A 144,179-nucleotide genomic window follows, 5' to 3' on the forward strand; every position below is an offset into this window, starting at 1 on the left:
CCATCTACCTTGGTTTGCTGCATAGGGACTGAGGGGCATATTATCAAGGGGATTTATCTCCGCTTTTCTGGCTTTAAAAGCCAAGAAAGCGGAGATAAAATTATCTCCCTATTACTTAGCTGTCGCTAACACCAGTTAGCGACAGCTAGTAGGAGATAGCGACCATCTTGGGCCCCACTTTGCATGTCAGTGATATTTATCACTAATGACATGCAAAGTGGGCGTGCCAAGATGTTAGCGACTGGAAACAGTCGCTAACATCGCTATCTCCTATTACCAACTTTTGGAGATATTCGCGCTAAGCGCGAATATCTCCAAAAGCTAACACCTACCCTGAGCAGTTCTTAACCATGTTATCCAATGGGAGGTGGATAACATGGCTAAGAGCATTAGCTCGGTAATGCATGAATATCGCTGACTTTTCAGCGATATTCATGCATTGCGGCCGATTTTTATCGCATTTGCGATAAACCTTGGTAATACTAAGGTTTATCTGCGATAAAAATCGCCGCAGCTCAGCGGTAAATTTTTGTCTCTAACCAAGCAATAGCGATAATTATCGTTATTGCTTGGTAATATGCCCCTGAGTTCAGTAAGCATTGCGATACATAAAAATACCATTCAGAACCAACAAAGACACACCCTCACTGGAAATTTTCAGTTGGTAGCTGGTGAACAAAGGAGGTACAGAAGGATGGGTCTAGGTCCTGAGACCCGGTACATGCTATCCCAGTACCAAGGTCACTATGCCTGGGCCCGCCGCTCTAAGGGTGGGAGCAGGCCTATCTAATGGGAAAGGTATGTACTAGCAAAGACCAGGGTCGGATTGGGATCACAATTCGGCCCGGGCCCTGACGAAAAAAGTGGCCCACATTCAAGAGGCGTGGCCCATATTTAAGGGGCGTGGCCCACATTCAAGGGGTGTGCCCTTTCATGAAACACTATTTGCACAGACAAGGAATAAAAGTGGGAGGATACTGTTCTTGCACAGGACACAGGGCAAAGGTGCCAATGGCCTACATGCTGAGCAACTAAAAAAAATAGCAAGGCCCCTTTCTGTCACAAAATTATTCCAGCCCTCCAGCACAGGAGCACCTGAAAAGCAGCAAAGCCCCTGCTATTACTAACCTGTGAAATTAATAACGTCGCTCCACTCAAAAGCAAAAGGTTAAGGCCCACTCCCTCAGCACCTTGGTTCAACAAATCCCTTTATGAGGAAAGGAAGCAGTTAAGAGGCCTGGAGAAACATTGGAGGCAAGTGCCCTCCTCCGACAATTTGGCCATGCTTCGCTCAGCAAGATCCAAGTACCACAAGCACATCTTCCTTGGGAAAGCGACACACTTCAAAACCCTCCTTGACTCCGCCAAAAATAGACCCAAAAAACTATTCGATCTCATCAAAATGCCTAACTGCTCTCCCCCAACCTCCAAGGTGGATGATTCTACAAAGAGAGCAGCGGACTTTGCTATTTTCTTCGATGAAAAAGTGAAATCACTTGTGGATCAGGTCGCTCATCCTACCCCTCCAGAGGAGCGCAAATCCTTAGCCATTTGGCAGAGCTTTGACCCCATTTCTGAAGATGCCCTTCTCAAGTGCATACGAGAAACAAAGCCATCCAACCATTCTCTTGACCCTATCCCCAGTGCCATTGCCATTGCCTTCTATACCCACTCCCTCTCCTATTGGACCACTCTGATCAACCTCTCCCTCTGGCAAGGCTCCCTTCCTGCCTCCTTCTAAACTGGGCAGGTCACCCCTCTTCTTAAAAAACCCACTGCTGATGCGAATGACCTCAACAACTTCCGCCCCATCACTAACCTTCCCTTTCTGGCGAAGATCACTGAAAGATGTGTAGCAAAACAACTCTCCCGTCATATCAAGGACAATGATCTTCTTGACAACTGTCAGTCCGGCTTCATCCAAAACTGCAGCACTGAAACAGCTCTACTGCAAGTGGTTGATGACGCATTGAGGATACTCGATTCAGGGGGGTCCTGTCTTCTAATTCTCCTTGACCTCTCCGCAGCCTTTGACACTGTCAATCACAACACCCTCCTCAATATTCTTCAACAGAGAATGGGCATGGAGGGCACTGTGCTTAAATGGTTTGCATCCTTCCTTTCTGGCAGATCCCAAATGATCAAAATAGCGAACAGTCTTTCACCTCCTGTGGCGGTAGGTCAAGGTGTTCTCCAAGGCTCGATACTTGCTCCCACACTGTTCAATCTCTATCTAGAACCACTGGGAAATCTCCTAAGTAAATCCGGGATTCACTATCATCTCTATGCTGACGACACTCAACTCTACCTCAAGATTGCCTCTACTCACGATCTCTCCATCCTAAGCTCCACTCTCGACTCCATTCAAAACTGGATGTCAACTCATCAACTGATTCTGAATCCCTCCAAAACTGAATTCCTCCTCTTCTCCTCCTCACTCTCTCCTCCCCCGGTTCAATCATGGATGGATGAGATGAATCTACTAAACAATAAACCCATCATTGTCGACAGCGCCAAATCCCTTGGTGTCATACTAGACAAAAAACTCAATCTAATTCCCCACATCAATTCCATTGCAAAATCTGCTCGATACCAACTGCGCCTTCTTTGGGGCATCCGTCGCTTCTTCCCGGAGCGGGACCTTATAACCCTGGTTCAATCACTGGTCCTCTCCAGACTCGACTACTGCAATTCTCTTCTTACTGGCCTCCCCAAATCCCACTTGTCCCCACTGAAGTCTGTTTTCCACTCAGCAGCTCGTTTCATTTATGGGGCCAAAAGAAGCGATCACATCACACCGATGTTATCCACCCTCCGCTGGCTTCCCTTTGAGGCTAGAGCTATCTACAAGACCGCTTGTATCACCCACAAAGCCCTGCACTCCTCTTCTCCTCGCTACCTGGCGAATAAACTGAAACTCTCTGGAGGCTCTAGACCTTCACGCAATGCGGAGAATCTACTGCTTGAACCTCCCACTTTCAAGAAGGAAAGAACGATGGCCCAATCCTTTTCAGGCAACGCAGTGAGAATCTGGAACTCATTCCCGCCTCAGCTCCGGACCACCGCCTCCTCCCAGGCCTTTAAAGGGACCTCAAAGTTCTCCTCCTCCAGAGACACCTCCAAAAGTAATTCACGCCCTCTCTTTTTATGAAGGAAGACCTCCCACTACTGAAAATTTCTACTTTTCATGTCCATGGAAGTGCCTTCCCAGTGTGTTCTTGTGGTTAGAGTGTTTGCCTTTTATTGCAGTATTATCCATGTACTCGTGTTTGGTACCCTCTTGCAACTTGCACTCACCACTCTGCCCCTGTAACACACGGTTTGCTTCCTCTCACATGTTTTTTACCTTTGATACTTGCACAAGTGCCACCTTCACCTACGTAACGTTTGTTCTTGTGCTTGAGTGTCTAGCATATATTGCAGTATTATACCTCAAATTATACTCTATTTTCTCGTGTAGCCTGCACACTTGTCACTTTTTCCTCCTGTGCACTTTTTACTACCTCATGTATTTTTGGTAGCTCACATTTTTACTACCTCATGTATTTTGTTTGCTCAGAAGTGTCACTATTACCTTGTCTACCTCATGTATTTTTGGTTGCTCACAATTTTTACTACCTCATGTATTTTTGTTTGCTCACAATGATCACTTTACCGTATGTAACGTAACGTATGCTTTTGCAATCTGCTGTTCGTGTAATGTTCTCAGTTTGTATAATTTCTGTTCCTATTGTAAAGCGCTCTGACGCCTTCGGGTAAAGTCCGCGCTATATAAAACTGCATAAATAAATAAATAAACCTACTTAGCCCTCCCCAGACCTTCAGCTCAGGAGCACATGAACAGAGGTAAGGCCCCTGCAATTAGTAAATTAATCAGCCCTCCAGGCCTCGGGAAAATGTCCTGGCAGGGGAGCACAAAACACAGCTTTCTGGGTCATCCAAGGTAGCCAGGTAGCCAGGGGGAAGGCTGAGGTGAAGCTGGTGCATGGGAAGTGCCTTCCCAGTGTGTTCTGGCAGTTTGAGTGTTTACCATTTACTGTAGTATTACCCTTGTACCTGTGTATGGTACCCTTTTGTAACTTGCACATGTCACTTTTCTCTGGTATCACACTGTATGCTACCTCTCACTTTTGTTTGCTTTAGATACTTGCACAAGTGCCACCATTGCCTATGTAACGTTTGTTCTTGTGCTGGAGTGTCTGCCATTTATTGCAGTATTATACCTCTACTTGTACTTTGTACGCTTTTGTAACCTGCACACATATCACTTTTTCCTCCTGTAATGTACCGATTGCTACCTCATGTATTTTGGTTGCTCACTATTGTCACTTTTGATTCATGTAACTTAACGTTTGCTTTTGTAATTTGTCCACTTGTAATTTTTCTCCTCATGTATTATTGCTGTTCCTTGTGTGAAGCGCTCTGACACCTTCGGGTAAAGTCTGCACTATATAAAATTGCATAAATAAAAAAATAAAATAAAAAAATTCCAAACATCACCTGGCCCCCACAGCAAGACCCATTCTTCCTCGCCCACTATGCCCTGAATGTGAAGGGCTGTGGGCTAGGTGCTAAGACTAACACCGTTTCTGTGCTGCATGGGCGCCAGGGGGCCGAGGTGCAAATAGCTCAAAGGCCTGAGAAACACCTGGCCCCCAGGGAGGCCGATTATTGCAAACAATCAACCCTCCCCAGACCAGCCTCAGCTTGATTGCTTGGCAGGGCAGGGGTGAAGGAGAGGCCACAGCTGACAATCGCTGTCCGGCCGAGGCTGCTTTCATTTTCTCTGTCTGTCTCGTGCCCTCCGTGGGCCGTTTTTTTTCCTCCCCTTTCCTAGTCCACTCTCTGTGGACTGGGACAGGGGAGAAAAAAACGGCCCACAGAGGGCACTGAGGCATCGGCCCTTCGGCCCATTCCCGAATGCCCGCCTTGCCAATCCGCCCCTGGCAAAGACAGTGTATTCATTAGCACAGCAAAGCTCACCCTTGGAGAAAAACCCTATCATAGCCCTTTTCAGCTAGAGCAGAGAGAGAGAGAGAGAGAGAGAGAGGGAGAGAGAGAGACAAAAGTAAATTTCGATCATGGCTCAAAATGGCGGTGAAATATGAAATGGTGCCGCGAACGCTAACTGAAGACATATAATGCATAGAGAACTCAGCTAAAACATTTCTATTCCAACAAAAAACGTACAGCTACACACAGGGACATACACACCCTCCTGCATGCACACTAACACACTTTCACTCAATTTCCTTGCTGCAAATACAAAGTGTATTCACTGTGGACATTAATAAAGCTGTTCATAATGAAGCGTCCAGATCCTTTCACAACAGGCATGATCATACATCTGGAAAGGTAATAAAGAAATAGGTGGAATGTAATGGCATGCTTTTATTGGGGTAAACATTTGTCAAACAAAATGGAAAACAAATGTAGGGGATTTATTTTATCAGATCTATCACGAAAAACGCTGTAGGTGTGGCGCCAGGTGTGATCGCACCTCTAGTAATACAGCCTTGTCTAGGTGCTTTTATTGCTCAAAAAGCAGTGATTAGAAAGGCCCTTATTCCACCGGGGAATCAGGGTAAATAATGTGGCAAATATAATTAATCCATAACTATGTAGTAAACGCTGCAGCCACATAATCCAGCACCTCATATATATAGCTCTAATACCCAGAGGGTTGGAGTTTGGGCTTCACAAATCAATGAATAAACAAACAAGCAAGTAAGTTTATAAGGCTATTTACATGGGATGACCCTCAGTGGATTTATGAATGCGTTACTGTTTGGTGGCCTTTGAATATTTGCCCCAGTTGATGCTGCAGCAGCATGTAGGTTGCCAGGGCCAGTTATTCAGTTTGTGCAGCCCTAGCAGAAGATATTTTTATGCAGCCTCTCCCCTGCAGTTCTACCATATTTGCTGCATTTATGTAGTTTTAATTATGCCACATTTTGTAGGGGTCCTATCGGGCATCCTGTCATTACAATGCAGTCGAACGAGTCATGTCAGAGTTGACAATTAAGTCGTTTTGCTGCCCTGATAATACTTGTATTTCAATACATGTTGAATGGAGGGACGTCAGATAAATTGTTTACTGCGGTGGACGAGAAGTGGCCAAGTCACTCTACCGAACCATCTAATAATGCAATGCTAACCAGAAGCAAAGTAATAGGTGAAGCGTAAATTCTAGATTCACACGTCCTAGCAGTGTGAGAATACTGCGCATTTTATTCCTCACGGAAGCGCAAAAGCAAACATTTTTTAGGAAGACCTTTTTTTACAAAATGATCTTGCAGTAGGATGCTACAGTGGCGCTTGCACGTGAGTAAACACGTGCTTTCACACCAAGGGAGAAGTTTAGCTTGGCAGCTCGAAATGAACGACATGACTGATCCGCGGAGCTGCAGAATCTCCCGCCCAGCTGCTCCAAAAACAACAGCGGAGCGAGTGTCTCACCGAACGTCCTCGCGCTGGTCACGCTGTGAGTGATGATCCCGGGGACCGAGAGAGCTACTGGGTCCCCCACCAAGACACGCCGTGCTGTGCGTGCTGCTGCGGCCCTGCACACGCCCCGCCCGGGGATTGGCTGAACTTTAAATCAAAACATGCGTTCCCCATCAGCCCAAAGCTGTGCGTGAAGTTATTGCGCTATCGGGGTCCCACAGTGCTAGTGACCGCTTGGAATATGTATACCATATGTCATAGGGTGGAGTGGGGCCGCTGGGAAACGCCAGCCTCGTGCTACACTCAGCCCTGATTAAGAAAATATGAAGTCGCACTTTTATCTCTAAAAATAAAAGGGAATGGTATATTGATTGGGCACTTTTGCGCACTGGAAACCTTCCAACAGGGTGCATAATTCTATTTCTAGTTGACACTTATTAGGAAGCTGTTAATTTGTTCTGGTAGGTTTTACATTTTTTTTTCTAACTAACCTCTGACTTGTGTGGCTCTATGTACTAGGAAAATGGAACCGCAAGGCAACCTTTGCACCGGGCTGAGCAAGATTGCCACCCTAGGCACATGGGGCCAGATTGAACATTATTTGACGCAGCGCAAAGCAGCAAGACAACTTGCAGCTCTGCGTCAAATGGCGAGAGCTGGAATGTGCCATATTTACTAATATATGGTGCATTCCTGCTCTCACCCTGTGCTGGTGCCCTCAGTGCAGCCTAGCGCCAACGCCTGCACACATGCGTCAGGGTGCAAGGGTGCCTGTGTTGCAAGCAGGATTGTTTATGGCGCATGAAGGGACACCTTCCTGCACAAAAACAATCCTTAAAATCGATATGCAGCACACTTCGAAAGAGAAAAAAAAGAGGAGAAATAAAGATATTTCCCCTCGTTGCACCTCTTTCGAGAAGGCATAGGGCCTCATTTATGAGAAATGACGCATCGCTGCGTGAAAGCAGCGATGCGTCACCTCTCAGTGCACCCTCCTTGCGACATGATAGATCCGTCATATTTACTGTATGACGCATCATGTCGCAAGGAGTTACAGATACGTCAGTATTTCTGACGTATCTGTATGCGCAAAGGTGACGCATTGCTGGAGTGTGTCACAAAAGTGACGCAACTCCAGCAATGTGTACTTTCACATGGGCAAGTCCCATGGATGAGGCCGTGCGTCATTTTTTGTGATGCACCAGCAGCGTAAAAAATGTGCCTTGTTGCACCATATTTACAAAGTGACGCATCTAGGTAGATGAGTCACTTTGTAAACACCTGCGCTACATTATACCTGCGCCAGGTATAATGTATGCAGGGGGGGGGGCGTTCTGACGCAAGAAAGGGTCATAGAAGTGACGCAGTGAAATCTATGCATATTTTGCTTGCATTTATCTTTTGCACCTTCGTCAGAAGCGCATGTACTATGCATATTTGGAGGGCACCAGAAGAACACCATTTGCACTGGAATAGAAATTAATCAATTCCAGTGCTCCAGCTTATATAACATTGATTGCTTATCTCAGGCGGCAGGCTGTAGTTTATTGTACTATGGTTCCAGGGTGCTTGGACAGTGTAGGTATGAAGTTTCTAATCCCAGCTAAAGCAGATTGTGTTTTGGGTTGGACGGTGGAGCCTCTTCTGAAGCACAACCATCATATCCCAGAGATAATGGATGGAAATTGCATGCCTTGGGGGTGGAGGGTTCGTGGACATGTTAGGATCCCAGCAATCATAATCCCCTGATTCTGCGTTCATTATATCCAGCAGACAATCATGATCGACGTCATGTAGGTGGTATGCATGGCAATAGGGAACTGCACCAGGCCTGGCCCTTCATAAATCAGTAACATCCCTATGCTAGAGTCAGTCTATTGCAAACCTTGTGTATGGTCACATAACTGGCATCAAACACATCGTAAATTTAAAGGTTTCTGCTTCTCTATGGCAACTATGCCATGACTCAGGAAGGCAGTTAATTGCCATCGAAAGCGAGTTTGGAAAGCATCCACATTTGCATTCAAAATCCTTAAAAGAAAATCCTGAAATCCTTCTTCTCCAAGACTTCCTTCATGAATCACCAGGCAGAGATGCACAATTTAATCTAGTAAAATATGTGTCAATAGCTCTACCATTCACTGCTATCTTTGCCATTTTATGTCAAACAAACCATAACATGTTTATGAGCAGCAGATTTGAAAAGGTATCTTAAAGGATGAAGTAAAATACCACATCTGATTTATTGCAGCATCGCTGGAAGGCGCTATGTCCATTTAATTTCAGCATGTCCAGTTGAGTAAATACCACTGCTGCATTTGTAAACGTGAAGCTCCAAAGTGATATCTGCCAGGGTATTTAGCAAGTCATATGTAAACACATCCATGAATCTCCCACTAAAGAGAGATTGAGGCGGATGTGGCTTCTCTGTATAAGATGCTGGCTGCCTTCCACAGACGTCAATACTCAGTGTGGCACTTCTGAGATCTACATTCCAAGCTATCTTCCTGAATTTCTCATTCTGTCATGGAACGTACTGGTCAAGCCTTCGCTGATGGCTCACAAGTAGAGCACATCCTCACAATGCGCCCGATTCACGAAAACTTTTGCTCACCTAAGTGAACTGTTCCACGCCTAAGTGAGACTTTGATACACAGATGTGTCATCTACTCCCTAAAAATAATCAAGATTTGATGGGATTTAGAGGTGCAGATGGGATTTAAAACTGTGTAAAATCCACCACATTAATGGAATTTATTTGTCTTCAACTGTAGCTGAAGAGTGTTTGAATAGTGTTATAGTGCAGGGACAGAATGGTGGCCATTGTGAATGTTGTAAACAACCATATAAGTATTTTAACTTCTTTTTACAAATAACCCTAATACTGTTTCCCATTCTAATTTGACTAACACCCAACTTGTTAAACAAGCATTGGCATAGCCAATAGGTCTTGCCTTTGGGACCTTATAAGTGTTTAGCCAGAGCTATTGGCTTTGTCAATTCTTTTAAGCTATTTTGTAGAACAGTATGGCATGCTGAAAAGGTATAATAAAAAGTGTTATAAGCAAATTTGTCTCCTTATATATAACTAGGAAGACTTTATGTACAACTGAACGACCCTATTAAAAAAAGAATGAACATAAAAAATAACTTCTAGTTTTTTTTGTCCTTGCAATACTGGCAACTTCTTCCTGCCTGTTCTAATGCTGGTTTGTTATAGTTTTTTTCTTATGGGGGGGGGAGACATAAAAAACGGGAGGATTGAGGTTGGGAAATAGTACCTGAATTACAACACTAGCAGCCTGGCCGACACTAGGGGAGAAGCAACAGATGCCATATTCTAAAGTCAGACTGAGGTGTTGCTGAGTGATGCTGAGGTGGTGGTATGGTGGTGTGGAGGTGGTGCTCAGGTGGTGCTGAATGATACTCAAGTGGTGCTGAGTGATGCAGAGGTGGTGGTGTGCTGGTGCGGAGGTGATGCTGAGTGATACTGAGGTGGTGCTGAGCTATGATGCGGTGCTCAGCTTAGCTGTGGTGCTGCAGAGCTGGTGCTCAGGTGGTGCTGAGTGATGCGGAGAAGGTACTGCACTGATGCTGAAGGGGTGCTGAATTGCTGCTGAGGTTGAGCTGCACTGGTGCTGAGGTGGGGCTGCGCTGGTGATCGTGCACTAATGCGGAGATAGTGCTGTGCTGATGCCGAGATGGTGCTATACTCATGTTTAGGTGATGCTGAGGGAGTGCTGCATTAGTGGGGGTGCACTGATGGGGAGGTGGTGCTTTGGTAATGCCGAGATGGTGCTGTGCTGAGGTGGTGCTGTTCTTTTGGTGAGGTGTGCTGAATGATGCCATGGTAGTGCCAAGTCATGCTGAGTTTGTGGTGCTGTGTGGGTGGTGACGAGTGATGCTGAGGTGGTGGTGGCGAGTTGTTGCTCAGTTGGTGCTGAGCTGGTGCTTAGGTGGTGCTGTGCTGAGGTGATGCTGCGCTGATGCTGAAGTGGTGCTGCATTGTGCTGAGATACTGATGAGGTGGAGCTGCGCTGGTGCTGAGGTGGGGCTGCGCTGGTGATGGTGCACTGATTAGGAGGTGGTACTGCGCTGATCTTGAGGTGGTTCTGTGCTGATGTTGCAGTGGTGCTATGCTGGTGCGGAGGAGGTGCTACGCTGGTGGGGGTGCACTGATCAGGGATTGGTGCTGTGCTGATGCTGAGGTGGTGCGGAATCATGCTGTGGTGCTGCACTGGTGCTCGGGTAGTGCTGAGCTGGTGCTCAGGTGGTGCTGAGATATACTAAGTTGGGGCTGTGCTGATGCAGAGGAGTTGCTGCACTGATGCTGAAGTGGTACTTTGATGGTGCTGAATAGCTGCTGAGGTGGGGTGGCGCTGGTGGCGGTGCGCTGATGCGGTGGGGGTGCTGTGCTGAGATGGAGCTGTGCTGATGTTGAGGTGGGGCTGCGCTAGTGTTGAGGTGATGCTGAGTTGGTCCTGCACTGGGTGTGGTGCACTGATGAGGCCGTACTGTGCTGAAGATGAGATGGTGCTATGCTGAGGTGGTGCTGTGGTGGTACACTGGTGGGGCTGATGCTGAGTGCACTAAAAGAGATCTAAACTGCTCTGATAATTATAGTTTTGCAAGGGTATCCACATTTTCAGATATTTACAAGCATTTAAAAGCAAGTTGGTAACAGGTAGGCTTGTCTAAATAGTTATGAAATGGGTATTTGCACTTGCAAACTTTTTTCACTTTTTCCAAGGGAAAAAGGAAATCCATTCTATGACACCCCTAGTAATTTTGACAGTGTTACCAGCCCATTTCCACATTAAAAACAATGGCAATTGCTGGCTTTGTTAAGAACCGGAGTATTTCCTGGTTTGTGTACAACCCAGATAACTGGGACTGTTTCATATAAAATATACATTTTAAACGTAGAGACCCGAACAAAACAATAGGGCACCATAAAGGTCATCAATCAGATGATAAAGCCTTCCCATATCAGTCGACCATCTAGAAAGGCAAGCTGCAGGATCATGTTCATCTTCCAGAAATCAAAAGAACTTTGAAATGAAGCAGGCAGGTTTGAAGCATGCAGAGTTGAACATAGTGACGTGTTCTGCAACGTTTAAAGTAAGGCCACTGTTATCTAAATGACAAACAATTTCGCCTTTCTTGGTCATTTCACAAAAATAAACTTTAATTCAAAGGAAAAAAAAATGTGGAGATTATAATGTGTCATTAAAGTGAAGAAAATAAAAAGGTTATGATGCTGCCGCAAATGTAGACCTCAAGTAAACAGACATTGGGATCGATTAAAGCTATTGTAAAACACCAGGATAGACAGTCTAGATCCTAAAGAGCAGGGTTGGATTGGGATCAAAACAAGCCCGGGCACTAAAAAAAATGAACATGAACATAAACGGGTTGCTACAGTTAGAAGAAAGAGGTTAGTTGTATGGGTTGAAAATGCCTTGGGGGGGGAGGGGGTAGCGTTGAGCATTTAGAGTATTGCTAAATGCAAGCAGCTGTCTGTAGTGATGGGACACACAGCACACAGGGGGAGAAGAGATGAAAAGGGGGAAGGTGGTATAGAGGCTTTGGAGCAGTAATTTAGGGGTTAAAGAACTGAGGGCGAGTACAGAGAGAGGGAAGGAGCTTAACGGTGACTTGTGCTGCCTCTTCGTGTGAGAAAACACATAACATAACACCCTTCTGAAACAAACAGTCTCCTACGGTGACTATGTAATGTTAAATAATGTAAAAAAACTGTCACCAAATACAAAACAAAACATACAAGCATTCTGGCCAAAATGTAAACAAGCAATGGCCGCGCGGCCGCAAAAGTGACAGTAATAGCCAGCGATGGGGAGGAAGAGATAAGAAAGGCAGATGCCGGCTGCGTGCGGGCATGCAAGCTTGAGGCCAGGAAAAGCTTGTGGGTAACGCTTTGAAACCCCCCATACTAAAAGTCGAGCAAGCAGCGCATGTGCTTTCCTAGTCTTGACCTAAAAATAGTGGTAAAGAGGGCAGGTTGAAAGAGAAAGTTCCGCCAAAAGAATTCAATAAATGATACTGGGGAAATTACTTAATCTCTCAGTGCCTAAAAACATGAATGTGTCCTTGTGTAATGTAACTGGTCCTCATGCAACACACTTCAATATATTTGGGTCAAGTTTTCACTTTATAAAACTGAAAAAAAGGATATTTAAAAAATGAAAATATGTTTTCCGTGTTGAGAAAGAAACGGGGACAAATAATATTGTATACAGTCCAATCTTGTGCACATGTGTTCATGTAGTTTGAAAGTTCAATCCAATGTTGAAATCAAAGCCAGTATAGTCTTTTTGTAAGAATTCTTATTCTTTATTCCAAAGAACACCCCAAGGTCCAGCCAACATGTGTTTTGCCGTTGGTATAATAACGCCCAACTTCTTCAGGGCTGTATGGCTACCCAAATGACAGTTCTAAGCCTAGTAAACGGTTCTACTTCTGACTGGCTAGGTCTTTACAATTAAGTATTTTGTTTCCAAAGAATAAAGTTTGCCAGTCTTTAAAAACTAAATTGCTTCACTATCAGATTTGTAGCGGTGTGGATGGCACGGTTAGTAACAATGATGTGTGTCTTGCAAATCTAAGGTGAGTGCGCTATCCTTTTCATGAAAGGGCGAAGTATGCCATTAGATCTGCAGCGAGAACGCTGGTCTCAGCTCCACTGCCGGCGAAGCGCTCTAAACAGAAATATTCGTCGGCTGTAAAGATAAGACCAGCACCCTGAAGAAGTCGAGGGTTATTACACCAATGACGAAACAGGTGTTGACTGGACCTTGTGGTGTTCTTTGGAATAAAGAATAAGAATTCTTACAAAAAAACTTTACTAGCTTTCATTTCAGCATTGGATTGAACCTTCAAACTGCACAAACACATTGGGCTGTATTTATTTTGTGTCTTTTGGTCCTAATCGGAGGGTTTTAGGGGTTTTACCTCACCTGATGCACCGTCTTTCATACTTTGTTTAACAGTACGATAAATTACAGGCGCCGTATTCTCCTGTGTGAATAAATACCCCCTTTTTGGTCAACAACAAATAAATAATGTGTCCTCAGACTTTTACCCTAACTCTCAATATGACTATTTTCTGCATGGCTATATTATACATGAAGTTGAAGTTAAGGGTTTTATATAGAGCTCAATCACCATGCGGTTTCTTGGCACTGAGGACAGACAGCTCCAAGGGAGACAGGAGGAGCTGCTTAGGATGAAAAGGCGTGAGAGAAAAGGAAAGTTTTGAGGGCTTTACGAAAGTCCAAGAAGGTAGGGAAAGACCTGATAGAAAGAGGAAGAGCATTCCAGAAAGGGGGGGCAAGGGTAGAGAACCTCATGCCTCCAAGTTTTTTCATCCTGAAGCGAGGGACACTTAAGAGAAGCTGAGAGGAGGAACGGGGACATAGGCTTTAATTTAGGAGTTGATAAAAACTGGTGCAGTGCCTGCCAAGGCCCAAAAAATCATGCAACCCATCTTGAATAAGGATCGTTCAGAGGTGGGCAGCCAATGAAGAGTTTTTAACAGAGGGGTAACATGATGGGACTTGGGAAGTCTGTAGATCAGGCGGGCCGGCTGGTTTTGAATTAGTTGTAGGCGTGGAAGTTCGTAAGCAGGGACACCTACATACAGGCCTTTGCCATAATGAAGACGAGACAAGATCATGGCAAGGAGAATGAGTTTGAGAGCTGTAAAAGAAAAGAAGCGGGACATTTTTCGTATGGTTCGGAGTGTCAAAAAGCATGATAAACCACAGTTCTGATCTGGGGCGCATTGTAAGGTCCTTGCTGACTTTGATCCCCAGAGTTTCTCACAGAAGCAGAGGGTGAAGGGGGGGGCGTGGGGGGACCAAGGGAAGGAGGCCAGAAAGCAGAGGTCCAGGGACTGTCAGAGCCGCCCGTAAGTACCAGCTCGGTCTTATCGGGGTTAAGCATTAGATGGTTGCCATTCATCCAGTCGCTGATAAAAGTCATGATAGTTTGAAAATTAAGAATTGAGTCAGAAAGAAGGTTAAAGATAAGCTGGAGGTCATCAGCATAGTTAAATACTGTGACCTCCATTTTTTGAAAATCAGATACAAGAGGATAGTTGTAGAGGTTGAAAAGAAGAGGGGAGAGGGAGGAGCCTTGGGGGACCCCACAAGGGACAGAGTGGGTTGGAGCGGAGAAGCCCGCCAACTGTACGGCTTGGGTGCGATTCCCCAAGAATGAGGTGAGCCAGGCCAGAGCGCATCCCCGAATGCCGGCGCCCCTGACACGGTCGAGAAGGATGGAATGATCGACTGTGTTGAAGGCGGCGGACAAATCGAGGAGAACCAGAGCCTGAGGGGAGTTGATATTAGCACTCCTTCTGATCTCATCCAGGAAGAAAGAACAACAGACTCTGTAGAATGTGATGGGCGAAAGCCTGCCTGGTGGGGAGCTAGGAAGTGGTTCTCCTCGATAAAGGCACTGAGGCAGGTGGTAACGTGGCTCTCTAAAATCTTTCCCAGGAACGGGAGTAAAGAAATGAGACGAAAGTTAGAGAGAGAAATAGAATCAGCGCCTGGCTTTTTCAAAATAGGAATTACTTTAGCTGATTTAAACAGGTCAGGGACAATTCCCTGGATGAGAGAGTTATTGAGGAGAGTTAAAGGGGGCTCAGGACAAGCGGAAAAAATCTCTCTCAAAATGTGGGCGGGGCAGCTGTCGGAGGGGGACCCTGATTTGACCCTCTTAAGCAGGATGGAAAAAGCTTCCTTGGAAATCAGGGTGAATTGGTCTAGAAAAAAATAATTAAGCGGGGGATGGGGAAATAGGAAAGAAGGGGAAGGCGGAGGAATGTTGAGCTTGATGGATGCAATTTTCTCAATTAAGTATTCATTAAGGGAATTGCAGAGGAGTTGTGAGGGGACTGGCTTGGGGGTAACTCTATCAGAAGTGGCTAACTCGTGGACAATACTAAACATTTCCTTGGGTTTATTTGCCGCAAGAAGGGTCTTGAAAGAAAAATATTCAGATTTTGCAAGAAGGATGGCTTTCTTATAGTCCCGGAAGAGAGTAGTGTATTGTCATTTTGATGCAGGGCAATATCCACGCCTCCAGTGGCGCTCAGCCTACCTAAGGGCAAGTTTTTTATCTTTAAGTTTGATGGTAAACCATCTATTGGCCTCATGGTGGTGGCGTTTTCTGACCTGTTTGAGAGGGGCTACTAAATCACAGGTTGCAGAGAGCCACCTATTGATAGCAGCAACCTGAGAATTGGGAGAAATGTCAGCCAGGTTAGGGGGTGAGGCTGCAAGAGAAAAACAGAGTGTGGCTCTGTCCACACGATTCCAGTTCCGTGCCCAGGTATTACTAGGGAGTGAGGGCTTAGTATCAATACCTAGTTCAAGGGAAAAATAAATGAAAGAGTGGTCAGACCAAGGGCAAGGGGAGACTAAAGGAAAAGAAATGGATAAGTTAGCTGACCATATGTGATCCAGAATGTGGCTGTGTATGTGAGTAGGGGAGTGTATATGTGAGGTAAGATTCAGGGTATGAAGGGATTCTGTGAAATCTTTGGACATATGATCCTCGTGAGGGTCAGTGGGCCAGAAATTGAAATTGCCCAATATCAGGACAGAGGAATTGTTGACCACAAATGTGGCCAGCAGTTCGTGTACTGCGGGAATGAAGTGAGGCATGGGTTGGGGAGGTCGATAGAAAAGCACACAAGTAAATGGGACAACAAGAGAAACAGAGCGGGCAACTAGAAAATCAACAGCAGTGATGGAAGGGAATGAGAGGAGCTGGAACTGGAGGTTAGTGCAGGCAATTAGGGCCACTCCACCTCCAGCCTTCCCCTCGGGGCGTTCAGCGCGTAGAGCATAGTATGGGTCACGGAGGGCCGCTAGGACATCAGGCAGAGAGTCAGGTGAAAAACAAGTTTCGGTAAAGAATAAAAGCTCCAGTTGATGTTTAACCACTGAGCGGGTGTTGAGAAAATAGATTGATGCTACAGGCGGGGAACTGTGGTTAGAGGGGGGCTGGGAAAGGACCACCGGGATAGCAGGTAGTCTGGGCATCAGGGGAGATGATATTGTAGGGTTTGGCTGTAATATGCCAAAATTTCCGATGCGTGCGAGGGTAGGGGCGCTAAGAGGCCAATTGCCCTGGAGTGTTAGGAGTTGAATGGAAGAATAGTTTAATAATTGGGCATAATGGTAGGCCCCAACGGGCGCAGACGGTCTTGCCTTTGGCGCGCCTTCAGCGCGCCACTGGCGCGCCCACTGCGTGCGTCAGCTGCGCGTGCGCATAGGACCTGAATTAAATAGGTCAAAGCGTGGAAGACTAGAGCGCTGACCTTCGCCGGAAGTGGAAAACAACTCCGAGATCCCTCTGAGCAATCGGCACACAGCCGTGTCGGACAGAGGCTAGGGGTGAGCAAGCAAACGAAAGAAACACAGTAGTGACACAGAGAAGCAATTTTTAAAACGGTAGTTTCTTTAAAAATGAAAGCGAAGTAGCAGGGAGCATTCACGCGCAGCTGGCGACCACCCACTGCCACCGAGTGCTAGTCGCGTCGGCTGCGCATGCGCACAAGCCCTGAATTAAATAGGTCAAAGCACGGAAGACTAGAGTGCTGACCTTCGCCGGAAGTGGAAAACAACCCAGAGAGCCCTCCGAGCAATCGGCACACAGCCGTGTCGGACCGGGGCTAGGGGTGAGCAAGCAAAGGTAAGAAACACAGTTGTGACTCAGAGAAGCAAATCTTAAAATGGTAGTTTCTTTAAAAATGAAAGTGAAGTAGCAGGGAGCATTCACGCGCAGCTAGCGACCACCCACTGCCACCGAGTGCTAGTCGCATCGGCTGCGCATGCACACAAGCCCTGAATTAAATAGGTCAAAGCGCGAAAGACTAGAGCACTGACCTTCACCGGAAGTGGAAAACAACCCCGAGAGGCCTCCGAGCAATCGGCACACAGCCGTGTCGGACCGGGGCTAGGGGTGAGCAAGCGAAGGTAAGAAACATAGTTGCGACACAGAGAAGCACATTTTAAAATGGTAGTTTCTTTAAAAATGAAAGCGAAGTAGCAGGGAGCATTCACGCGCAGCTAGCGACCACAGGCACAAATATGGTGACAATCACATAGAGATGCTGCAACATGCACCTCTAGACAACAAATGGCATCAGATTTTACGCAAAACATACATGAGTGTGGTAAGTGGAAATAACTCCACACCAGTAAATCTACGTTTTTTTTTTTTATGTTTCCACATATTCTCCATGTATTCTTTGGTTTCATAAATGAGGAAATCCACACAACTCCTTTACTCATTCTTTAAAGAGAGCACAATAGGAGCAGTATCACAAATACTCCCAATAAATTAGTCTTGGACCATAAAAAGCCTGTAGCAACACACTACAGAAGCCTACACTGGCATTACGGCAAGAAGAATCACATTCAAGATTATTTTCCTCAACTGCAAATGCATGGAAGGCGAAGCTGCAGGGGAAGTAATGATTGTGCGATACAGCCTTCACTTCTTCTATGCTCAGCCAACAAACATCTTCTGATCACACTTAAAACCGGATGTATTAATACGGGTGAGGGAAGATTTTCTTTGATGGCCCCTCTTCTTAGAAGTAGCCTGCTGAGTCATATATGCCACTCCCAATTTTTAATGCTTTTCGGGTCAAGACTCAATATCTTCCTGTTCTGTCTAGCAGGCTCAGCTTTCTTAACCCGTTTACCACGGCGGCAATTCCGCTGCAGTACAGTTTTTCTAAAGAGTGGGTGGGGCTGCGTCGGCCAACGGTCATTCGCAGAACCAGGGCGGGAGTGCGCCCTCCTCTTCCTACAGGTGTATGTTTCCTATTATTTGTTGTTGTTGATATGCTTGATATGCATGTCTTTGTATGATTCTTCACAAAATCACCGACAAGATGGTGTTTTGAAATGTACAAAAACTTTTTTTTAAAGTTGTTGAGGTCTTCCTAACTCTTAAATGTTATTTTGTGACAGATTCCAAGTGCAAAATAGGAGAGGGCGTTAAAGGATTTTCCCTTTTCTAGGTTTCGCCTGCATAGCGCTTCTGCTGTGCTTGGGAAATCTATTGTATTCAATGTGTATTAAAAGGGACTTACATCCTGCCTTCCTTTTATTTTGGCCTGTGTGCGTTTCAGTTTACTTTTCCTCCTTTATATTGGTTATAGCCATTCCATTTCCTGTTGTACCTTGTATCTTTCTCTCATCCTGAACTCATTCTGATCCGCTACTTGTTGCTTTGAAGGGTACAATTTGCTTGCTGCACAACGTTTATTATTTACCTTTCATTTCCTTCCCCTGGCTGCACGCATTTAAAGCCTGCTTTCAAACAGCAATTTATTTGTGTTTATTGTTTACCTTTTATTCTCTTCCCCTGCACACATTTAAAGTGTGCTTTCAAACAGCATTATATTTGGTTTGTCGAATGACTGCACACATTTGAAGTATGCTTTCTCAGAACATTCTGTCGCCTATCTCCAACAACTTCATGCATTTAAAGTGTGCTTTCAGGCAGCTGATTGTTTGCTTCCTTAGATGACTATTTTAAGTACACCACTTTGTCTTAGCACAAATTTCAAGCCTGGTGCCAAGCAGCAAGTTGTGTCTGGCTGCACGCATTTTAAGCATACTTTTTTGGGACCAACGATTTCTTTTTCTTTGCTTTCTCAGCCCACCTTTTTAAATAATGTTTACCTGCTTTCTTTTGAAGCCAACACCTTTTAATTAATGTTCGCATAGACACCAGTTAAAGTTCATATTAGGCAGAGCTGAGCTGTTGAGTGCAACCAGAGTAACGCATTATACTATTAACCTCTTCGCTGCGGGGCTAATTCCCCCGCTGTGCTGGTGGGGAGGGGGGCGCGCACAGCGCTCCCATGCTCATGACGAGCGGAGTTTGTCATGAGCTACAGTACTCCTGTGCTCATGACGAGCTCAGCTCGTCACAGGTGCATTGGTTCCCGTGGAACGCTCAGCACAGCAGGGGAATTCTCCCCGCACCTGAGCGTTCCACGGGCCATGACGAGCTGAGCTCATCATGAGCACCGGAGCGCCGTGGCTCATGACGAGCTTAGCTCGTCATGAGCACCGAAAAGGTTAACAAGCTCTTCTGCCCCCTCTCTGTGTGGCTTCATCATCTTCAGAACCCTAATTCTGGTAATTTGAGGAATACAGGAACAGCCTCATCAACTGAGGGATATAATTGAAACAAGCTCTTTAATATAACTTTTATATAGGATTTCCACAACCTGCCAACATTGTTGTACCTTTTTGCCCATCTCGATATGTGTATTCTCTCTCTCTCTCTTTCTATTTTTCACGCTACCCATCTGTCTGTCTCTTTCTCGCTCTGTCCTTCTCTCTTTTCACTTGCCCCCAGCTTCTCATCATAGCTTTCTTCGCTTTTTAATGTGGTTCTTTCTGCTTTCTCTCTCATTCTCCAACTCCCCCTTTAATTTCTTCCCACCTCTTCTTTTTCTCTCTTCCTCATTACTCATATTTCGATGTATCTGCATAGTGCCCGCACTCTGGGGCATATTAGCAACAAATAGCGATAATTATCACTAAATGCGCTTAGCTGATTTTTTTTATCGCCGCCTATCGCCGGATATTATCGCAGAGATAATGTGCTATTAGCAATGTTTATCTCTAAAGCAATAAAATATCCGGCGATAGCGGCTCAATGCGTGAATATCGCTGGAAATCCAGTGATATTCAGGCATTAACGCTAATGAGGACTTAACCTGAATATCCGCCTCCCATTGGATATACAGGTTAAGTAGTGGTCTGAGCAGGCATTAGGTTCTGGCAATATTCGTGCTTAGCGCAATTTTTTTTATCGCCTCACCTGCCTTGCTAATAGAGGATAGCTGTGTTAGCGACTGCTTTCAGTCGCTAACAGGTTGGGTACGCCCAATTTGCATGTCATTAGCGATAAATATCGCTGACCTGTAGCTATCGCCTATAAGCTGTCGCTAACTGCTGTTATCGATAGCTTGCTAATAGGGCGATAAAAATATCTCCACTTTAGCGGGAAAAAGTCCCGCTAAAGTGGCGATATTGGCTGCCAACCTCTTTAATTTTTTTCTTGGTTTATTGGCATGATTAATGGTTTTACTTGTGTTCACAAAGCTTGGCAGATTCATGGGCATTGTGCATGCTGTACAAACTGGTATGACCCACGCTAATAGGTGATATGCTTTTTTCTGCCTCCTCACCTCTCTCCCACTCTTCCTCTCCTTCTTATGTCACCTCCTGCTCTCTTTGCCATCTCTCTCCATCTCCTCCTCATCCCCGCAATTTGCTAATTTCCTTTGATGCTGCTTCTATTGTACCCTTAAATTCTAATTCATGTAGCACAGAGATAGGTTCATGCAAAATTTAATGTATGCCAATGAAATTCACTACATTCAAATATTTAGTTTTATGCAAAATTCACAGGTCTTTTATGCAATCAAATGTTGATCACACAGGCTTATAATATGGACATTATGATTAAATATGGATGTGCAACATTTTCATCAACCAAGCTTTCGGTTAAGCAATATATTTTAGAATTTACTTTGGAGGTTATATATGGCCTATTTTCTTATATGGCCAAAGTTAAAATCCTGCAGGTGAACATATTTTATGATCTGGAGCCAATCACTTTTTGTGATTTGTTGGACCTGGCCCTTGTTGCAGGGTTATCACAGAACATTTTACATTCCTCCTGTGTTCTTTCTGGCCTGTTTTTGTTTGTTTTATGACTCTGGTCACTTTACCACTGCTGATCAGTGCTAATGTGCATGTGCTCTCTTTTGTAAACTTGGTAAGATTGGTTTACACCTGTTTGGCACATTCAACTAACCTCTACATTCCTTGTATAGTGGTGTCCTGTATGCCCAGGGCCTGTAAATTAAATACTACTAGTCGGTTTGCTTCGCTGCCGGCGTCACCCACTGAAGTAGCCTTTCAAACCTGACCCAGGCCTCTTCCGCCACAGTGACATGGCATTTAAGGTGTTTGCCAAGTCTGGAAATCCCCTTCTACTAATATAGGTCACCCCTAAGGTAGGCCCTAGGTAGCATTACTGGCAGGGTGCTGTGTAGGTAAAAGGTAGGACATGTGCCTTTGTTTGTGTGGCATGTCCTGGTAGTGGCAAACAGCCTATTTGGTTTCTCACTGCTGTGAGGCTGCCATCTCATAGGTTTGCTTCGGAAATTCACTGATGTGTGTTTCAGTGTTAATTTCTGATATGAAAGGGGTAGCGTGGCCATGTTCCGTATGTTTGGAATAGTAGTGATAAATCCTTCTTATTGGTGAAAGCGGTTTTGCCATTACTACTTTAGAAATGCCACTTTTAGGAGTGGGTATTTATGTGTTCCTTATGATTCTTTGTGCCCTGTCTGGTTGTGTATTCAACGTCAGGTTTAGACTGACAGGATCAGGGGATGTGCATTCATGCTAGGCCGTCACAAGGGGTGTTGAGGTGTGTCCTGCCTTTCCTGAATGACTCATAGTTGGGATGAATAGGCGTGGTCTGCATTTAGAGTGATGCAAGAATTTGTCCCCTGCACCTGAATAGGGATGTGCCTGCCTTTCACAATGCTTTCTCTGCCCCCTGTAGTGTGTCTGGTGCCAAAGCTGGGGGATGAATGGGGGGAGGTTGTGCACTTCTAAAAGTTGTTTAAAATGCCCCCAGAACAAAGACCTTGGTAGTATAAGTACAGGGGCTGTGACCCCATGATTTGGACACTGTGTGGACTTGTAACCAGATGCTGCTGGTTCTACGCCAGAGGACTGCTGTGTGCAATGAGGAACCACTGTTTTGGGACTGGTGGTTTTGGGGGACTAACCTGCTGCCTGTGGTGGCTGAAGGGACTGCCCCACTGCCAAGTGACCCTGTGTTCTAATCTGCGTGTGCCCAGTCCTATGCCTCAATGTTCTCCAGGGACTAAGTAGCTTGCCCCCGCCCTGTTTTGCTCAATGCTCTTCCTGCATACAGCACGTGGAGAGCGCTTCTGGTGAGAGTGCATGTGGGGAATGCTGTTTCGCCATCTAGGGCAAGCAGAGTGCTTCTCTGCTCCCGCCAGCGCATGGCGAGCACTTAGTTGAGGCCAAGTTGAGGCGTGGGTGCTGTCTGGAGCATTACTGTACCCAGCGCTTTCAGTGAGCTGAGGCCAATATCCCCATTTCCGGGACAGACATTCTGTGATATGAGCGGGCCATCGGAGAGCCATTGTGCCATCCTATGGGGTTGCCTACATCGGGTGCGGCGCTTCATGCCAAAGCAGATCCCCATACCTAAACAGCAGTGGGAAGTAGGAATTCCAGCAAGGAAGTCTAGCCCCACCTGCCCCCGATCCGAGGGAGGAGGGCGGAGTCGCAAAGCAGGCTGTAAAAAGGATCTCTTTTCACCCCCGCCTCGAGCAAGACGCTATCAGGGGAAAAAGGGATAATTCACTGGCATCAGCCAGGAAAGCTGTGCCGGGAAAGCAAGCTGGGACGTGGCCCCTGCAGGTTCCCGTGGCAACCCGAGAGCTGTAGCAGACCCTGTGGAGGCTCGGCCGCACTGAGGACGGAGGTGCCCCCGAGGGCATTAGGGCCGCCCAAGTTGGGTAGCGGAGTCGCCTTACGGCCATCAGCTGTACCACAAGGTCGCTGGGAGCTATTCCCTTACCCTGACTAGAGTGGTGGATTCTACCTGGCTTAGGTGCATACCCCTGCCAACCAGAAACCCCATTTCTAAAATGATTGTACCATTATTACCTAACATCCTCACTTTATAATAACACCAGTAACAATGCAATATATTGCCTTTCTTTAAAAACATGTCATAACACTTGAACAGACTTTCAGTAAGTTATATTGCACACCTATTCACCAACTTATTATTACCCAAATAGGCGAAACCTAATGTATTTACCAATGCTTGTTATTAAGGAGTTGCAATTGAAGGTATTAATGCTTTGGGTCTGCAATTGTGGAGGCAAAACTGTGATCAGATATCAAACCCCAAAGGGCTGGCATGTAATTATTTAAAAGTAGATATGCCATAGTGCACCTCCACCTTTGGAAGTCATGTTGGGCAATATTGTGGGGAGCCTGCTCCCCCGATCAAGTCAAGTCAAGTCAGAATTTATATAGCGCACTACATACCCAGAGGGTCTCAAGGCGCTTGAGGAAGGGGGGGGGAGGTTTACTTATCGAATATCCAGGGTTTAAGCTGTTTTCTGAAGGCTAGGTGGTTTTGAGTAAGGCGGAGGTGGATGGGAAGGGAATTCCAGGTTTTGGCCGCTAAGTAGGAGAAGGACCTTCCCCCCATGGTGGCTTTGTGGATGCGCGGAACAGCGGCGAGGGCTTGGTTGGACGAACGCAGCTGGCGGGTCGGGGTGTAAAAGGAAAGGCGCGTGTTGAGGCAGTCAGGTCCAAGTTCGTATAGGGCTTTGTGTGCGTGGGTGAGGAGACGGAACGTTATCCTCTTGTTGACGGGGAGCCAGTGAAGGTCTTTCAGGTGAACGGAAATGTGGTCTGTGCGGGGGATGTCTAGTATGAGTCTGGCTGAAGCATTTTGGATGCGTTGGAGTTTTTTCTGCAGTTTTGCGGTGGTACCGGCGTAAAGGGTGTTTCCGTAGTCCAGGCGGCTTGTAACCAGTGTGTGGGTGACCGTTTTTCTTTATGGCTGAGATACCCGCCACCCCCTCTCGACGCAATCCCCAAGGATGGGAAACTGGAAACGGTTCTGAACTTTTGGAAGGCGGGAGGGAGTGACCCTCCCGGCCGTATTTATTAAAATATGAAACAAAATCAAAACATTAAAATAACAGTTTCATATTATGTACAATTTCATTTCCACATTACGATGTTTGGCTAACCTTAACATATTTCTAATACAAAGGTTCTCCTAGCCGAACTAACATCCTACAAAACATTTAACTTGAAATTGTACATCCTAACGTTAAGGGCCAACGGCAAGGTCGTAACCGGTGTCAGATCCCTAAACCAGAATTACCCCCCCCACTTGGGAGGGGCGACCGCACAGAGGCTGTACCTCAAATGCATCTACAAATTTCCCTTGACTTGACGGGGGCCCCAATGAACTCGACGCCATTTAAAGGTCGTCCGAGGACTCGTGTGGGGTGTCTAGAAGGTAGCGTAAACCCCCTCCCCACCCCACACAACTTACCACATCTGCCGTCGCAGGTGTCCTGGCCCCGGGAAATTCCCCAGGAGGGGCCCGTAGCCCCTCCTATCAAGGAAGGGGCCTTGACCGCCTTTCCTTTACTTTCGGCGGCCCATCCTTAGAAGGGACCGCCTCCCCGTTGAGGGGCCAATGGCCACCTCCCCCGGGTGCTCCCATCCGTAATGGGTGACGCCCCCCCATAGGGATCTTCCAATTACTGCTCACCGATCATGACCTTACCGCCCGACCAAAATAAATACGACAATTAACTAAATTACTAAAAAGACAACCATAACTACTTCACGTATGATTACTGATCAACACTAGTGCAAAACTTTATTCAAAAACGTATTCTAGATAATCATTCTCTTTATTGCATACACAAAAAACACGTCCATCATCACAACCTGCAAGAAATAGAGTTACCACATCAAAACTTTATTTAAAAACCACTTGCTGTCCTCAGGGGCTGGTGGGTGGGTCAAAATTGGCTCTTTGTTCCGTCTCGAGCTCACGTGCAGCGGGGAGGTGCAGCTTCAGAGCACAGGAACAAGAGGATGCTTTCTTGGCTCGTTGCTCCTTTTATCCGTCTTCGGGCGGGCGTAAACCCGCCTCCGCCTGCCCCCTGGGGGCGTGGCCGGCGGCGTCAGCGTCTAGGACAACCCACTCCAGGGCGGGAAAAAGGCGCGCCCCGGCTACGCCGCTTCGGGCATACCAGCCGAGACTCGCCCCCCGCCCAAGATGGCCTCCCGGGGGGATCGGGGTACTCCACCATACGTTCGGGGGGACCGAGTGGTCGCCCCTTTCCATATGGCTGAGATACCCGCCACCCCCTCTCGACGCAATCCCCAAGGATGGGAAACTGGAAACGGTTCTGAACTTTTGGAAGGCGGGAGGGAGTGACCCTCCCGGCCGTATTTATTAAAATATGAAACAAAATCAAAACATTAAAATAACAGTTTCATATTATGTACAATTTCATTTCCACATTACGATGTTTGGCTAACCTTAACATATTTCTAATACAAAGGTTCTCCTAGCCGAACTAACATCCTACAAAACATTTAACTTGAAATTGTACATCCTAACGTTAAGGGCCAACGGCAAGGTCGTAACCGGTGTCAGATCCCTAAACCAGAATTACCCCCCCCCACTTGGGAGGGGCGACCGCACAGAGGCTGTACCTCAAATGCATCTACAAATTTCCCTTGACTTGACGGGGGCCCCAATGAACTCGACGCCATTTAAAGGTCGTCCGAGGACTCGTGTGAGGTGTCTAGAAGGTAGCGTAAACCCCCTCCCCACCCCACACAACTTACCACATCTGCCGTCGCAGGTGTCCTGGCCCCGGGAAATTCCCCAGGAGGGGCCCGTAGCCCCTCCTATCAAGGAAGGGGCCTTGACCGCCTTTCCTTTACTTTCGGCGGCCCATCCTTAGAAGGGACCGCCTCCCCGTTGAGGGGCCAATGGCCACCTCCCCCGGGCGCTCCCATCCGTAATGGGTGACGCCCCCCCATAGGGATCTTCCAATTACTGCTCACCGATCATGACCTTACCGCCACAGGCCGGATAGTTGACCGGCTATCCGGACCCCCCACAACAACTCCTGCCTAAAGGTCATGTTTTAAACTCCTTAGCCAGGCTATGAGGTCTCCTATGAGTAACTCGTTCCCCACCCGGGACAAATGGACCCCGTCTCCCAAATACATACTGTCCCCCTTGATACAACCATGCGGGATAGAATGCAGTGTACTTGAACGAAACAATCTACCCAACTTGTTATTTATTTTCTTCACTGAGTGATTCAGAGCAGAAACCGAAATCGCCCCCCGCCACACTTTCCGTGGAATCATATGGGACCATGCAATTGTGCACCCTGGAACTCTTCTCGCCAACCAACTTACAGTGGAAAGCATTGCCTCGAGAAGCAGTCGTCTACCAGTGGTTACCAAATCATTACCCCCAAGATGGACTATGATTATAGACGGCGGTGACCTTGTCCGCCCTAACAAACCCTCCATAAAACTTTGAAACTGGTCAATACAGAGCCCGCCCCTTCCGTAGAAGGTCACCCTGTACCCGTATTCCCCAGCCACGTGAATCATGTCACCTGCTTTGAATACGTCCGCGGCGCGCCTCACGTATGAGTGGCCCACGACCCACACCACTGTTTCCGCAGCCGGCGATGTTTGACCGCTGGTTCCCAGGTGTCGGGTCGACTGCACAGTCCGCCCCGCCTCGTAAGCTTGCAAAACTGTAAACCAAACAAAAACAAGAGGCGTGAGTACATGATAGCAGCTTCACAACATGTGCAACCGCACATACCTTTTGTAACAATTCGAGGACCAACGCCCCAAACGTTTCACTTTTTCCACACTCAGACCCCTGGCTGTAGCCTCAGTAGCAGCCCCTATCCGAAAGGAATGGGTCCCAAACTCGCCGGGGTTCAAGCCCGCGGCCGAAATTGCCATTGTAAGCACCCGCTGAAATTGAAACCTCGTCAGTGGGGTGGCATCAGCGTGCCTCAACAAGGTCCCCCCCCATGATGACGCCCACTGCGCTAAATATTCCTCTACGCAAACAACAGGGCACATGGGAGATCCGGGAATCCGATGTATGACTACACAATCCCCAATCGCACCCTGATCGGCCTTGGACCTGACAAACGAGACAGTCATCGTCTCCCTCTTTACCTGAATGTGCTCTCGGCACAGTCCCCCCACCGTATCCCGTTTGTTCTTCGCCACCAGTTCGCTTACCCGCATTGTTCCATGGAATGCTAACGCAAAGGCGGCCCGGAATAACACTGTTTCATACTGGGATGAACATATCAAAGGGAGTACGGATAATACCAGGGCCAACCTATCCAGACCTATCGGGTGCCTCTCATCTACTCTGCGACCCTCAAGGCGTTGCCACCCCCGTAGCGCTTTCTGTACCACAAAGGACGCTGTTGGGTCCTGGATCCCATGAGCCTTTGCCATAAATGAAATGGCGGCCCGATGCCTCTGGGCCGTAGCTACTGACTTGCCTGCCCGATGTAAAGACAGCAAGAATTTTACAACAAGCTCTTCCTGACCCCAAAGCTCCCCCCTAGCAGAACCCAAAAAGGACAAATAGGAACGGAACGCCCCTTCATATGCCTTCCTTGTCCTGGGTGCTAAACTCTCTCCCACGAGGTTTTGTAGTTCGGGGCACCGAGAGACCAGAGAGCTTCGGGAAAGGGTGCCGCCACCGGATCCGCTGTGGGCAGAAAACCCCAGAAGGCCTGCATACGGAAACGAGAAAGCGCATCAGCCGCTTGGTTCAGGACCCCTGGGACATGTCGCGCCCTAAAGATCACATTCAACTGCATACACAACAATACAATTTCTTTGAGCAGTCTCAGAATCCATTTGCAACGTGCTGCCTGACTATTTATACACTCTACCACGGTCATGTTGTCGGACCAGAACACGACAGAATGATCTCGGAACCCCTCAGGCCACGTTTTCAGGGCCACCAAAATAGGGAAAAGTTCGAGAAAAGCAATGTTACTCGTCAGCCCGCTCTCGTGCCACCATGACGGCCATTGTTGAGCCGACCATTGATTACCGAATATGGCGCCAAAACGTATACTCCCCGCCGAATCTGTCCATAGCCCCAGCTCCTCGGATGACACTGCCGGCTTGTTCCAGACAATTCGACCATTGAAATCCGCCAGAAATGCCAACCAAATGCGCATGTCCTGGCGAATCTCTGCCGAGAGCCTTGTGCGGTGATGTCCCTCTCTAAGGCCGACCATGGCTTGAGCAATCGAGCGGGAAAAGGGGCGGGCCATTGGGATCACTCTAAGGGCAAAATTCAACTGGCCCACCGTTTGTTGCAATTGATGCAGGTTCACCTTAGTCTCACGAATACATGTTTCAAGGGATGCCCTGAATTTCAACACCTTCTCTTTGGGCAACCGAAAACAACCTTCCTCCGAGTCTAGCTCGATCCCGAGGAACTCGAGTGAAGTCGAGGGACCCACAGTCTTACCTGGTGCCAATGGCACGCCGAAGTGATTCATTAAGACACAAAACTCTGATAAAGCCTGCCCACATTCTGGATCCCCGGCTGCCCCCAGAAACAGAAAGTCATCGAGATAATGCATCACATGCTGAAAACCCGTCTTTCTTGTGAATACCCATTGCAGAAAACAACTGAACTTCTCAAAATAAGCACAAGATATGGAGCAACCCATTGGCATACATTTATCCATGTAATAGCGACCCTGAAACATGAAACCAAGGAGTCGCTGATCGTCTGGGTGTACCGGGAGCAACCGGAACGCTGACTCGATGTCTGATTTGGCCATCAGCGTTCCGGGCCCCAGGCGATTCAACATGGCGGCGGCTTCATCGAAAGATGCGTACCGCACCGAACACACTTCCGGGTCTATCGCATCATTCACGGAAAGACCTCGTGGAGCTGACAAGTTATGTATTAGCCTAAACTCACCCGGGTCCTTCTTGGGGACCACCCCTAAGGGAGAACAAACAAAGTTAGCAACCGGTGGTAGATCGAATGGACCGGCAACCCGCCCTCGAGTCACCTCTTTCCCAATCTTTACCTGTACCACCGCCGTATGCTGCAGGACCGACAGTTGGTTCTTACAACTTGAGTTACCCCGAAAGTCCCCCACTGGAATGTGGAAACCATACAAAAACCCATCTCGCAACACCCTTGCTGCAACATGATCCGGATATTCATTGAGCCAAGGAATCATTGCCATGGTATCAACCGGGGTAGGTAAAGGCGCCCCTCGGACTATTTCAGACCTGTTTGGCGCTTCCCCTACCACCGTTATCACCCGTTTTGGCTCTGCACATGGTCTCAGGGTGAGAGGACTGTCCACAACCCCCACACTCGTGTCTAAATTTGCATGACCCCTGAGGCCTTGTACATTTCCCCCTGTTAAAACTCCAACAAATCCCCTTTTTCCCTGCGTTGCCACTCGACTTCGAGTGGTGCTCGTTACCTGCACCCGTCCGAAAGGGTGTCCCAGAGGTTTGGCGGGAAGACTCCCCCCCGCTACCCCCCAACAATGGTACCTTTAACATGCCCGAGTTCTCCATTTTTTGCCAAGAAATGGAGTCATAACAGACCCAAGTCAGAGCAGGATCGTGCTCCTTGGCCTTCCTAAAAACATTGTCATAACAAAACCAATGATTACCCACATAAGCCTGAGAAAACTCCATAATACGTGTCTGATAAATAGGCAGTTCTGTCAACAACTCAGGCCTCCGCTCACCCATAATGGAGGTGAAAATGCCAAATGCTCTGCCCCAAGTACCTATGTTCTCCTCGACTTTAAAGGCGGCCATTTTTGCGCGCCAAACACTCGGATGCATAAGCTCTTTTTGGGCCTTTACATGCTCGATCTTGTAATGGTCAGTCAGCAAAGAAAACATGTTCACATACTTATTAGCCCAAATCTTTTCCTTAACTTCAAGTGGAACATGCTGGGCTACTTTCTCCCTTCGCGAGGGTACAGACCCCTCCCCCGCAATCGGCAGTAGCCGCTTACCTGAACTAGGTGCCGTACTTGCTGTCGAACCTGCGTCTACCGCGATCTCAGCCACCGGAGCCTGCGGGGGAACAAAAGATGGTGCCTTCGCAGCCTGCCTAGATTCCTGCAATTGCCTCATCACGCCCTCGCTATCCTTTCCCAACCATGCTGCCAGTTGTGCAGCCAACTCTGGAGGCATATCTTCTCCGTTCACGGGGGTGACTACCACGGGAATCGGGTGCCCTTCCTTCGGAACCAGGATTGGCTCCTCTATCGGTGTATCGGGAACCGGGGTCTCCCCCCCAGGTGCCCCCCTCTTGGACCTCTTGCCTCTCCCGCTAGGAACTACTCCCGGCAAAGCTGGTCCGACGATTCGCTTCGGGCCTCCCTCCCCGTTCTTTTCCGCCATCTGCTTCTTCAAATCAGCAACTTCCTTTATGAGCATGCGGAGCATCTGATCGGTACCGACCCGCTTTCCGACCTTCTTGCCCGGCATTCTCCAACGCAGATATCTGTAAAACAAAGAACAAAATTACAACGCTCAAAATTGGCTCTTCGTTCCGTCTCGAGCTCACGTGCAGCGGGGAGGTGCAGCTTCAGAGCACAGGAACAAGAGGATGCTTTCTTGGCTCGTTGCTCCTTTTATCCGTCTTCGGGCGGGCGTAAACCCGCCTCCGCCTGCCCCCTGGGGGCGTGGCCGGCGGCGTCAGCGTCTAGGACAACCCACTCCAGGGCGGGAAAAAGGCGCGCCCCGGCTACGCCGCTTCGGGCATACCAGCCGAGACTCGCCCCCCGCCCAAGATGGCCTCCCGGGGGGATCGGGGTACTCCACCATACGTTCGGGGGGACCGAGTGGTCGCCCCTTTCCAGTTTCGGTGGGGATCCAGCGAAATGTTTTTTTGAGCATGCGTAGGATGTTGAAGCAGGATGATGAAACGGCGTTGATTTGTCTGGTCATCGAGAGTGAGGAGTCCAGGATGATGCCCAGGTTCCGTGCGTGGTCCGTAGGTATGGGGGCTTTTCCTAGGGCCGTTGGCCACCAAGATTCGTCCCAGGCAGAAGGGGATGCACCTAAGATGAGGACTTCCGTTTTGTCCGAGTTCAGTTTCAGACGGCTGTGCTTCATCCACTCGGCTACTTCTTTCATCCCTTCATGTAGGTTGGTTTTGGCGGTGATTGGGTCTTTGGTGAGTGAGAGGATCAGCTGAGTGTCATCAGCGTAGGAGATGATGTTGATCTGTTCCTAAATGGGAAACATATTTTTCAGCACCTATTCCTTTAACAGGCACGGGCTGCATTTGAAAATGAAAATGCAAGAATTATGGTCTCTTTTCCCTTTCAGGCCACCATATTCCATTCCCAGCCATTCGCAGAGGTCATGAAATTGCGACCTGTCTAATTTATATTTATTGTGCCCATCGAACACCTAAATCTTGGCCCTTTCCTAAGAGAGCATTCAATTAGCCTTCCTGTTCCAGCCACCTCGAGGAGGCGCCTTGAGGCTTCATGTGATCGGAGCGGGCACCCGAAAGGCTCCAAATACAATAAATATTGGAGAGCATTGTGAGTACATGACAGACTGTACTGTTCAGGATATTTCTAACTGTTCTTGTAGTCAGTCCAATGAATAGGTCCAACGGGGCGCTTTTCCATTGCTGACAAAGAAACCTGGGCAGGACCCAGTGAAAGGACACGTACGGGTCAGTACAGGGCGACAAAGGCTTTGCTATTCTTGGCGCATCCAAAACAAATGAATCTGGATGTAAGCAGTTAAAACGCAAAGCCTCTCCAACTCTCGGAGAGATGCTGTTGCTCTCTGCATCCTCCCCCATCCCAAATCTGTACTGGGAGATAGGGACCCACTTCAAGCTCATGAGTCACAGAGGCCTGCGAGCCAGAACAATTAAACTCCTTGTGTAAAGCATGACCTGTATCCTGCCCTTCACCACATCATCCCACCCTGGCGTCCCAGGGGCCGGCGCTGACGCTTAGCAGCGCACGAGCTCGTGCTCACAGCCCAGGAGCGCGCTCCAGCCTTCAGAGAACGCAAAGCGGCTGCCCTGCCGCGCGCCACAGTCGTGTTTTACCCCCTTTATTTATCACTTTGGCGTTTCAAATGACATCGCGCGCGGGTGTGTTATGTATATTCAAGAATCAAAGTCTTGTTTTTTAAAATTTTTTAATTAATGCAAGCATTCGGAAAGTACTGCATTCAACATATATCACATATAAAGGGTTACTTCCGTAGCCTTCTACAACAATCACATATGCATTTACCAAGTACCAGCGCACTTACCAAGTACCAGCGCACTTTTACAAAGAGCTTTCTCTACAACTCACTGGGAAATACAGTGTGGACAGATATTTCCGTTTGTCGCTGCTGCCTGAAAATGTGCCTGGGTTCCAAAGACACATTTGTTCTAATTTGTAAGCAAACGCTTTCGAGTAGCAGACGCAGCTGTCAGTAATAAACGGCCACATTATCGGTGTCTTGGGGCATCATTTTTTTTATTTTGAACATTAATAAAAACCTACTTGCTTAAAAAACAAATTTAAGGCTTTATTCCGCGGGCCGTGTACTTCTCAAATCGACAGGTAACAGAGATGCTGTCTCAATATGGAACCAGAAATAAAGCCAGAAAATCTCATTCTTGATGTTTCCTACACAGATGTTTAACTAGCTAAACAGCCTGTGAAAGTTCTGAATGGAAAATGGCTGAAAACGGGAACCTACCACAGAAATCTGGTGGTGGAACTAATTCCTGCTGCAGTGCCCAATTTCAATAGCCACTCAGGGTTTAGGTCGGAATACCATGGAATTCTGCCATGCCAAATTATTAACACCTGCAGTACTCGGGGTTCTGGATGTATGAATACCACATTGGTACACCTGGCATAGTTGTAATGAGTTTCACTGTAACACTGATCCATTTTATTTGGGCCAAAAAGAAGTGGTCAAAGAGAGCACAATCCTGAAACGCATGTACATATAAGACTAGTGAGTCATATGGTAACAACAGTATTTAAATTGTATATGATCTGTAATTTCCAATTTTGGAACAGGACAAAGGAGCAGATAAAGTTCATATTCATATTATCATTTTCTTTATTTGGAAATCCTTAAAATTTGAAGTTGATAAAAAACAGCCGACACGTGTTTCGTCAGTACTATCAATAATTACTCAGACTTTTTCAAGGCTGTGAAACAAGACAAGAAATATATACACAAAATTACAAATATATAAATATAGGTCTAGAAAAACAGCATCTATGGGCCTAAAATACATTGATGAGGAAAAATGATATAGTACTAGAAAAGCATTTAGAAAACCAAGACACCAGAAACGTGATTGGTGATGAAGAGAAAGAGCAGTGTAATATGACAAGAGAAGAAAAAGAAGAGATGGAAAACCTAGTAAAGATAACCAAGTACCAAGTCATTTGATAAACACCACATCTAGAAGTGACAAATAATGTGATCAGTGATGAGTGAAACTCTCACAAAGTGAGTCATAGTTGTGGGATAATAAAACACACTAACCTATAGAAACAGAGTATCCAGACGCATGTGACCTCTTATCTTGGTCATGTGCGAGTAACCATGAGACTCAGGAATCTAATATTGCGGGATAGAGGTAAGAACTTTATAAAAAATCTGGACATGTAAATGAGCCACAAAAGACAAATGCGGTTTCAAATTGTCAAGGAATCAATGTACAAATATATTATAAATAATAGAATAGTGGGAATCTAGGAGGTGTATACAGAACAAAATACAGTAAGTTCTAAAGGAACATGTGGCTCATGGGACAGTCGTCCTGTAAAATAAGGATAAACAATGTGTGGCAATAGACACAAAACGCACAATGCGCTCACCAAAGTAAAAGGCAATGGTCCAAGATATCCAATAAGATCATCTGCAGTGTAGTAAGTATAGAAGATAGATTCTAGATTTATAAAAATGATTTTTGTCAAATGCTTTAAGAAAATTATGTTACATGTTACTACTTTGAGAGCGCAGTAGCAAGCCTTAATCGCAGTTGCATATTTATGTCTGTTAATCACTGACAAACATTACACAATGCTTATATATGATAAATTTGACTGACTTTATAGTTGCTTTTGAACATAAACTAAGTGTTTTACACTAAATGAAGTATAAGTTAAAAGATGTTTGAATGAACTTTTTCTCTTTAGGTGGTTTCTTTTTTCACGGCCTGATTCAATGAACTTTGACATGTTTTGGAATATTGCTCATTTGTTGTGATCATGCCACATTCCTTAAAGGACAAACCGGCCACTTTTCTTAATTCTCTTTTGTGCGGATTTATGAGAACCTAGGGTTTTGACTGTGTTCATGTACAAGCAACAATGTTAAAGCTTTTTGTTGACAAAATTGTGAGGATGCAATGTGCTGTTCTTTTTATGATTTGTATGAGAAGATATCCGGGAGTATCCATTTGTATGTTCCAAAAAGAAGAGTGATCACATGGGATCACTCCACTGTGAACTAACAATAATGTCCTTATAACAAATATGCACTATAAAGATTATTGGATTTAGGTGGAGGGGACTGGGCTCCCCTGCTTCTTCGTGTTCTCTCTCCATTATCGGTTTTGGCTGCCTGACGACTCTTTGTGATGCTCCTGAGAACTGTGGCAATTGCCATTGTTTCATCAATTCCTTGACTTTATCCTGCCTGTCAAGCTATCTCGTTTTCCCTATTGCCATTTGCTAACGAATTTATTTGCTGGACTAATCAGAGCTTTTTGGTTGGAATCCAGACCTCAACTTTTGATTAATGCTTCATCCCCTTTTGCCTGTCCTTATGGACCTTTCCCTAGTGGACTTAATCTTGAACCCTATTTACCTACTGAGAGAGTTTTATTGAACCATCCTTGACTGTGTAAAACATTGTTTACATTAATGGATTTGATTGACTAAATGTTTAGATCTTTGCTGCATGCATTAGTATACATGACAGAATTGTTAAAAAATGTTACTTAGTTGTATTAATTTTGAATCTCTAATACAATAATTCATTTATTTTAAAGTTCCGTTTTGAGCCATTTATTTGTGATTTAATGTTCTTTCTTTGAAACTGTGCTTGGGAGTTGGCTACCAATCAATGGTCCTCATTAAGTAGACCAGCATTGGGTTATCCTAGATTCTACCCCTTACTACAATGAAGAATGGTCTGTCAGAGAACCAATGCCTCTGTGGTAAAGTATAGCAAGAAGATTGTGAAAATTCAGCACTGCAATGGGTCCGGTGGTGATCTGTAAAAAGTGCTTCTGCTGCTGCATTTGTTTTGCGCAGCCTTGGTCAGTAATTTTTTTTTTTAAACAATTTTTTTTAAACATTGCTCATGGTATTGCATTGATAATAAGCGTACATAACAAACAGATATGCATTCTTCTTTCCGATTATGTTCTTTTCCACAGCATTCCAAGGACAGATTTATAAGTAGTAATATCACTGTGTGTGCATTTCTCATCCCCAATAGCCATATATTCGGTAAGGACCCTTTGACCCCTCCTCATCACATACTAGTATCCGTCTCAGATTCCTCTATCTGGGGGGATCGCAGATATCGCCCTTATAGTTGTTCCAGCCTCCCCAAACCTTTGCCCATTTTTTCGGACATCCCCAATGGACATACACTGATTTTTCCACCACCATTGCCGTGTCCATATCTTTACACCACAGGCTGAGAGTAGGACAAGTCCTGGACCCCCAGCGTTGCACAACGTTACATTTTGCAATTGTCATGCCTAGTGTCGCCCAGTTCTGGGCCATCCCGGTGAGATCTGGGGTCTCCCAGATGTTTAGCAAGCAACATTTCGGGTCTGGTAATAATGTGACACGTGTGACCTGTGAAAGTGTTCGCATCACCGCCGCCCAATAAAAAACAACCCTGGGACACTGCCACATAGTATGGAAGAATGTGCCAGCTTCTCCGCATTGTCTGAGGTAGAGTGGTGTGTCCGTGCGATGGATTTTGTGGAGGAGCGTCCTAGTGTAATACGTGCGGTGCAGAATTTTTTGCAGTACTAGCCTTCGCCTCAATGGGGTCGCTGCCTCTCTGGGAGACGCCAGCGCCTCCCGCCAGTCGGCCTCCTCGATGTGCCCTAGATCATGTTCCCATGTAACTTTTAGTGTTGCTGTTGGATCTGAGTAATTGTTAATTATCTTGCGATAGGTCAGTGAGATCGCTTTCCTGTGTAAATGATCCATTAAGAGTCTACCTTCCAGTGGTGAGGGTTCTTCAGGTTTTGTCCCTGGCGGTAATAGGGATTGGAGTGCATGTTTAATTTGCAAATATCTAAACTGTTCTGTCTGTGCTAGGCCATAGGTGGCTGCAGGTGAGCGAAGGGGACCATTTCTCCCTTCTGCCACAGGTCTCTGACTGTGGATATACATATTAGGTCCCAATTACAGAACCCCTTGGTGTTACCTAGCATCCCGAATTTTTTGGTGTCCCATAGCGGCATTGCTAGTGTCACTGCACCCTCCCAACCCAGTGCCCTCTGCGGCTCAAACCATATGTGCATTGCATGTGACGTTGCACCTGTTATGTTGTGTCTCTTCTTTTTATTGTATAGCGCCCCCATGATCCCTGATGGGGCACGTAAGTGTCTATCCAATCTAAATGCTGGCTCCTCTTGGGGGATGTGAAGCCATTGATTAATAGCTACGAGCTGGGATGCTCATTAGTATACTTTGATGTCTGGAAGAGCTATTCTACCATCGTACCAGCTTCTAGTCAGTTTGTGTAAGGCTAAGCGGGGCGCTTTCCCGTCCCACTGTAAGGTTGTCACTTCCGCATTAACCGCGGCAAAGTAGGCCGCGGTAACAGGAAATGGTGTATTCTGCAGTACGTATAAAAACCGTGGGAGTGCCATCATCTTAAAGAGGTCGGCTCTCCCCAGTAGTGTTAGAGGTAATGTGCACCAGTCTTTAACATACTTTTTGAATCGCGATAGGGGTTGTGCCAGATTTCGTTCCATAAACTGTGCACGATCATGTGTGATAAATATCCCAAGGTATTTAAAACCGTCCGTGACTACCTGGAGCGTGCAACCACATGGGAGTCATGGCGGAGGGCCATGCAAGACATATAGGAGCAATTTCTCCCAGTTAATGGTATATCCCGATACCCGCCCACAGGCCGCACAAATGTGTAAGAAGCAGTTGATGGATCGTGTCAGGGACGTTAAGTACAGTAGTATATCATCCGCGTAAAGCGATATGCGGTCTTCCCAACCGTTGGCCCATTTCATCCCACGTATGGTCAGGTCTTGCCTAATCCATGCTGCCAGTGGTTCAAGGACTATCGTGAATAGAAGTGGCCAGAGAGGACATCCTTACCGTGTCCCTCTGCCTAGTTCGAATTCCGTCGAGAGATGGCCATTCACCACTACCTGCGTCACTGGCTCCGTGTACAGTAGCTGGACCCACGCACAGAACCTAGGTCCAAATCCCATATGCCTAAGCACTGCAAAATGGAAAGGCCACTCCACCATGTCAAAGGCCATTCGCGCATCTAGGGAGAGTATTGCGGCATCTTCCGCCACAGTCGATTTACGTTCCATTAGCCCATGTAGCCTTCTGAGGTTAAGCGCCGTGTTTTGGTGGGGCATAAAGCCAGACTGGTCTGGAGGAATCACAGCAGATAAGTGCAGTTGTAGCCTGGTTGCCAGCGTCTTAGCTAGTATTTTGGCATCCGCATTGAGGAGGGAGATCGGTCTATAGGATGTACATTCATGGGGCGACTTACCGGGTTTATGTATCGCAACTATGGTAGCGAGTTGCTGGTCTTTAGGCAGTATCGCTCTGTCTAGACTCTCCCTGTACATGGCTAGTAGGTGCGGCATCAGCTGTGGGGCGGCCCGCTTATAGAACTCAATTGGGATTCCGTTGGGTCCCAACGCCTTACCAGTGTGTAGCATCCTAATTGATTGCATTAGTTCCTCCGGGGTGATATCTTCCTCTAGGGACGCTATGGTCGCTGCGTCTAGCGCAGGCATGCGTATATCCTAAATAAATGCTATGTTCTCGTCCACTGTTGCAGTGGCCAATGGTGTATAAATTGTCTTGTAGTGTTGTGAAAGTGCCTCAATGATTTGGTGTGTTGCAGTTACTAGGTGTCCATCCTCGGATCTTATCTAAGCTATCCAATTATATGCCCTTTCCTTTTGTCCTAGCCAAGCCAACAACCGACCTGCTTTATCCCTCTGCTCATAGACTGTGTATTGCGTCCTAGTAAGTCTGGCGGCAGTCTCTTCGTGTGCGAATGACTTATATTCCTGCTGTGCCTAGTGTATTCTATGTGTGGCCTCCTCTGTTGTGCTTGTTGCCAGGGTCGCCTCAGCCCTTGCAACCTCTAGTTCAAGCTCATCTATGTGTTTCTGTGTCTCTCTCTTATGACCCGTGACTAGGGAGATAGCATGTCCTCTGAGCACCGTCTAATATGCCTCCCATAGTGTAACATGAGATCAAACCCATTGCTGGTTTTCTGCGAAATAGCATTTTGTAACCTTAATGAGGGCTTAATTTATCTTAAGATCCTTAAGATACACCGGGCGGATTGGGAATACCCTCTTGTTTTGTGGGGTATAGGGATCATATGTCATTAGGATTGGGGAGAGGTCCAATATGCCCCTGGGCAAGTGTCTAATCTCCACTAGGCCAAGTATCCCTCTGGCTAGAGTAAAAACGTAGTCAAGTCCAGATAGGCTATTGTGAAACACCTGAGTGGAATATGAACTGTTTGTCCTCCGGGTGCCTAGTTCTCCATACATCCAGCAGGCCAAGCGAGTACACAAATTCTTGGAGTTTGTGAGTGGAGCTACTTGTGGTTCTTGAGGGGTGTCGGTCAATGTCTGCGTTCATGGCGGCATTGAAATCCCCTCCCATAATCAGTTCACCCTGGGGAAGCGTGAGCAGGAATCTTCCAAGATCTGGGAAAGCAATCTGGTGTAGCGTTCGCGGTATATATACTGATACCACATTATATTGCCTGGCATCCCACTGGTACGAGAGTGCCGCAAATCTACCCTGATCATCATGCTGGGACCCAGTCACTATCAAAGGAAAGTGCTTGTTTACAAGAATCCCAACCCCTCTAGATCCAGAGGTGAAGTCAGAGTGTACCACCAACCTGAAGCCCCAGCGGTCCAGAGCTTTAACTGTCAACCCCTGCAGGTGGGTCTCTTGGAGGAGCACCACTGCTGGGGACTTCAGTTTGAGATGTTGTAATACCAACCCATGCTTAATTTTGTCCCCCAACCCATTCACATTCCATCAGATCAGAATCAGTGGGAGGCCCTATCTCTTGGTGGATTGCACTTGTCGGGTTCCGTCCCTGTCATCCTGGTGCGGGCCAACCATAATTATTGGTTGTTGTGGAGTTACCCTGAGCTATATCAGATCTGCATGCCACGCGACACCCTAGAGCAATACTCCTGATGATCTTACAACATAAAACTTGAAACATAACCAATAACATTGCCATTAACTGAACCCATCCCTTCGCCTCCAACCCTGCCTCCATACCTAGCGGATTTAGAACTACCCGCCTCCCCAACTCAGCAGAGTGCCTAAACCCCATAACTGTGTACTTGCGTGAGGGGGAAAAGTTGCTCCGTGTCCCCCGCACCACCCCGATACAGTTGTCTGATCTAGAACCTGTAATCTGCACCGTGTGTCCTCCCCTACTGGGGTAAAGTGTCATGTTGGTAATTGAGTCTATTGTTCGTTGCATTCCGTCCGCAGTGCCAATGATCTCGTCTCTGCTTTATAGCTAGTCGGCATGGCAGTGGGTGGACGCCGACCCTCTGTAAAGATGTATTTCGGTGGATCAACAGCTCCCTGGAATTTTTTGTGCCATGGAGGTGCTCCCTCCAAGACGTCATTCAGATCCACTCCCGTCTCCGGCTTCTGTACTCCTTACAGGTGATCCTTCCGTCTCATCCCGGTGCGCAGCTTGTGAGGGTTGTTGTCTTTTTCCGCCCGCTTGTCTATTGTGTCCCTTGGCAGGGGGCCAGCTCTCCAGCCAATCTTGCGCCTCCCCCGGCGATGTGAAAATCCAGCTCTTGCCTTCTACCTCGACTCTCAGCTTTGCCGGAAAGAGCATTGCATATTTTAGTTCTCTGCTACAGAGCTCCATCTTGACTTCCCTAAAGGTCCGCCGTTGTTTAGTGACTGCAGCTGTGTAGTCCGGATATAATGTCACCTCACTGTTGTCGATCCGCAGGGGGGGGCTGATCAGAGCCGCCTGCAAGATCGCGTCTTGATCCCTGAAGTTAAATATGCGTGCTAGGATAGGTCGAGGGGGTGCTCCCGGCCTGGGTCGTCCACCCGGCACACGGTGGGCCCTTTCCACTAAGAAGAATTTTAAAAGTCCGCGTGGTTGCAGTTGAGACTGGATCAACTCTTCCACAACAAGATATAGAGCAGGTCCTTTGACACTTTCTGGTACCCCTACCAGGCGGATGTTGTTGTGCCACGATCTCCCTTCTTGATCGTACAGCTTCTCAGCCAACTGTCTAGTTGTAGCCTCTAGTTGTGGTACCTGGCGCTGCAGGGTGGTCATATCCGTTGACAGGGTTGTCGTCGTAGCTTCAACCTCTGCCACTCTCGTGCTCATTTTGGAGATGTCGACCCGGAGTAGCGTTATGTCGCAGGATATGGTGCGAATAGAATTTTGCATAAGTTGCAGCGCGGACATTACGTCATTGAGGGTGATTTCTTTCAGTGTCTCCTTCTGCTGACCATTTGTGGCAGCCGATGTTGCCTCCAGCGCTTCCTTGTGTTCCCTGGTGGTGGCATGTTTATCTATACGGTTGCTCTGCACCGCTTTCAATCCCCTACCGGCCATGGTGGTTCGGAGGCGTCATCGGCCAGTCACGCCCCTGCCGTTCATATAGTTCGTAGTGTGAGAGGGAGGGGGGAGGGCCACCCAGGCCACTCGTTATCTTTATCCCAACAGTGCTGGGGGTGGGTGCCTGGTAGTTTTGTCCAGGGCGCTTAGCTGCATTCCCACTATGATGGTGTGCCCCTCTTTTCCACAAGGCAGCTCAGAGGTGTATGCGAGGAACTAATAGTGTAGGCCCAATAATGTCTGACTCACACTGTATTTACTGGAGGTTGGGAGCTCAGTAGCTTCCTTAGCAGGCAATTATCTCTGTTTTCTGTGTTGGTATTGTGGGACGCCGCCCCTGTGTATGCCCCCTCTTTGGGGGGGGTGGGATGGGTTTGTGTGTACCCTAGCACACCTGGCACTCTTGTCCCTGTAGGCATCCAACTGTTCTTGCTTCCCGACTCAGTCTCGTGCCTGGCTCAGCTACTGGTGCATGGGCGCCAGAGTCACGCGCCTCTCTCCCTCAGGCTGATTCCCTCAATTAATGCCTTGATACACCGGAGCGGCCTTGGCCGCCCCCGCACTCCAAAAGCCGTTCGACCGACACCGGGATTTGTTCCCGCTGTGTGATACCTGCTTGGAATGTCCGTCCCAGGCCAGGAGCGCGGTCTGCGGCCCGTGCCTCAACACAGGAGGGCACCGCCACCCCTGTGGGTCCCGGCCTCTGCGTACGGTCCAGGCTGCTGCTCCACCTCTCAAATACCGTAGTGCTCCGGTCTTTCAAACTTTCGCTGCTGCCGCCGGAGCTTCCGTGCTGGTTTTTACGGTGGGAAAATCAGGATACATGACAGGATTGTCGGTGTTAGCGCGGCAGTCCTCAGAGCTCTCTTAGGCTGCGGCCATTTTCCCCAGTCGCTAGCCACGCCCCCTCGGTCAGTAATTTTTGGAATGAGAGAATAAGGCAGGGAAAATCAACGCAAGTCACCACATCATTACTTAATATGTAGTAGAATGAGTGCCACTGCCCAAAGCTCTGCTCAGAAACCCGCAATTGATGTTTTTTAATGCTGTTGCACATAATACCTAGGCTGCATAGACTTTAATTGACCTCATTGCTCTTCCATATACTATCAGACACTCTCTGCTGCTTTGTGCACATTCCTGCTATTTGCCTCTTGCAACGGTTATTCAGTCTTTCACTTCCTACTTCTTTTCTCTCTCTTGCTCGTGGCACTGTCATAGCCAGGAGTGCAAGTTTTAGTGGCCATGGCCCCAAGGATTTGCAACGACAAAAAAAAACTAAACTAATGGAATCCCGTAATAGTAGTAGGTCGGGATCTTACACATGGCGAATAGAAAAAGAATCCCCAAATTGTAAAGATTAAAGCAAAATTGTGGCCAAATGCCAACTTAAAGACAACTTTGTGTGGAGTCACTTGTGTTGCATGCTCTCGATTCATGCCTTACACTAAACTTGGGTAAAGTTAAAATGTGACAATGGAATAGCAAATGTCCAAGGTACTGTCCAATTATATTTCATTTCCTTTAAATCTCAAATTCTTAGTTGCCTTAATCTGGCCCCATCTTAACCCAAAATGCAAAGCTATTCTGGGCACAGCATCTCATTTTTATGCTCTTGCTACATCAAGAGTGTTTCTAGGAAAAAACCCCGTCAGCTCCATCAAGACATGTCTGTGCTATATCAGGTACCTTCTATTAAAAAAAATGAGTCATGCATTCTCTCTCTTAAAACATTCCTCACCCAAACGCCAGTTTTCAGATAACTAGCGGCCTTCCTCTTTCTCAAAATCTTGCTCATGAGCGGTCCAAAATATTGATAAATTGTCTGCTAATTGAGTGGGCGGTCACCAACCTACTCATCTAAAAAGCTCTCAAAGTGTTATTAGTGAATCAGTCTCAATAGTGATTCTATCAGCCTGCACTATAAGCACAGGCTGGATAGTCATATGAGCATATTAGGCAGGAGCCCTCTGATATACATATGCAAGTAGGTTCAACCTCTGGCATGTGGACAATAGGCCTCTGATATATGGACAGTATGCAGACCTCTGACATATATACCTTATCTAGGTCTCAGATTATTTCTGCATATTGTCCATATAGCCCTAATGTATATCCCTCAGTATAGCTCAGTGAGTTTATTTCTACCAATGACATCTGCTTTGATCTTCAGGTCACTAGTGTACATCCAGGCAGTGCCAACTTAGCCTTCAAAGTAGGTAATTTGTATATAATTAATATATTCTATGTTAAATGAGTTCTTTTATGGTTTTATGGAAACCGAAATAAAGATATAATAAATGAATACATATCAATAATTTGGGTATTAGTAACACATAAGATATGAGGGATGAACGGGATATAAAAAGCCAGTTAATAATACTACACTTCAGAGGCCTATGTACTAGGCACAATCAATCAATCAACAGGGGGTTTATAAAGCACGCTACTCACCCGTGAGGGTCTCAAGGTGCTGGGGGCGGGGGGTTGTTCTGTATCAGTCAAAGAGCCAGGTCTTGAGGTCCTTCCTGAATGTGTGTAGGGTCGGGGAGCATCTGATGTTGACAGTGAGCTTGTTGCAAGTCTTGGCTGAGCTGTAGGAGAAAGCTCTCCCGCCTGCACTGTTTCTGCAGATGCAGGGGACCTCTGCCAGGGCGAGGTCGGCGGAGCAGAGGTTCCTCTTGGGTACATGGAAGGATACTGTCTTGTTGAGGTATTTGGGTCTGATGTTGTTGAGGGATTAGTAGGCGTGGGTGAGAAGTTCAAAGGTGACCCTCTCCTCGATGGGGAGCCAGTGGAGGGCTCATAGGTAATCGGTCATGTGTTTGTGATGCAGTGTCCCGAGGACTGGTCTGACTGCAGCGTTCTGGATAGTTTGGAGTTTGTGTAGAAGAGTTCTGTTGTTTCCGGCATAGAGGATGTTGCCGTAGTCCAGTCTGCTGGTTATGAGTGCATGGGTGACGGTCCTTCTGCAGTCGGTGGGATCCATTTGAAGGTCTTATGGAGGATCCGATGAAGGTCTTATGAAGGATCTGTGCATATATCAATGGTAGGTCTTCAGTATGTAGACAGTAGACACACATACATATTCTATGGTAGAAAAGTATAAAAAATAATGACAAAAAAATTGTGAAATAATGTCTAAAAAATAGTTATGCAAGCACATTAAAAGAGTATTAAATACATGCAGTTCTCCATACAAGATATATCAGTACTGCACAACTTCAGCTGACTCATGAACACCGCTTTTGATGCTCCTGGATCTCAAAGTGGCCTTTGACACCAATGATGAAGTTATTCTGATCTCAAGACACAAAGAAGTAGATATGAATGGTATGGTATTAACAAGGATCATCACTTTCCTGACTAACCATCAACAAATCATAATGGTCTCCCCTTTTTTCTGATTTTAAAATCATCAATTGCGAGTCCCTACAGGGGTCACCATTACTCCTGAATATTTATATGAGACTCCTTGCAAAACGATTCCAACAGTTTGGAACCAAGTTTTACATGCACGCAGATGATTCACAGTTGATCTTTGCTATCCCTCTAGTGTCTGATCCTAACCAAAATCAGTATTATTGTTGGCATATTGCTTATTTACTACTTGATGGTTCCTGTCGTCAATATATCTGAAGTTTTTTTAACTTCACCAAAAATTCAGTTTTAGGGTATACATTGGTAAAACATGCTTGGCCATCCACCCAAGTGGCCATGGAGTGCAAAACCATAGCATGTATACAGATTTTATTACTGACCTCAATTCTAATGTTTCTCAAAAAGACTGCACAGTGTGTTTTTCACTGAAAGATCCACTGGAAAATATACAAAATGTTTTTATTGTAAATTAAAGATACTACTTGTGAACAATCTTATCTGCATCCTCGCATCAACTGGTTGCTCGAGTGCAACTTGTTCAAAATGCAACAGCTAAACTTGTTTGTGACCTCAGAAAATGTTATTCCAAATATTCTACTCTGAACAAATTACATTGGCATACTACATTCTAGACTTTGACTATAATTCATAAAGTCATTTAGACAAACAAACCTGAAGTCTTGACTAGAAATTAAGGCTCCCTTTGCTTCCAACTGTGACAAATCTTTTTCCATTGGAGCAGTTAAGGTCTGGAACACTCTTCTCCTCAATCTATGTATCTCCCCTCTTTATTTCAATTTCGAAATCTCCTAAAACTTACTTATTCAACCTATAACATTTAAACTGACCCATGTAATTTCCTCACATAGGGCCCCATTAGGATGGCGGGTGAATTGCAATCTGACCGCCATCCTTGCTGCAAAGACCCCCGCCATATTAACAAGGCTGGGGGGGTCCACAGCGGACGGAAAGACCGTCCGCCGCTTTTCCACCCCGGTCGCCTTGCGACTGAGGCGGAAAAGGGTTTATATGGTGGCGGTGTCTATCAGACACCGCCAGCCATATTAGGATGCGCAATTTTCAATGCCTTGCCTCTACGGAAAGACATGCGGAGTCTACTCTGGGGGCCCGTTACGGGCCCCCGAGGACTCCATGGGGTGGGGGGTGTACATGGGGGGTACCTATGGTACCCGCCAGCAGTTCCATGCACAACATGGCAGGCACTGCGCGGTGCCTGCCATGTTGTGCATGGAAGTGCACTGCATGCCTTCCAACCATTGTGCTGAGTGCACCGCCCGCCACAATGGTACGAATGCTGGATGCGCCCGCCACTGTGGCAGGCGCATCCTAATACCATGCAGGGACTCCCGCCCTTATGGCGGGCGTTCCCTAGTACTGCGAGGATGGCGGGCGGGCAAAGTCCGCCCGCTATCCTAATGGGGGCCATACTGTCTACAGCAATATCATTTTTTGTGCCACAAGCCTCGGTGGTCGTTCACAGTACAAAGAAACATTAACACAACAAAACATAAACATAACATATCAAAAGTTTAAAACTGCTTCATACAGAGCGTGTTTCTCTTTTTCTCTATCAGTTTTATTGTAATTTTGCATCTATCTATCTATCTATCTATCTGTCTGTCTGTCTGTCTAGATAGATAGATAGATAGATAGATAGATAGATAGATAGATAGATAGATAGATAGATAGATAGATAGATAGATAGATAGATAGATAGATAGATAGATAGATAGATAGATAGATAGATAGATAGATAGATAGATAGATAGATAGATAGATAGATAGATAGACATGTCTCACCCCTGGGTCATAGCAGCTTCCCTGCATAAACTGACGCAGGCAGGGAAACTTATGTTTACTCCCTCCGGGCAGGAGCATTTTCATAACTCCAGCCAAACGGGATCAAACACAAAGTCTGCCCCCAGTGGGCAGGAGCTATGAAAATGCTCCTGCCATCTGGGATCAGACTTGAGATCTTTTTCCCTTCCTAATAAATATGGGCAGGGAAACAGATCAAGACATTCCTCCCACCCAGAGGGTGCAGCATAAATAGCTGCTCCCTGTGGACAGGAGCAATTTCAGCTTTCGCATCATGCAGCAAGCTGGCTGGGGCCACGGGGACCCTGGCCATCAACGCATGGTTGAGATGGCTCGGTGATGTCGTAAATTATGTCATAAAACATGTCATGAGTGATGCAATATGTGAGGTCATAGGTAGTTCATGGTGGCAGTGCAAGTTATAGTAAACTGTGCTAACTAATATTCGTCAATTTCTGTGTTTTTTTTGTTCAAAATATTAAAGTTGTCACTGATATATTCAGTTAACTATCACTTGACTTTAACCTACTTTTTTCAGTGAATATATATTATATTATATTATATTATATTATATTATATTATATTATATTAGAAACCTAAATATTGTCAAGGCATGGGCCTGTTACCACAAGATGAATATAATGTGTTGAAAAATGATCATCCTATAACACCAGTAATGTATCTAATACCGAAAGTACACAAAAGTACCATCCAGCCACCAGGTCGTCTGATAGTTTCTTCTAAAGGAAGCCTAATGGAAAACACCTCAAAATGTGTAGACTATTTTCTATAAGCACATGTAAAAAAATGTACCATCTTATATCAATGATACAGGCAATTTTTTTAAATATATTTTTTATATATCCTTGGAAAAGGACTATCTATTAATATCCATGGATGTAACGTCGCTATACACAATCATTAGCCACAAGGATGGCATAAGGGCTTTAGAACATTTTCTGGGAATGAGACCATTGACTTTTTGGAACCATACCGATATGTTACTAGAAATGGTTAAAAGGTGTCTTGAAAATAACTATTTCTGGTTTGGAAAACAATTGTACAGACAGATGACAGGTACAGCCATGGCCACCTTCTTCGCTCCCAGTTATGCTAATTTGCATGTGGGCTGGTGGGAGTTGCAGGGGCTCAGGCAAGAATTTCAAGGTAATTGGAATGAAAATGTGGTTTTGTGGTCGAGGTTTATAGATAATTTATTTATAATTTGGAGGGGCTCTGAGGAGAGCACTTACAAATGTATTCAAGACATCAAAAACATCCAATTGAGCGTCCCCTGCTCGAGCACATTCAACAGGAAAGAAGTAGTCTTCCTTGATTTACTAGTCTTTTAAAAAGGAGGCAAATTACATTCTAAAGTCTACAGAAAACCCATAGCCAGCAACATGGTATTACATGCTAATCGTTTTCATCCAAACAGCTTGAAGTCTAGTATACCCTATGGTGAGGCACTGAGATTGTGAAGAAATTGCAGTGATGAGTTGGAGTTTCAAATAGCCATCAAAGAAATGTAAGGTAGATTTAACTCCATGGCTGCTATGCGTTTTCCCCATCTGTGCTGGAAATTGTTGTTTTACATTGTTTTATGACGAGCTGGGCTCGTCATCAGTGTACGAGGAGGCTACACCATGACGAGCCCAGCTCGTCATGAGTGTGGAAGGGGTTAAAGAATGTGGGCAGTCAGAGGAAGTAATTAATAAAACAATACATAATACAAACAATACCAAGCAAGAAACAGTATTATTGAAATCAGGCAAAACACAAGACACAGATCAGAAGAGATCCAAAATGAGGTTCATCACACACTTCAGCACACAACACGATACCATCCGTAAGGCACTTAATACATTATGGCATTTAGTGAATAGTGATCCAATTATTGCAAAACAAGTACCATGAAGATTAGGCATAACATAAAAAGAGTGCGGTTCATGAAAGACAACCTTATAAGAAACACTCTAACAGAGTTAAATGCAGAGAATTGGTTAAAAGCCAGTCAATGCTTCCGTAAGTGTAATAAAGGCAAGGCATGTGATTGTGGTACCAACAAAACACATTATACAACATCTTTAGGGCCTTGTCCACAAAAAATCAAAGAAACCTCAAATTGTAAAACAGACAATGATATCTATGTTCTAGAATGTCCATGTGGACTCCAATTCATAGGTAGCACCAAACTACCTGTATACAAACACATTTTGCAGCACATAAGAGCTATACAAAATCAAAACAGCTTTTATGCAGTAGCTCGACAGTTCTTAACCACCCACAACAATGAAGGTAGAATCTTGAGCTACTTTGTGATTGACAGGGTGCCAAGTTCGTTCAGAGGAGGTGTTTGAAAAAGGTGTTTGCGAAAACTAGAATCTGGGTATATTTTGAGAATGAAAGAAAGAAAAAGTAAAAGCAAAAAACACAATAGTGTGAATGTCCTCCAATCTGTCTCTAATGTTTTTAGTGCAGTGCTATTAATATATTCTTTTATTTTTTTATTTTTTATTTATTAAAGTTTTGTATAGCGCTGGTTGGACCCGAGGGTATCAGAGCGCTTCACATCAAATAGAGAAATGCAACAGGAAGAATAAACATAGAAAAGCCGGAATCGGGAACAACAGGTAGGAAATAGAGTCTGTAAAACAACAACTTGTCCGCAAAAATGGGACGGAGTTCAAGAGCAAAACAATCGGCTCTAGATCAGGAGAGATATCTGATTTCACCAATGGAGGGGAGTTCTCGTTAAGCAGTGGAGCGTTCCAGGAAGAGGGTTTTGAGTAGTGATTTGAATTGCGGGAAGGAGGCGGTCATTCTGATGTGGGGGGGATGGCGTTCCAGATCCTGGGAGCATTCCCCGCAAAGGATTTATTTGAGGTATTGCGTTTCTGTGATTTCAGAGGGATGAGTAGCAGTGTGTTGGAGCTTCTGAGGTTCCTGGATTGACCCGCCCTTTTGAGTTTGGAGGCCAGGTATTCTGGTTTGCCTGTATGCAGAGCTTTATGTGTGAGGCAGGCTGTGCGGAAGTTGGCTCGTTGGTCGATTGGGAGCCATTTCAGTTCTTTGAGTGCCGGAGAGATGTGGTCATATTTCTTTGTTCCTGTGACCATTCTTGCTGCTGCGTTGAGGGTGGAGGATAGAGGACCCAAGTGCGACTTGGCTGTTCCGGTCAGTACAGCGATGCCATAGTCAATTCTGGAGAGCACAAGTGCCTGCGTCGCCTGTTTCAGATCTTTGGGGGGGAGGAAGGGTTTAATTTTATAGAGAATTTTCAGGTTCATGAACGCGCTTCTGGCGGTTTTAGAGATGTGTTTATTCATGGCCAGTTTCGGGTCAAGAGTAATTCCTAGGGATTTTGCGGAGTCCGTTGGCGTTAAAGAGACATTGAGGGCATTTAAGGCTTTGAGCCATTCCACTACTTGTGGGTTTTCATCCTTATTCGAGATTAGGAGTACTTCCGTTTTCTCTTCGTTCAGTTTGAGGTGGTTGGCTGAGAGCCAGTGTTGGACCTCCAAGAGTGTAGCATTTAATCTGTGGATGTCTGCGATCGAAGTGGTTTCTAAATAGAGTTCAGTGTCATCCGCGTAAAGGTGGAAGGGGATGTTAGATTTTCTGAGAAGTGAGGTGAGGGGTTCCATGTAAATGTTTAAGAGTTGTGGGGAGAGTACTGATCCTTGAGCGACTCCTCTGCTGAGGGGGAGGGGGTCTGATTCGAAGCTGTTGATCTTTATTCTTTGAGTGCGGTTGTTAAGAAAGGAGGAGAACCATTTTAGGACTGTCTTTTCAATGCCCGCTCTCTCTCGGAGGACATTAAGTAGGAGGGTATGATCTACTGTGTCGAACGCAGCCGAGAGATCAAGGAGAATGAGAAGGCTACAGTGGTTGGAGTCGAGTGACATGTGCAGATCGTCAAGAACATTTAGAATTGCGGTTTCAGTACTGCAGCCTTTCCTGAACCCTGATTGGAGAGGATCCAGTAGGTTAGAATTCTCTAGATGTTGGTTTAATTGAGAGAGCACACATCTTTCCAGAATTTTGGCTAGGAACGGAAGGTTCGAGACTGGCCTGAAGTTGTTCATGTCCATGAGGTCAAGGCCAGGTTTTTTCAGCAGAGGTGTGACTTGTCCTAGTTTAAGGCAGTCCGGGATGTGGCCCTCGGTCAAGGAGCTATTGATGATCTTGCTCCAGATTGGGGCTAGGATGAGCTTCAAATCCTTGGTCAGTCTCGAGAGAAGTTGATCGAGGGAGTGAGATGAGGGTTTTGCAGTGGCGATAAGATTGCTTATCATTTCTTCCTTGACCGGCTGGAAGGAAGACCAGCGGATAGACGGAGTTATTGTGGGGGTGGCGTTGGTTGCAGGACTCGAGCTGAAGGAGCGATCAATTTTGGCGATTTTTTCATTGAAGAAGCTTGCAAATTTGTCGCACTGTGTCTTGGACGCCCCTGAATTGGCTGCCTTAGGAATGGAGGTTTGGTTCCTGATGATGTTGAAGAGTTCTTTGGGGCGGTTCTTGGCATTATCTAATGCAGAGCAGAAGAAGGAAGATTTTTTGCTTTTGATGTGGGTATAGTAGTTTTTGCGTGCTGCCATGAGTTGGGCCCGATGGATGGCGGAGGGGTTGTGTCTCCAGATTCTTTCCAAGGATCTTAGGTGTCTTCTTTCATCATTAATGTCAGTAGAGAACCATGACCTAGAGGGAATGCTTCTGTTTTTTTTTAGTTTCAGAGGTGCCAGCTGATCCAGGGCGAGCTCCAGGTTGGAGTGGTAGAGCGAGGTGAGTTCCGAGGTTGAGAGGGACTCTGTTGTGTTTGGGAGGAGAGTGCTGAGTCCTTTTTCCAGCTTGTCTTGAGGGACTCTGGAGGTGTTCCTGACCCACTTAGGGGGGGCTTGAGTGGGTGGGCGGGATAGGGCCGGGTGGATGATATGAAAGAGAATGATGTGGTGGTCCGACCAGTCCATCGGGATGATGTGGTCAATCGAAACTGCATTTTTGTTCGCAATGATGGCATCCAGAGTCGCTCCTCTGTAATGCGTTTCCTCTGAGCAGTGTTGGATCAGATCGTTGTCTTGCAGAAGGGTGTTGAGAGATTTAATTAGCTGGTTATTGGAATCGTTCCATCTTAGGTTGAGGTCGCCCAAAATTAAGCTGTTGTCACTGTTAAGTGCCGATTGGGTGATCAGATCTGAAAGCTGTGCTCTAAATTCGTTGGAGTTGCCTGGGGGATGGTAGAGGAGATGGCATTGGTGTGAACTATGACCGTGAGAATTGATGTTGATCGACAGGCATTCGAAGGAGCTGTACAGGCAGGAGGGGGTTTCAGAGATGTGGAGGTCACTTTTGTGGATAATAGCTATGCCGCCACCTTTGTGTATGGGCCTGTCTTTCTCTCTTTTAAACTTATTTTTGCCCTTTTTGTCAAGTCAGCCGCTATAACATAGTAAATTATCTTGTCAGGTCATCATGTACAGTAATTAATTTACATTAATTATTCCCAAGGATGTGATGATTTCATTTGAAACACTAATTTGATAAAAAATATTTAATACAGGGTATAATCCCACTGGGGCAAAATTTTGAACAATTTAATTCTGAAATTGATGATTTATATAAGCAGATTGATTAGGCTGACAGTTCACTCGTACAAAAGCAGAGAATTCAGCCCTTATAGTTAGCTGAGCTACCTATAACTCGCGCCCCGGCAATGCACTGCTGATGAAGTCACATTTTGCATCACTCATGACATGGTCAGTTACATCACTGATAACATCACTGAAGACATCTTATATGCCATCACTGATGACATCATCCACTTAATATCTGATGCACTTCTTCACACCCTAATATAACCTTTCCTACACCCACTCTAAAATACAGACTACCATTCTCGAAACCATAAACATACCAATACCAGTTAGTATATACACACTCACTGAATCGGTAAATAGACAAAATATTGAAAAAAATATATAGAATGGACATATTATCGAGTACAAAATATAGAATGAACACAATATCGAATGGAAATAATATATTGGTCAATAATATCGAAATGCAGGTAAGTAATATTGAAGCACATAATATAGGCATTAAAATATATAGAATTTTTTATAATATCGAATTTTTTAAGTGCTTTGTATGTTAGTATATGTGTTAAAAGCGTATAATAGTTTTTGAAATGTATGTTTAATTTTTTTAAAGTAATGAATTTTATGTTATTAAATGTTTGCGTAATTTACTCCTGTAGCGGGGTTGTGGGTTTATAGGGGAATAGGGTAGGAAGTAATCTAATTATAGTAAATTAAATATACATTTTTAGGAATTAGTCATTATTTTTAATTTAATTTTACGTTTTAGTTCTGTAGCGGTTTGTGGGTTTATAGGGGAGTAGGGTGGGAAGTAATTTAATTGTAATTAAGTAAATATTTATTTGTATTTATTGGTATTGGAAATGAATCTGTTGTTAATTAATTATTAATTGATAATTAATTGTTATTAATTGGTAATTCATTGTATTAATGCATTATTTGTAGCGGGTTGAGGGTTTATAGGGGAATACGGTGGAAAGTAATTTAATTTTAATTAATTAATTATTGAAATTATTTTTGAGTATTGATAATTAATTTACTGTTAATTATTTATTAATTGGTATTTTTTTATTATATATACATTTTAGGTATTCAAAATTAATTGGTTGTTAATTATTTATTTATATGTAATCAATTTAAAAAACGTATATTTATTGGTACTTTGTAGTGAATAAGTACTTCATGCAGGTGGTAGAGAGATGTAAGTCTTTATTCGGGACAAGTGCCATGCAGCGACCAACAGTCAAGGTAAGATAAGGGCAACTGAAACTGGGACATTCAGTGTACAATTAACATTCCAAAACAGAACACATATTAACTAGCGTGAGGAATCTCGCGCTAGACCATAGGAGAAATTATGAAACCACTACATTATCCTCCTTCTTATACAAAAATAATAACAAAAATGGAAAAAAAATAACAATATGAAATATAAAAACAATGGAAAACTGATAAAAACTTGCGGGAACAATTCTTTATCTGTTTACACTGTGTGAAACAGTGCTAGATTTAAAGAAACACCACAAAACTAACAAAGTCTTGCAGGAACAAATCTCTGTCTATTACTCCTGCGTAAAACAGTACTGGAATGTTCAGAATTAAGGGAAACATCATCACCACTAGAAAATGCTCCCATAGGTCTTATATCTCCCAAATCTAGAAACATTCCTCCACTGCTTATTAGTCATCTTAACAGCATTTCCTTGAACTTTCTCAATGATCATTGGATCAGAGAATTTTGAACTTCCTTTCTTTTTGTGCATAGGAAACTTGACACAAACAACAATACCAATAGCAAATGAATTAGAAATAACACGTTTCCTGAAATCAAAATATTTTTTCTGCTTAGATTGCGCTAAAGAAACATTTTCTCTGATAACTTTATCAATGTCTGAAATAGAATTAATCTTTACCCATTTTGACATCCATCCTGGACAGATTTTTGAACACGGTTTCCTCCCACGTAAAAGCTCATAGGGAGAGACTTTGGTGAAAGAATGCGGAGTTGTATGATAAAACCATAGCATAGATCTAACTGCATTTTGCACATTGCATTTTTCTGCTATAGCCCACTGAACACAATTGTTAAGAACCTGGTTCATCCTTTCTACTAATCCATTTGTTTGTGGATGATAAAGTGAACTTTTGCAATGACTGATACCACTTTCTTTAAAAAATTCTCCAAACTCACAACTCACAAACTGTACACCATTGTCACTTAAAATAGTTGATGGGAGCCCCTCACGCGAGAAAATATCTTTTAAAAAGTCAATTACATTTCTAGAATTGGGTTCACCAATGAAACACACTTCAGGCTATTTCGGAAAATAATCTATTGCTACTATAGCAAATCTACATGAAGATGGAAGAACATTGAATGGACCAACCAAATCAATACCAATTTTCATCCACGGTGAATCAGGCAACTCTATAGGTTGTAAAGGTGGTGTTCTCACAACAACATTTTTCTCTGCTCCAGAACAGACCACATAATCGCCCACAAAAATATCAACATCTTTATCCATCTGAGGCCACCAAAAATATTCACGTAACCTTCTCTTAGTTAATGTTCTTCCCAAATGACCCTCATGTGCTCCTTTAACTAAACGTAATTTCAATGTGTCAGGAGGAATTAACCTGCCATTATGTACCAACAAACCATCTTCAATAGAAATTTCTGATGATACTTTCACAAACGTTTGAAGTGCAGATGAAACATTTTTCTCTCTGGGCCAACCTTCCTTGACATGTTTAATTACACATGAAAGTAAATGATCTGTTTCCAATTCTGATCTCCATTCTTTCTCGATATTAGCATGCATGTCATCTAGTACCAAACTAGCAATGAAACATTTATCTTCATCCTCCAAATCTACATCAAATTCATCAACAGGAAACCTAGAAAAATAGTCAGCCCTCACATTCTTACTTCCTGGAATGTATGATATGTCAAAATCATATTGTAAACGTTTTGTGGATAAACGGGCTATCCTCAGTGTTTGATCCTTAATTTATTACCTGAAAGAATTGAAACAAGTGGGCTATGATCAGTACGTATATGAAAATGTCTATCCCAAATATAAGGGTTACATTTCCTAACTGCCCACCAACAAGCCAGCAGTTCACTTTTAATAACCGCAAAATTTAACTCTGTGCCACGTAACACTCTCGATGCAAACCTAATGTATTCTCCACTCCATTAACTACCTGAATCAAAACTGCACCCAGACCCAAACCACTAGCATCTACAGTGATGGTGCACATAGAACTTGGATCAAAAGGTTTTAGGATTTTAGGGCAATTCAGTTGTGCTTTAACCCAGTCAAACGTTTTTTGAGTAGTTGAATTCCAAGGGAACTGAACATCTTTTTTTAACATGTTAGTAAGAGGTTGAGTTTTTGTGGCATAATCTGGCATGAAACGAGAATATAATTCACAAAGTCCTATGAATGATTTAAGATCACACTTGTCTTTAGGAGCTGGGCTGTCAACAATGGCTTTAACGAGTGCAGGTCTGGGCTCTATCCCTTGCTCAGACACATTATGCCCAAAATATTGAATTTTCTTGACATTAAAAACACACTTTTCTTGCTATAATACAACACCATAGTCTTGCATGACATCAAGTACACGGTAAAGTGCCTCATCATGTGATACATCAGAATCACCATGGATCAACACATCATCTTGAAAGACGACAACACCCTTGATACCCTTGAGCATTCCAGTCATAATCTGCTGAAATACTGCTGCCGCAGAGGAAAACCCGAAAGGCATGAAGCAGTATTGAAATGACCCAAAAGGTGACACAAATGCAGTAAGATGTCTTGATGATGGATCAAGAATCACCTGGTGGTATGCTGACGCTAAATCCAATTTAGAAATAAATTTAGAACCACGAATCATACTCAACATGTCAGCACTTTTTGGCAGGGGATGAGAATCCATCCATATGTTTTTATTTAGGCTGCGCAAATCAACACATACGCGAAGGTCACCATTTTTCTTCTTAGCAACGACCAATGGAGACAACCATAACGAAGACTGAATTGGCTCTCAAATTCCTTTTCCACACAAATCATTAAGTTCTTTTTCTAACTGATCTCTTACACTAAAAGGCACATTTATTAAATGGTGTTTATCAGGAATGGCTCCTTCTTTCACTTTGATGACATGTGAAAAATCTTTAATTTTGCCAAGATTTTACTAAAAACCAATGGATAATGCTCAGACAATTTGACTACAAAATCATTAGAGCCAACTACAGAAACCTGATCTTTTGTTCCAGGTCGCAACACCATTTTAAATAAACCTTGGTGGTACCATCCTCGAATCAACAATCCTTTAATTGCAACATAAATCTTTCCATGTATAGTTCTTCCTCTAAACTCCAATGTATCTTCAAAGAAACCTGCCAATTCAATCTTTCTCCCTTCATATGAAACTGGAGACCTATCCAGTGGCATTAAAGGACATGAACCCCAGATTTCTGCGAATAACTCCTGCGTAATCATGGTGATTCGTGCACTAGAATCAACCAATAAATTGACTGTTTTCTCACCAATATTGACGTCAATATACGGATCAATACATTCAGAACCATCCTCTGTAATGCCAGAAAAATCTCCTACAGCAACAACCGTGTCTTTTGAGTAATCTTGAATTCTATTAAGATCTTCTTCACTGTTCTCAAAAATAGAAACATTAGCCACAGAAGAAGATGACTGTTTCACTAAAGATAAAACACGTTTTTTAGTCTGACAAATTTTGGCAAAATGCCCTAATCTCCCACAAACTCTACAAACAACATTCTTAGCAGGACATGGTCGACCAGACCTGAAATGTGGAAGATTATCACAACGGTAACATATATTACTCTGTTTAAAATGTTTGTTTTCAAAACGGTTTACAAAATTGCCTCTATTTTCTTTTGTGCGAACAACCGTAACATTTTCATTAGAAACAACTTTTTCATCCAACTCTCTTACTGAAATCTTTGAAAGCTCAATGCTTTTAGCAGTGCGTATGGTTTCTTCAAGAGTAGGATTACCCATCGACAACAACTTTTGTTGAATATTCTTATCTAAACACTTGCAAATATATTAATCTCTAATCAACTCTTCATTTAACCCTTCAAACTGACAGTCAGCACTTAACTTTCTTAAAACAGATATATATATGTCTCAACATCTTCACCAGATTTTTGTTCTCTTTTAAAAAACTTATGTCTGATAACAACAATGCTAGGTTGAATATCAAAACGAATTTCTAATTTTTTAACAGCTTCTTCATATTCATCAAGCTCTTCATCATTTGGATTCCGAACTAAATCTGGTAAATTTTTATGCACTGATCTACCCTCAAACCCCAAGGAATTGAGAAGAAGATAATTCCTACGCTCTGCTCTGAACCTTGATGCTCCTATTGCGCCAATATAAGTCACAAAAGCATCATACCAATTTCTCCATTGTATGGTTGGAACACATGGTGTCTCAAGAAAAGGCGGAGGAGGAGAAACTGACTGCATGTTTAATTGAAGGTGAAAAAAAACCAATAACCTACAATTAACTTATGCTAAAACGTAATAAATAATAAGCATTTTTTTAATATGCTACACTTTGACACAAACTATTTTCAGTCTGTTGCACACATAAAATAATCAAAAACAATATTAAGGTAAAGTGTGCGTGTCACTGTTGGCGGACACGCTTAATTTTAAAGTGAGCGTGTCACTGTTGTTATCAAATGTATGTCCCAGTAGATATACACTGTTGACAAACAAAGTGTGTAAAACACTGTTAATGAATAGAGCTTCTCACAATGTGTGCGAATAATGAGTTTAACATCTTTATCAAAATATGCACACCACTGTCATGCAAATCACTGTGGGTGAATCCACTAAACTTAAAGTATATGCCAAAATGTGCGTCAACTATGACAAAACAAAATTTAAAAAAAACATTGAAGAAATCCTTTGCCAATCCTTTCAGTGCACACTCCGTGTCAACCTTCTCAGTGTGCGTGTCACTGTGCACGCTCCGACACAATACCTTTTCCGTGAGCGTGTCACTGTGCACGCTCCAACAAAATGGTGTTGACTTTTTTAAATTTGCATAAAACCTCAATGAGTTGATAAAACCAAAACCCTTGTTGTGCAAAAGATACTGGCACAAAGTATCTGTAGTAGTTGTTTCGTGTCTTAAAACGACAAGACGAGCATACTCTTCAAAATGGTGTCACGTTACGTTGCGTTCCAGTCAACATTTAGTGACGTGACAACAGGTACTTCTGCTCTGCCATCAAAATGGTGGTTACGTTACACTGTACTTTGCGTGCCCCAAAATAACTGCGTTCCAGTGACGTAGCCAATGTCAACGCTCTTGCTTGCGTTTCAAGACTGCGTTCCAGTGACGTAGCTTGATCCGTAACCATCACTGTCAATGCTCTCTTTCCAACCACTACTCCGCTCTTCCTGCTAGTGCCGCTAAAGGTCATACACCTTTAAAGATAAAACAAAAGAGTACTGTAACGGGGTGGCCCCGACATGGCTTCCCGTTAGAGGATCGGGACCTGTACAAGTACCTAAGACTCCGAAGAGTACTTCACTTAATCCCTCTTGTATCCCTCAGCAGATGGACTATCGAGGGACAGGAGACGAGATTGCAGCGGCCCATGAGAAAGACAGAGACTGGCCCTTTAACTGTCAAGGAGAGGGCGAGTGGGCGGAGTTCCGGATCGTTGGAACGCCGTCAAAAGCGGAAGTCCAGGACGACGAGGTGTGCTTGTACACCTGGAGAGGAGACGAGGAGAAAGGACGGCGAAGGATTGAAGCGAGTTGGACGGAGAAGTCGTACAGCGGAGGAGGAGCCCCGACTGAGGATACGCCTGGAGGCCACCGATCCCACGAGCCGACCAGCCACTCACCCGGGGGATGTGCGTGGCTTGCTCAGGTGCGTAATCGCTCAGGGGCTGGGTGGGATGGAAGGGCGGTCCGGTTGTACATTAGCGGAGTCCCTGGTTCCCGGTTATCCCTACCCTGAGCACACTCCCCCACGTCCCATTCACTTGTACATAAGATTTGGAGCACGTGTGGGTTTGATTCCTCACTCCCTTTCCCGTCAACTGCAGTCCGAGTAGGACAACCAACTCACTAGTTGCCTTTTGTTTTGTTTCCCACCGGTCCTGGGGACGAGGCGTTGGCAAGACGGACCCCGACGATAATACAGCCCGACGGAGCCAGACCGGCTATCGGAGGACTCAGTATTTAGAACACAGAAGAAGAAGAAGGTCCCGAAGTCGATCTCCCCGGCGAACCCCCTTGCTCAGAAAGACATGTTCTGATCATCTGTTAAGTTCATTAAAACCTGTTGTAACCAAAACCCGCTTGTTGCTCTTCACTGCTATCCCCGCGAGCCCCGGAAAGGTTACAAGTACCTTTTTCTTCAGCAAATAATTCCGAAATGAATGCAGCCTTTCTCCGAGTAGAAAATGACGGAGATGCTGAATTCCTTCTTCTTCGTGGGTTCTTTTGCACTTACCCCCTTGACATCGATCGTCGCCACAAATACTGTAGTGAATAAGTACTTCAAGCAGGTGGTAGAGAGATTTAAGTCTATATTCAGGACAAGTGCCGCGCAGCGGCCAGCAGGCAAGGTAAGATAAGGGCAACTGAAACTGGGACATTCAGTCTACAATTAACATTCCAAAAGAGAACACATATTAACTAGCGCGAGGAATCTTGCGCTAGACCATAGGAGAAATGATGAAACCACTACATACTTATAGTTAATTTCCCTACTTTTGCACTCACTGGAGTGGGAATAGTAATTTTTACTCCTATGCTATCCATCACTTTCCCTACTGTTGCACTAATTTGAGTGGGAATAGTAATTTTAACCGCTACGCTATCCATCACTTTCCCTACTGTTGCACTCACTGGAGTTGGAATAGTAATTTTTACCCCTACGCTATCCAATGCTTTCCCTACTGTTGCACTCTCTGGAGTGGGAATAGCCATTTTACCTCTACGTTATCCAACGCTTTCGCTACTGTTGCACTTTTTGGAGTGGGAATAGTAATTTTCACCCCTACGCTATCCAACGATTTCCCTACTGTTGCACTCTCTGGAGTGGGAATAGTCATTTTACCCTCCCGCTATCCAACGCTTTCCTTACTGTTGCACTCACTGGAGTGTGAATAGTAATTTATCCCCCTACGCTATCCAATGCTTTTCATACTGTTGCACTCTCTGGAGTTGGAATAGTCATTTTTACCCTCCCGCTATCCAACGCTTTCCCTACTGTTACAGTCTCTGGAGTGGGAATAGTAATTTTTACCCTCCCGTTATCCCTACTGTTACACTCACTGGAGTGGTAATAGTAAATTTTACCCTCCCGCTTTCCTACGCTTAAAATATTGATTTTTCTAAAATTAATATTACGTTAATATATATATATATATATATATATGTATTAAAAAATAGAAATGTATGTTTATTTTTTTAACATACAGTAATTACTTATTATTTTTAAGGTTATTTGAGTATTTTTAGGAATGTTTTAGTTAATTATATTTATTATTTTATTAATTTTACATTACTTTTAAGACATTTAAAAAATTCAATATTTTGACTAACTATATTTTTACAACAATATTTTTGATTCAATATTTTTGTACTTACCTGTTTGTAGATAGTAATTCGATATTTTGGCATTCTATATTTTGTCCACAATATTTTGGCAGGTCGATATTTTGGCATTCTATATTCTGACAGTGATTCCACTGATTCATAGGTCTACACACTCATCCACTCACTCACCCATACAGTCACTCATTCACACATTCACTCATCAATACAGCCACTGATATATGCACTTATATACCCATACAGACACTCACACACCCCCACTCACCCTTAGAGTTACTCACACACCTAGTCAGTCACCCAAAGAATGAATCACACTGCCATTTACTTACCTATACAGTTATACACACACCATCTCACTCATTCATACAGATACTAACACATACTTACTCTCTTTTACAATCATTGACACAGGCACACACTCATCCATACAGCCACTCCCACAATCATTCACTCTCACAAGTAGTCACTTATACACTCCAGCACTTACATATACTGCCTTTCACATATCTAGTTACTCACACATGTACCACTGAGACATCCATTCACTGATCAGCCATATGCACACTCACTCACCCATACATCCCCTCGCAGACACACTCATGAACCCATATACCCAATGAATCACCCACTCACACATCCATGCAGGGAGTTAAAGACACACAGACACTCAGGCACCCATACAGGTACTCAGACAACCAATAATTAACCCATATAGACACTCATGTAGCTACTTACCAACCCATGCAGCCACTTACACACCAACTGACAGACTGATACAGACATTCACCCAGATTAGTAATTCACCCATGAATTCACTAAGACATGTTTAATCACGCTCTTATACAGTCACTCACACATCCACTAAATCATCCATACAGTCACTTATACACCCACTCATTCTTCAAATACACCTTTGCGTATATATATATATATATTCACTGAAAAAACCATAGGTTATAGACCATATTTAGTTAGGGATTAGCATTTACAAAACCTTATTTTACTCGCATAAAACCATTGAAATTCGCATATATAGTTAGTTGCGCTAACTATATATCGCGCACCCGCAATCCACTGCTGATGATGTCACATATTACATCATTCATGACATGGTCAGTGACATCACTGATGACATCATCCAGTGGCTGTCTGTTTCTGTAAAGTTAAAATATGTCTTACATATTGAAGAATGAGTGGATGTATAAGTGTCTGGATGAAGGATTTAGTAGGTGCATGACTGACTGTATGAGAGAGTGATTAAATGTGTCTCACTGAGTGCATGGGTTAGTGACTAAACTGTCTTAATTTGTGCATCATTATATCTGTTGTTCTATAAACTGCTGCATGTGTTGATCAGTAGCTATATGAGTAACTGTATGGGTTATTGATTGGTTGTCCAAGTATTTGTATGGGAGAGTGAGTGTGTGTGTGTGGGTGTCTGGGAGGTGTGTGACTCTGTGCATAGATGTGTGAGCAGTTGATTCACTAGATGTATAGGTTCAAAACTGCATGTGGAAACAGCTGTATGGGTGGTTGACTGTGTGCATGAGTGTATTGGTGAGTGAATGGATATCTCAGTGCTACATGTCAAAGTAAGAACATTGTGACAGTATGTGAGTGTTTGTTTACACTGAGTGTATCTAAGGTTATGTTAGAGTCTGAAGAGGTTCATCGTATTATCACATGAATGATGTCATCATTGATGTGATCAGTAATGTCAAATGAGATGTCATCAGTGATGTTATCAGTGATATCATTTGAGATGTCATCAGTGATGTCATTTGAGATGTCATCAGTGATGTCATTTGAGATGTCATCAGTGATGTCATCAGTGATGTCACTGACCATGTCATCAATGATGTAATATGTGACATCATCAGCAGTGGATTGCGGGTGCGCGATATATAGTTAGCGCAACTAACTATATATGCGAATTTCAATGGTTTTATGCGAGTAAAATAAGGTTTTGTAAATGCTAATCCCTAACTATATATGGTCTGTAACCTATGTTTTTTTCAGTGAATTTTCAAGGTTTTGTAAATGCTAATTCCTAACTATATATGGTCTATAACCTATGGTTTTTTCAGCGAATTTCAATGGTTTTTTAATAGCAAATATCAAATGCTGTCAAATGTCAAGTACATGATAGGTAAAAACATTTTCGTGTTTATGCACGCTGATGTGCTTTGAACGCTGCCCCCCCCCCCTTTTCTCTTAGGAGTACTCTCTCTTTGCAGATAGTGAAGGGTAGTTAACGCAGGCCTTTGCCCCCGCTGTAATCCGTCGTGCCTGCTTCTCTCTCCATTTCATTGATTGTTATCCAAGCATTTAATGTTTTTGAATTGGTTCTCTTTGGTTCATTCTGTATTTACAAACAAGCACAGAGTCGCAATACTCTGTTTAGTCTTTGCAGACAGTGAAAAATCGTTTAAAAAAACAAAAGGAATCGAGCAAAATCAGTAGGCCACTAATGGGATCTGTTTTTGACCTCGCTAAAATAGAAACATTAAGAACAACCCCTCATGAGAAATACGAAACTAGTGAGATGAACTTAGCTCCACACCAAGATGGCTGCAAGACAGCTCGACTCCGCCACCCACCCCACCCCACCCAAAATAACGACAAACCCTATGCAAATATTATAAATATATACAACACACCAGCAAAGTAACAGGGTAAAACGTTTTATTAAATAACTATATACATGGCAGCCTGCTGCAACATCGATCCAAATGCCTTTTGGTGACTCTTCCATTGTGAACATTGTCCCACAATCCGTTTGACCTGAAACGATTACACAAATAAAACATTTGTGAGTTTTAAATTTCCGGAGAAGTATAATTCACCAATAGTTTTCTCTGTAGATCTTTTTCCATTAACAATCCCAGTTCCATCACCCGCCCAGGATATCACTACTGTTAGTTGTCATTGTTGCTTCTGTTTTAATGAAAAATGTTTTAAGGTGTTTACTGTTTTTGTTGCGATGTATATATTTATAAGTTATTAAAGTGTTATAATCCTACTATTTTTTTATCGTTTATTGCTGTTTGAGATATTCCCTGTCTACAAACAGAGAGGAATAGAAATATTCTGTCTCCCTTTGCAGATAGTGAAGGATAGGTAATGCAGACTTTTGTCCCCCGTTGTAATCCGTCATGCCTGTTTTTCTCCCCACTGATTGATTGGCTGGACATTTATTGTTCAAGGAATAGTTCTTTCGAGGTACTCTCTGTTTGCAAATAACGTGGAATAGAAATATTCTGTCTAGTCTTTGCAAGTAGTGAAGGGTGGGTAATGCAGACCGTTGTCCCCCGTTGTAATCTGTCATGCCCATCTACTCCCCACTGATTGAGAAACTAGTTCCACCCGGACCATTTATTAGAGGTACATCATCTGACTCAACCGGAGAGAACCCCTAATAAAGAAGACATATGTAAAATACGAAGTAATCCCTGTATCCTGTTAAACAGAAACTTTAGCATGAAACACACTTGAAAAGGAAGGGAAAGAAATCGAACAAAATCAGTAGGCCTCTGATGAGTTTTTGACTTCGCAAGAAATAAGAAACATGAAAGTGGTGAAAGAAGCCAAGCTTGACGTTACAGCAGCCACGAGGTAGCTAGGCTCCGCCACCCCCCCACTGCTCCAAGCATGTCTGTCCCACCGCCCGCCACGCCCAATAACGGTAACATGAAATTAATACAAATCAGCAGATACCTACCCCCATTCCGGAAACTCCCGAAGTGCAACAGGTTCGCGGCTACGCCCATCCGGAAGACGAGGCCTTCGGCACGTGTAGGGCGAGTCCTGCTGGTAGCCGTCGGCCGGGGAGGTCATCCCGTAAGGTGGGCCAGGAGAGGAGCCGAGGCCGACGGGATTCTTCTTCTTTCTTCAATAATGGCTGCGACAACACGCGGGGGGGATGTCTTGCACATGCCACCGACCCCCCCCTCTCCCTCGTATCTCCAGGCCAAGAAAGAAGCCGAGGCCGAGGGATTCTTCTTCTTTCTTGGATAATGGCTGCGACAACGAGGGGATGTCTTGCACATGCCACCGACCCCCCCCCTCGTATCTCCTGGTCTGGCCTCGGCTTGATATGAGCTCCCCGTTCGGGCCTGAAGCGGCGCCCTGCAGGCCACGGGGGGGATGTCTTGCCTCTGCCTTCGACCCCCCCCCCTCTTATCGCCTGGTCCGGACATCACGGATATCAACGCCAGGTGTCGGCGTGGGGTGCGCTGGGAGGGAGAGGCGGCGCGAACAAGCCTCTCTCACCCCCACAGGTGGGGGCCCCTCAGCTGCACCCCCAACGCTCCACTCACCCAACAAAAGGGTTTCTCCACTCTTGCGATGCAGCGACGCTGCACTCACCCGACAAAAGGGTTCCTCCACTCTTGCGATGCAGCGACGCTCCACTCACCCAGCAAAAGGGTTTCTCCACTCTTGCGATGCAGCGACGCTGCACTCACCCGACAAAAGGTCTCGTCCACTATTGCGAGGCAATGATGCTCCACTCACCCAGCGGGAGTCTCGTCCACTGTTGCGGTGCAACAGCGCTTCTGAGTTCAACTAGAAAATGAGTCCTGCGTCCAGAAACGTTCTCCTCAACTTTGAAGATTCTATAAGAGCCACGGGGGCCCCTGACCCCCGATGGGGAATGACTGCCATGATCACCCACGGAATGACCACGACGTAGCCGCGGGACGTCGGCGCGCTCATACCGGCGCCGGCCTCAGTCTTCAAATGACCAAAATCCTGCAAGACTACCAACTTGATCAGTTCCGGTGGGACACCAGTATGACCCGGTACTAGAGATTTTTGCCTCCCACCCCTCTTTGACTGATGGTTCATGTCGCCAGTCCCCTCTACTACCCTTCAACGAAAACTTTTGGACTGCCGAAAGAGGTCCCGGTCCAACCACGAGTTGGTGGAGACATTTTGACTATACTTGGACCTTCCTGACCTCACCCAAAATGGCGCCGGTACAAATGAAACTCTCAACTCCTTATTGTGCCCCGATTGCTCAGCCTTGATATCATGAGATATGTATGCAGTTTTTAGCACATGAATTGATATGGGATAAGACTGATTATATGTTCGGACAATGAATTGATCCGGGATGGGTATTGATTATACGTTCGAACAATAAATTGACATGGGACTTGTACTGATTACACATTCGGACAATGAATTGATATTAAGTTCTAATGCATCATTGATTGAAGGTTAGAATTGTCGACACTTTTGGTACTTGCTCACAATGAATTATCGATATGATTTTGTTGCACTTGTCGCACTTTTTACTGATTATATGTTCGGACAATGAATTGATCCGGGATGGGTATTGATTATACGTTCGAACAATGAATTGACATGGGACAGGTACTGATTACACGTTCGGACAATGAATTGATATTAAGTTCTAATGCATCATTGATTACTGTATTTATCGAAGTAATACTCATCTCTCCGCATGAAATTAATTTTCCACATGCTACACAAGTCAATCTCATCTGCCCAAAGTTCTTTTGCAGATTTGAGACCGTTTCCCTTGCCTCTGACTCACTTATTGCTAAGTCAAAATATTTACTCGCAGTGACAAAATGGCGGTCAACACTTCCTGATTTCCATCGAATCGAACGTTAACAGACGTCACGCGGCAAAAAAAATAAAACGCTCACGCACAGCCGCTGGAAGACATGTATCAACATATATGAGCCTCCTCAGCCACCCTCAGAAAACATAAGGGGTCAGGATACGTCTCCCGTACCCCCTTATACCCTGTAATTTAATTAAACCGAAACACAAAATGGCGAATTCCCGTTTCGCTACCAGTTTGCGGCCCGGTTCGCGAACCGGGAAGCGCTTCTACCGTGAAAAATCAAATTTTTTTTATTTTCCCCACGGGACCCTTTAATAACCCCAACATCATTCCTAGGGGGTCAAGAGGGGTCTACCTTGCCCCCTTTCATTAAATTCCCCCTTCGTTTTTCACCTCTTCTTGTCTCTCGATCCTACCGAGAGACAAGATGGCGGCCGCACCGGACTGTTTAGAATGTTGACAGACACCGGAGAGCCAATCAGCATCGCTTCGCAAAGCTCCATGACGCGAAAAGTACGCGATCTGGAGCGCTATCTGGGACGCTGTCACAGATATATACATTTTTTAAAACGTTAATTTCTCAAAATCCACTGGAGCACATATATTGAGACCCAGCAAAGGCACATCGGGCTAACAGTCCCTACAATTTTGCCAAGTTTCGTGCAAATCCATTCAGCCGTTCGAGCTAAAAGTGAGGCCAAACGCCCTATGGAAATTAACATGGGAAAAACGCGTTTTGGGACCCCCCTTTTTTCTCGGCCCCCCCTTGACGAGGCTATCGCCAGTAGGTAATATATATATATATATATATATATATATATATATATATATATATATATATATATATGAAGCAATTCCTCAGACCTCCACGGAGCGTGGCGAAAGAAGTGACGGACCCCACGGCTTCAGGCAAGATGTTTTTTATTTTTTACCTTCCAAGCGACACGTTTCGAGTATCAAGTACTCGAAGTATCAAGTATTGTATATATATTCCTTTCCACTGATTGCAAACAGCTGCTGCTCACCAGAACAGCAGGCGCGTCGTCGAATCGGACGTCGCAAGCCCGGTCCGTTAACATAAACACAAGCCTCTTAGAAGTTAGGAAATGATGACGCCGTGTCTCAATAGTTCAATTTCAGATTTTAATCGTCGGACGCGTTTCGCCTGCACCAGCAGGCTTGTGCACCAACAATATATATATATACATGCCACAGAAGGATCCTTTAACTAAAAAGAACCGGAGGGGCACCATGGGGTACTGCAGGAGGGGATTTATTTAACAAGCATAGGCATGACGCGTTTCGCCATTTGGCTTTTTCAAATGCCAGCTCTCACCACAATCTTGCCACTGTTCCATTTATATTCCTCCAGTCGCTCCGCCTTGAATGACAATCCTGATAGGTCGGGCCAAAATCACCAACAGACCTGCAGTCCCTGTAGTGAACTACAGATACCAGCATGCCCTCACACTGCATGTTAGGTAAGTGGTTTCAAACGGCAATGGTGTAGTCCATTATAATCAGGATACTTGAGAGCGCTGTTTAGGACCATATATATATATATATATATATATATATATATATATAATATATATATATATATATATATATATATATATATATTACCTACTGGCGGTCGCCAGTAGGTAGTTATAGTTAGGATTTTTTTCAATGTTAAATCTCAAAATTCTATTTGGAATAACTTTGGCACCGGTTGACGAATCTGCCTGAAAATTTCATGAAAATGGCCTCGTCGAGCTCCGGTCCTTCCCTGAAAGTTTGGGGGGGATACAATAAGCGGGGGCCGAGATAAAAGGGGGGTCCCAAAACGCGTTTTCCCCATGTTAATTTCCATAGGGCGGTCGATTTCACTTTTAGCCCGAACGGCTGAATGGATTTACACCAAACTTGGCAAAATTGTAGGGACTGGTAGCCCGATGTGCCTTTGCTATGTCTCAAGATATGTGCTCCACTGGATTTTGAGTAATTTAGGTCCCAAAAAATATATATATCTATAGCAGCGCACAGGTGCGCGCACCGGAGTGCGCTCCAGGCGCGACACGCGAGGTGCGCATGGAAAGCTGATTGGCTCTCGGGTGTCTGTAAACATTCCAAACAGTCCAGAGCGGTCGCCATCTTGTGTCTCGGTAAAATCGAGACATAAGAGGTGGCTAAAACAAAGTGGGAACTGACCATAAGGCGTCAGGGATAGACCCCTTTGACCCCCTAGGTTTGATGTGGGGGCTATAAAAGGGCCCCGCGGGGCATTTAAAATATTTTTTTTTTTTTTCGTTTTGCGCGGGGGAAGCGCTCGGTGCGCGCACCAGGTAGCGCACCGGGGAGCGTAAAATGAGGGAAAAAGATGACAGAGTTTTAAAAAAATGAAGTTTTTATTTAGAAATTGGAGGTAGTTCTTAAAAGAACTTTTTTTTTTCTTCTTTTTGTTGTTTTATATTTTTTTTGTGTTTTTGGAACTTTTTGAACTTTTTTTGGCTTTTCAAAACAGTTTTATATTTTTTTTGTATTTTTTAGGGGGAGAAACAAAAAAAGGGAATTGAAACTGGCTCAACTGGAGCAAAAAAACAAAAAACCCAAAAAATTATTTCTTTTTGGGGCACTTGTGATTATCACCTGCAAGGACGATGAGCTTAATACTTTGTTCCCCATAGGAGATAAGCTTGCCACAAGCAGTACAAGTAATTTTAAAATCAGCAAATCTCGGCTGAATGCAAGGCATCACCTCAGATGTTTCTGGTTGCGAGGAAGTGGGTTGGTTTCTTCGGGAGGGGGTCCTTGATGACTGGGGGAGGTTACTGGCCAGTTCCCGGAACTCTGCACGAGAGTAGTTGTTTGGATGTTTTCTTGTCATGTGCCGAATCATGGTATAGTTACCAAAAGAATATTTCTTGTTTGGGTTGCCCCGTGAAAGTTCATCATTGCAGATGAGGCAAGTCACCTTGGGAGCATTCACCTTTTTTTGCCCCTCTGGGATTGAAAAAAACTGCCAAACAATGTGTGGTTTGGGTTTGTAAGGTGTATTTTCTTCTGGCAGCCATCTTCTTCTCCCCTCCTCCTCTTCCTCTTCCTCCTCCTCCTGTTCTTGACCACCAATATAATTTGGAGCTGGTCCTCTTGGTGGTGGTGGTGGTGGTGGTGGGGCAGATGCACCAGCTGATGCTACTACTGAAGCCATTGGAGCAAAAAAGTAGAGAGAGCAACAAACAGGTCTTCCTCAGTCAAAGGACAAAGTCAGAATAAGGAAAAAAGGTGGGGTCTTTCATCATTTAGAAAAAAAAACTGTCCTGAACCAATGAGAAGTGTTATTTTCAGGTCACAAGACCAGGGGCTTCATCATTATGAAACTAAAACTGTTATGAACCAATGAAAAATGTTATTTTCTGCTCACATGACCCGACGCGCTTACGCTACGCGCACGGGGGCGCGCAGCGTAAGCGCGTCGGAAGTTTACGTTTTGCGATCGTATTCGTTCGAGTACTTCCGGGTGCGCTTACGCCGTGCGTATCACGCGGTCGCGGCTACGCGATACGTCACGATCATGTTTTCGTTTGCGATATTGGCGCTCACGAGACGCTCCCCGGAGCGCGCCCGGGGGCTCTTTTCAGAAATACGCTTTTCGGGGCGCACTCCGGGGCGCGCTCTGGGAGCGCTCCCCCCAAAAATTAAAAAAAAAAAAATGGGATAATTGTAGAGACAGGTAGCCCTATTCTGAAGTGGTTTGTAAAAAAATTAACTTTATAAAAATATGTATTGTGCTACATTGGGCTTAATATATGTTAGAGCCAAAATGTAGCCCAAATGTAGCCCAAAGTAGCCCAATGAAGCCCAAAGATGGCCACCAGAGATCAAAAATTGTAAATGTAGCCCAAAATTCAACTAGATGTAGCCCAACTGTAGCCCAATGACAGAATGTACCAGAGTGTTAAAAAGAACAACTAGAGTGCTAACAGTCTTATTTATAAAGTGAAACTTATAGTTAGGAATTAGCATTAAAAAAACCTTTGAAATTCACTGAAAAAAACCATAGGTTTCACACCAGTTATAGTTAGGAATTAGCATTTAAAAAACCTATTAAATTCACTGAAAAAACCATAGGTTTCACACCAGTTATAGTTAGCTGGAAATTTTACTGATATAAAACCATTGAAATTCCCACGTTATAGTTAGTCGGACTCACTATAACTTGCGCGTGCAATGCACTGCTGATGACATCACATATTACATCACTCATGACATGGTCAGTGACATCACTCATGACATCACTGATGACACCATCCAGTGAATATGTGTCTTTCTGAAAAATAAATATTAGTGAGTTATGTTTAAATATTTAAATACATATATTAGTGTTTCACTTTGTGTATAAGTGGCTACATGTGTTGATAAGTAGCTACATGCGTATGTATATGGGTTATTTGATATTTTTAGTAGTATCAGTATGAGTGTCTATGTGGTTTGGTGGAGGTATTACTTAGCACATAGATGCATGAGTGACTGACTCTTTGTTTGTATGTGTTTTGAAGACAGCATATGTACAGGACTGTATGGGTGGATGAGTGTCTATATGTGTTTGTTAGTGAGTGAATGACTGTCTCACTAGTGTCTTTATCAGTAACTACATATGTTTTAATCTAGTATATATGAATATTGATGTATATAAGTGAGTATATGTGAGAGTAAGAGATTGTAAGATTTCCTGTTTAAATAAGTATGTGTTTCTATAAGTGATTGTTTAAGAGAATAAATATGTGTAATTTTCAGTAGAAGTAAGGTGGAAGTGTGTGTATAACTCTATATTCAAATATATGGTTGTTCAATAGTTTATTTGCACGTGTGAATATGTGTGTGAGTAACTTTTGGATGAATGTCGGTGTGTAACAGGATGTATAGGTGTATCTCTTCATATGATGAGTGAGTATATGTATGAGTGACTATATAGAACTGTTGGTGAATGAGTGGATGTGTATATAGATAGTGGAAGTACAGAATTGCTTGTTGTAACTGATATAGGTATGTCCATTTTTTAAAAATTTCAGTTTCTATTTTTGAATATGTGTCTCAAGGGTTACTTTACACTGAGAGGAGGTCTGTCACTATGTCACAAGGATGGTGTCATGAGTGATGTCACTGACCATGTCATGAGTGATGTAATATGTGATGTCATCAGCAGTGCATTGCACGCGCAAGTTATAGTGAGTCCGACTAACTATAACGTGGGAATTTCAATGGTTTTATATCAGTAAAATTTCCAGCTAACTATAACTGGTGTGAAACCTATGGTTTTTTCAGTGAATATATATATATATATATCCAAATGTAATTTCGGGCTCTGAACCCCTGCCCCTTGCAGCGGAGGGCCTGGACGGGGCAGCCACTCCCCAAATATCCAAAATCAATTCCACACAATACAAACAGGAATGTCCAGGCCAGCTTTGCAGTTATCCAAGAGCTTTTATTCTTAGCTCCTACTCAACGCGTTTCGAGGTACAACCTCGTGATCAAGAGGTTGTACCTCGAAACGCGTTGAGTAGGAGCTAAGAATAAAAGCTCTTGGATAACTGCAAAGCTGGCCTGGACATTCCTGTTTGTATTGTGTGGAATTGATTTTGGATATATATATATATATATATATATATATATATATATATATATATATATATATATATAATACATTTTTAAACTTCTTAGAAACAGTGGATGATGTCATCAGTGTTGTCATCAGTGACACTACACAAATCCCGCAGAAAATCAAAAAAATAAAATGCTGTTTTGGGCCCTTGTGGTTCCTGTGGGACCCCCTGAGCAGCCCTAGCTGGTCAGGGTGTTCTTCTTTTTTCACCTTTTTTCTTGCGACTCGGTTCAACTGAGTCACAAGATGGCTGCCATCACTTCCTGGTTTGAAGTGTTGCCAGCCAATCAGAGTCAAGCTCGTGATAGGGAGGGTTCGTGGATCCACTGCGGTCACCAGATATCAATATTTCTTTAGGTATGTATTTCTCAGAAACTACTGAACCGATTTACACCACTTAAAAAAAATAATGCTTTCTGAGCCAAGAGCTACCTTTTTGCCAAATTTGTGGGCATATTATCAAGGGCCTTATCTCCGTTTTTTTGGCTTTAAAAGCCAAAAAAGCTGAGATAATGTTTTCGCCCTATTAACAAGGCAGTGCTAACATGCATTAGCGCATGTTAGCAGCCATGTTACCGACACCTCGCTTTCTAGTTCTAATGAGATGCAAAGTGGGCGTCACTGGGCAGTACAACCTTGCAAATATCGCTGATGTGCACATCACGATATTTACAAGGCTGCCCCAACGCTGTTTTCTCCAAAATCTAACGTCTGCTAAAATGCAGACTTACCTATCCCTAACATAGGGGTGGATTATGTTGATACGACCCTGTGGGTTGTATCAGCAAGTTTATTGCAGTTTTGCAGGTAACATCGCTGGAAAACCACCGATGTTCCCTGCAAAACGGCGATAACCTCGCTATCTTTGGAATTTTTATCACCCTGGAGAAAAGCGTTGTTAATAACACACTACCAGGGTGATACATTTCAGAGATAGCCTGTGATAAGAAATGTATCGCTAAGCAAGGCCAGCGATAATGATCGCTGGCCGTTGATAATATGCCCCTGGTTGTAATTCCGTTTAGCAGTTCGAGCTGTAGCTTTGTCTAAAGTTTCTTATGAAAAACGTGATTTGGGACCCCCCTTTTTTCTTGGCCCCCGCTTGAGGAATCACCCCAAAACTTACAAGACAGGAGCTGACCTGAGCAGGACATTAGTTTTGAAAATGTTGCAAAGATTCATCAAACTGTGCCAAAGATATTGGGAAATCAAAAACGTTTTTCCTATGGAAACTAGGTACAACTATAATTAGATATAGAAATAGATATAGATATATATATATATTACCTACTGACAGTCACTAGTAGGTAGTTATAGTTAGGACCATGATTTCATAGGAAAAGCATTTTTCTGACTTGACTATAACTTTGGCATTGTTTGAACAATCTTCATGAAATTTTCCCAAAAAAGTGTCAAGGTGGATTCTATTGTCATGGAAAGTTTGGGGGTGATTCGTGCAGTGGGGACCCAGAATTTGGGGCACGAAATAAGCTTGCATTTGTAATGTTAATTCCCATAGGATCCTTTAGCCACACCTACAGCCCGAACCACTGAATGGACTTGCACCAAATTTGGCTGGGATGTAGATGTCGGTTCAAGGAAGTGCCTTTTGCTTATTTGGTGTAAATCCATTCAGAAGTTGTTGAGAAATTGAAGTTTAAAATGATAGTGATGTCTATGGCAGCTGATATTTTGTGGCTGTTTCGTGATGAATCGTGAATGCACACGATAACGAGAATGATCTGATTAACTGGACACAACCTGAGCAGTAAGTTGAGGCTACCATTTTATCTGTCTGGAATGGTTCCGCAAGGCTGAAAATGTGTGTGCAAGCCCACATAAGGGGTCAGGGTGGAGATACTGTGACCCCATGGTTGAGAAATAGGGGTGTTAGTGATTCAAGTTATGTAACCAAAATATATTTTTTTAATTGCGCACAATATTCACGACAATGATGCGACCGCCAGCGCCCCCTCCATGTACATCGCAACTATCAATATTGTAGATAATATTGCCAGAAATATACAAAATCTACAGTGAATCATTAATATGTTTTAGACTTTATGGAAAAGACACTATGATCACGGTTAACAATGTCGTTGTGATGTCCCGAATAAGCGTGAAAACAGAAAATAGGTCAGAAAGAGGGTTTTTAGAGAAACTTAGTGGAAAAACATGCTTTGAAAGAGTATGTATATAGTAATATGTGCAGGGCAATGTTCAGAATGGATTTTTTTAAATAATATTTTCAGATGTGCTGGGGGTCATTGAATGTCTGCTTTTGTTTTACGTTTTCATGACATCTCCACAGGGTTTGTTGCAAATATAAAAAATGTAAAGGAAAAAACCCAATGCTTAGTAATCCACTGAAGAAAATACAAGCTTATAAAAAATACCCCTTATAGAGCCATTTTATATAGAAAACACAGTTTAAAAATCTTATAAATTCTGTAAAAAAATCATAGTTTACATGGACGTTATAGTTGGGAAATAAAATTTGAAAAACCTTAGAAATCCACTGAAAAAACTAAAGGTTACTGGGATGTTATAGTGAGGATTTAGCATTTAAAAAAACCTTAGAAATTCACTGAAAAAATTAAAGGTACAGGGGTGTTATAGTTAGGAAATAGAATAAAAAATTGACATCTCTAATGACATCATTGATGGCATCAGCCACAGAATCTCTGACACACCCACTCACACCCCCATATAACCTTTCATACACCCACTCCAACTTCCACACTACCATTCAAAACCATTAAAACACCCATACCAGTACTTACAAACCCACTCTCTGATTCAGAGGTCTACACACATTCACTCAGTCACCCATACAGCCATTCATACACCAACTTGCACACTAATACAGCCACTGATACATCCACTCATACACCCATACAGCCACTCACACACTGTCAGTCACCCATAGAGCTACTCATACACCTACTCACTCCCCTATACAGTCACTGACACAAGCGCACACTCATCCACTATCACAATACCTCACTCTCACATACAGCCACTCATCATCGTCACTTTAACGCCACTGGTGCGTCACTGTTTGTGACGCACCAGTGCTGTAAGAAATGCACCTTATTCAGTCATATTTACAAAGTGACGCATCTAGGTAGATGCGTCACTTTGTAAGCCCCTGCGCCACATTATACCTACGTCAGGTGTAATGTATGCAAAAGGGACGTATTGACGCAAGAAAGGGTCGTAGAGGTGACGTAGTGAAATCTATGAGATATCACTGCGTCACTTTTATGATGCTGTTGCGTCCAAATATTGCGCCTGTATCACAGCAGGGGTAAGACTGATGCAGGCCCTTTCACTTGGGGCCTGGCCCCATGTGAAAGGATGCATTGCTGGAGTTGCATCATTTTTGTGACACACTCCAGCAATGCATCACTTTTGCGCTTACAGATACGTCTGAAATACTGACGTATCCGTAAGTACTTCCGACATAATACATCATATATTTAATATGACGCATGACTAGAAGACTGAAGGCCTCATTTATGAGGCCATGCGTCACTTAAAGCCACCGGTGCGTCACTTTTTGTGACGCACCAGTGCTGTAAAAAATGCACCTTGTTCAGTCATATTTACACAGTGACGCATCTAGGTAGATGCGTCACTTTGTAAGCCCCTGCGCCACATTATACCTACGTCAAGTGTAATGTATGCAAAAGGGAAGTATTGACGCAAGAAAGGGTCGTAGAGGTGACTCAGTGAATAAACTGGGTTTTCCCCATGCTACGCTCCCCGGACCGCTCCCTGGAGCGCGTACCGGGCGCTCCCCCCGCACAAATCGTTTTTTTTTTTTGTTGCCCCGCGGGGCCCTTTTATAGCTCCCACATCAAACCTAGGGGGTCAGGGGGGGGTCTACTCTGCCCCCTTATGGTCATTTCCCCCCTTTTTTTGCCACCTCTTGTGTCTCGATCCTACTGAGACACAAGATGGCGGCCGCTCCGGACTGTTTCGAATGTTTACAGACACCCGTGAGCCAATCAGCTTTCCGTGTGCAAGTCGCGTAGCACGCCCGGTGCGCTCCCCGGTGCTCGTACCGGGGCGCGCCTATAGATATATATATTTTTTTGAACCTAAATTACTCAAAATCCACTGGAGCACATATCTTGAGACATAGCAAAGGCACATCGGGCTACCAGTCCCTACAATTTTGCCAAGTTTGGTGGAAATCCATTCAGCCGTTCGGGCTAAAAGTGAGTTTGACCGCCCTATGGAAATTAACATGGAGAAAACACGTTTTGGGACCCCCCTTTTATCTCGGCCCCCGCTTGACGAATCCCCCCCACATTTTCAGGGAAGGAGCGGAGCGGAGCGGGCCACCTACTTTGAGAAATTTGCGAAGATTCGTCCACCGGCGCCAAAGTTATTCCAAATAGAATGTTGCGGATTTCCTATGGAAAGTAGATCTTAACTATAACTATCTACTGGCGACTGCCAGTAGGTAATATATATATATATTCCTGCTTCTCCAAGCACGGCACCCAGGACACAAGGACCACCATATATATATAAATGTGTGTGTGTGTCTGTTTGTATTATGGCCAGGCCTCTGGTGATTCGGTCCCCGGGGCCTAAATCAGCATGGGGCAGTGGTCTGACCCCCACCCCATTAAGTCGTGACCGGGCCCTGTAAGATGGGGTCCATTCTGGCCCTGATGCTCATTTCACAAAAATTAACCACAACAGTAAGCACTTACACATATAAACATAGCAGATGCCCCTTTTGAAGCTCTACTTCTGTAAAGGACATAGGATACTTACTTGGTGAAGGGTAAGCAAGTGTATTTTCTCTGCAATTCCATATTGAAAATCGATCTGAAATGCTTTGTGGAGGTGAATACATAGTTGAACTATTGGAGCATAATCTATATGGGACTGTGACGAGTGGGTTCCTTCTTTTCCTGTCCTGGTGAGAGCAGAGTCCACAAGCGCTGGGATGCTTCCGAGTAGCCATGCGCTATATAAGAACCTTCCAATTCCAATTCAATTCCAATGGTTCTCACTTTAATTGACTACGAGTATGGAAATGTACAAATCACTTGGAAGCTTTGCCCATTTGGCCCCACCCACCTTTGTACTATGCAAACGTCTTCCTGCCTTTTACCAGGATGATGGACAGCTTCACAAGCTCCCACAGCTTCACAAGCTCCCACAGCACATTTCCCACTGATTTTGGTGAGGAGTTCTTGATGCTGTGGAATATGAGGACATCTCCACCAAACAAAGAAGCACTTACTGCATATAGTTAAGAGGAAGGACCCTTGTTTGGTGGACATTTTCCTCTTTGTACTCTTGTCGTATTCTTTATAGGAATACTCATGTTATTCCATATATCTGGATAAAGATGCATGAGGAACAATCACATTGCACTGGTGACCTTTATTTGTGCTCCATTAGGCAGCTGTAGTGTAAAATATGTACTGGACATTTACCCAAGGAGGTAGCACTTAGTAATTAACCAGTAGAATCTACTCCACTTGGGTAGATATTTTGTGCAAAACAGTGGACTCTTTTTGGAAAAGGGGCACGTGTAGTTGTGTTGTGTCCCAGTCCCTGACACAGCTACTGAAACACCCACACAGACACTTATACACCCACAAATACACTCAGATACTCTCACACACCCACCGACAGACCACCTCAGACACTTAAATACCCACTCACATACCCACTCAAACACTCATATACCCACTCACAGACCCACTCACACACCCACTCATAGACCCACTCAGACATTTTCACAAGCACTCATAGACCCACTAAGACACTCATGCACCCACTCACAGATGCACTCACTTTCAGACCCACTCACAAACCCACTTAGGTACTCATGCACCCACTCACAAAACCACTCAGACACTCTCACAGCCAGTCACAGACCCATTCAGTTACTCATGCACCCACTCACAGACTCGCTCAGACACATACATCCACTCACAGACCCACTAAGACACTCATGCAAACACAGAAATTCACTGAATAAACCAATGGTTACATGGAGGTTATAGTTAGGAAATAGAATTTAAATAAACTTACATATTCAACAAAAAAGCCAAATTTAAAGGGACATTATTGTTAGGCTCAGATTTCACTGGTACAAAACCATACAAATGCAGCAGTCATACTTACCTGAGCTACCTATAACTTACACCCTCTCAATGCATAGCTTATGACGTCACATATTACAGCACTCATGACATGGTTAGTGACATCACTGATTACATCACTGATGACATCTCAAATGACATCACTGATGACATCATCCACAGAACCACTTGCACACCTACTCATACCCCCATAGAACATCTCATATACCCACTTCCACTTCCACTCCCACACAACCACTCGCATACCTATTCACAGACCCATACCAGTATTCACATAACCAATCACTCATCCATAGAGCCACTCACACATCCACTCACTAATACAGCCACTTACACATCCACTAACTCACCCATAAAGACACTCATGCACCCACTCAATCCCCCATACAGACACTCACACAGCCACTTACTCAGATATACAGGTAATCACATACCCACTCACATACCTACACACTCACCCATACAGCCACTCACACTACCACTCACTCACCAATACAGCTACTCACATACCCACTCACCCATACAGCCACTGACAGACCCACTCACTCACTCACCCATAGAGCCACTCACACACTCACAGAACCACTCAATACCAGTCACACAGCCATATAACCACTCACATACCCACTCACCCTTACAGCCACTCACACTGACATCCACTCTCCAATACAGCACTAATTCCCACTCATCTACCTATACATACACTCAAACAGTTACTCACACACCCATAGAGCCACTCACACACCCACTCCCTCACCCATAAAGCCACTCACACAGCAACTCAATCACCCATGCACCCACACACTGTGGAGAAGTGTGGCTCACTGGTTAGAGGAGGCAGACCTGGAAGCAGAGGTCAGCCCGGGACCAGGGTTCAATTCCCTGCTCGGCGGGGTCTTGAGTCCTAAAATGTCCATGGACTCGACAATTCTCGCTCCGGTGCCTACTCGATTCACGGGTTCACACTCTGCGACTCTGGGCAATAGCTTGCTTAATCTCCACAACGGCCCCTCGCGGCGGGATGCCTGGCTTTCACCTTGCGGATACCCTGCTGGGGTTATTTCACAGGGGAATACCAGGACGGGTTCCCTAAGCAAGCGCTTAGAAACCGCTCAGTGATTTGTGCTATATAAATTCCTGTACATTTACATTTGCATTACACACTCACACACCCCATTTATAGCCACTCACACAGCCACTGACTCACCCATACAGCCATTCTCACAACTATTCACTCGCTAATATAGCGATTCACACAGCCGCTCATTCACCAATACAGCTACTCACATACCCAGTAAAAGATCCTTACAGCTACTGACACACCCACTCACACACCCATGCAGCCACTCAGACATCCACTCACACATGTAAACATACAGTCACACAGCCGCTGAGATGCAATATGTTGGAAATAGTATTACTAATTACTAGTACAGAAAGAATAGTAATTTAACTTCTGTTGTAGCTTAGTATATATCTTTAGGTCGCAAAAATGTTTACAAAACACTTACACTCACTGGATGATGTCATCAGTGATGTCACTGACCATGTTGTGAGTGATGTAAAATGTGAGGTCATAAGCAGTGCATTGTGGGGCGTATGTTATAGAGAGCTCAGTTAACTATGACTGCAAACTTTCTATAGTTTTAAACAAGTGAAATTCGAGCCTAACTGTAATGTCCTTGTAAACCTTATTTTTTTAGTGAATATCTATAACCACACACACATATATATGTATGAAGTGAAAAAAAACAAAGGTTGCAGGGACGTTATAGTAAGGCTGATATTTTCCCCATACCAAACCAGAAAAAGTCATCAGTTATAGTTAGCTGATCTAACCATAACTAGCGCCCCCACAATGCACTGCTTATGATCTCACATATTACATCACTCATGACACTGTCAGTGACATCACTGATCACATCACTGATGACATCTCAAATGGTCAGCCTCAATGGTTTTATGTCAGTAAAATTTCCAAGTAACTATAACTGGTGAGAAACCAATGTTTTTTTCAGTGAATATATATATGCAACAAACAGAGCCCATATATGTGTATATATATATATATATATATATATATATACATACGCTTCCAACTTGTATATTTTAGCCACAAGAAAGAAAAGCACTCACTGGGGCGAGTCCAAGTCTTTTATTTACAGACTCACAGCAACCAGATGCGTTTCAGCAGTTGCCTTTTTCGATGGCAATTTGGTGCGCTGGAAACGGCCTTTATTTATTTCATTTACTTTCACCGGCATAAATTGACATAGAGAGGAGACATACTCTGCAAATTTCGTACCATCTTGGAACTTGCAAAATTCATACCATGCATGGTCTAAGTTCCTTCAAATAACCTTATATATGAAAACTTGAATATATAAATGCGCAAACACATGACCTTAATTTGTAACACTCATTCGCATTTCCGCCCACAAATGGTCTTGCAGTGCTCCTAGTTATTGAGATCACGCGCTTTGTGCAATAATCTTTGTATCCTTTCCGATATAGGTGCCATTTTTGAAAGTGCAAAAATTCATTACAATTAAAACCACCTTATGTCAAATCCGCCTTTGTTCATAGCAGTGCAACATATTGCACAGAGCAATGCAACTGCCCCTAAAGATTCAGCTAATTATCATTCTTGCCCTGAATGGGCTCTTTTTCAGCTTTTCAATGTGGTTTCAAAATGAACAGAGCCATATTCAAATTAAGCCTACTCTACATTATTAACCCGTTTGCTGCTTCTGGTGGCCAACGGCCGTCGCGAGTACTACACCTCTGTAGTGCTGCGCACGTCCGTTGGCTGACGCGGCCCCGCCCAATCTTCAAGGCTGCCGCACGCAGCGCAATTCTGCCACGGTAAAGGGGTTAAAATGAAACATCATTCTTCATATTATCAGTTCACAAATGCAGATTCAAACTTCTAGAATATTACCAATTGGAAACAGTCAGCAAGCAACACTTCGCTAAGGACATCATCCTTTTAGCATGGAAATGAACTAAGCATTTGATTCAATTTCCTAGATGCACTGCAACTTCCTCATTGGTATTCAGACCTTTCGGAGCTTTCGTTTGAAGGTCAATTACATACAGAGACTCGAGTCTTCTTAGACTCCTTACTCTAACCCCTCCCCTTGGTTGTGATGGAACATGATCCAAGGCATATATTGAATAATGGAGGGGATTTGTGGTACCCCTCCCCAGGCCGATTTCAGCCCCTTAGACCTCATCCCCTGGGGCCCAACCTAAATGTAGTTGATGAGGGGGCTTCACAGCCCCCCTCCCTGGGCTGTTTTAGGCCCAGGGGACCTCATCCCCAGAGCATGGCTATTTGTCCCTGGGTGCCCTGGTCCCAGCCAGGGCACCCAGTGTGCAGGACGGGGACCATGGGAAGAGCCTCAAGGCCTCTGCGGTCCCAGCCGGCCCCTGCCTCTTGCAAGATCCGGCTTTTCACTTTACTTGCAGGTAGCTGCTCGATATGCAGCTCCCTGCATGAGAGAGCAATAGTTTCCTCTCTTTCTGTGCTGCATGTCTGCGGGCAGGAATAGAAATGAAACCACACTTCTAGCAAGCAGGAGCACTTTGACAGCTCTAGCTTGCTGGAAGTGTAGTGTTTACTTTTGCTTGGTGGGAGCTGTCAGCTCTCACAGAGCAAAAGCCAACAGCTATGTCTGTGGGAGGGTACCCCAGGACATAGCAGGAGCTGGTCCTGAGCGTTGGCATTCTCCAGGGCCATTAATGTCTCCAGACGAGGGCCCCCGGGCCCCCATCCTTTGTTGTGCAAGGGCCAGACCGGGGAGGTGGTGGTCCCCAGGCCTTAAATAGTCCAGGAGGGGGACCCCTTCCTTCTTTTCTAAAAAGGAATTAGCCCTGTGGAGGTGGTGTTCCCTGGGGCCGAGGCGAGTCCACATGGACCCCTATGTTTTTTAATATTAGCCCTAGGGAGAGAGTGGTCCCCTGGGCACAGGGGTCCTGCAACCCCCACTAAATATACATAATAGCCCTGTGAGGTGGTGGTCCCTGGGGCCTGAGCGGTCCTCACAGCCCCCTGGCTTACTGTTGACATTTACCCCAGGGAGGTGGTGGTCCCCAGGGCTGTGGGGGCCAACGTGGCTCCCCCTATGTATTTTTAAATTTAAAGCCCTAGAGAGGTGGTGGTCCCTGGTGCCTGGGGGATCTGTGTGACCCTTCCCATTTACGTAAATAAGAGCTCCGGGAAGATTGTGGTCCCGGTCATAAATAACCCCTTGGAGTCTGGCCCTGTATGCTCCCCTCCCTCATTTAAAAAACCTTGCATGCCCCTGGCACCTGGCTCACCCAGACTGGACAATGAATTGGCTCATTCACTGAAATTGTCTAACAAACAAATTTCAAATTTACTGTATGCCGACGATGTTATATTGCTCCGCTAAACAAATATAGGGTTGCAGCAACTCAACTTATAAATAAAATATCAATGTATTCAATTAAGAATAAGATGGTAATAAATGAAACAAAAACAAAAGTAATGGAAGTTTGCAATAGGGCATTGAGCCACAGTAAACATAAATGGTATTTACAAAGTCGGCAGCTAGAACAATTGAAACATTATAAATATTTAGGTATATGGTTTGACGAGAAGGGCTCATTTTCACAACACAAAACAGAGCTGATCAAAAGAAGTAATTGTTGTTTATGGCCTTTCGTTCATTATGCAGCTCTTTGGGTGGAACCAACTTATCTTCCATTATTAAAGGTTATAAAAGCTAAATTAAGGCCCAGCCTTAATTATGGTGTTGTATAGAGTTTTAGGACGGTAGTGTAATTTTCCAGATTCATGCCCTTGGTATAAAGTACCATATCCTTATATAGGCATAGAAATCATAACCATATGAAGACATAGCTCATGCAGTCCTAATACGGCATGGCTACTTCCACTAGTCCAAAAATCTACAACGATTTCTTGGAAAAACCCGCCTTCAGCACTCAGGAACTTACCCCTGCTTGAATAATGATTTATCCAAGAAGTCATGGAGTTTTCAAAGAACTGAGACTCTTAGATGACGTTTTATGTCCAACCTTACGTCAAACTCGGCACCTTCAAGGTATAAATATGCCCACACTTGCCCAAGCAAACACACAGTGGTTTGGAGCAGTTCGACTATCTACTTTCCCGACGCATCTTGCTGCAGCAAGTGCCGAAGGAAGCCGACCCTCCAGCAGACGCACTGAGAGAGACGCTGTCTTTTCTCCTGCCGAGAAATCCAACTCCAGTGTTTCCAAGCTACCCTTGCGGGTTGTTGGGAAATCGAGTCCTGCAAGAGAGATACCAGACCTCCTTCATTCTAAAACCAAGGAACGGAGCTGATTAGACCCTAAGAGAAATCTTGGATAGATTCTTGGCAGAAAGAATACTAAAACTTAAGCTACACCTTACTTACTCCTTCCCTCGTACTAGACGAATAAATACAGTGTATTTGTTAGGTACACCGGGGTAGGCGTATTTTAGAAGCACCAGTTGAGTACTTTTAGTATTTATTATATATGTATGTATTATATGTACTTTATGGCTTAGAAACCATATCATGCTTTTACAGTAGTATTTTATAATACTCTTCATACTGTATGCACTATACTTGGCAACCAGTATAACGATTGCAGCAGTTCATTTCTTCTGTATGTTCAATAAATACCTTTAATTGAAAACGCCCGTCTTTCCATTTCTCTACACTTCTGGTGAAACGAAGCATGCACGATTGACTGAGTAAAATAACTATCTATTGTTTCCGCGACTCCAGAGATACATTTCTTATTCTTGGGAAACAAAGTTGTCATGTTTATGCGGTTGTCAGAAACAAATCCCTTCTTGTTCATTCGAGAAAGTTTCTAGTGACCTCTGAGCTAGCTGGCACTCACAATTAAGTCTAATATGTTCGATAGAGACCTAGTCGACCTCAGTCCAACTTCTAATCTATAGGATACATTATTCCAATGCGCAGAGCCTATTGGGAATATAGGAACTACACTACAATAGAAGCGAAGTTCTTTGCAGTATAGACTCTGCACTTTTGTCCAATGCAATAACAAAAACATTTAAATATTTGTTTCGACTTCCGGTTATTGCATCACTGGCCCAGATCCGACTGGAATTTGACTTTTGTAACCAGCAAGTTGTGAGGATGGACCAGTATGTAAAGGTATGGAAACAAATTAAAACTAATACTTTTAATCCAAAGAGCTGTTAACTGTGGTAAGAAATGCAACAGAACCAAACTTCCAGTTTTTACACAAATCTTCAAACAGCACTAAAAGAATTGTCAGCACACGAGATTTGGGAGATGTCATTAACACCATTATCTTTGGAAAAAATAATTAATAGATTAACAAAACATCTATCCCTTCTAAAAGATGAAGAGTTATTTATTAAGAGATCTCATGCCTGGATGATAGTGAATGAATATATGATCCTCAAAGTTCAGCCACATCTAGAAATATCATGGTCAATACAAATAAAGAATATATTTATGACCGCAAGATTTGGCAACCTGCCAGGACTAAATGTAAATGCCAGGATTTGTAAAGCACACAGCTACCTCCGACGCAGGTGTCCCGGCACTGGGGGCCGTCAGGAAGATTAAGCAAGCTATTGCCCAGAGTCACATGGTGCTGGGCTAACCTGCCGCCGTAGCTGGGCATCGAACCGTGAACCCTGTGGTCTGGAGTCAGGCACCCTGGCCCCTACGCCACACCTCTTCCACACATGCAAAGCCTTGGCTGAGACCGACTACGGCTATCCCCTGTAGATTATGTAATCAATGGGAAGAAAATATTATGGTCCTCATTTATGAGAAATGACTCATCGCTGCACGAAAGCAGCGATGCGTCACTTCTCAGTGCGCACTCCTTGCGCCATACCTGATGCGTCATATTTACTGTATGACGCATCATGTCGCAAGGAGTTGCAGATACGTCAGTATTTCTGACGCATCTGTATGGCATAAAAGTGACGCATTGCTGGAGTGTGTCACAAAAGTGAAGCAACTCCAGCAATGCGTCCTTTCACATGGCGCAAGCCTGCATCTGCATCTCATGCATACAAGCCTTGTTAGCTTGTTTTAAGCCAACGGATATAGTAATGATTGCAAATTTTACTAAATTTATGACCCTTGGGAAAAAGAAATTGGAAGTCATTGTTTCGAGCTTAGATAGAATGGAAGTTGCTGATAGTTAGAGAACAATTGCACATGAGATATTGCACAAAAGTAATGAACGTATACCTGTAAATAATTTTTATTTTAAGATTTGTATAAATGATTTGTAATAATGATGGATTGAATTAGTGTATATAATGTATTTTTATGACTTATTGTGGATATTGCTTGATTGAGGGCCATAGTGGATTTCAATTTTATAGATATGCTTTAATGGTTGTGTATTGATGATTTTTGAATTGTAAGATTTTAATTAATCATGCAATAAAGTTATTATTATTAATAATTGCCGGAGACTACAAATGTTTTTTTTTAATTCACAGCGAAATTCGCAAGTATTTTGAAATAATTGCTATGAATTAAAGTAAAATGCTTTTTTGCACTGGCTGGGTCCCTCTGGGACCACAGCACCAGAGCTAGAGGGTCAGGGTATTACTACCCTGCCTTCTTTTGGTTTTTTCTGCATTTGTTTTTGGGACTCAGCTGAAACTGAGTCCCAAGATGGCTGCCAACAGTTCCTGGTTAAAATGTTGACAGCCAATCAGAGCTCTGCAGATCTCTGTACAAGTTTGTCATTATTCACGAAGGCTTTGCGATTCCCTTAATTTCTCTCAAGCTACTGCATGGATTTACACCAAATTATGTAAAGCACAATTTGTAGACCAAAAACTAGCTTTCTGCTAAATTTTATGTAATTCATACCAGTTGTTCGGGCTGCAGGCATGTCTAAAATGTCTGTGGGAATTAACATTTGAGATGTCATCGGTGATGTCGTCAGTGATGTGACCGACCATGTCATGAATGATGTAATATGTGACATCATCAGCAGTGCATTGCTGGGCCGCGAGTATAGTTAGCTTAACTAACTATAATGGCCGAATTTCTCTGGTTTTGCACGGGTGAAATGTCCAACTAACTATAACGTCCCTGAAACCTGTGGCTTTTTCAGTGAATTTCTAAGGTTTTTTAAATGCTAATTTCTAACTATAACGTACCTGAAACCTATGGTTTTTTTCATTGAATTTCTAAGGTTTTTTAAATGTTAATTTTTAATTGTAACATCCCTGAAACCTATGGTTTTTTCAGTGAATTTCAAAGGTTTTTTAAATGCTAATTTCTAACTATTCCTACAGAGGTTGGACATGTTCAAAAAGAGAGAGAAACGCGCAGAAAGAACCAAAGAAATGCAGCAAGATGCAACAGAAGTTCAGAAAGACAAAGAAAGGTGCAAAAAGAAGCAAGAGATATGCACAATGAACCAACAGAGGTGCAGAAAGAGGCCTTGTTGCAAAGTCATCCTGTGCCCACAATGTTTTGCTGACTGATACTGGTGGTAACTGATTCTGACTAACCAGACCTGGAGCTAGTGCTATCCTGAAAGGCACTTAGAATACAGTGAAAACACCTACATACACTAGGGTACACTGTGGGTTGGGGTACCCCTGTGATTGGCATGACCTCCCTTGTAAGATCCTAGTAAATAATAGGGCAGGGGGATTAAAGCTACCTCTAAGTCAGAGGTGCATAAAGAGGCAAGATAAGTGCAGAAATTAGCAACAGGGGTGTAGAAAGAAGCTAGAGAAGTGCCGAAATAGGCAAGAGAATTGCTGAAAATAGGAGGGATGCACAAAGTGGCAAGAGAGGTACAGAAAGAACAAGAGAGGTACAGAAATAGGCAACAGAGGTACAGAAAGAGGCAGGAGGGATGTAGAAACAATCATAAAAGGTGCAGAAACAGGTTCAGGGGTGAAGGAAGTGGCAAGAGAGGTGCAGAAAGAGAAAAGAGGGGTGCAGAAAGAGGCAAGAGATCTGCAGGAAAAGTAACAGAGGTGCTGAAAAAAGCAAGTGAGGTGCAGAAAGAGGCAAGAGATGTGCAGAATAAAGCAACAGAGATGCTGAAAGAGGCAAAAGAGGTACAGAAAGAAGCAAGAGAAGTACAGAAATAACCAAGAGAAGTGCAGAAAGAACCAACAGAGGTGCCGAAAGAGGCAAGGAGGGTGCAGAAAATAGCAAGTGAAGTGCGGAAAGGGGCTACAGAGGTGCAGAAAGACACAACAGAGGTACAGAAACAAGCAAGAGAAGTACAGAAGAGGCAAGAAAAGCGCTGAAAGAAGCAACAGAGGTTTAGAAAGAGGCAAGAGAAGTGCAGAAAGAGGCAGATGAGGTACAGAAAGAAGCAAGAGCAGTGCAGAAAGAACCAACAGAGGTGCTGAAAGAGGCAACAGAGGTGCAGAAGGAGGCACGGGGGTTGCAGAAAGAAGGAAGAATACTGCAGAAAGAAGCAACAGAGGTGCTGAAAGAGGTACGAGGGGTGCAGAAAAAGGGAAGAGAAGTGCAGAAAAAAGCAACAGAAGTGCTGAAAGAGAAACACAGTGTGCAGAAAGAGGCAAGAAAAGTGCAGAAAGAAGCAACAGAGGTACAGAAAGAGGCAAGAGTGTTGCAGAAAGAGAGAAGAGAGGTGTAGAAAGAGGCAAGAGAGTTGCACAAAGAGGGAAGAGGGATACAGAAAGAGGCAGGAGAAGTGGAGAAAGAACCAACAGAGGTGCAAAAAGACTCAAGAGGAATACAGCAAGAGGTAGGAGAGGTGCACACAGTGGTAAGAGAGATACAGAAAGAGGCAGTAAGTGTGCAGAAAGAAGGACGGGAAGTGCAGAGAGAGTCAAGAGAATTGCTGAAAGAAGCAATAGAGGTTTAGAAAGAAGCAAAAGAAGTGCAGAAAGAGGCAAGTACGATGCAGAAAGAAGCAAGAGCAGTGCAGAAAGAACAAACAGAGGTACAAAAAGAAGCAAGAGGTGTGCAGACAAAGGTAGGAGGGGTGCACAAAGAGGTAAGACAGGTACAGAAAGATGCAGTAGGGGTGCAGAAAGAAGGAAGAGAAATGCCGAAAAAAGTAACAGAGGTGCTGAAAGAGGCATGAAAGGTTTAGAAAGAAGCAACATGGGTACAGAAAGAAGCAAGTGAGGTTCAGAAAGAGGCAAGAGAGCCAAGAGAGGTGCAGAGACAGGCAGTGTGCAGAAAGACGGACGGGAAGTGCAGAAAGAGTCAAGAGAATTGCTGAAAGAAGCAACAGAGGTTTAGAAAGAAGCAAAAGAAGTGCAGAAAGAGGCAAGTGAGATGCAGAAAGAAGCAAGAGCAGTGCATAAAGAACCAACAGAGGTACAAAAAGAAGCAAGAAGTGTCCAGACAAAGGTAGGAGGGTTGCACAAAGAGGTAAGAGAGGTACAGAAAGATGCAGTAGGGGTGCAGAAAGAAGGAAGAGAAATGCCGAAAAAAGTAACAGAGGTGCTGAAAGAGGCATGAAAGGTGTAAAAAGAGGCAACAGGGATGCAGAAAGAAGCAAGTGAGGTTCAGAAAGAGGCAAGAGAGCCAAGAGAGGTGCAGAGACAGGCAAGAGAAATACAGAAAGAGTCAAGAGAATTGTTAAAGGAAGCAACAGAGGTGTAGAAAGAAGCAAGAGACGTGCAGACAGAGGCAAGTGAGATGCAGAAACAGACAAGAAAGATACAGAAAGAAGGAAGACAAATGCAGAAATAGGCAACAGGAGGGCAGAAAAAAGCAAGACAAGTGTAGAAAGAAGCATGGGAAGCGCAGAATGAAGCAACAGTGGTGCAGAAAGAGGCAAGAGAAGTGCTGAAAGAAGCAACAGAGGTGTAGAAGGAGGTAAGAGAACTGCAGAAAGATATAAGAGAGTTGCAGAAACAGGCGAAAGGGGTACATAAAGAAGAAACAGGTTGGAGGCTGAGGCAAGAGAGGTGTAGAAGAGTCAAAAGGGGTGCAGAAGAGGCAAGTGAGATGCAGAAAGAAGCAAGATAAGTGCAGAAAGAAGCAACAGAAGTGCAGAAAGACGAAAGAGGGGTATAGAGAGAGGCAAAAGGGGTACAGAAAGAAGCATGTGACGTGCAGAAAGAAACAAAAGAAATGCATAAAGAAGGAAGAGAGGTGCAGAAAGAGGCAAAAAAGGTGCAAAAAGACATAAGAGGGATACAGAAAAAGGCAATCGAGGTGAGGAAAGAGGGAAGAAGGGTGCAGAAAGAGGCAAGAGGGTACAGCAAGAAGCAAATGAGGTGCAGAAAGAGGCAACAGACATGCAGAAAGAGGCAAGAGAGATGCAGAACGTAGAAGAGATTTGAAGAAAGATTCAAGAGAAGTGCAGAGAGAGGTGCATAAGGAAGCAAAAGTGGTTTGCACACCATTAGAACCAATTTAACACCCACATTTTGCAATAAGTAAAAGGTGACAATTCTAGGTTTGCAAAGGGCCTTCCAACACGCTGTAACACTTGTCACTGCATTTTTGGTAACATTTGAGTTGTTTGAGCTAGAAACAAGGCTTTTTTTATTCAAATCTACAGATTAGGGAGCAGATGATGAATTATGCGGCTAATGTGGAAATGTATATTTGTGCGAAAGTCGGTGCAGCCAAACAGTCACATAATTCCAGTGGCCCTGCTCATACCTGTGACTAGGTCCAGAAGTGCTCCTCAGTGATTCCTTCTTTTTTTTCTCATTTAGTTCATAGTTGATCTTCTATGGAAATGAGTTAGACTAAACCTGACATTACCACTCCACAACACAGACTAGCATACACATAATTACTCTCCATAACACATAATCTCACTCTTCATATTTCCTATAATAAATACCACATACTTTCTATCCACATAATTTCACTGCACAATTTACCACATAATTCCACTACCCGGTCTGTGGTCCGATCATTATTTGGTCTTATTTTCTTTGCTATTAAAACCAGCGACTAGTACCACTTTTCTCGCCAACATCAAAGTGAGAAATTGGGGTCGAGTTAATAACTCTCTTTGCTCCTCGCTTTCCGCCTCCAGCCCGACTAATGCAGATCACCCAGACTCCTCTCTCCATGACCAGGCCTTGGCCATTAATTCTTGGCTCATCTCATCTTGTGATGAACTGGTCCCTTGGAGATCGATTCGACTTAAACGCCCGCATGATGCGCAGAGCTGGTTTTCCCCCTCTCTACAAGCTAAGAAACTTCAGCTTAGACAAGCAGAACGAAAGTGGTGCCGGCAATACGACCCCTCTGACAGAACCATTTACTCCTCCATTCTTAGGGAATATAAAAATGACATCCTCACTGCAAAAACTCAATATTTTTCCGCAAAGATTGTATTATCTCCTAATAAGCCCAAGGGAATTTTCTCTGTTCTCAACAGTCTTTCCAAACTTAATCGAGTAACCGACAAATCTCTTCCCTCTCAGGACCTGTGTGATTCCCTTCATGATTCCTTCTCCACAAAAATTTCCACTATTAAGCTTTATATATCTCCTCCATCTCCCTTTTTCATTCCTCCCTTACCCCATCCTAGTATACATTCCTTCCCACATTTCCCACCTATTCTGACAGAGAATTTTCTCAGTTTGGTGAGCTCCACGAAATTCGGCTCTCCCACTGATAGTTGCGCTTCACATATCTTCTGTGATATATTTTTGTTCTGTGTCGATCCACCGCTTACTCTCCTCAATAAATCACTGGCCTTGGGCGTTGTCCCTAATATTTTTAAATCAGCCATGATCGTTCCTGTGTTGAAAAAGGTGGGAGCTGATCCGACTGTCTCTTCCAACTTTCGACCCATCTCCCTACTCCCCTTTTTGGGTAAGGTCTTGGAGAGATATGTCACTAATTGCCTTAGCTCTTTTATAGAGGCCTCTGATTATTTTAATCCCTATCAGGCTGGTTTCCGCCCTACTCATTCTACGGAAACCGTCATTCTCGCAGTGCTGGATGAACTGAGAGTTAGTGATGACCGTGGATCCACTCAGGCCCTTGTACTTCTTGATCTGTTGGCTGCCTTTGACACGGTCGACCACCACCTTTTGGTCGACCGTGTCCGGGCAGCTGGCATTTCTGATGTGGCCTTGAGTTGGGTCTCCTCATTTCTGGAGAACCGCCAACAGGCGGTTCAGATTTCCCCCTATTCTTCTATTCTGCGTACAGTATCTTGTGGTGTCCCCCAAGGTTCTGCACTTTCCCCTCTTCTCTTCAACCTTTACATTTTTCCTTTAATTTTTGCTTTACGCAATTGGGAGGTCACAGTGTTTAATTACGCTGATGACCTTCAGCTTATATTTAATTTTTCCTCCTCTCCTGACTCTATCTCCCATTTTCAGAATACTATGATTTTTATCCAGAACTGGATGAGCTTAAACCATCTAAAGTTAAATCCAGACAAGACAGAGCTAGTCCTGTTCGGAGGCTCATCCAACCACTGGTCTTCTAATTTTTGGCCCCCTTCCCTTGGACCTGCCCTCTCCCCCGTCAAGTCAGTGAAAAGTCTGGGCATCAAAATCAGTGACGATCTTTCGATGCATACCCAGATTAGTATGATCGTCTCTTCCTGTTTTTTAGGCCTCCGCAATATTCGTAAGGTTTCTTGTTTTTTACCATTGATGCTCTTAAGACTATTCTTCTCGCCTTGGTTATTTCCCGAGTCGATTATGCCAATTCTCTCTATATTGGTATTCCGGCCTACGAATTATGCCGACTCCAGCTCATTCAAAATCAGGCGGCTAGGTTGATTTATAATCGGCCCAGATTCCATCACATTCTTCCGTTGCTGAGGCAACTGCACTGGCTACCGGTTGCCCATAGATGCAATAGATGACAGTTTAGTCCCTAACCCTTGCATTTATTAAGACACATTTAATCACTCACTCATACAGTCAGTCACACACCTACTAAATCCTTCATCCAGACACTTATACATCCACTCATTCTTCAATATGTAAAACATATTTAAACTTTACAGAAACACACAGTCACTGGATGATGTCATCAGTGATGTCATCAGTGATGTCAAATGAGATGTCATCAGTGATGTCATTTGAGTTCTCATCAGTGATGTCACTGACCATGTCATGAATGATGTAATATGTGACATCATCAGCAGTGGATTGCGGGTGCGCGAAATATAGTTAGTACAACTAACTATATAGGAGCAATTTCAATGGTTTTGTATGAGTGAAATGTCCAGCTAAGTCTAACACCCCTAAAACTTATAGTTTTTTTAGTGCATTTTAAAGGTTTTTTAAATGCTAATTCCTAACTATATAAGGCCTGAAACCTATGGTTTTTTTCAGTGAATTTCAAAGGTTTTTTAAATGCTAATTCCTAACTATATAAGGCCTGATACCTATGTTTTTTTCAGTGAATTTCAAAGTTTTTTTTTAATGCTAATTCCTAACTATATAAGACCTGAAAGCCCACCAGGAATCTCCAGTATGCGCAAGGGGACTGCATTGCAGAGAGGTGTAATGAAGCCACGCCCCTTTTAACACCTCTCTGCAACGCAGCCCCCGTGCATGTTTGAAGAGGGGGAACTAATTCCCCTTGCATACTGGGGGCCCCTGGGGGCCAACTAGCCCACCTGGAACCTCCAGTATGCGCCAGGGGGCTACATTGCAGAGGTGTAATGAGGCTATGCCCCTTGTTACACCTCTCTGCAACGCAGCCCGCTGGTGCGTTTGCAGAAGGGGAACTAATTCCCCTTGCATACTGGGGGTCCCTTGGGGCCAACTAGCCCACCAGGAGCCTCCGGTATGCGCCAGAGGGCTGCATTGCAGAGAGGTGTAATGAGGCCACACCCTTTTTTACACCTCTCTGCAACGCAGCCCCCGTGCATGTTTGAAAAGGGGGAACTAATTCCCCTTGCATAATAGGGGTCCCTGGGGGCCAACTAGCCCACCTGGAACCTGCAATATGAGCCAGGGGGCTACATTGCACAGAGGTGTAATGAGGCTATGCCCCTTTTTACACCTCTCTGCAACGCAGGCCACTGGCGCGTTTGCAGAGGGGGGACTAATTCCCCTTGCATACTGGGGGTCCCTGGGTCATATCTGCCCAAACGCCGATATTCCGAACGATTGAAAATGACTTTTCTTGAGAAACATTTGGATTTGGATTATCATGTCCTATACTTTGGAATTTTTGCAAGACTGACTTTGAGGATGCTATAAATTACTCAAGTCTGCCCGAATTGTGTGGGTAAAATTGATACCTAGTCACTTTGAATAAGAATGTACTTACGTCTCGTCTAGCATTTGGAAGAAATATCTAGTTATATGATAACAGGATACCGACATAACTTGAAGGAAATAAGAACGCCCTGAAGAAGTTCTGTTGTACAGAACGAAATGCGTCGGCTGGCTGTGGTACATAAACTCAAGGAAAATAAAAGCATTTGAATATACACCAAGATTCAGCGCTTCAATAAGGACTCTAAGTGATATGATTTGATTGGACTTATTGTGCAAGTGGTGCTGTGCCAAACTTTGGAATATTCTCCACTACTCTCTACTACTTACTCTCTACTACTCCACTACTCTCTAATACTCACTCTCTACTACTCATTCTCTACTACTCTACTACTCTCTACTACTCTCTCTCTACTACTCACTCCCTACTACTCACTATCTACTACTCTCTACTACTCACTCTCTACTACTCTCTACTCTCTACTACTCACTCTCTACTACTCTCTCTCTACTACTCACTCTTTGCTACTCACTCTCTACCACTCTCTACTACTCACTCTCTACTTCTCACTCTCTACTACTCTCTACTATTCACTCTCTACTACTCTCTACTACTCACTCTCTACTACTCTCTCTCTACTACTCTCTACTACTCACTCTCTACTATTCTCTCTCTCTGCTACTCACTCTCTACTACTCTCTACTACTCACTCTCTACTACCCTCTACTACTCACTCTTTACTACTCTCTACTACTCACTCTCTACTGCTCCCTACTACTCACTCTACTACTTACTCTCTACTACTCTCTACTACTCACTCTCTACTACTCTCTACTACTCACTCTACTATTCACTCTACTATTCTCTAATACTCACTCTCTGCTACTCTCTCTACTACTCTCAACTACTCACTCTCTACTCTCTATTACTCACTCTCTACTCTCTACCTCTCTCTACTTCTCTCTCTACTAGTCTCTACCTATCTACCTCTACCTCCCTACCTCTACCTCTCCACCTCTACACCTCTACCTCTACACCTCTACCTCTCTACCTCTCTCTACACGCACACATATACACATATATATGCATATATATGCATATGCATGTATATATATGTATGTGTATATATATGTATATATATACACATACATATATAAACATATATAATCTGCATATCTATATAAATACAAATATAAATGCATGCATACATATACATATATGCATACATATGCATGTTATTTACATGAATGTTTTAAAAACACTAATAAAAGCAAAGCTAAAAAGCTACCTCATTACAAACAGAATGGCTTTAACTTAAACGAGGGCGAGATCTATTGCATTTTCACTGCTTGTTTACTTTGGTTCCATCAAGAAGGCATTCAGATGTGTCACACATTTGCCATAAATTCTGAATGTTAGCACTCTCGTTGCTCATTAGATCACTGTAGTAAAGCTACTGCTCACCAGGGAAGTCTGCTGCTGGTATTCAAAGTGCATGTTTCAGTCTGCATGTCAGAATTTTTTTTAATGAAATAGAAGAGGATTTATGAAGTCACTCAAAATGTGCCCCAATTTTTCTTTCTGAAGCACTAATCATACTTTCTATGGCAAAATGAACCCCCTCATGTTGTTCCTTTTTAAATTAAATGTTTTCAGACTTACCACTATCATTCCAATCAAGATGGCACTGGTGTGCCATACTTTTGTCATAAGAAAGACTGTTAGCTCTCTAGTTGTTCATTAGAACATTCTGGGACATTCTGTCATTGGGCTATACTTGGGCTACATCTGGGTGATATTTGGGCTACATTTGGGCTCTTTTGTCTCTGGTGGCCATCTTGGGAGACTGCATGTCAGAATGTTTTAATGAAATTGAAGAGGATTTGAGAAGTCACTCAAAATGTGCCCTAATTATTCTTTCTGCAGCACTAATCATACTTTCTATGGCAAAATATACCCCGTCATTTTGTTCCTTTTTAAATTAAATGTGTTAAGAGTTGCCACTTTATTCCAATCAAGATGGCTTCAGGTGTGCCATACCTTTGTAATAAGTAGGACTGTTAGAGCTCTAGTTGTTCTTTAGAACACTCTGGGACATTCTGTCATTGGGCTATACTTGGGCTACATCTGGGTGATATTTGGGCTACATTTGGGCTCTTTTGTCTCTGGTGGCCATCTTGGGAGACTGCATGTCAGAATTTTTTAATGAAATAGAAGAGGATTTGAGAAGTCACTCAAAATGTGCCCTAATTTTTCTTTCTGCAGCACTAATCATACTTTCTATGGCAAAATATACCCCGTCATCTTGTTCCTTTTTAAACTTAATGTTTTAAGAGTTACCACTTTATTCCAATCAAGATGGCTTCAGGTGTGCCATACCTTTGTAATAAGTGGGACTGTTAGCGCTCTAATTGTTCTTTAGAACACTCTAGGAGGCTGCAGTAAAACACAAAGGAATCAACTGACAGTCTCTGTCCTTGTTGGATGTACATGTTTTACTGAGAATGTCAGACTTCATTCTCACATGACGGAGAAAGATAATGTGAATTTACAGAAAATATGCTTTCAGTTTAGCTTATAGATCCCCTTCCAAACCACTGTGGGAAAAGCATGAGATAATAGTTTTCTTTCAAACATGATTCTTGATATCCCAGCAGAAGGCTTTTTCACATGGTAAAATCGCCTTAGAACACACCACAATTCCTAAAATGAGTATGGTACCATCAACAAATGATTTATAATGTAACTAAAGTCCTAAAACCCTCTATTAACTACAATTCTTTTTAATGAGGTGCTATCATGTATATTGGTCCCAAGATGGCTGCCAACACTTCTTGGATGAAGTGTTGACAGCCAATCAGATCTCACGATGAGATGTGTGGTTAGGCTCCGCCCAGATATATATGTGTTTTTGAAGTTAATTTTCATAATATCCACTGGAGCAATTTTCACCAAATATAGCAAAGGCACTTCTGCGGACCAGTCCCTACAATTTTGCCAAGTTTGGTGTAATTCCGTTCAGCGGTTCGGGCTGTAGACTTTTCAGAACGTCCTATGGAAATTAACATGGGGAAAACACGTTTTGGGACCCCCCTTTTTTCTCAGCCCCCACTTCACGAATCCCCCCGAAACTTTTAGGGAAGGAGCGCAGCGCAGCTGGCCAATTTTATTTGAAATTACACGCAAATTCCTCAACCGGCGCCAAAGTTATTCCCAATAGAATGTTGCAGATTTCCTATGGTAGCTAGGTCCTAACTATATATACCTACTGGCTATCGCCATTAGGTAATATTTATATGTATGTATATATGTGCAGCTCCAAAAAGAAATTGATGCCGGCCGAGCTTACCTTGCTTTGCTGAGGCGTTCCAGCAACCTCTTGCTTTGCTCCGCCAAGCGTTACGAACTAACTACTTCCTGACTGGCCGGGCTTGGCTCCGCCGGTCAGGACTTCACCTCCCGGCAGCCTCGAACCTGGGACGCCACCCCCGTCATCACCCAGCGCTAGGAGGCGCATAAAGCAGCGTTTTAATCCGAGGACCCTGTGGCAGCTCCAATAGGAAATTGACGCCGGCCGAGCTTACCTTGCTCCGCTGAGACGTTCCAGCAACCTCTTGTTTGTGGGTGGCGGTCGGGCTTTGCTCCGCCGAGCGTTGCGAACGAACTACTTCCTGACTGGCCGGGCTTGGCGCTGCCGGTCAGGACTTCACCTCCCAGCAGCCTCGAACCTGGGACGCCGCCCCCCGTCATCAGCCAGTGCTTGGAGGCGCATAAAGCAGCTTTTGAATCCGAGGACCCTGTGGCAGTTCCAAAAGGAAATTGACGCCGGCCGAGCTTACCTTGCTCCGCTGAGGCGTTCCAGCAACCTCTTGTTTGTGGGTGACGGCCGGGCTTTGCTCCGCCTAGCGTTGCGAACTAACTACTTCCTGACTGGCCGGGCTTGGCTCCGCCGGTCAGGACTTCACCTCCCAGCAGCCTCGAACCTGGAACGCCGCCCCCGTCATCAGCCAGCGCTAGAAGGCGCATAAAGCAGCGTTTGATTCCTCGTCCCGCGAGGACGCGCGCAGGATGCGCCGGCCTGAGGAGACTGGACTGGGCCACCCCCTTTGACTTTCATTTATTTGGCTAGAACCAGTTGCCCAATTTGGCCCACATTATAGTAAGCTGTTATTTCATTTGGCATTTATCGAGTAGCTTCTGGGAAATTCAGTCTATGTTTCAATTGGTCTAGTAAGCAGGGGGAGGGGAAATTCCTCAATAGCCGGAGGGGTACATAGAGGACCTCTGGATGACTAAGTCATTAGGGTTACTTCTGGTGTGGATAGGGAAATTGCTCTTGCTGAGCGACGTGCTGAGCGACGTAGATCCATTGAGCTCATAAAAAATAAACAATCATCCCTAGGCCTGCTTCAGTTAGCAAATTCACCAAATGCTACGAACCAGACTCAACGTGAGGGATTTGACGTATCTAGCAATGATGGTATCCCGTTACTTTTTCAAGACATAACCTCTCCACTCACCACAAACAGTGATTTACATTTAAATGTTTCCGCTTCTTTCTCTAACTCTACACAAGAAGTGGAAGTTTTAGTAGACACATCTTTAACAACAGTGGAAACTGTTCAGGGAAAAAATATTTTAAAAAAATAAATGTTCCCGAACATATAACCCCCCCCCCCCCAAAAAAAAAGGAGAAAAAGGAGGAGTGGACCACATAGAAGTAAGCCTACCAAGATCAATTTTGGTTCCCTCAAAAGTCCTCAATTGGATGTACCTTCACTCCCTGCTATAGTTACTCCACCGTATCATCCTATAGTAAAAACATCCAGTGATAACTTAATGGGAAATATTGAACATCTAAACAGATCTCTTATTTTACCATTAACAGAGAGACTGAAGAATATAGCATCCCATTTGGAGAGCGTGGAACAAGCAATTGAGGCAAATAAAGGGTTACTAAAGGACCTGCAAAAGCCCCCACCGGCACCCCCAACATTAGTACCCCCAACCGTAGTACCATCCTTAAAAGCCGTAGTTCAAAAGGAACCAGAAAGTAACAAGAAAACTAACCAAAAAGTCCCTAAGCCACTTCCTCCTAAAAAATCAACCCAGAATGTTGATATCAGGGATAAAGAGGCCCAACCAGGAGGGAAACCTACTGCCCCAAGAAATACTCAAAACCTGAAAGGCAACGAAAAGCCCATCAGGGTAATACAATCCAAGAGGCATAATGTAGAACTACCACCTGAGGCAGTCCCGTTAGCTGTTGTCCTTACTGGAGTTCCAGTATTAGAAGAAGGCAAGAGAGAAGACCATCACCAGCTAAAAAACAAGGTCATATTTTGGCTAAGACAAAATCGACCTCTCCCACCACATATAAATGGAGAAGTGTTACATGTTAGGCGTCTATCCTGGCTGGGCCATAGAGTAATAGATCTAAATGGGGATATTATTGTAATTAACTCAGAGACCCTGGAGCAGTCAGATATATCCTAAGTTGGCCCCCAGAGAATTGCAGTAATGGTATCACAGCACGTGAATTAACCTATTTTTATCCCAGATTCTTAATGGCGCCGGTAATTAATTACAGGCCTCTCTTTGGATATCAGGCTGACTCTCTCATTCCTGTTTATAACCGCTATGCGGCTTTAGCGGGTATGGAGGGAGTCGACTGACTTTATCCAGTGAGCATAGAGAAGGGAACTGCTCCATGCAGTGTGCCATCTGCAAAACGGTGCACAGACATAATATCGACTCCAAAATATCGACTGGACATAATATCGAGTTTTAAATATAGACTGGACAAAATATCGACAGGACAGAATATAGATGACCAAAATATTGTTTTTAAGGTAAGTGATATAATATCAACTGTTAAAAATATAGATAGTAAAAAATATCGATTTTTTAATAATATCTAATTTTTTATAGTGTATTTTTATGGTATAATATGTGTGAAAAGTGTGTATTTATGTTATAATTAATTTTTAATAATGATTTTTGTTTTTTATAATTATTGTGTAATTTAATTCTGTAGCGGGTTGTGGGTTTATAGGGGAATAGGGTGGGAAGTATTTTAATTATAATTAATTAAATATTTAAATGTATTTATTGATAGTAAATTTAAATTTATAGTTAATTAATTTATAATAGTTAATTAATTAAATTTTAATTGGTAAATAATTTTAATTAATTGATTAATTGGTAATTATGCAAATTTTACGAAATTATTTTTGTAGCGGGTTGTGAGTTTATAGGGGAATTGGGTGGGAAGTGATTAAATTATAAACAACTAATTAATTACATTTATTTATATTTATTTAATTTCAAATAATTGTTAAATAATTTTTCATTATTAAATAATTAATTGTAATTTTTTTATTAATTAGTATTAATAGGTGATCAATAGAAATAATTATTGTTAATTAGTAAATTTAATATATTAATTATTATATTGTATACAAATATTATTTATTTTTAATTAATTATTAATAGATATTCAATAATACATTTTTTAATTATTTATGAAGTATTTACTTTCCCTAATGTTATATTCTCTGGAGTGGGAATAGTAATTTTAACCCCTACGCTATCCAACTTTTTCCCTACTGTTGCACCCACTGGAGTGGGAATAGTAATTTTAACCCCTACGCTGTCCAACGCTTTCCCTACTGTTGCACCCACTAGAGTGGGAATAGTAATTTTAACCCCTACGCTATCCAATGCTTTCCCTACTGTTGCACCCACTGGAGTGGGAATAGTAATTTTTACGCCTATGCTATCCAATGCTTTCCCTACTGTTGCACTCTTTGGAGTGGGAATAGTAATTTTAACCCCTACGCTATCCAACACTTTCCCTACTGTTGCACCCACTGGAGTGGGAATAGTAATTTAAACCCCTACGCTATCCAGCCCTTTCCCTACTGTTGCACTCACTGGAGTGGGAATAGAAATTTTAACCCCTACGCTATCCAATGCTTTCCCTACTGTTGCACCCACTGGAGTGGGAATAGTAATTTAAACCCCTACGCTATCCAACACTTTCCCTACTGTTGCACTCACTGGAGTGGGAATAGTAATTTTAACCCCTACGCTATCCAACGCTTTCCCTACTGTTGCACCCACTGGAGTGGGAATAGTAATTTTAACCCCTACGCTATCCAATGCTTTCCCTACGCTTGCACTCTTTGGAGTGGGAATAGTATTTTTTACACTTCTGCTATCGTACGGTAATATAATAGTATCTTATTTAATTATAGTATGTTACTATATATATATGTTTTAACAAATATGATTGTAAAAATTAAATTTTATTAATTTCATTTATTATTTAATTATTATAAGTTAATTTAAGTATTTTTAAGTATATTTTAGTAATTACATTTTAATATTAATTTAATTTAACACTGTTTTAATAAAGTCGATTTTTTTTAAAACTATATTTTTGTAAACGATATTTTGTACTCGATATTTTTGTACTTACCTGTTTGTAGATACAAACTCGATATTCTGTCTGTCGATATTTTGTCCACGATATTTTTGCAAGTCGATATTTTGTCCCTCGATATTATTTCAGTGATCCCTGCAAAACTTGAGCCATCCGTACCACCATCTGACCTGGAAGCAATTACTTATCCCACTGCTACCCCTATATTGTCTAATAGACTAACACTTCTGAGCTGGAATATTGCTGGCCTAAATACAAAAATGAAATCTAGGGACTGGTTAGATTGGATTACTAATTACGATATCTTAATGTTCCAAGAAACGTGGTCTACTACTTCTCTGCTCCTTGAGGGCTATAGCTGCTATAATCAAACTGCTGTTGTTCCGGCCATGGGCCGACCGAGTGGGGGCCCATCTATCTGGGTTAAGATAACATCAGAAGTTAAGATTGAACCCTTGAAGACCAATGACATGAACTTTCAGGCCTTGATTTATATTAATAGGATAAAGGTATGTTTAATCAATTTTTACAATAATGATTTCACGACACATCCAAACGCAAATTTTATAAGGTTGTTTGATTTTATTGATGGAATTATGAATGGGCAAAAGTATGGTAAACTTGATGGTATCTGTGTCTGAGGTGATTTTAATGCTCACATTTACCCTCGAACCCCTCCCTGCAAAAGAGGGGAAGAACTGTTGAGTCACCTAGCCACACGAGATTTGGTCAGTGTTTTAGAGAAGGTAAACACTAATGTGAATATAGGACCGGCACCTACCTATGTTGGGCGCGGGAGTTCAACCACAATAGATTATGTTTTTATATCTTCCCTTCTTGGGGACTGTCTATTGGAGGCTGAGGTTGTCAACACCATACATAGCGACCAGAACCCTATTCTGTCCACTTTTAAAACATTTTAAAAACTATGTGTAAACGCAAAGAACCGGGGGCAAAAAATCTGGTGGCGTCAACGGACAATCTTAGGGTAGTCTGGAAGGGGCTAGATAACAAGGGGGTTCTAGCACGTATAATTAAAAAGCATCCTTCGCTAGTGTCCGTCTGTCTATCTTGTGACAACTCTGGACAGGACATTATTGAGGCTTTTACAGGGTTGTGCAGGGCTATAAAAGAGGAGATTTCTAAACCCACCCCAGTAAACAATAATAGTAATAAAAAGCCCAGGTGGTTTGACACCTCATGTTCTAAGGCAAATCGCGATTTACGGGTTGCCCTTATGGCTGATCCGCTGGATCAGTCCTTGGTGAGGAGACTTAGGTCAAGGTTTAAGCCCACCGTAAAAATACGAACAGAAGAGCTATTAAGAGATCACTGGGAATCCCTTGTATGTACAGCGGTACTGAGAGATACCGCCGGATTCTGGGGTGAGGTTAAAAATGTAAGATCATTTGGATCAAACATTACCCCCATAAATTGCAATATACCAGGGGATAGGTGGGTGGACCATTTTTCAAGTATTTACGCTGCACCACACCCACCAATGGTAATACATTACCCCTCTATCGCATTGAACATCTCAATAACGGAGGTGGAAGATGCTATTTTACAAAGCGCAAGTAACAAAGCACCTGGTCCCGATGGATTGTCCATCGACCAAATTAAATCAGAACCTTATTTTTGGTCACCCTTACTGTGCAATATTTTTAATAATTTATCTAACAACCAAGTCCCGGCGACCTGGTCAAACAGCATCATCGTGCCAATTTTCAAGAAAGGTGATAGATTAGACCCTGGCTGTTATCGCCCCATATCCTTAATAGATAATACCTTGAAGATTTTAGGAAGGGTTATTTTTAACAAGATTAGGATTTGGGCAGAGGAAAACATGATTTTGCATCCATGTCAGTTAAGCTTCAGAAGCAATGTAGGGACAGTGGAGCAATGCTTAAATCTAAATTTATTATTGGCTAAATACACCATTGCCAAAAAATCCCCCTTGTATTTAGGGTTTATGGATTTAAGTTCCGCTTTTGATTTTGTTAATCGTTCCCGCCTATGGTCTGTTTTGCTAAATTATGGGTTAGACGAGTCACTTGTTAATTTTTTAGCTCATTTACATAGTGACTTGAAAGCACGCGTTCGAATAAATAGTGACGGTGAAGTCTCAGGGGACATTTTAATTGGCAGGGGGTCAGACAAGGTTGTGTCTTGGCCCCCCTGCTTTTTATTTTGTACATAAATGAATTGAGCAACTCTTTATGTAAATTGACTAGTGATGTCCCGAATATTAATAAAAAAACACTTCCCGTACTTCTTTACGCGGATGACGAGGTCCTTATGGGCCGCACACCCAATGCATTACGCACTTTAATAACAGGTTTTGTTTCATATATGGCCGACCTTGGACTATGCACTAATTTTAGCCAATATTTTATAATGTCCTGCGGCCCAAAAAAGCATAACATCTGTCAAATTGTTTCAGGGAATAATGTTTTAAAAAGCACAAGCACTTTCCCTTACCTAGGCCTGTTGTTTTCAGATTCTGGCTCTTGGCAGCCGCATGTTGCCAGTGGGAGGAATAAAATGGGTAAAGCCATTAATTCCATTATTAGCCTCCGGCAACCTAAACATGCCGAGGTAATAGTACCACTGTTACAAATTTATAAAAACCCAATGTTTACCAACAGGAACCTATGGTGCAGAGGTGTGGGGCTACTCGAATTGTAACAACAAACAAATCGAAGAGAAAAGATTTTGTAGGAAGGTTCTGGGGGGGGGGTGATTTCTGCCCCAACTTTTGTTTGTCATAGGGAATTGAATCTCCCATATGTGGAGGATTTCCTAAGATCGAGGCCCACCTTGTTTTGGTTGAAAATATGGCTGAATCCTGCTGCCTCTTTAACCCGCGAAATTATAATAGATTGCTTAAAATGCGAGCGGGGCAATCATATACCCTGGTTAAGAGCAGTAGAGAAAAGTTTAGTAAGGGTGGAGAACAGGGACCTATTCTCATCACCCCTAACTATTGACTGCACCCATAAGAACCTAGTAAAAAGGGCTTTGTATGATCAGTATACGAAGGAGAGGGAAAGGACTGAGCTTGTAAAGCCTACTATCATAAAGTATACTCAACTTCTTGGAACATCTGACAGGTCTAATAACATGCCACAGGGCTACTTGCTGAAAAAATTGGGCAGATGGAACAGGAGCTTGTTGTTTCGCTTCAGAGATGGGAGCATTAAAAATCTACTTTGCTTCCCATTAGGCTACAACAAGAATTTGGAAAATCTAAGCTGTCCCTGCAATTTAGGTGGTAAACAAAGTCTTTTACACTTTATGTTCTTCTGTGGCTTTTATGTAAAATATACTAAACATTACTTAATTCCATATTTTAGAGAGAATGCCCTGATAGATTTTAACTTAGCATTTAGAGACTTATTGATGTTAGGCACTGATGTTGTAATTTTTAGAGTTAGCTGCTTTTTTCAATCGTCTGTTCATTCTCGAGCAATAATGAACATGGTCTGAAAAATTTGCACTATATCTGCATAGTTTACATTTTTGTATATTTGCACTAGTGATTATTTTTGCACATACTGTGGTCAATCAATCTGTGTATTGCCTCTATTTTAGCGCAAGCGTGGCTAAACACATTATACGTTGCACTGTAAATAATGTCATTTACATTTTATTCTATGTAATTAACTGTGCCACTTTTTATTAGCTTTTTAATGATTCTTTCATTGATTTTATTTGGATGAATTGTTGTGATGTACTTGTACTTTTATGGATGGTTTTTAAATCCGAATAAAGATTCTGAAAAAGGCTCAGGCCCCCGTAAACACTATAATTCCACCAATATTGGCACCTGGTCCTGACGAGGCGGCAGCGTTTGGCGTCGTCGCAGCGGTACTCCTTGGAACACCGGGGCTCTCTCTGCGGCTCAGGCGGGGCCGCAAACATCAAAGACAAAAAAGTGCCTGCTGTAGAGAAATCCCGCACCAGGTAGGTCTGTTGCCGTACAATTTTATTGGAGGGTGTAGCCGGACATAACACTGCATCACAGGAGTAAGCTTCAGTCAACTGTCTGACACATTTCATGTTTCCACTTCTTCAGAGGCAGGAGCTGGAGAGGTAAGGACACAGCACTTTTTGGCACCTTTTCAATTCAATAGTTACACCCCAGTGGGCGTTGCCACACCCAGGGCCTGCTCGTTATCGTAGTGCTCAATGAAGCTGCAGTGAGCTGGCGTGTCTTGTCTCTCAAATGTTCAAAATAAATCCCAAGTGGGGTGTGGGGCAGGGCTCAGGCCCCCGTAAACACCATAATTCCCCCAATATTGGCACCTGGTCCTGACGCGTCGTCGTCGTTTGGTGTCATCGCAGGGGTACTTCTTGGAACACCGGGGCTCTCTCTGCGGCTCAGGCAGGGTCGCAAACATCAAAGACAAAAGAGTGCCTGCTGTAGAGAAAGCCCGCACCAGGTAGGTCTGTTGCCGTACAGTTTTATTGGAGGGTGTAGCGGGGACAGAACACTGCATCACAGGAGTAAGCTTCAGTCAACTGTCTGACGCGTTACATGTTTCCACTTCTTCAGAGGCAGGAGCTGGAGAGGTAAGGACACAGCACTTTCTGGCACCTTTTCAATTCAATAGTCACACCCCAGTGGGCGTTGCCACACCCAGCGCCTGCTGGTTATCGTAGTGCTCAATGAAGCAGCAGTGAGCTGCGTGTCTTCCCTCTCAAATGTTCAAAGTAAATCTCAAGTGGGGTGTGGGGCAGGGCTCAGACCCCTGTAAACACTATAATTCCCCCAATATTGGCACCTGGTCCTGACGCGGCGTCATCGTTTGGCGTCGTCGCAGGGGTACTCCTTGGAACACCGGGGCTCTCTCTGCGGCTCAGGCGGGGCCGCAAACATCAAAGACAAAAGAGTGCCTGCTGTAGAGAAAGCCTGCACCAGGTAGGTCTGTTGCCGTACATTTTTATTGGAGGGTGTAGCGGGGACAGAACACTGCATCACAGGAGTAAGCTTCAGTCAACTGTCTGACGCGTTTCATGTTTCCACTTCTTCAGAGACAGGAGCTGGAGAGGTAAGGACACAGCACTTTTTGGCACCTTTTCAATTCAATAATCACGCCCCAGTGGGGCAGCAGGCACTCTTTTGTCTTTGATGTTTGCGGCCCCGCCTGAGCCGGAGAGAGAGCCCCGGTATATATATCTTCAATCCAATACTCTCTCTGGTCAGAGAATCAACCCCAACACATTAATGGAATTCCACACGAACAGCACAAGACCAACTGGATGCTTTAATGCTTTATGTTGTGCAGCGACACCAAACACAAGGAAGCCAATGCATTTTGACTTGCGTCTGCAATTGGACAACCACCATTACTGCAACCAAAGTGATTTTAAAGCTGTCCTTCATTCATTGCACTTCCCCCTTCAACAAGAACAAGACCATTGTATATATTCATTCGTGACCCTGCACGGCCGCAATGACAGTTGCACATATTGGATAGTACATGAATTCATAGCTTTTAAATGTAGTTTTCAATCATAATTACATTTGGTTTGTTACAATCCCTTTTAAAATACATATGTTTATAAGAATGCAATAGAAAAAATACTTAAATTGTGCAAATACACTAAGGTGCAAATTCTTTGAAAAAAGTTGTTCGTACAAAAAGCTTGCCCTATATTTCATCTATATTTACAGAACCGTGCAAACTTAGCAAACATGTTCATAAATCCTCAAATTGCAATTGTTCGTAAGGGATTAGATTTAATCTGTCAACCATTTGTTATTACATCTCACAAGTTTTTATAAATACATCTAGTATATCATGTTGTGCAAATGCATGAAGGTGCAATTTGAAACCCAAATACATGGTCACATGTGCTTGTCAATTTCACACTCAACCCTCCTTAAATATCAAATTATGCATAAAGTGCAAAGAGATCTATTATTGAAAAATATTTTTTTTCTAATGGTCTCTCCTCTATCTCATCTTTCACAGAATCCACTAGATCTCATGTGACCCAGATAGTGCATTTCATAAGTAACCTAGCGTTTACTCACTCCCCTTGTTCAGAATTTATGTGAGGAGTGGTCACCAATCATTTCAGGATTGTGACCACACAATTGACAGGGCTATATCCAAAGCCAGTTGTGATAGGGTCACATAGCAATATGTACCTGTATAGTTGGTCAAGTAAAGTGCATGATGCAGATCAAAGTGCTAATGCAATAAAGGAACATCCTCATAAAAGTGTATATTAGTGTATATGAAAGTGTATATTGACAATGTGCCAAAAATATAAAAATTACCAACACCTCCTTAAAAAACATTTACAATTTCAGAATTCAGCGCTATTCCCCTTGTAAAACCCCTCATGTTTTCCCACAGGACATCCTTACTGCACGAGTTTGCCATCTAATTTTCAGTATCACTCTATAATCAATCAGTTTGTCATATAAATCGCAATCGAACCATTTCCCAGGTAATTATTGTTTCATGGTTATAAAAATCCCCGAGCTGGGGAAAGCCTAGTTCTTGCCTTACCTGATAAAGCCCTCGAGACAATATCGAGATTTAAAAAAATTATTGAGTTCTTTCAGATAATGTCAGTATCACCGTATATCTTGTTTTTTAGGGAGTTTCACCAGACATTAAAAAACGGGGAGTCTTATAGCACTTTCCTTCAGCATATGTAATAGCAGAAAATTGACAAAAACTGACTTTTCCTCACCCAGTTGGTAAACTAAGTTCGCTAAAGAAACCTGATAATAAGTTGAAAAATGTGGGAGTGCCAATCCTCCTGACGTTACATCCAATTGTAATAAATTCTGATTTTTTAATGGAAGGTTGATAAAAAGAAACAAAAACAGTGGGAGCACCAACATTTTGACCATAGAGATCCTCCCTATTAATGATAATTAAAGCAGAGACCATTTATCTAATAACTTTTTCTCTTTCGTGAGCATGCTAGTATAATTCAATGAGAATTATTGCCCATAATCATTTGTAACGTTTATCCCCAAATAGCTAACTGTATGCAGTGGTTTTAACTGAATGGAAGCTGGAATATCTGAAGGAATAACATTGAATATTAAAATTTCAGTTTTTTTGCTTGATTTACTTTGGATCCGCCCACCTGTGTAAACTTCTGGATTTCATCAAGAGCATTCTGTACATTAACAGTCCCTACTTTAAGATATAGAATAATGTCATCCGCATAAAGCTTAATGTTTGCCATCCCCTCAATGGGAGGCAAAATCATTAAGTTCTTCCAAATCCTAACAACTAGGGGTTCAATAAACAATGAAAACAGGGGGATAGCGGACCTACCTGACGTGGACGTTGTTTAATATTAACTGTGCCAGTTTCTGAACCATTAATGATAATTTTGGGGTCTGCATAGCTATATACTTCTTTTAGCATCTGTAAGAGTTGTGACGGGAAACCAAATGTATCCAAAATAAATAATAAAGCACTCCAATCTACTAAATCAAAAGCCTTTTCAATGTTCATCATCATAATCACTGCATTGGTCTTATTAATGGAAAAATAATCAATGGCTTACATTGAAAAATACGTATTAGATGCCATCAGACGTACTGGGATAAAACCATTTTGGTCGCTATGAACCACTTGTTGTGCACAGGGAGCTATCCTTTTTGCCCAGATTTTCATAAGCAATTTATAATCTGTGTTTAGCAGACTAAAAGGCTGATAAGAGCTGGGGTCGCAGGGATCTTTATCTTTTTTTTAGAAAAACTACTAACACTGATTCCTTAAAACTTTTGGGGATATCTATACCTTCTGTAATTTGATTGAACAATGTTGCTAAAAAGGGAATGAATTCTTCTTGAAATACCTTGTATACTTCCACTGGGATCCCGTCCACTCAGCTGGCCTTGTGATTGGGCATACTTTTTAATACGGATTGGACTTCGGGAAATCCTATTTGACCATTCAATATGTCCAAAAGCTGCTGTGATAGCAGAGGTTGCTCTAGTGCTTCAAAATAACTCCTCAATTCTACCTCATCAATTGCCTGTGTTTCTGCGTAGATTTGATTAAAATGTGCAAGAAACACCTCAGCAATTGCCAATTTATCATCTTCTAGTGCACCTGTTGATGGATTTTTAATCTGGCTAACTAATTGAGCAGTTTTTTGACATTTCGTGGACCACGTCAGAAATCTACCTATCTGCTGGCTTTCCTCATAAAGTTTTTCTTGATAGGCCTTACTCCCTGTAATTTCCTCCAGTAGGAAAAAATCCTTCTGTCTTGCTGTTTGATGGCCGTTATATGTTGTAGAATTTTAACTTTTTCTTCGTTCACAGTACTCCCTACATATCTTGCAACCACATACAAGGATAAAGACAACATATTCTGTATTGCATGTAATTCTTTCTTTAATGGTGCATGTCCTTCCCTCAAATGTGTAAAATGATGTTTTGTTAATTCCAAAATGACATGCTTTGCAACTATTGCACTTTTTCAACCCCAGAGTTTTTCTGGTTAACCATTCTGCTCTATTTCAATCATTGAACATGGATCTTGTCAAAATGTCACCTAGTGATGGGACTTTGCAATATGTAATATTGAGATGGGGGGCCACGATGGGCCATAAGAAGCTCATCATGTTGTAACACGTGCCGATTGTGAGTCAAAAGAGAGCGAATTTGATGATGCTCATTATTATATTGTAAAAAGAAGCTTTTGACTCCATTCTCAGGTCCCGTATCCTGTGTCCAGTCTTTCCGTTTCTTATATTCTTTGTAAAAAAGCATTTCATCTCTGTTCTTTAGGGACACTCTTTGATAAGCTTCCTGTGAACTTTTTCAGGATACCCTCTGTCCAGGAATCATTTTATCATAGCTTTAGCTTCAGTTTGGTACAGGGCATCTGTGGAGCAAATTCTACAGGCTCCAAGTAGCTGGTTATGCGGTATGCTCCATATCAAAGCTTTAGGGTGTCCACTATTTCCATGTAAAACAGAATTGCATGATGTTTCCTTGTGGGATATGATGGTCAGAATTGAGCCATCATGAGCTTTCAATTTAACATCTAAAAAATCTATTTCCTTGGCACTCCAATTTGCTGTTGATCTAATATTGAAGCCATTCCTTCTCAAGACATCAATATATTCTCATAAGAGTGCGTTATCTCAAACCCACAATAATAAATAAATATCAATGATGAAGCACCACACATAAAGCAATGCTATTCATGTAATGCACATTGTTGTCAGCCCATGCCACCTTCTTGTCCCACCACCCCATATGCAGGTTGGCATACGTGGGGGCAAAAGATGCTAAATCTGGACCTGAAGAGGGACAGAAATGTAATAATAATTCAATATTTTCTCTTGTGTAGCAGTAAGTGAAACACTTGATGTACTGATAAGTAGGGCATTTTTGCATGTGTGTCTACTAGAGATTTCATCAGAAACTGCGTCTTGTGTTTTTTGTTGCTTTTTTCTTCCGCCCCTCCTTATTTTGTTCCTCCTCATCTGCAGACCCTCCATCTTATGCATTGTGGTATGACCATTCAAGTGTTTGTCTGATTGCATTAAGCTTCCCCTTTGCTCGCAAAGGTTTGACTTTTTTGGCACAAGTGTAGATTCTGCCATACTGGTAATCCAGTTTATCACAATAGCCCCTTGCACTGCTGTTGCACCACTTTTAATATGGAAAAAAAAGTGACGTGATGGGCTCACTTGTAAATAAGCCCCTTAATGTTGTTGTCTGTTCATCCATGCGTTGTTTAGCATGTGCTATTGATGTTTCCATTAACTTAGAAAAACAGCCCTCTGCATTTGATCTCCAATCCTCAAATAAATATGGATCCATATCCTTGAATGTGAGCATTACAAAAAGTATTAACCGTCGTGGTATTCTTTTGCACTCAATGTGTTTGGTGATGTCATTTCCCACCACTTGTTAGATTGTGCAATGCAGTCTTTCTCTAATTCTCTGATAACTTGATTTGGTGTTCTCGCGATTGAACCTGGTTCTCGTTGTTCATTGCTCGTAATTATGTCACTGTTGAATACATCTTGAACGGTTTTCTCCTATTGGGCTCAACATTCCGCCATCTTGAATGACTTTCTTGATTCGGTATCGGGAGGTGCTGCTGAAACCTTTTATTATTCCTTGCAAATGTCCAGCATACAAAAACCATGAAGCTGTTGTACTCTTTTACAGCTATCCCGCACTAGATTATGCGGTGTGGTGTTGAAATGTTTATGCTTAAATCAATCAGATACATCTGGCCAATGATACAGTAATTGTGCAAGCAAACAACTGGTTCATTCACTGGTTTTAAAGACTGTCCCATTCCACTGCGGCGCATGACTCTACACTGGGGTTACATTTACTTCAGGTGTAGGTGTCTCTCAGGGAACTTATGCTAGGTCTGAAATGCTTATTATACAGAAAGACATTGTCACCACTGCTGCTGCTTCACTTTAGCAAGATGGAGTGGTTTCTCCAGATCAGCGTATTCTATATTATCAACGTTCAATCCAGAAATAAACTGCCTCATTTTCTGTAAATTGGATCCTTGCTGGATGAGTAAGTACCCACTCGTCACTAGGTTAGCTAGAATATAATGTCATCTTTGTACACAATCTTGGTATGGTATTTATTAGTTGATTAATTTGCCAATTTGAATGACATGTAGGAAACAAATTCACAGGAGGTATGAAGCATCAATTTTTGATGGGGGTACAGAATAAAAGCCCAGTAACTGAGTAAGGAAAAATACCAGAGAACTCTTACATTTGGGTGCTTCCTTGATGGGTAGGCTTATGTCACAACTTCGCCAAATATTAGGGATCTAAATGCACTGAAGGTGAAAAGAGTCAGCACTTGGGATACCTCCAATGTCCACAAATAATGAATGTTCTTCCTTTGTGGCTCTGAAGCAGCACCATGACCTTCTGTCATCTTCTGTCTGTCTTTGCATTTCAGTCAATAGCACATTGTATGGTAAGACATGAATTATCTTATTTTTAATATTATACAAGGAATCCAAATAACACAAGGAGTTATTGGTCATGTGTCTTTACTGACTGGGGGCCCCAACATGCAAAACCAATGGTCCCTGTCTCTCCCAGAAGTATCTGAAGAGATGTAGCGGCCTTATGCACTTTGTTTCTTGTCTGGTCTCTAAAGGGACCACACTTCTCTGGTACATTTCTCTGGTCCCGTTGTACCGAAATTCACACTTTTGGTGTTGTTTTACTCCTGGTGGCAAGCTTTGGAGTATTTTCCACATGCCTCCTGGCCCGTAAATTTTAGTTTTCTTTGTGGGATTTAATTTCACTGCTGTCCCACCAATGAGGAGGTGGTGAGGGTCTAACAGTCAGACCTTTATCTCTGGATGGTTGATCTGTCTCTCTGCAGCCCATCATAGAGTGCACACCTTGCTACACTCCACAGGCTTTGGTTGTCTTGCAGGGCACTTGTGTGTCAGCAGATAAGTCAGTGGTTCACTCCTGATGGAATACTCCCCTCTGTAGGATCAGTCCACAGAAGGTTGAGGGTAACCCTTCAGGGTCCCCTGCAAGCAGACCCACATCTCTACTGTCCCTCAAGTGCTGTAAGGCGATAAGAAGTACTGGGCCTCGATAAACACTCTTAGTTCCTGGGTGCCAGATAAATTCAAAAGTCCTTAAGTCTATTCTTGCACCAGAGTCAGGTGGCTTTCCCTTTCAGCTGGACATTCCTTCATTATCGTTGCTCCCAGGTCCAAAGAGTTCTCAAATATATTTCCCTTTTGCATGTGTTTTTAAGTGGGAATTGAATACTCTAGAAGCTAAGCACCTCTGCTCAATCTTAGGATGACACTTCACCACTACACCCAGATCTCAACACTCCTGCACAGCATTCTTGGACATTCCAATATGATGACTTGATGTTTTTGGACCTGCCCCACTCAGCCGGGTCACCCTTTAGGTTTCTGCCTTCACCACTCCTGTTTTCCTAACTCATTGTTGTTGGCTCTAGGATGCTACACACTTTACTACTACTAACCAGTGCTAAAGTGCTTGTGCTCACTCCTGTAAATAAAGTAAAATTAGCTTACACCTAATAGGCAAATTTAATGTACTTGTTAGTCCCTAGTAAAGTGGTGTACCCTCTAACCAGGGCTGGCAAATTACATACTGCTAGTAGGCCTGCAGCCCTTATTGTGCCACCTGCTCAAGTAGCTCTTTAAAACGTTTCTCAGGTCTGCCATTGTGTGGGCAGTTTTAAACTGCCATTTCATCAACCTGGCACAATAAATCTTTTGCCAGACCTAAATCCGCCTTTTAATACACATATGCCAACCCTATCGTAGACCTACACAACCAATTGGACGGGGTGCAGTGTATTTAAAAAGTTGGATATGCTCTTTTAAGTTTTATGTGTGCTTTTAATGAATAACTCTGAACTTCATTTATGCACTACTGTGCGGCCTATTTCTTCCAATGGATAACATTTGGTTAATTTATTGCAATTAATAAGGGCTAACTTTTGTTTGGGATAAGGTGTAAATGTCATAATCGGTGTCTGAGGAATTGTAAATTAAAACCCTCTTTAACTGTAAAGTCAGATTTTAAGTCACAAGTCTGAAATTGCCATTTTTAGAAAGATGAGATTTTATTCTCCTAACCACTTGGTGCATGCAGCCTGTATCCTGGGTCACATGACTAGGTGAAGGTGGCAGTTGGTCTTTGTGTATTCCTTCTAGAGAGTAACACAATAGAGGGTCTGGGTGTTAGCAGAATGGGCCTTCCTGACTTAATGGGGGGGGGGGGGGGGGGGGGAAAGCAGAGCTGTCACATAGCACACACTTGCACTTCAAAGGTACTGGCCCAGCACACTCACAAAGAACTCCACAACAGCCTATTATGCCTCCAGGCAGACGGGGATCAGGGCAGGTGGGCAGGAAATTCAAGACACTTCTGGAAGGGGAAAACTCCAGAAGCTTCTCCCACTTCAAATGGGGCACAAGCTATACAAATATGGCCCTCAGACCCACTCTTGAGTACACTCCTGGACCTGTGGATACTACAGAAAAGGTACTGCTCTGCCAAGATCTTGCTACCTGAGCCGATTGCTAATGCAAAGCACTAGTGAACCCAACTCTTTGCACTACAGCGAACACCAGTGACTACCGTCAATGGGAGATCTACACTTTGCACTACAGCATCGACAGGACCTGGTGACCTTCAACGTGAAGCTCCAGCAATGACCATTTGCATTGCCTGACTGTATCTTCATGCTACAGAGTTGGCTGTCCACGATGCCAGCCTGCCTTTCAGACTACCGCAATGATCATCAACTATGCTCTTCCTGCTCCTCAGGGCCTCCGGCGAGATGAAGTTTTCCCGCTGGACTTTAGAAGGCAACTTTTTTTAGCAGGACTAACCTGGTTCCTGTATACAGCCCATGCTTCATCAATGTTAGCCTGAACACGTGACCTGCATCTGTTCTCACACAGCCAGATAACCTTGAGTGGCGCTTTGTGCTTTTAGGTGCTGTAGTTAACTTACATCTTTGAAAGTGCATATTTTCGGTTCTACTGATTTGGTTTTTGCTATTTTGGTGTCAAATAATATATTAATTTTACTCTATTTTTCTAAATTGATGTGGGATTTTTCTTGTGTTGTGTTTGCACTTTATTACTGCTGATGATACTCAGCTGGTGGTGGGCCTCACTCAGTTGGCGGAACAACCTGAAGTCTTACACGACTGCCTTGCTAATGTCTATTGCTGGATGTCGCACTTTGCCTTAAAGCTTAATGGAGGAAAAACCGAGCTGATGCTCCTAGGTAACTCCAGCCCCTCCATCATTGCCAGTTGTTGGCCCCGGTCTCTGGGCGACCCACCATCTCCCAAGAAGGAGATCAAGACCTTGGGAGTGTGGTTGGAGGAAGATCTGTCCTTCAGGACCCACGCCAGGAAGACCGCGGGGGTCTGTTTTGGTCTGCTGCGGTCAGCCCGCAAGGTGCTACCACTGCTTCCTGATTCAGCAAGGAAGCTCTTGTTGCGTGGTTTAATCCTGTCGAGGCTCGACTATGGGAACGCGGTGTTTCTCGGTGCTCCCGAAGCGACCTTCAAAACCCTCCAACAGGTTCAAAATGCAGCTGCGAGAGTGTTAATGGATGTCCCCAGAAGGCAGTCTGCTGCCCCGGCCCTCAAAACGCTTCACTGGCTCCCCGTGAAGGAGCGGGTGAAATTTAAAGCGCTATGCACGGCCCATAAAATCTTGCATGGTATGGGCCCCCCGATCCTTTGTAACATGGCCCGCCCTTATAAACCCACACGTCTTTTGCGCTCAGATCAAAAACATCTTCTGCAGTCAGCGAGAGTAAGGAGAGCTCGCTCTGGGGGCAGGCGTTTCTCAGTGCAAGTGGCTACTCTGTGGAACTCTTTGCCCCTTATGATTCGTTCAGAGCCCAAGATCCTACTGTTTAGGAAACTCTTGAAGACCTATTTGTTTCCACAGTAGTTATTGGGATTTGAGTCTCTCCTCTTGGTCTGTTCCGCGCCGGGATGCCCCTGGGTAATCTGAGCGCGTTATAAATTTTATATAATAATAATAATAATAATAATAATTGAGTGCTGCATAAATACTTTACACATTGCCTCTAAGTTAAACCTGATTGCTTTTTTGCCAAGCTACCGGAACATTAAGTACAGGTTTGTTTAGTCACTTTTTGTGGTTCACCCTGACAGAGATTGTGGCTGTTGCTTGAGTAGGGATTTGCCCCAAACCAACAACCCCATTTCTTACAGACATAGTCTGGTGAAATACCTTCTCTGAGAGCCTCACCCCTGCTCTTAACTGCCACAGCTGCCCTGACCTTTCTGCTGCTTTCAACATTGACCATCCTTATTTTCTTTCTTCTAGCTTTTTTCAGGCTCTCTTTTCTCATAGTTCTTTTTTTAACTCTCTGGGTGCTTGTTTTCATTTTCTTGGAATGGCTTTTTCATTACACTTCACCAATATCAATGTAGGTTTACCACATGGAGGAGTCCTCGGTTCACTTCTCTATTTGGCCCAGATTCTGAGTCAGGCGGAGGGAAATTACAGCATACACTTTTGGTTGCTTCTTTCAGTATGGGTAGGTTTGTCCAAGCCCATTTTCTGGTGGTGGTAGAGCTAGGATCAATTTTTTGCAGTCATTAATATCAGCAGGAAAAACTGCATGAGGCCTAGGCTGTAGTTCCTTGTTTGGCGCCCATCTTAGGCAAAGAAAACAAATTGCATCTCTCGAATACTCCTGAATTTCCATAGGCTCCCTTTAGAAGACAGGAGTACACTGAACATTGGCTGCGCTATTTTCATGGGCCTCCATTTTCAGACACTTTTATATGTTTTCAAATAAAGTACTTGCTTTAGGAGCCCGCTGTCCACAAAAACATATCAAAATTAATTATGAAAAATCCTGTAATGTAATGCAAACATGATAACCTCTACTCAAGCCCTCTATGTTTTTGGCATAGGTTTGCCCTCTCCCACAGAAGACACCACAAAATCACCTAACTTGATGACCTTTCTCGAGGTTTTAAAAATATACCCTTTTGAGTCACAGACTGGTTTTGTAAAATCCTCTAATAAAAAAACATTAAGACTTCCACTTAGGCCTTCTTCTGCTCAGTGCCAAGCTTTTAATCTCCCACTCAGAAGACCCAAGAAAAATGTCTCAAGGCATTGCAAACCTACTAATGTAAGTCACACTTGCAGTGCTTCTAACCTCTCATTCTGGAACATCACTTTTCCATAATTTTGAGCCAAGTCTGACATGCCTGTGATAATCCAGTTAGTTACTTTTGTTCATTAATTGTGAAGATCTGATTTGACAATCCCATTGGATATGTGATGAGTGTGCGTTAATAAATCTTTCCTACTAGGGAGGTTTATTTAGAGCCAGTTGGTAGCTGGTATCTATGTGGCTTAGTCCTGTTCTAAAATGTGATGTCAACTCTTAAAGGCTTTTCGTGGTTATATTAACGTTTCCTGTGAAGTGTTTCGCTACCATTGTGGTGATGTATGGGCTGCATTAGAGAACGAATTAAAAATGCAAATCAATAAATGTATCTGAGTTCTATCGTATAATATGTCTGCCAGATGTTTTAGTTTTCTCTGCAGTTTTGAAGTGGTTTAGAGAACATACTCTAAGCAACAGAAAAAAACACCCAAAAGTGAATTGTATACCAACCTCCTGAGATGACATTGTTATTTGTTTGCAAAAAAGAGATTGCCCGGTGTATGGGAAACTCCAAGTTCTAGTGCTGGTCGCAGGATTTACAGGCACAATTCAGGGAACCAGATCAGTGAGGATTATAAATGGCATCATGACATAGATTATTTCATGGGCAACTAGCACCCATTAGGTCTTTCAAAATGTAGGCGTCTATATCCTTGTAGTGATTGGTTACTCTCAAAATGTTACACAGTAAGTGCTTTAAATAGAAATACAACAAGCACTGGCGTTGCCAATAGGTCTCGCAGTAGGAAAGTTGGAGCTATTGGTTTTTGTAAATGACATTTTATATTTATGTTTAGTGATTTACAATGCCAATAATTTTAACTTTAGCAAATGTGACACTTATAGCATTTGTAATGCCACATGTTTTGTATTTACGTGACTTAGATGTATATATCTTAGTAATATAAATTTTTTTTGTTAATTAATTAATATTGAAATAAAAGTTATTTATAATGTATAATGGCAATATTGTAAACTTTCCTAAATACCTTTTGTGAATATTATGTTCAGTGTTTTTTTTGGTGAAGAATATCTAAGATTAGAAGTGAAATCTTAAAAAAAAATTGTGGCATTTGTAATAAAGTTTGAAACATTGAGCGAAGATTTTATAAATAGTTGTTGTTGAATTTTTGCATGGATTGATGCTGTGGTGGTGCGGATAGATGTTATTGTTGCCTGTGTGTGCGCAGTGCCGGTGTGTGTATGCAGTGCCTGTGTGTGCGCAGTGCGCTGTGTGTACTGTGAGTGAGGGTTGTGTGCACTGTGAGTGAGGCCTGTGTTCAGTGTGAGTGAGGCCTGTGTGCAGTGCGAGTGAAGCTGTGTGCACTGAGTGAGGGCTGTGTGCACTGTGAGTTAGGGCTGTGTGCACTGAGAGTGTGCAGTATGCACTGAGTGCGGACTGTATGCAGTGTGATTGAAGGCTGTGTGCACTGAGTGAGGCCTGTGTGCAGTGTGAGTGAGGCCTGTGTGCACTGTGAGTGAGGGCTGTGTGCACTGAGTGAGGGCTGTTTGCACTGAGTAACGCCTGTGTGCAGTGTGAGTGAGGCCTGTGTGCAGTGCGAGTGAGAGCTGTGTGCACTGAGTGAGGGCTGTGTGCACTGAGTGAGGGCTGTGTGCACTGAGTGAGGGCTGTTTGCACTGAGTAACGCCTGTGTGCAGTGTGAGTGAGGCCTGTGTGCAGTGCGAGTGAAGCTGTGTGCACTGAGTGAGGGCTGTGTGCACTGTGAGTTAGGGCTGTGTGCACTGAGTGTGTGCAGTTTGTACTGATTGCGGACTGTGTGCAGTGTGATTGAGGGCTGTGTGCACTGAGTGAGGCATGTGTGCAGTGTGAGTGAGCTATTGCACTGTGGTATGCTGGAGTGCACATGGGTGTGCTGGTTGCACTGCGGTGCGCTGGGTACATTGTGGTGTGCTGGGTGCCCTGCGGTATGTGGAGTGCACCAGGGTGTGCTGGGTGCACTGCGGTATGCTGGAGTACACTAGCGTGTACTGGGTGCACTGCGGTATGCTGGAGTACACTAGGGTGTGCTGGGTGCACTGTAGTATGCTGGAGTGCACATGGGTGTCCTGATTGCACCAGGGTGTCCTGCGGTATGCTGGAGTGCACCAGGGTGTGCTGGAGTGCTGCGAGCTCCACTGAGAGGTGAGTTGGGATGCAATGGGGGTCGGCGCTGGCACCAAGATTGGCTTGTGCCGCAGGTTTTACACTCAGAACACTGAGAGCAGTATATGTGGCTTTGATATCATTCTCAAGGAGCACAAGGTCATTTGAGATCTGTCTCCCTCCCCATAACTTAAGGACTGTACTCAACTGCACATTCTCATTCTTTCCAAAAGGATTTTTAAGAACGCTCAACTGCCTTCAGTTTAGTTTCTTGACAAAGTAAATCACTATTTACAATTTTTCGGTCTGTTAAAATTCCAGTCATGGCCGGGTATGTTCATAATGTGATGCCCCTGCATTTCGTGGGGTCAACCCTTCATCAGGGGTCACAAATAATACCAAACTAAAATTATCCACCTTACAAGGAAGCAAATGTTACCAGGCTAATTAAGTATGCAATATCTGACTAGTCGTGTCACAAAAGTAAAAAACAAAGGAAATTCATCATAATATTTTTTTCACAAGTTTGACCTCATCAACCAGCAATAGAGAAAATGAATCATATACCAACTTAATTTGATGCGTTTCATAAACAAGTGCCATACAGCACAATATCAGGTCTCGGCATTATTTTGCGGTGCTAATTCTTTTAAACCAGGTCTTGAATGAAATTCACGGTAGGAACTCATTACCAGTAAAGTGTGTGAATCCGCCTAACAACCCTGCCCGGGTGTCTCGTGAAAGCCGCATGTTCCTTAAAACGCTAAAGGTTGCATGCTTGTGCTACAGGGGTGTAGCAGGGTACTGTATTTAAACCTTAATCGTCCATGAACTCTAAGGTGCATATTGATGTGTGTTGACATGGTTAATCCACGTGGATACTGTGTGGGTTGGGGATTGGATGTTGGCTGTTCACGTCTCAGAGGACGTAAACAGGAAACCACAATGACGCTAACATGCTTCCTGCCGTGTAAGCAAGTATTGCAAAGTGTCCTGTCGACCAGAGCCATTCCTACGTCATATGCTGGTACGTTTAGCCCAAACTTGCAGTGTTAAAGGTGAAATTGCAACCCCCAGAAAAAAACATATTCTTAGATAAAATGCACGTCTGGGCCAAAGTGATTTCAACTTGTTGATGTCAGCAGATGACATGCTGTTCTGTATTCCACGCTGCGGTTTGGTGCTCTGTGTGTGCTTTTTTACCTGCGTGTGACCTGAGGGAACTCTGCTTATTGGAGGATTGTGTCACTAAAATCCTTTTTCAGAAACCTTTAATTGTTTAAATTTAATTGCGATATTTTTATGATGTGCACTAAAGAGTAAACGCGAAACAGAGCTGGATAAAGATAAAGATGTTGTCCAACTTAGAAACTGTGAATTAACTTAAAGCGATAACATGATGAAGTTTTAAAACTGCTGTAAATGTACACCGACAGAGATGCATAAATGTTTATGGAAGGGATGCGAACAGAAGCCAGAACATTTTCTCTTGCAGAGGCGTCAATCGTAGGCCACCCATATAATTTACACGCATGTTAATTTTACTGTGGAATAATTTTCAAATTGCTTCATTGTAAAACAAAAGCATCCGTGAGAAATGTGCAATATATTACTTTCGCTTGTAAATGTATTTAAAAACATTATTTCGGATTACACGTGTACTACATGCATTCGGCAAAAAATAACATAAAAAGCGGAAAAATGTGATGCACTCCAGCAAAGTAAGCTCTAAGACTGTGCGCATGTGGCTCTGTGGTTCTGCAGTCTGTACAGATGTGTTCTGCAGACAGAGCCGGCTGATGATGTGTAATGTCGAGGTTTGAGGAGGCGTGGAATGCGTGAGCCCCCTCCGCTACTGTGCATGCACAGACAAGGGTAGCAGCCTCCACCCACCCCTGTACGTGGCAGTCTCATCCCTGGAGGGGCGGGCAAACTGCAGCCTCCCCGGGACGTTTTCAGCCGCTTGCAGAGCAAGCAACACCCTAAACACGGGCGTGTGCGAGTAAAAATTCACTGCCTGCGGCTGCTGTTTATCTGCCTCACTCCCAGTCCCAACACACCAAGCACACACGTGAACAGCCCGTACCCTTGATTCACAAGTAGTAGATTGCACTGAATTGGACCTTCTGTAGTGTAATGGGGAAATGTAAAACGTTCCAGTACCTTCGGTCGAGTTCGCGCTATGTAAAGGTGCAAAGATAAACTGAGATTACATTGATATAGCGCCTACTAACCGCGATGAGCATTGGGGTGCTTTCAAGGCGAGTAGCACACTTTACTGCCCAGCTGCTAGCCCATATATTGAAGGTGGTCATGCACATTGCGCTCTCCCCCACAACTTTGGCTAGTTTAGCTCGAGGCTGGCGCATGGACATCTGGAAGTATGCCACCCTACTGTATTGTAGTACTATTTCTCGTTAGCACCTACTGGCGAGGCGCCGAAGCGCTTTGTGGACTGGTAGCACACTGCTTAAAACATTAGTCTATGTGTGATGCATATGTTGTAACTAAGACAATGACGGCTCCTTAAACTACTGTGAAAAAGATCCTCAGCGGGTAATGGAGGCAATGAATGGTGCAAGCCCCTACACAAACCAACGCCAGGTGATGTGTACAACACTGATATGCGTGAGCTCCGAGGTGTGGGCTGATAAGGAGCTGTGCAGATACCTTATCAAGTGGTGCCTCACAAAGTGCGGCTCACTTTCTATTTTATCGAACTACTTTGTATTACTCAGACAAGGTCCAGATTGCCACCAGACAGGCTTCTTTTACACAGCCTCGTAGCAAAACCCTTCGTTGTACTGCTTGGCCATCCTCGTAACACTTGTCTTTAAGACTAATGCTCACAGTGCCATTGGTGGGTCTCATTATATAGCTCACCTCCCCACAGCAACTACCAATGCTTGAACCTCTCCGAGTCCTTAGCTTACCCTACTACTTGGTTAGCACCCACAGTTTTGCCAGACTAATGCTGCTGCTGTCCTCAACTCCAACATTAGTTCTGCGTGTCTGCTTGCGCCATCGATTGTTCCCCAAAGGTAAAAAAACAAGAAATAAATAAAGTGACACAGGACACAGAAAAAGAGATTGAATCCTGAAACAAAAGGCATAATTAGGCAACATTAGATGGAGGAAGTGTTTGATATCCTAGAGCAGGGGAGATGCAGGCTGTCGCGTGAGATGTTAGGGAAACTGAAAGTACGGCCGGCCACCGGCCAGCCATGAATATTTAGGGGAGGAGAAGCCGCACAGCACACGCTGGGAGAAGCCCTTTGATGTGCTGTGCGGCAGTGAAAAAATGCAATAAGGAGGGAGAAAGGGAGGCTGATGCTCGTGCTTGTTTGGTCACGTGATTCACGTGAACTTAAAGAAAACCGCACAAAAGAAACCCTTGGTTTCACGAGCATTTTGATCACTTGAATTCTTGCCATTTTCCAATGGAAAAGGCGAGACCTAAAAATGCAGGTATTCACTCTTTAGAGTACCTGTTTGCTTCTGAAAGGTGCTGAAGCTCGCCCAATAAATGTATTAGAGCAGTACTGAGAAGTGCAGGTACTCTGCTCCTTTCAAATTAAAGAAGTGCAGGAACTCAGTACCAGGCACAACTTCTCCATTTAAATCACTACTTCCAGAGGTATAAGCAGTCAGAGGCCCATGGCCACCCACTTGAAAGGATAGCATCAAGATGGAACAGCACTGGTTTAGGTTTAGGGTACAAAAGGACCTTACAACTTCGGCTTCTTATGAACTGCACAGTAGAAAGACTACTCCCTCCTTCATAAAATTCAAAAGACTCTTAAAAGACTTATACCTCAACCGTGTCTTCCCAAACTGAATTCCGAAACGCACAAGCCGGCACTCTGCAGCCACCAGGCAAATGCTCCAACACTCCCTACCTCATCCCCATCCCCATCCCCTAACCCCCTACTCTCCACTCGACTCCCGGAGGAAGACTTAGCCCAAGACTTTGGCCACTCAACGAGACTACCTTGGAACCCTTCTACCTCAATGTGCTCCTCGGATGCACAGCACACTGGAACTTTTAAATACTTATGGTTTCTTTTGTCTCTTTTATGTGTTTTTCTTCCGCTGTATGCTGTAAATCGCTCCGATACTTTTGGGTCTAACTAGCGCAATAGAAAACCTCTTAAATAAAATAATAAATAAATAAATAGAGGGCGATTTTTCCCAAATTTCAAGGTACAAGACTCATGCAGTGAAATATACCAGACAGGTTTACGTTCCAAGGGTGGTAAAGTGTATAGTACATCTGAGGCTGAGTATGGTTATTAGAAGATCCAGAAGATCTAACTAATTACCCTGAGTAGAGGGACAGGGGCTCAGCTGCCATGTTTAGGCCACATTTCTAATGGTGTGGGTACACTTTTGAAGTATTCCCAGTCAAGAAGAAACCTGGGGCCTCATTTATGAGGCCGTGCGTCACTTTTACGCTGCCGGTGCGTCACTTTTTGTGACGCACCAGCAGCGTCAAAAAATGTGCCTTGTTGCACCATATTTACAAAGTGACGCATCTAGGTAGATGCGTCACTTTGTAAACCCCTGCGTCACATTATACCTGCGCCAGGTATAATGTATGCAAGGGGGGCGTATTGACGCAAGGAAGGGTCGTAAAAGGGACGCAGTGAAATCTATGAGATTTCACTGAGTCACTTTTAGGGCGCCGTTGCTTCAAAATCTTGCGCCTGCCTCACAGCAGGCGTAAGGCTGACGCAGGCCCTTTCACATGGGGCTTGCCCCATGTGAAAGGACGCATTGCTGGAGTTGCGTCACTTTTGTGACACACTCCAGCAATGCGTCACTTTTGCGCTTACAGATACGTCAGAAATACTGACGTATCTGTAACTCCTTGCGAGATGAAGCGTCATACATTAAATATGATGCATCAGGAATTTCGCAAGGAGTGCGCACTGAGAAGTGACGTATCGCTGCTTTCACGCAGCGATGCGTCATTTCTCATAAATGAGGCCCCTGGTGCTCTACAGAGGAACATAGAAAATGCAAGACCCCAATAGCATGCTCGAAACTACGGTTCCACTGTGGAAAAAAACATTAGCCTGGCTAGAAAGAGTCAAGTGGGAAGGATATGCACATCTGCCAATCAGAACAACTTCATACAGTCATAAAGAGGATAGCACATTCGAATTATCAGCTGGTACTTTAGAAAGAGGTTCACTCACAGACCATTCCGTGTAGCATGTCTACTAGCAGAAGAGTGGAAGTTTTTTGTTTGCATTTTCAAAGGGGCCAGCCAGTGAATGATGTTACAATAAATCTCAAAACACAAGCTGACATCATCAAATGTCTATATGAACTACAAAGAGTTCTGTCAGGTACCACAATTCTTCGATACGTGTGAAAAATGTTGAACATTCAACATCAATGAGAAAGGGTCAAGAAATGAACAAATGAGAAAAAACAAACCCCAACTTGTAAAAATAAATTCAAAAACACATAAATGAAAAAAACTCGGACAGGACACACAGAACACTTTTTAATTTGCTATATCCAGTGTCATATATCAAATCCTATATCTGGCAACACTATTTTTTACTTTTTATTTTTTACAATAAGCTGCCCATCGCAATATACACCCATACATAACATAAAAAAATTGAAAACGTAAAATATCTGATGCCCAGGAGCTCAGGTTCAACCTGTCGCTTCAGCTTTGTTTTCTGTCTTAGGATATCTGACACAGGAGATTAAACAATGCCATCAACGTTTTGACTAGATATTGCTAGATATGGGATTTGATATATGATGTTGAATAAACCTTAGAAAGAGTTCTGTGTGTTGTGTAAACGTTTTTTCAATGTGTTTTTTCAATTTATTTTTACAAGTTGGGGATTGTGTTTTCTCATTCGTTTATAAGGGAGAAAACTGTGTTTATTAATAAAACACCCCCTCTCTTTTTGTTCTAAAGGGTTAATTTTTTGACCCTTTGACACTGATGTTGAATGTTAAACATTTTTCACAATTCTCGAAGAATTATGCTACTTGACAGAACTATTAGTACTTTATAACTGGATACCCAGGTTCTGAGGGACACAGTGACACCCCATTATACTTAATGGACATCATCAAATGAAACACATTTCTAGAATGCCTTTAGATGATGACTGTTAGAGCTCCAGGACTTGGCAAAGAGAATTACTGTAATTGTTATTCACTGGATGGTCCATTAGGGGAATGGCACACATGGTTAAATACATCACAAAATTGTCTGTGATGAATGATTAATCTTATGCTATGTGATGTGTATTTGTAAAGTGCACTTTCACCCGCAAGGGTATTGTAAGTAGGTGTGCATGCCAAGCCCTGCCTGTGGTATGTTGGTCAATTGAAAAGCCAGGCCTTCAGCTCTTTGTGGAATTCAAGAACAGAGGAGGATGCTCTGATATGGAGTGGTAGGCTATCTAACGCTTAAGGAGGGATGTTAAGAGAATGCTTGTCCTCTTGATCAGGTTCTGTGCATGCATGGGATGTGTGCCAGTAAGAGTCTTGTGGTGTGGGGGTTTGTCTGGGTGGTTGGTAGAAGGAGTTGCTACTGTTTAGTTCTGTGGGGCCTGAATTATGTAGTGCCTTGAACGTGTGTGTGATGAGTTGGAATTGAGCGCATTTGTGTGTAGGGAGCCAGCCTAGTTCCCAGATGTGTGGTGTGATATGGGTTCTGTGTGTGAAGTTAAGGATGAGTTTTGTTTGTAGTCTTCTAGTCGGATGCTTGGTGATCCCTCCATAGAGGATGTTCACATAGCCCAACTTGCTATTGGCTAGGGTGTGGGTGACAATGTTTCTAGTGCCACTTGGAAGCCACTTCAAGATTTTCCTCAGCATCTTTAGTGTGTGGAAGCAGAACACAACGAGAGTATTGACTTGCATGGTCATGTCCAGTTTGCTGTTGATGATTATTCTGATCTTCCTGGCAGAGGTTTTAGGTGTGGATGTGGGTCCCAGTTCTGCCAGATACCAGCTGGAGTCCCACAGTGTGATGTTCTTGTCAAAGATCACTACTTCTGTTTTGTTGGAGTTGAGCTTGAGAGAGTTGGCTTTTGTCCAGTTAGTGACTTCGGTCATGCAAGTGGTGAACTTGTTTCTTGTGTTGTGGGTCTTGCTTGAGAGGAAGAGTATGAGTAGTATGTCATCTGCATAGGAGAACATGTTGATGTTGTGGGCATGTATAGGGTTCGACAGAGCGATCATGTATGCATTGAGAAGGGTGGTGTTGAGCGATGAGCCTTGAGGTACTCTGCAGATGAGTTTTTTTTTTAACTGAGTTTTATAAAGCGCTAACTTGACCCAGAATCTAGTATCAGAGTGCTTTACATAGCAGCAATTGCGTCACATGAGGACACATTCATTTTTGTTAGGCACAGGGAGATTAAGTGATTTGCCCAGAATCATAGGATGTTCACCGTCATTGCAGAGACTCGAACCTTGTTCCCCAGATTTGAGGTCAACTGCCCTAGCCGTTAGGCCCACTCCCGTGCAGACATCCATGGAGTACGGTGCCAGACTGACAGCTTGTGTTCAATTCATTAAGAGGTTTTGTACCAGTTCTGAGCCTGCTGGCAGGATAATGGGAAAGGAATTAAAGGACAGTGAGGAGCCTCATAAAACTACCAAGGCTGAAACAGGGACACGTCTTAATACCAAAACTCATTTAGCCTTGGCCAGAAAGGCAGCACGGCTGGCAGCTAAAGAGAGAGATAAGGCTTCATCAGCTCTGGGGCAAGACACAATGATAGAAACGCAAGAAAGCTCAGAAGACGAACTTCACGTCTCCCAAACCTCTCCATCTGACGAAAAGGCTAGAGAAACTGCAAAGAGAGGTGTCTGTGTGGAGGAATCTGAAAATAGTAAAAAAAAAATTAAAAATGGGGAGGAAGACGTGGTAACAATAGAAGCAGACACAGATCCTCTGTCAGCAGCTCCGCCCAAATCGGCTCAAGAGGGGCAGAATCTTTTGTTTCCTTTGTTTGTTAAAAAGCTTCCACATGCTCCTCAAATGTCCATGGCTCAGCTGGAAAAAAACTCTGGAGTATCAGCCCCTTCTTTAGTTTCGCCCTCCTCACCTGAGGTCGTGCATAATAGGATCACTTCTCCACCAAAATCGCCCGAATCGCCCGAGAAGGTAACACATTCAAAACAGCTAAAGTAAAAAAAAAAAAACAATTATGCCTACAAGAAAACTCTGAGGGGGCATTAATGGCAGTTCCAAATACCTTGGGCCCAGATGAGGAGGGAAGCCGGTGTATAGCTATAGAATCTCCATTAATCATATCAGAGCAAGAGAGGGTATCTATGTCAATTACATCTGTAACTCCAAAAGTCCAGGCTAAGGGGAAAGGTGATAACTTGGATAAGGAAATTAACTACCAGCTTGATATTCGCGAGATGTTAAATTTAATTCTCGATGAGATCCGCGAGATAAAAGATAATCAGCAAGTTGAAATAGCCGCCCTTCATTCCCGACTTGAAAAATTTGAAGAGTCAATGTCAGGACTTCCTAATAGACTACATGAGGTGGAGAAAAGGATTTCGGCTCTGGAGGATCACATAAATCAAGTCAGACCAAAGCTAAAGAGACAGCCAGTAAAAAGAGTATGTTGGAGAGCAAACTTGAGAATAAATTCGAGGAATTAGAAAACTATTCTCGTAGATCCAATCTAAGGATAGTGGGGGTCCTGGAGGGCCTTGAAGGGTCAGATATGCTCTCATGTGCTAACTCCTTTTATCACCAAAAAGTATTACCGGAGTTCGAGGGAGACTTAACTATCATGCGAGCCCACAGGGTTCCTGCACAGAGATTTGCAAACTCGACTTTTTCTAGAACTATTTTGATGAATTTAGCGGACTACAGGATAAAGAAAAAAACCTATCAAAGGCGCTCCAACAGCGACAATTTTCAGCAACTGAGACAATTAAATGCAGAATTTTCTTGGACATGACCGCAACGGCAGCACGACCGCGGAAAGAATTTGTCAAAATACTTCATCTTTTTAAATCTCAGGGGGTGCAGGCTTCTATTGCCCATCAATCAAAAGGTCCTGGTGAAGAGAAAGTTTTATATGTTTTCTGACATAGAGGAGGCTCAATCTCTCCTCAAGGAGATCTCTTCAGAGTCGAATGCCTGAGCAAGTATATAGCTCTGTTTAGGAGGGTGTCATGAAGTTTGATTATATACGTATTATGTATTAGGTATTTAATTCACCCTTCTATTGGAATAATAGAAAATAGGATGTAGTTTTCTTTTGCTGGACGGGTTGGGGGGGTTTTCAGGGTCACGCAGGGTGTAACAAGAAGACACCCAGGTCAGGAGGAAGGGGTGAAATGTGGTTAGCTAGGGGGGGACGGAAGGTTCCACATTTCAGGGGGGGCGGGGATCCATCTGGGGTTGGGGGCCGGGGGGATTGGGGGTAAGCAGTTAAAAAGAGCAGAAGGTGCAGGCAGGGTTTGTACTTATTCGAATATTAGAAAGTAAAATTGGGGGGAAATTCTTTTTTGAAATGAATAAATGTGGTATCCTATCAGTGAACGCCAATGGTGTCTTAAACAAACAGAAATATGGCGCTCTTATAAAATGGGCAGTCTCCCAAAATCCCCATGTGTTATTTCTCCAAGAGACCCACCTAAAATCAAATGCTCCCAATCTATTTATTCCAAGATACTTTTCCCACGCTGTTTTTGCATCAGCAGCAGGGGTCGCCCAGAGAGGTGTTGCCATTTACTTCTCCAGAAGACTTCCTTGGGAAGTTATACAAACTCAAAGGGATCCTAAAGGGAGATAGATATGTGTTGTTGCCAGATTACATGGAAAGGTGATGAATTTTATCAATTATTATGGGCAGGTATCCGATGAAGTCTCCAGTATCTTAGAAATCATTGATTTTCTGAGAGGGGCTCCTGGACAGATTATTATGGGAGGAGATTTTAACTATATACAAGATCTAAAAAAGGATACCTCCAATAAAAATAAGAAACAATTAAAACCTAACACCAAAAAAGTCTTAGGCACCTTAATGTCAGAATACCAATTCATTGACCCGTGGCGCCTGTTGATTCCATATGGGGAGTCCTTTACTTGCTACTCCCATCGCTTCAGGACGGCATCCAGGATTGACTTTTTTTTATATCTAGATCCATCCAAACCCTTGATTCATCTATTGGGTGCAATCCCTTTTCCGACCATGGGAAGGTAGAATTGGAAGTTAGCATTAGCAAAGAAAGCAGAGACCAATCCAGGTGGCAGCTGGACCGAACTCTGCTCAAGAACCAGGAGTGGGTAACTGAGTTCGGGGCATGGATTGTGGAATATTTTAAAATCAATAACGATACAGCTGAACCATTTGCGGTCTGGGAGGGGTTTAAGGCAGCGGCTCGCGGCCAGATAATTTTTTACATCTGCCTTGGCTAAAGAGATGAAATTGAAAATATCTATGCTCCAAAAAACGGTAGATAAAGAATTTGCCCTCCAGCTCCGTTTACACCCAAATCAATTGGTACAAGCAAAGGCAGAGTTAAGAGACTTTTTTGTTCTGGAAGAAATTAATAGTTATAAAACCTTCCAGCAGAGAGTTTATGAGGATAGCCAGTTGGTGGGTAAGCTCCTGGCTAATTCCACGAGGAAGAGACAGGTGTCTGCCTCAATAGTTAAAATTAAGGATCCCATGAGTGGCCAAGAATTAGTAAATAATAATCTGATTCAAAAGGCTTTTTTGGAGCATTTTGGTCGCATTTATGCCACTGAATATCCGGTGGGGGAGGATGAAATAGTGGACTATTTTTCTAACATAGACATCCCGAAGATCTCGGCCAATCGGCTTTTGAACTTGGGATTGAAATTGGTTCTGATTTTTTGTATACTGTTATATTATGCTGTACTCTTTCTTAAACAAAATAAAACTTTAATAAATTAGTATAGGGGAAATAGTAGACTCTATAAAAGTCACAGCAGGGGCGAAAGCTTGTGGGCAGGATGGATTTCCAATAGAGTTTTTTAAAACCTTTATAAAAGAATTATTGACACCTCTTAAGAATCTATTTAATCATATTAAACAAGGTGGACTGGTACCTGCATCCTTTAAGGAAGCAACTATAGTATCATTTGTTAAAAAAGATAAGAATCCAGAAGATATTAACTCCTATCGGCCTATTAACCTTTTAAATTCAGATTATAAGATCTTTATGAAAATCTGGGCTCGTCGCTTTGTATATGCTGCACAAGAGGTTATACATCTCGACCAATCTGGATTTATAGCCGGCCGCTCTATGGCCTCAAATACTGAATTTTTAATTCAGGCTTTGGATTTCTTCAACATAAACTCAACCCCTGCCTGCATCTTAATGGTCAATGCGGAAAAGCTTTCGACCTAGTAAATTGGTCAACTTTGTTTTATTCCTTGGGCCAGTTTGGGTTTCCAGAACATGTGATTAAGATGCTTCAAAATATCTATCAGGATGCTTCAGCGAAGGTTATAATGAACTCAGAAAATGCCGGTTCCATTAAAATCAATTGCGGGACCAGGCAGGGTTGCCCGTTATCTCCCCTGCTTTTTACTTTTTTTATTGAACCCTTGGTGATCAAAATAAGAAATAGTCCTTCTATTTCCCCCCCTATCCATGGGATGGCGAAGCTCAAGTTCTTCGCAGACGATATTATCCTTTATTTAAGGCCAAATAAAGAGAATTTAGATTGTATCTTGAGGGAATTTAAGGCCTATGAACAAATAGGAGGCTACAAAATAAATCCAAAGAAAACTGAAGTTCTCGCGCTAAATACTAAACTCAGCCTCTTTTCATCTTGCCTACACGCTCAGGCTGCCAGCTGAGACCCGATAAGATACCGAGGTATTTATGTGACCTGTGAATATAATCAGTTGTTTTCTCTCAACTATGGGAGAATGATTAATAAAATTAAGGATCTGTTTTCTCAATGGCTTTTACTTCCCCTCACTCTGATTGGCCGGGTATCCTTGATTAAAATGTCGATCCTTCCCCTATTTATATTCTTGTTTCGTAATGTTCCTATTAAATTGAATTGTATTTTTTTTTAGAGACATGTAAACCATGTTTAGAAGGTTTGTTTGGGGTGGGAAAGCACCAAGGGTGAAGCTGTCCGCAATCCAACTTCCAACTGAACAGGGGGGACTGGCTCTGCCACATGTTAAAACGTATTATGATGTGGTTTTTAATCGATATAATGGCAGGCCTGATAGGTGCAAAAAACATGCGTGATTGCTTCTTCTTAGAAAAAATGTTACAGGAGGCTGACTCTCAAGTCCAGGTGTTTTCAAAAACTGCAAAGCTCCCAAAAAGGACACGATATAAGACTCTGAAAGACTACTTACTCAGAGTGCAGTCCTTTTTCAAGAAGAACCTTGGCTCCTCTGCCTCTAGGTTTTTGAGCTTACGAGAGTGTACTTGTTTAGGCCTGCAAATCAGAAATAGTCATATAATAAATTGGGAGAATTTGGGAGATAAGGCATTTTATCATCAATAATAGCATTATTACATGGCAAGAAATATTGACTAGAACATGTAATTCTGATAGACCCATGTTTCTTGAATATTTACAAATTGTTCACTTTCTAAGGAAAGATATAGGCGGCTTACTAGACTCAACGAACGAGATGGCAATACTTTTGTACGAGTCTAAAATCAGCGGATTAGGAAACTGGTACAAAAAGCTTCATTACGAGGGGCAAGCCGCTATGATAGATTGTCATCTAGTCAAAATAGACACCCTTACACAATGTCATTTTACACATAAAGACTGGGAAATGTTTAAGTGTGTTGGGTTATAAATCGTTGCGTGCTGCCAATTTTAAGAGAATGGCTTTCTCGTTCCGCTGGTTGGCGTATTGGACTCCGGAGGCACTTGGGAAAAGGTTTCCTGAGGTAGTGAACAAGTGCTTCAGATGCCAGGAGGAGAGCCAGGGGTGGTTGGCTTCATATTCTTTTCACTTGTCCCCAGCTTACATCTTTTTGGGAAGCCATTTTCGCAGATTTAGAGGTGGCTCTGGGTGGTAAAAAACTTTTTCCCACGCCAGAGTTGGCCTTATTTGGGATTAGTAAGGACAGAGGGTTCCTTAAAAATGCTGAGGAAACATTTGTATTTATTTCTTGTGTCATTGCTCGCTCCATAATTCTCCAAAATTGGAAAACCAAGGAAGTTCCATCACATCTGAAATGGCTTAACTAAATGAGGAGGTCAAGGAGTTTTGAGAAAGCTTTTGCTATGAGGGTGGGTGCAGTCAGCAGATTTGAAAATAACTGGAAATACCTGGAGACTCTTGAGGTTACGAGGGGGTTTAATTAAATAAGCTAAACATCTCAGATTAATGTAGATATTAAGTTAAAATGCACGCTAGCAGTCTTAAGTTTTGGGACAGGTTCAAGTGATAAGCTATTAAACTTTCTTTGGTGCGTTTTGCACTTTTCGAAAATTCGTAGGCACTGGCACTTTTTGTCTTCGTTTGGAATGTACTGTAATTGCATTTGTACTTTAGGATTGAACTTGCGTATTTTGCACATTGCTTATAAATTAATAATGTATTAATACTCTACAACTTGACTGTTAACGGACTAAATTTAGCTGAAGAACTTCCCCTCGTCCCAGTTTTTTTAATATGAAGAAGCTTTTTGTACGTTTTTTGTATTTCATTTCCTTGCTTAACATTCCACTGTCTGTATTGTACTTTACCTGTGCTCTGCTCAATAAAAAATAAAAAAAATAAAAAATAAAAAGAAGGAGCAAATTCAGCCAAGAGCGGTTCCTTGGATGCTTATCTTGTGCATGCGCTTGATGAGGATAGGGTGTGAGACTGTTTGAAAGGCTGCAGATAGGTCCATCAGAAGGAGTACTGCCATGTCTCATCTGTCAAGGGTCATTTGGATGTCATCTGTGACAGTGATGAGTTCTGTTTCTGTACAGCGGTTGGGCCTTTGTTGCACGAGAAGCTAGCAGATGCTGAGGTGGTCAGTGAGGCGTTGGTTGATTAGTTTCCCTAAGACCATTGCTATGTATGGTAGGAGGGAGATAGGTCTGTAGATGGAAAGTATGGCTGGGTCAGCAGAGGGGTTCTTGAGCAGGGGCATGCGAGTGGCGTGTTTTCAGGTGTTTGAGAATGTGGCTGAGTCTATGGAGGCATTATAGATGGGAGTTAATGCTTCACTGATAGGTAGGAGTTCATTGGTGATGGTGTGGTGGGGGCAATGGTCAGATAGAGCCCCTGAGTGGATGGTGTTCATGGTAGCAGCAATTTCGATGGTGGTGATCGCAGGCATGAGGTCAAGGTTTGTTCAAGAGCCATGATTGGAAGCTGAGTGGCGACAGTGATGTGGTCAGGTTGAGGGTCGAAGTTGTTGTATATGGAGGTGAGTTTGTTACAGAAAAATTCCGAGAGCTTGTCAAAACGTCTTGTGAAGGGGGATGTTGCTGGAGGCAGCAGGAGGTGCAGTGAAATCTTTGATGATAGAGTAGAGTTCCTTGATGCTGTCCTTTAACGTACAAGCCACAAAACTCTCAGCCACCTGTTTTGGCATCATGAGGATGTTAAAGAAAATTCTCCCCCTTCTCCCCATGGAAGCAAAACAGGTGGCCATACAGGGGTTAATACAATCACGCCTTGACTTCAACAATGTGCTCTACCTTGGCGCCCCAGAATACACTCTGAGAAGGCTCCAGATAGTGCAGAACTGCGCAGCACGCATTTTGCTCGACCTCCCCCGCAAACAATCAGCGAGGGCCGGGCTGGTAAGCCTCCACTGGCTACCGGTGCACCAGAGAGTTATGTTCAAGGCAATGTGTATAGCACACCAGGCCTTCTGGAACACTGGCCCCAGGATTACTCGTGACCTAATCACCCACTACACTCCTATCAGAAGCCTCCGCTCCAGTCAGACCTTCCTCGCAATGGCCCCCAGAATAAAAAGGTCCAGATCTGGAGGCAGGACGTTTTCCTATAATGCAGCCAGGTCCTGGAACGCCCTTCCACTGCATCTCAGAGCCAACCCCAATCTTTCTGCATTTCGCAAACAACTGAAAACCTTTCTATTCAACCTGCCCAACTAACTCTATCCTAGCCTCCCTTACAGGCTCTCTTGCGGGTTCTGGTTCTCATAGCGCTTGGACGCCTCCGGGCAGCAATTCGCGCTTTATAAATTCACATCCTATCCTATCCTATCCTATCCTATGCTGTCATTGTTGGCATTGATGCGATTTGCAACAGCTGTGCTTTTGATGTTCTGTATCTGTTCGTGATAATATCTTATGTCTGATTTGAAGATGTCTTTATTTGCAGTGTATCAACTTGTTCTCCGTTTGTGCTCCAGTTGCTAGCCGAGGCGTTTTGTCAGCCTGAGTCCCTCCATGTCCCAGCTGGCCTATTGTCTGGCTTTTTCTATTGGGTTATGGTTAAGAGAAAGAAGCAATGGTGTCAGAACATGCAGTGATTCAACTGTCGAAATGGACAATCCTAACATTGAACGAGGCACTGACTGTAACAAAAATCTAGGTTTGAGCTGCTTCTCCCTCACCTCCACCCCGCTTCTGCGTTTTTCATCAGAGCTATAGTAGAAATCGTCTGTAAGGGAATGTAGAGCAGTAAAAATGCCAGGTGCCTGGATGGCAGTAGGCCCATCTAACCCAAAATGCCTTGGCAAGGAGGGGAGGGGCTCATCCCTCAGTAGCAGTGTGTCGGGAGGCAAGTGGAACGTCGATTAAGCAGATGCAGAAAGGGCGGATTGGGAACCCAAAGCAGCGCTGGCTGTTTTCCTGGACTAGCCCATGGGAAGCACTGCTTGGCCCGGGATGCTGGAAACGCTTGCTTGCTGCTTTTGTGACTGGGGACCGATATTTCAGCACCCAGTCCCAAAAGTGCCCCCAATTGCTGCATAACCGCCCCCACCCAGAACCGGACTGGGAACCGAAAATGTCCCTTGCAAACTGCTCAGCCAGCCATTTTGTTACAGGGGGGCAATATTGCGGCCCCCATGAACAAAAACGCCACCACAGAGGCCCAAAACTGGCCCTCACCCTGGCAGCCCACCGGGGAAACGCCCGGTGCCCGCTTTATTTATTTATTTATTTTATTTATTTATTTATGCAGTTTTATATAGCGCGGACTTTACCCGAAGGCGTCAGAGCGCTTTACAATAGGAACAGAAATGATACAAACTGAGAACATTACACGAACAGCAGATTGCAAAAGCATACGTTACGTTACATACGGTAAAGTGATCATTGTGAGCAAACAAAAATACATGAGGTAGTAAAAATTGTGAGCAACCAAAAATACATGAGGTAGACAAGGTAATAGTGACACTTCTGAGCAAACAAAATACATGAGGTAGTAAAAATGTGAGCTACCAAAAATACATGAGGTAGTAAAAAGTGCACAGGAGGAAAAAGTGACAAGTGTGCAGGCTACAAGAGAAAATAGAGTATAATTTGAGGTATAATACTGCAATATATGCTAGACACTCAAGCACAAGAACAAACGTTACGTAGGCGGAGGTGGCACTTGTGCAAGTATCCAAGGTAAAAAACATGTGAGAGGAAGCAAACCGTGTGTTACAGGGGCAAAGTGGTGAGTGCAAGTTGCAAGAGGGTACCAAACACAAGTACATGGATAATACTGCAATAAAAGGCAAACACTCAAACCACAAGAACACACTGGGAAGGCACTTGCATGGACATGAAAAGTAGAAATTTTCCGTAGTGGGAGGTCTTCCTTTATATAAAAGAGAGGACGTGAATTACTTTTGGAGGTGTCTCTGGAGGAGGAGAACTTTGAGGTCCCTTTTAAAGGCCTGGGAGGAGGCGGTGGTCCGGAGCTGAGGCGGGAATGAGTTCCAGATTCTCACTGCGTTGCCTGAAAAGGATTGGGCCATCGTTCTTTCCTTCTTGAAAGTGGGAGGTTCAAGCAGTAGATTCTCCGCATTGCGTGAAGGTCTAGAGCCTCCAGAGAGTTTCAGTTTATTCGCCAGGTAGCGAGGAGAAGAGGAGTGCAGGGCTTTGTGGGTGATACAAGCGGTCTTGTAGATAGCTCTAGCCTCAAAGGGAAGCCAGCGGAGGGTGGATAACATCGGTGTGATGTGATCGCTTCTTTTTGCCCCATAAATGAAACGAGCTGCTGAGTGGAAAACAGACTTAAGTGGGGACAAGTGGGATTTGGGGAGGCCAGTAAGAAGAGAATTGCAGTAGTCGAGTCTGGAGAGGACCAGTGATTGCACCAGGGTTATAAGGTCCCGCTCCGGGAAGAAGCGACGGATGCCCCAAAGAAGGCGCAGTTGGTATCGAGCAGATTTTGCAATGGAATTGATGTGGGGAATTAGATTGAGTTTTTTGTCTAGTATGACACCAAGGGATTTGGCGCTGTCGACAATGATGGGTTTATTGTTTAGTAGATTCATCTGATCCATCCGTGATTGAACCGGGGGAGGAGAGAGTGAGGAGGAGAAGAGGAGGAATTCAGTTTTGGAGGGATTCAGAATCAGTTGATGGGTTGACATCCAGTTTTGAATGGAGTCGAGAGTGGAGCTTAGGATGGAGAGATCGTGAGTAGAGGCAATCTTGAGGTAGACCAATCTACGGCCAGTCAGGCCCTGCCCCCACCCTTCCAGCCTCCCAGGGATACGCCCGATGCCCGGAAACTCCAGTCCAGCCAACGTTGCAGAAAAACAGTAATGGCGAACTCACACTTTACATTTAAATAGTTATGAAACCACTTTTTCTGACAAGCTTCTAATTCCTCTCACAGCAGCCTCAGTAAACTGGCCATAAAATATTGAATAATTCTGAAAAATATAAATCTATGAATTATCAGAGTGCAGTCCGCCTTCGTATTGCAACCTCTGTACAAATAGGGGTTCTTTATAAAAGTTACAAAAACCGTGGAAAGGTCGGCGCGTCATTATCAGCCGTCACATTCCTTATGTGGGCTGTGCCCTACAGCTATATATATAAACGCAATCTTGACATCATTTCCTTTCTCGTATTGTTCGAGTAGTAATATTGTCCAGACTGGGGTAACGTTATCTAAGAAACATAATGGGAAAGTGGTGTTTTAGACAACTCCGACTTCACAATTGAAGAGAACCGCTGGATTTGTTTTTCTTGTTTGCACAGTTTATTTACACAGCGTCACAAACACTCGAATAGGATTGAAAGGCAATGTGTTCAACAGATAACAGATAATCAGTGCATAGCATTTGAGTATCTGTAGCATAATAATGGCATGGTGCACGTAAAAGTTGGAAAACACAAGACATTTTCTTTTTTTTTTTAGGACTCCAAGCTCCCAAAAAAATCTGTTGTTTTCAAGACAGTGTAGACCAGAAATAGCCTGCAAGCTGCAGAATGGCCCTGCTTTGTGAAACATGTAGCCCCCTACCTATGGAGTGATAATGGCCGAGTACATTAATGCAAGAATTAGTCAATGGCTGATGAGTGAGTGCATGACTAGGATCAGTTGCTGCTGACTTGGGAGCATGAATGAATGCGTTCATAGATGGATAGCAATTCAGTGCATCAATGGATAGCTGGGTGAATGAATGAATGCTCAGTTGGAGGAAGAGGAAAAGAGTTGTAGCTGATGGGCAGGGGCAATGTGTGGGGACAAGGGGAGAATATGAAGAAATGATTTTGTGAAGTGGGGCATAGGCACTGTGTGGGTGGCAAGGCGGGTACATGTCCGGGATAAAAGGCTGTAAAAGATGGCAGTTTTATTAACATTATACCATCTATTTATTTATTTTATTAATTATTCCATTCATCATGGTGACCAAGCAAGTGAATCAGAAATACTGCACTCAAGAACAGAGGACAAATAAGACACTTTAAATTAAACCACAGAAGAGTGCATTGGCAATGAGGATAACAATTAGTGTTAGCTGTTAGTTTAAAAGCGAGGAGAGACCAGGGACAACTTGAGAATTTTAGGGGTCCTAGGCCAAACGTATTTTGGGGGACCTTATTCTGAACAGATTCGAATATATTATCCTGTTTGGCCAGGTCATCGACAGTGCATAGGAACACTTGTCCAAACAATAAAGCTGTTACATCTAATATTCAGGGATAGTGACGTGTTAATATTGTGACTAACACAGCAGCAGCCCACCAATATAACTGCAAATAGTTTCTGTGACACCCTCCCTTTTCTCATATGTGAGGTCCTGTTTTGATCTAAAAGAAACTTTTTTATGGATGTTGCAAGAAACATAAACACAAGATTCTCAAAATATATGTAATAGACTCTGACACATGACTCACATTAAAAATAAATTAAAAGGAAACAGTATTTAAACAACCTGTTTAAGAATTATTCAAGGTCATCAAGGCAAGACTCAGCAGAACAGAGGTGGCTCAATCAGGGGGCCCCCTGAAAGGCTGGGGCCACTTTGCCCATGCTTTAAAACGTCCCCGGGACAGACACGTCTTATGTTATTTAAAGGCAGCAATATACTTATGTACGGGAGAGAAGGCAGTGCTATGGGAGTATTTACTTTTCGATGTAGTAGAAGTTGATCCTTCTTTAAAGCTGAATTTAAGTCCTGGGTTAGGTGCATATTTGGATGCCTGGGGTAAGTGAAAACTCGAGATATAATGCAAATAAAATGTAGTAATGCAAAGTGTTTGACACACTGCTAGATCATTATGTGAGAAGATAACAAGTCTTGTCATGATCCTAGCTCTTAGAGCAGGATTAAACCCTGTGGAGGCCCCCCACCAGTCAAAATTTCACCTCCCCTCCCCCTCGAAAATTATCTCTTAATACATTTTTAATTTTTGAGATGACCATCACTACTTTTACATTACATATACGTAGTTTCCACTGGATTTTTTTACAACCTGACGGCTGCCAGAAGATGAGCTTTTAAGAGACAAACTGTTATGTGAATTGGATGCAGTGTCTCTGCTTTATGTACTTTAAGTTGTTAAAGGGTACATTATATTAATATTGTAATTTCTCCATGGAGTCTTTAATGTTTCTTTGAGTAGATTCATTTTTTCACTCTTTTGGAAACAATTTAGGAAAGCTTGACTGTAATTTTCTTTCAAAATCAATTCAATATTATTTTGATCCGTTGTCGCGGGGCCCTAAATGGAGTGGGGCTCATAGGCCGGTGCCTAGTGTGCCTATCTGGTAATCCGGAACTGGAGCAGGAACTCACAGCTGCAAGACTGACAACGTAGCTGACCTGACTCAATGACCGCTCATGCAGCGGTTGCAGGTTCCAGTCCTCTGAGCCGTTCGGCCCCTGTGCATATGCACTTCTTTTGAGAGCACCAAATGCCATTAGTTTGGCCATTGAAGGTGCATTCATCAGTTGCAGTGTGCATAGTGCCCAGTTGCAAACATTGCATGACATGCCCATGATTAATTTCCTCGACTGAAAACAGGTGCAGTGCCCTGTATGCCATTTGAGAATGGCAGCTATGGGTCGTAGGAACACAAGACATGATGCTAGCTGCATCTTGGGAAATATGCATAGGAAAATATGCTGAACATGCAGAGGCTCATTTTTGTAATTTTGCTGTGCATTTTGGCTAGGGAGCAAGCCCAAGTGACATGAAGGAAGACACCGGCCTGCCCCAAAGGGCAAACCATGATAAGGCGCTCTCTATAACCATCCTCCTCCCTCTTCCTCAATCCCACTCCTGTCACACCAAGAGGATTTATGCTACACCCAGGGCTCTGGCTCTGGACAATGCTAACAGCGCCTGCTCACTCACCGTGAGCAGTATATGGCTATTGGGAGAACAATGTGACAAGGTCAACCTGTTGATCTTGACGGCTCCATGCACTAGGCAAACACAATATTACTGAAATGCAAAAATGTCTGCCTGCACAGTACAGGCTATGGCACATCAACGCATCTTTCTCCGGGTGTGGTTCTGAGTTCTACCCTCAGACGTTGGGCGTTTGGACTCTGCCAGCCCCACCCACAGGGGAACAGGGATCTTTTGACAGGTTCTACAGTGGATTGTCAGCTCAATGTTGCGCTGAATGGGATGGTAGTGGCCATCAAAGCTGCTGCAGGGCACTGTGGGAGTCCAATGGATCTTCACTAGACTCCACATAGTGATTGAGCTCATGAGGATGCAAGAGAGGGACCACATGTGATCATGCCGGTAGATCTGAGCACATGTGGCCCCTCTGTGGTGCATCCTCAGCTCTCTGTCTACTAGGGGACTGGCGAGTCCACCCTGGAACAGTTTTGTTGCCTCCCACCTACACCAATTCGAATCCAGCCTGGATTCACAGGGTTAACCCATCCAATGCTCATGACGAGCTCCGCTCTTCATGAGCCACGGTACTCCGGTGCTCATGTATATTACATGATCTGATAAACATCAGTGTTCAAAAAACAAGCAATGCATTTATGGGCACTCTCAAAAATATGCTGTGGATAATCCAGGGACAGGTATAGAAGGATTAAGGGGATATTTATAAAAATAGTGGCACAGGACAGTGTTGTAAGTCATCTTGCTGCACTGCCCTGCGTTACTGTAAAAGGGAAGGAAAGCGCAGGATTTAAGCAATACGGTGCAGTCCTCTCCTTTACCCCTGTGCTGGCTCCGTTTCGGCAGCCTTGCGCCATCATGGGCAACCTGGCACCATGGTGCAAGGGAGCCTGTATTTTAGGCAGGATTGTTGTTGTGCAGGATGGGGAACCTTCCTGCTCAAAAACAATCCTGAGAGAAGTTTTCCTCTTTCAATATGTGCTGCAAAATGCAGAACACACAGGAAAAGAAATAGGAACAATAAAGATATTTCTCCTCGTTATGCCTCACCTGGGGGTTGTTTCTTTTTGATGCATTCCCAAGTTTATCAGGTTTGGTATATCTTGCAATACGTCAAGAACCACGGGATTTGCGTGGGACCACCCACCGCAACGCCCATGGAACGCCTCCCCTGCACAAAGTAAAGCAAAGCAGTGATTAGTGCTGTGTTGCTTTACTACAGATTTATGAAGCCATTCAAAGCCACACAATGTGGTTTTGATCGGCTTCCTAAATCAGATTCAGAGGCTTGCATCACACATGTAACACTTTGCTTGGTGTAAAAGTTATGCAAGCGTCTCATAAATATGCCCCTAAGAGAATAAACGTCAGAGGATTCTCTTCTGTGCTTTACGTTTCTTTTGGAAATCTTCGGATTTTCCACTAAGGGACACCTCTAAATCAGTTCCTCCCCAATGCACTTGAAAGGCATGGCACACACAGGTCTGACACTGTGGACACTCCCCACCTTCCTAATTTACACGTTTTCTCACTTCTCTCCCAAACATCTATTTTCAAACAGAATTTGAAAATTTCCATGGTTTCGCCAATCTAGGATTGATGAGTACAGATGGCATTTTGTCCTATCGAAGTAGAACTGTGAAGAACATATGTATCAAGACTGCAAATGTCATAACATGAACACATCTAAAGGAGCTATTCCCTGCGGATGCTATTTTTGATAGTTTAAGACAAAGTGCCTATGCAAGATCAGGATGGTGTTAAGCCTCAAGGCTAGATGAGGCAATGTGACCCTAAATGGCACCCTGACACAATGAGTCAAATAGCATTTCATAAAATAAGCTCTGTGGAGTCAGGAAAAAATTGTAAACCATGAAGGTTTATTAGGAACAATTCAAAGAACATTATAGAAGCCAAAAATAATAGTGAGGGGGAATACATAGGGAATTACATGCAGCAAGAGCATGATATGAAATCAAGATTCAGAGGAGAAATACTTTAAGTCTAAAGGGTGAGAAAGTCACAGGAAAGGACTGGATCATCTCCAAAATGTACAATTTTATAGACTATGTTATAATGAAAGCCTATGCAAATCACACACAGAGCATAATAATACCACCACCATCCTAGCACTAGACCCCCAAATTGAAAAATACTGAACTTCACTCTTACTTAATGTTATCTGAGGTGTCCCTACAAATCAAGTTACTCAAGAATGAAAGTCGCAGGGGGCGTGGCTAGCGCCCGACGACGATGGCGGCTTCCCTGTAGCTCTCTCCGGGAGGCGCGGATGTCGGGGGACCCAGCGTGATTCCTTCATGCGCTACTTGCTTCGGATGAGTGACGTTAGAGGAAACCCTCTGTTCGTTTGTTTGAAGCCTTTTGAGAGGTTTTTGGGACACAAGTGAGTGCAGCACTCATCAAAGGGATCGCGGCTGCCATTTTGTGGAACCGCTGACGGAGCCCTGCTCCTAGCGGTTCTACCTTGCAGCGAGACTCTGTATCTTTTATTGTTACTGCTTTACCCTCCAACCTGCGCCTTGCCATGCTCCTTGTCTCTGCCATACAGTGACAGCTTTATTGAATTTAGCGCTTTCCACATGCGCTTTGGTTGTTATCGCCTCACGATGTCACAGCCATTTTCCCCTCAGCGCTGACGCAGCCTCAGTTCCCGCATTATTGCGGTTGAACTCTTTCATGATAACAGCGCTTGTTTTACTTGCCTCTCTTCAGAAACAGCGCTTATTTCGCTCTATAACAACTTTTCAAGAGTGCCTTGGATAGTGTTCTTTAAATGACTTTCTGTCACAGTGGGAGTTTCGACACTACCTGCATCTCCAATGTGGTTTCAACATATGTTTTCAGTGTACTATATATAAACATTTATGCCTCACCGAATTGTGAAGTTTAACAGTATATTTTACCTCACCCTCTATCCTTTCATGAGGCGCTTTTTTCTTTTTGTCAGCTCAAATGTCCTTTACTTATCTGCACAAATGGTTTATTTACTGCCAGGCATACATTATAGCAATATGTGAATTTGTTCTCATATGACTTTGGTGTCTTCCTTCGTTTTAAGTACATATGCCTCCTTTTGCCTAATATGAGCTCTCATTGTTTCATTGCACACTTTTTTACTTAATGTGGCTTTTAATTCACTGACTATGCTTCATTGGTACCTTTGCCTTGGTTCATAAATATTACATTGCAGTCCTGTTTTCCTTATATTCATGATCTCATTGATGCCAGGCAGCACTGTTTAATTGCATATGCTGTTATAACATTTCTTAGGTGCCTGTTAACTGTGACTGTTTCATATTCCATCCAAAAATTTCCTCAACTACATTTTTTCTTCATGGGAAGATTGTCTAAAGATCTTCATAAGCCCTCTCCTGCTCCACGTAAATTTCTCCTTCACACCAGTTCTAGATACAAGTGTCTCGAGATGGATGATTCTATTGACACTTCTTCTAAGAGTTCTTCCTCATCTCCAGCATCACCAACGTCTGGCTCTACTAAAGGTTCCATTAAAAGACTAAAAAAGGATCCGCCTTCTCCTCCCAAACAATCTACGTCTACGGACATTATATTGGATTAGGGCTTTGCGCCCCTTCATTGAAGAAACTAAATCTACTCTTCAGATGTTATCTGACAAGTGGTCAAGTGTTGATGAACGTGTCACTATTCTAGAACAAAATGTCATTGCTCTTAACTCTTCTGTTTCCAAAGTTGATCCGCTTTGTTTCACAAGTATCTGCTCTTCATAAGCAAATTGAAATTTGGAAAACAGGAATAGAAGAAACAATCTACGCATTTACGGCCTTGCAGAAGGTTCAGAAGGTTCTGACACCCTTGCTTTTATTAAAACTTTCTTGCCAAAAGTTCTTCAGCTACCTGATAGCACCAACTTCAACATACAAAGAGCTCACCGCTTAGGCCCTCCTCCTGATGTGCTATCTACTTCTATTGTCAAAAGGCCGAGAGGTGTTATCATTTACTTTCTCGAATACACAGATCTTCTTACAGTTTTGTCAGCAGCCAGAGCCATGCCTCGAATCACCTGGTCCGGAAATACACTTTTCTTCTCGCCGGATTATGCCAAATCCACTGCAGACCGTCGTAAAGAGTTTCTTTCTCTTCGACCACAGCTTTGTTCTTTGGGAGCAAGATACGGGCTCTTTCACCCTTGCCTTTTCAAAGTGACTTTCAACAACAAAACTACTACTTATGATGATCCTTTAAAGTTAAGGAGTTTCCTTTACTCTCACAGTATTGTTACAATGGATACTGCTGCTTCATCAAGCTCTACATAGCTACCTTTCATTATTGTTCTTGCATTACTGCGTTTATGTTCTGCTATGTTTTTTCTTGAAATTACCTATCTTTAGATGCTGATCTTGTATTATTGTATTCCTATTATGCTTTTTATTGTTCTTTATGATTGTTGTTTCTAGTCATTTTCTCAAGTTGTTCTACTTTACTCATTTTTGTAACCATTATTGATATGCTTTGTCCTCTTTTTCCCTTTACACAGCTTTTCTTCCTTCATGTTACACCCCATCTTCTTGTCCTTGGAGTCCGTTGCGGTCGCCTTCCCTCTGGATCTTAGGATCCATCATTGTTCTATGTAGCCTTTATCCTCCTACCCCTTTGTATGTTTCCAACATTATGTAAATTGATCATTTCTCTCTTTACTATATTTTGTTCTCACATTTCTCTACTTCTCCTTCTTCTATTCCTAATGTTCTCAGTCTAAACAAGTTCTTCTTCATTCTACTTCCACACTTTTTATTCTTTTCTTTTTCTTTTTGCATTCTCTCTTCTCAATTTCTTCTTTTTGTTCCTTACTATTTTCTCATTCATATCAAGTATCCAATATATCACAAAGGAAGGGGCCCCCTGAGTAGGATATGAGGCAGATCAGCAGGGGAAATAATCAGAATAAGCGAAGAAAAAGATAGATCTGCCCCGTTTTCAATCAATAATAGGCTC

The sequence above is a fragment of the Lissotriton vulgaris genome, chromosome 6 (assembly GCF_964263255.1).
Source record: "Lissotriton vulgaris chromosome 6, aLisVul1.2, whole genome shotgun sequence".
NCBI lineage: Eukaryota > Metazoa > Chordata > Amphibia > Caudata > Salamandridae > Lissotriton > Lissotriton vulgaris.